At 44.9% G+C, this 144,179-nt stretch overlaps 2 protein-coding genes and 1 long non-coding RNA gene across 5 annotated transcripts; 1 reads left to right on the top strand and 2 right to left on the bottom strand.

Moving 5' to 3' along the window:
- The first annotated feature begins 25,724 nt into the window (after window positions 1-25,724).
- Window positions 25,725-104,292, top strand: LOC139052174 (uncharacterized). Its single transcript, XR_011509764.1, has 3 exons — window positions 25,725-26,025; window positions 28,904-29,083; window positions 104,130-104,292. It is a non-coding gene; the product is annotated as an uncharacterized lncRNA (long non-coding RNA).
- Window positions 28,301-104,119, bottom strand: LOC139052171 (uncharacterized). Its single transcript, XM_070529252.1, has 7 exons — window positions 103,950-104,119; window positions 98,053-98,364; window positions 65,916-66,227; window positions 51,025-51,166; window positions 46,526-46,917; window positions 38,694-38,831; window positions 28,301-28,921 (listed from the first exon to the last, which is right to left on the bottom strand). Exons 2-5 carry the CDS (start codon window positions 98,362-98,364, stop codon window positions 46,685-46,687), a joined length of 999 nt encoding a protein of 332 aa, XP_070385353.1. The 5' UTR covers window positions 103,950-104,119; the 3' UTR covers window positions 28,301-28,921; window positions 38,694-38,831; window positions 46,526-46,684.
- Window positions 104,153-120,938, bottom strand: LOC139052173 (uncharacterized). Of its 3 annotated transcripts, none has more exons than XM_070529253.1 (4): window positions 120,786-120,938; window positions 116,418-116,521; window positions 112,049-112,104; window positions 104,153-104,314 (listed from the first exon to the last, which is right to left on the bottom strand). In XM_070529253.1, exons 1-4 carry the CDS (start codon window positions 120,923-120,925, stop codon window positions 104,153-104,155), a joined length of 462 nt encoding a protein of 153 aa, XP_070385354.1. In that variant the 5' UTR covers window positions 120,926-120,938. The 3 variants fall into 3 exon arrangements, 2 of the variants coding, with proteins under 2 accessions (XP_070385354.1, XP_070385355.1); XM_070529254.1 differs by having other exon boundaries at window positions 104,177-104,314; window positions 111,996-112,104; XR_011509763.1 differs by lacking the exon at window positions 112,049-112,104 and having other exon boundaries at window positions 104,178-104,314.
- Window positions 120,939-144,179: the final 23,241 nt, after the last annotated feature.

The following is a 144,179-nucleotide window of genomic DNA, read 5'->3' as shown; positions in this document are numbered from 1 at the left end:
ATGGGTACCAAGAGAAGGGAAATGCAATCGAGGACGACAAAACACTAGGTGGAGCGATGAAATTAGGAAATTCGCGGTCGCTAGTTGGAATCGGTTGGCGCAGGTCAGGGGTAATTGGAGATCGCAGGGAGAGGCCTTCGTCCTGCAGTGGACATAAAACAGGCTGATGATGATGATGATGATGATGATGATGATGATGATGATGATGATGATGATGATGATGATGATGATGGAGGAGGTGGTGGGCCCCCCCCCGAAAAAAAATCCTGGGTACGTGCCTGCCGTCGATAGCAAGAAAAGGAGGAAAGCAAGAAAGAGAGCTCGCCATGCAATAGGCTACATAAACATGCAGGGCGGCAGAAGAAAGGAAAAGTGGGCAGAGGCTGAGGAGCAGTTAAATAGAGAACAAATAGGGGTGTATGCGGTTACAGAAACGCACCTTAGAGACTCAGAAGAGCCGCCAGTTATTGAGAATTATGTTTGGGAAAAGTGCAACAGAACTAAGTCGGAAAGAAAGGGAGGGGGAGTCGGAATGCTCATCCATCAGGGAACGCTATGGAAAAGAGTAAATTCAAAATGTCAGGAGCATCTTTGGTTATCAGGTGCAATGAGTGGGAAAAAAACTTGGCTGGGCGTTACGTATTTGTGGACCGGAAATGATCGCACAGAGAAGGATAAAGAGTTAATGGAATGCAGAAGCGCTGATATTAAGGGTTTCGGGAACGGTGCTGAAATTGTCCTATTAGGTGACATGAATGCCCACATACAGGATTTAGATGGCGATACCGACAACAACGGGAAGTCAATGCTAGACCTTTGTGAGCAACATAACCTTATTATTGTGAATACAGGGCCTAAGTGTGAAGGGCAGATCACGTGGGAAGTGGGAAACCGGCAATCGACCATTGATTACTGTCTGATGACAGAAGGAATTCATGATAAGTTGAGAGAAATGGTCATTGATGAGGAAGGGATAGCAGCATAGGTAGTGACCATACACGCATCATTTTAAAAATGGGATGTGTAGTTGGGAAAGAGTGCAAGGAGAGCAAAATGGCCAGTCCAAATTGGAACGCTGAACAAATAGCAAATATAGTCACTAGAGTTGAGGAAGAACTTGGCAAGTGGCCAAGTAAAGAGTGGGAATATGGTGAGCTTCTAAGTGTAATAACGACAGAAATACGGAAAGAGAAACAACGTGTTCGTTGGAAAGGAAAAAAAGAAACCGAAAAGCTGGTGGAACAGGGAGATACGAGAAGCGATCGCAGAACGACAGAAAGTATCCCGAAAGCACAGGCAGGCAAAGAAGGCGCAGTTGCCGCAGGATGAAGCAACCAGTAAATGGGAAATATACCGGGAGAAAAAGTCTATGGTTCAAATACTGATGCAAGCAAAATTAAAAGGTGAAAGTGAACGTTGGTTGTCAGAAATACGTGAGAAAAAGAAGGCCGCACATAGAATATCTTGGAACCAAATAAAGTTATTAGGCAGGAAATCAACAACAATACAACAACATATCCTAGACGAAGATGAAGACAGACTGGATGGAGAAGCGGCAATAAATTACATCCGAAAAGTAACAGCCGAATCTTTCCAAGGCAGTGACGAGGTTGTATTTGAAGAAAAAAAGAGCGTGAAAGAGACCCAAGTGGAAAAGGAGCTCGTGCTGATAAATTTCAACTGGAAGAAAGCGGAAGAGAAAATTCCTAAGCGCACAGCCACAGGGCTAGACGAGGTTCCCGTTAGGCTGATTAATGAACTAGGACCAAAAAGTAAGGAAGCTCTGGTGAAAGCAGTGGAACAAACTTTAAAAGATAGACGAATACCAGACAGTTTGCCACAAAGTAGAATGAATTTAATTTATAAAGGCAAGGGGGAGAAAGATTGAATTCACTCGTATAGACCGTTGACCATTACATCGGTAATATACAGGCTAGCAATGCAGGCAATCAAATTAAAGCTTCAAACTTGGGCAGAGAATAATGGCATTTTGGGAGAACTTCAGAATGGCTTCAGAATAGGTAGGCGTTTAGATTATAACTTATTTGTTCTTACTCAGTGTATTGAAATATCAAAAGTAGAAAGCAGACCGTTATATGTGGCCTTTTTAGATATAACAGCAGCCTATGACAACGTAGACCGCAACATTTTGTGGGATATTCTGAAAGGGGAAGGCTTAGGGGACGACTGTCTACAACTTTTGAAAGAGATTTAGCTAGAAAATACCGTTTGCGTTGAATGGGAAGGGATGAGAAGCGAGGAGAAAGTTCATGTCAACAAGGGACTGAGACAGGGGTGCCCTTTATCCCCGCTGCTGTATATGATGTACATGGTGAGGTTGGAGAAGGCGCTAGAAGGAAGTAATATCGCGTTTAATCTCTCATACAAACAGGTGGGTACAGTAGTGGAGCAGCAGCTCCCTGGTTTATTTTATGCGGATGACATTGTGTTGCTAGCTAACAAGCAAAGTGATTTGCAACGTCTGGCTAATATCTGTGGACAGGAAGGCAACAATTTAGGTTTTAAATTTAGTGTTACAAAATCAAGCGTTATTGTATTCAATGAAAACAGTGAACAGACAGTGGAGATACAGGGCCAGGAAATACCTCGGGTAACAGAATATAAATACCTTGGTATATGGATAAACGAGGGCAATACATATATTGAAACACAGGAAAAAACAATAACAGTGAAGGGGAAGAGAAATGCAGCCATAATGAAGCACAGAGCGCTATGGGGATACAATAGGTACGAGGTCCTCCGAGGTATGTGGAAAGGTGTAATGGTTCCAGGACTTACTTTTGGAAATGCGGTTGTTTGCTTTAAATCAGGGGTACAGTCAGGACTCGATGTGAACCAAAGGTCAGTGGGTCGCCTCGCATCGGGCGCTCATGAGAATACTACAAATGAAGCTGTGCAGGGTGATACGGGCTGGACTAGTTTTGAAGTGAGGGAAGCTCGCAGTAAAATTGAGTATGAAGAACGGCTGAGGAATATGGAAGAAAGTAAATGGGCTGGGAGAGTGTTCAGGTATCTGTACAGGAAGAACATTGATTCACAGTGGAGGAAAAGAACTAGGAAGCTTACCAGCAAGTATGTGGCCTGTAGGGTGGGCGACACAGCAACAAAGACAGTCAAACGGAAAGTCAGAGAGGTTGAAATAATATCATGGGTGGCGGCAATGGAAAAGAAACCTGCCATGAGTAACTACTTAAGAGGAAAAAACGAAATCAGGAAAGAAACATTTATGATAACTCAAAGGGAAGCTCATTACTTTTCGAAGCGAGATCGGGATGCCTTAGAACACGCATCTATAAAGCGAGATATAAGAAGGAAAAAGAAGCATGTGCTTGCTGCGGTAGAGCTAGGGAAACTATGGAGCATGTTTTATTAGAATGTGAAGACGTCTACCCAGCGGGCGATTTAGGCACCACTGGCCTCCTTGAAGCCCTTGGGCTCAGCGGGAGCAGTGGGAAAGTAAACATATCCGCAATAGGCAATTGGAGGATTGGTGGACGAAAAGTAGGGAAACGTCAAAAAAACGGAGACGTACAAAAGCACAGTTAGCAATAGGGGATCAGAAAATTTGGGTTTGGGAGTTTATAGTGTTTATTTTTTATTGTTTAACTTAGGACATTAGGCAGTATAATAGCTAGAGCTTGGTGGTGAAACCCACCACCCTGTTCCAAAGGGGACGCTCATAACATCCATCCATCCATCCAACTAAAACGCGTCAGCTGAGGCATGCCGTAAAGCCAGCAAGGCGAGCACGGCTTGTACCCACGCCACCGGTAAAAAACGGCCATATGGGGAACCAGTGCTGGAGTTTTTGCGACGCCTGCAGCGCCTCCCTGGCGGTCAGAACGTGCACAATGCAGCCGCTCCCGCGGACGAAACTTGCTACTGGTAGTGGCGTTGCGTGCCCCGAAAGTCGAAGGAAAACAAAAGGACGCCGACGATACTGTTGCGTATACAAGTGCCACAACTACGTAGGGATGAGGGAGGATGCATCTTTCTGCGTCTTTCCATCTAAACCCTACGAACAAGAACGGAGACGGCGTTGGATCCAAGCAGTCAGGCGAGCGGAGTAAGTTCCTGTCTTGTCGCCCTGTCAAGCGGTGTCGGGCTGGTTTCTAAATCGAATTTCGCGTGTGTGCTTGGTTTATTCGATATTGAAGACGGTCAGCCGTGGCAGCCAGTACGAAACAGCAGAATGTGCAGTCGGCATTTCGTCGGAAACAAAATTAGCAGTAGCATGCACCATCCGGCATATGCATACAAACCATTTTTCCTTCGCAATACCACCGCCAAGCCCCTTCCAACGCCACCGCACCAAGCGAACGATACGAAAGGTAAATATTATCCATTCATTTTGCCAAGAATTATTGTAGAGAAGCTGCTTTGTAATACGAGTTGTGTGCGCATACTGCCGGCGCACGCGAGACTAAGCCGCCTAGGTGTATTTAAGAATGCGCATGCGGATGAGTACTCGGCGCTGAGATGCATCCGGTAAATTTATGTAATTAGTGCTAAATATAGCCAGCGTTGTTACGGATCCAGCAGCGGAGCACTCAAACCCTTGCTTGCGCGAGTCAGCTGATGCGATAAAGCTTTCTTCTCCATTGACTGCTGTGGCGAAGTAACATCAAGTAAAGCAATAAAGGGGGCTAGTTGGTGAACGTTCATGGTTATATTGCACTCAGTTTTACAAAGACGATATTAAGGAAAGACAGGACGTGGACGGACGTAGCGCAAACTACCAACTGTTTAATAATGTTAAAAAACGCGCTTATATACAAGGAGATATGGCGCGAGGGGGGGGGGGGGGGTATAAAAGATATGACAAGATATATGAAAGATATGATATGATATATGTCATATCTTTTATACCCCCCCCCCCTCGCGCCATATCTCCTTGTATATAAGCGCGTTTTTTAACATTATTAAACAGTTGGTAGTTTGCGCTACGTCCGTCCACGTCCTGTCCTTCCTTAATATCGTCTTTGTAAAACTGAGTGCAATATAACCATGAACGTTCACCAACTAGCCCCCTTTATTGCTTTACTAAATGTCATTTCGAGTACATCGGGCTTCTACATCCCTAACCTTCCTCCGCTTCCTCGTACTTTATATTTCGTCGACAACATTGCGAAGGCCAGGCACAGAACTCGCACCCTTACGTACGCCCTGAACAACGGTCTGTCTTCACCTGTGTTGGCTGGTCTACTCGGAAACGTCGCCCCTACCGAAAGAACGGCAAGACGCCTCTGCAAGATACTACGAGCGGAAACGTGGCGACAGATTCGTCTCTTCCGAGACCACATTGCAGCCATATGCGAGGAAACAATGGACTCAGCGGCTTCAACAGCAATGATCAGGTATTTCTACAACTTGGCAGAGTTGCATGCCGAATCCTTGTGGAAAGGCTCATTCAAGAGCCTTCCTAGAAGAGAGAAGCGTAAGCCTGAAGGAGGCGGTGCTGTCAACCTATCCGGTAGAAAGATTCCCGATTATGTGCAACAGACCCTAAATAAGGGACCAAAATACGCAATTGAACCTCCAGTAACCGCAGTACAGTTCCTGGCCATGGTACGCTCAGTCGCGGAAAGAACCCCTGAGCCAGAAAAAGTGACTTGCATCCAAGAAATTTTGACGGGAGTGTCGAAAAAGAACCTAGTAGGAAAACCCAAGCCTGCAGGAACAAGCAGAGTGACTAGGTACCTCAAAAAAGAAAATCTAAAACTGCTCCTCTCGGACAAAACAGGCGTGTTTGTCCTGATGAACGCTCCTGAATACGAAAAATCTGCCCAAGAAGCGATCCGTAAGAATTTCGCCAAATGCGACATTACGTACAAAGCAATTGCAAAACTGAAAAATGAAGCAGGCAAAACATGTGAAAGCATGGGCTTGACAAGATTGGCAAGGCGCGTGAAAGAAAGCAAAGAACTCACTCTGAAGCCATTTTTCACGGCAAAAACCCACAAAGACGGAATCCCTTTTAGGACGATTGTTGAAGACCGCGCAACCTGGCAAAGATGCATCGCGGACTACCTTCAGGCCTGCTTGAATTCCTTACCTTTCGACGATCCGTTCTTGATCCGCAACTCTGACGAAGTTATTGCAACACTGAAGAGTAGCCCGCCGACGTCTTGTTTTTCAATAGACGTGAAGGACTTGTTTTACAGTGTCCCGAGGCCTGCGGTGGTGCAAGCAGTAGAAGAAGCCATCGACACGTTGGGCTATACCAAATTTCAGGATGTGTGCAAGTGCAGTATTTCAAGTTTTGTGAACTTGTTAAAACTGTATCTACATGGTGCGTTTATCGAATATGGTGACAGTGTGTATGAGCAGAAGGACGGCATTGCTATTGGTTCTTGTATAGCTCCCGTGCTTTCCGACTTGTTTTTGAGTGTGGGAGACAGGAAACTTGCCACCTTGTTTGAAGAAACTAACATAACTGCCTGCTTCAGATATGTAGACGATTATTTGGTGTGCATGAAAGAAGACCAAACCGATCCATTTAGCGTTGAAACTGTCATCAGCATGTTCAAAAAAGCGCATGAAGGTTTAGAGTTCACGTACGAGACTCCTACCGAAGGTCGTTTGCAGTACCTTGACATAAATATTAGGCTCAGAGGCTCCCACATCTGCTGGTGCTACAAAACTAGAGGAGAAAAAGAAATCCTGAGGTATGACTCATGCCATTCTAAAATCATAAAAAGAGGCATCGCCAAGGCTTGCATCAGTCAAGCAGTTGAAAAATCATGCCGCCATGCGGTGAGGGAGAGCATCGATTTGCAAGTAAGCCGCTTACGAAACAGCGGGTACCCAAACAGCATGGTGGTGCAAATCTGTGAAAACTTGTTGCCCGAAATCAGAACCAACAGGAAAAGGCAGAAAACACAGGAAAAAGAAAAATTGAAAAAACGCGTGGTGTTGCCTTACATTCATGGCTTGTCACATAGGATAAAAAAGACAGCCCAACGCCATGACGTTCAAGTTCTGTTCTCCGCTCCACAAAAACTAAAAGGCATGTGCAAGAGGGTGAATGCAGGATCCAAAGAGGCAAACACTAGTGCTACGATCTGTCAAACTAAGCACGTGACAAAGTACGTGGAATGTGCAACTTCAGTTGTTTACCAAATCCCACTAGATTGCGGGAAAGTATACATCGGGCAAACTGGACGCTGTCTAAATGATAGGTTACGGGAGCACAAATACACGTGCCAGCTTCTGACAGCACCCAGCAACTTGGCTGCACATTGCAAACAATGCAAATGCTCTCCGCTTCTAGAAAGCGCCACAGTCATTGGCACAACAAAAATAAAAACGGAGCGAGAAATATGGGAGGCGCTTGCTATAGCAAAAGAAAAAGAAACGTGCGTAAGCACTCCGTCCATCGCGCTTATCAAAGCTGAGGTTGAGTTTGCCAGGGCGAACGGGTGCCAGTGAACCATGTATGCCTGACCCGAACTATGATCACATTCCGTGATCTTGTCATATCTTTTATACCCCCCCCCCCTCGCGCCATATCTCCTTGTATATAAGCGCGTTTTTTAACATTATTAAACAGTTGGTAGTTTGCGCTACGTCCGTCCACGTCCTGTCCTTCCTTAATATCGTCTTTGTAAAACTGAGTGCAATATAACCATGAAGTAACATCAAATTTTTTTTATGCCTAGCCAGAGAAATATGGAATGTCTCCAGGCCAATTAATACTTCCGAAACCATAGCGCAGCACGACCGGAGCCATAGCTGCTAGATTTCCGAGGCAGGCTGCCACGCAAGCATGGCAACGGACCACGGCGCAACCGTTAAAGAAACACACGTGCTCGCCGCGACACCGTGAAAAATATATAAAGCTTAAAAAGCTTCTTTCGTCATTTCTTCACTTGATGGCCCTAGCTTTTTTACGAAAACTGTCCACTTGAAGCAGCGTGAAAACGGAAACATACGAACTATAATACGGCCGCGCACGTGTGTGTCGTCTGGTCGAGAGGCTGGAATATGCCGCGTTTCGTTGCCAGGGCGGCGTGCAAGGCACTCTTTTCGACGCGCCGCCTATCCAGCGCTGGTTCCTCATTCAATCTTCACTAAAAAAATACATTTCCGCATTCTGTTTAAGTAGCGCCATCTGTTGGGCTCCCCGCTAAGTTTCATGCGCTGCCACTTCTTATTTTCGAACCACTGTTGAAGGTACAGTTTCCCTTCTCTAAAGTTGGTTCTTTATTCTATGTGCTGGCGCCACGGAGGAAGGAGACTGTGGCTGGCACTGAGCTTTCTCTATGGCTGAGACCGCTGTGCTGCTCTATGCTGTGCTCCCAGAAGGGCTGCAGAAGACTGCGCCAGCCTTTCCGTTCTCACAAGGAACCACTTTTAGGTTGCGGTGCTGATGCTGTGACATTTCATTTCTTATTCTCGCCTTGTCTCCGGTCGTCAGCAGGCATATGGTTTGCAAGGTATGTCGGTGGTCTGTTTTTGTACTTTCTTCTCTTTTATGCCGGTGATGAGTGCTTAGGATGGGCCGGAAGAGCTGATGCACAACGCAAACGCCCAACGGTTTCGGCAGTACCCTTCAAGACATGTCGGTGATGTTTCTCAATTGGTGAGACTAGATTGAACAGCTGAACTGCAACCCGAAACAAATGGCGATAGAGAAGCGACGTTCTTGTTTGTCTCCCTTTGTCCCGTGGTTCAGTTCAGCCTCTCATACTCGTCGCGGTCTTTCTTGTACTGTACGTGCTTCTCGCGGTCCACAGGTTTTGTGCACACCGGCACGATGGTTTCAGTGGTTCTGGCACATGTTTTCGATAGTGGTGCTCGATGTTGTGAGATAGTCACCTTTCACGCATTGCTTTGGATATCTTTTGTAATAAGGGCTGTCTGTAGAGCTACGTGATATCTTGCACGCTTTGTTGCTCCTCTGTACGTTTACATAGCTCCTGTGTATAGCGTGCAGTATTACATGCTTGTATCATTTGTAGGCACAAGCCACGTACGTAATCTCCGTGTTCTTGAACAGTCGATCTTTTCACACATTATATAAAGCTTTGCTGTGCTCTACTGCTTGCAAGAACAATTTTATTGTCAGCGGTACTATTTACGCATATGCCTTAGATCTGCCTCCATAATAAAGATGCTATAGGTGTGGATTTATACTCTGGGATTTTAACCTAATCATGAATTTAAGAGAAGATGAAAACCGGTTACTTTAGGCGTCTTAAGCTACCTTGTATGTCTTACCCACGCATTCAGAAATGTGCCTTAACTTGAAGCCCATGCTTAAAGCCCGACGCTAACGCGCCCAAGGAGTGTCTTGGGCACGTTCGCACCTGTCGTTATAGTGACAGTCAAGCGTGGGCTTCAAATAAGGGTGAACATCTGAATGCGGGGCAAGTAATAAGCGATGTGTTTGCATAGTTGTAAAGATTCGGTCCCCTTTTTCAGGTTTAGGATGCTCAAGCCAGCCAGCAAGAGTGATCTTCCAAGTACGGTTCGCCCTCCAGCCCCACATAGCATCATACCATGTGCCTTTAGTAGTGCTGACAAATTTCCTTCCTCTTTTGAAACTGGTAGCCGTATAACTTGTAGTCATGGTAAGGACTACAAGGCTAAACCTCACTATATTCAGCGCCCAAAAGTAATGTTAACGTTGAAGTGGCAACCTTAAGATGAGCACTCGCTGCAACATGTTTCCTTGGTAGTACTGCTGCGGGGTCCAATGCAAGCGTTTGTTGCTTACCCAACGAGAAAACCGCTTTCGAGATAGCGCCCCAAGCAGCGAGCGAATTCGACCTTGCGCTGCCTCTCGCTTTGACGCCAAGGTAGCGGTGTTGTGCCATCACCACAAGCCCGGATTCCGAATCTGCAAGATGCAGAATCTATCCTGCGAGCGCCCTAATTCTCCCTTCACAAGTCAAGATGCTGAGCCGTCAGGCAGCGGGATCCTGCGGGAGAAGCCTCGGTGAGCAGCAGGTTTGGACGTGTCCGCGAGTACCAGACAGCCCGGCGCCGCACCTCCTCTTGCATGGAGGTCACCACGCGCGCGAACTTTGAACCGGGTGGCCAGCGCGGTCGCTGGTTGGACCCCTCGGACGACCGTCGTGTGCTGACTTTGTATTGGGCCGTTTGAGTGACAATGGTTCCTCGGGGATTATAAAAGCAGCGACGCGCTGCCTGAAAAACAGGATCCGCCGACCCACCGGGAGAGAGTGTCGCTCCCGACTGGGGTGAGATGTGTCACGCGTTTTCGCCGGACGCCGTCGTGCGGGAACAGTCGCGTTTGTGTGAGCTCTCGGCCCCAGTGCCGATCCGATCTGGTCCTGTACAATGACCTGTATATAATGTATAAAATCCCTTTCGTTATTCTCATCGACGCCTGGCTCGGAGTCTTCGCTACCAACGCTTTGTCACGAAACGGGTGACGAGCGCTACGGGAACACAAAGTCGTAATCGTGGTGCAGCGGTGCAAGTTCGTAATACTGGATGGCAGCTACGGGATTGACCGGCATCAGCTACCTCGGCGCGGTGAGTGCCTGAAGTTTACCTCAAACACCAGACTTTCTCTGACACAGGTTATAGTAGCTTAGGGAAGGATTTGGTGTTGCATTGTGATAACCTTGTGTGTTTCAAGCCTAGTAAGAGTGTTTTGAAAACCAGGGGATGCTGAGGGGGTAAACAGGGCAGTGTGTGATATACTTGCATATGTCTTACTAGTAGTGTTATAGTAGCGTACGGCAGGTATATTCAAAAAGGGTAAACAGCAGGAGGACAGTGTGAACGATGGAGAAGTACAAGGTGAAGGAACTTCTCGAAATTTGTGAGGAGTTGGGCATTGAGTTGGGCTCAACCAAAAGAAAGAATGCGATCCTTGAGGTCATGAGGACTGCGGACGTAACGGCTGAGGAAGCCGCAGAGGCCTGGGCGGATATCAATGAACGTCGGGAAAGGGAGGAGAAGGAACTTTGCGAGCGGGAAAGGAGAGAACAGGAACGTCGCGAAGAGGAAAAGAGGGAGAAGGAACGTTGCGAGGAGGAAAGGAAAGAAAAGGAACGTCGCGAGGAGGAAAAGAGGGAGAAGGAACGTTGCGTGGAGGAAAGGAGAGAGATTCGTGAGCACGAGCTTAAAATGAAAGAGTTGGAGACCCGAAATAACTCGCCAGCGCCTGGTCTCACTTCTAATGTTCCTAGAATACGCGATCAACTTCCACCCTTTGTCGTCGGAGAGGATATGGCCAAATACCTCGTGAAATTTGAGCACGTGTGCGAACGGAATAGCATTGAGCGATCCCTCTGGGCACAGAATCTGTTAGCCTTGCTTCCTGGGGAGGCATCAGACGTAATAACTTGCTTATCGAAAGAGGCGTTTGAGAGCTACAGTGATGTGAAGGAAGCGCTACTGCGGAAGTACAAATTGTCGCCCGAAGCTTTCCGGCAGAGGTTCCGGTATGCAAAAAAGGGTAAGGAGTCGAATGTTGACTTCGCGTTTCGTCTAAAAGCCGACCTGGTGGAATGGCTGAAGGGCGAAGAGGTTTACGACGACCGCGACAAAATTGTCGAATGCATCGCGTTGGAGCAGTTCTACCGTTGCATTGATGAGGATGTCCGGCTCTGGCTGCAAGATAGGCTAAAGGATGTTAAGCTAAACAAGGCAGCAGAGTTAGCGGAAGAGTATTACACACGCCGCAGCTTGCACAGCAAGGCAGTGCGCGTAGAAAAAGCTGATAGGAGAGATTGGTTTTCCGGGAAGCCCGACGAACGGAAGCAAATCACGCGTCGCGAGTTTCGGGACGACGAATCCCTTACCAAAGAAACTGTAAGGGAAGGGCAGAATACATCTCAGAATGATGACGATGGTCCGAAACAGCGAAACGAAATGACGCGTTCTTTTGAAAAACGGAAACCGTTAACCTGCTACAATTGCAAAAAGCAAGGGCACATCGCTGCAAGCTGCCCAGAGAGAATTGCTTTTGCAACGATACAGGAAACTCACAAGAACATACGTCTATTGGAGCCCTATGTGCAGGAAATTAAGGTAAACGGCAAGAAGTGCCGAGCACTGCGGGACTCTGCAGCAACTATGGACGTTGTTCACCCGTCTTTCGTCTCCTCGAGTGATTTTACTGGAGAGTGCGTTAGGATACGGCAAGTGGCCGAGAAGGAGAGTGTCTGTTTACCGATCGCAACGGTTATCATTGAAGGAGAGTTTGGGAAACTTAACACCGAAGCCGCTGTGTCAGCCGCCCTCCCGGAGCAATTTTCCTACCTCTTCTCAAATAGCTCGGAGCAGCTGCTGAGGGATCAGGGCAAATCATTCTTTGCCGACGTGGCGTACATGGCCCCCACGCGATCCAAAGCGCGCCCGCTGTCGAGGGAACTTGACTTAGCGTCGGTGAGCGAAAGGCGGTGCGGCACACGGACTGATCAAGGTAACTTGAGTGGCGAGCAGTCACGGGAGAGGCAGAGCTCGGACGCTGGCCTAGACGAGCGGGTCCTGGAAGTGAGTGGGAGTGACGGGTGCAGTGCTAGCCGCGATATAGACTCGACGCCGCAATTAGGCGACGCGGGCTCCACACTCGCTCCGGTTTCCGCCAGCCGGCAGGAGCAGGCTGCAGTTGAAAGAGAAAGTCTGATTCGCGAGCAACAGGAAGACTGTTCATTAGCCGATCTGAGGAAGAGCGTCAAACGGGGAGTGAAAAAAAAAGGGGGTTTCCTTTGGCAAGGAATCTGGCTTATTGTACCGCCGCTACACGGATAAGCAGGGTCGCAAATATAAGCAGCTTCGGATTCCGCGAAAATATCGCCGGGAAAAATGAATGACCTCATTTGCTTCCTCAGTGGTATGTTTTCGGTCCAAGCGACTTCAAGGGGACCATTCCATTTGTAATTATTATTGCTGATTAATAATTGTTTCTTGTCTATTTTGTTGTGTTGTTAATTTGAAAACTGGTTGTTTGAGCCTTGTGTACTAGATCGTACACCTGCCTCTTGTTGCAGCGGGAGCAAAAAGAGGGATAGCAATTTAGTTAGGTTGATTTGAATTATGGCCTTGTCTGGTGTTTGACGGGAGACAGAGGGCACTTGTTCGTGTTGGGTGTTGCCTTTTGCCGGTCGGTTTTGCAAGCTGCAGAACGACCAAGCGGGACCAGTGGCGAGAAGCAAGGTCTTAGGAACGACCCGAGCGGAGCTGGTCAAGGTGCCTTGGCGACGACACGGTGAGCAGAGCTCCTGTCCTGGCGAGTCGGACCTGGGCACGTGAAGTTACCTGGCGTCCCGACACTGGACGTGAACTTGGACGAGCCTGACGAACGTGCGCGCCTGGCATCCGAGCCACGTGGAGGCAGCTCGTCTTCCCGGCGCCTTATCTGAGGGCGGGGATGCTGTTGTGCCATCACCACAAGCCCGGATTCCGAATCTGCAAGATGCAGAATCTATCCTGCGAGCGCCCTAATTCTCCCTTCACAAGTCAAGATGCTGAGCCGTCAGGCAGCGGGATCCTGCGGGAGAAGCCTCGGCGAGCAGCAGGTTTGGACGTGTCCGCGAGTACCAGACAGCCCGGCGCCGCACCTCCTCTTGCATGGAGGTCTCCGCGCGCGCGAACTTTGAACCGGGTGGCCAGCGCGGTCGCTGGTTGGACCCCTCGGACGACCGTCGTGTGCTGACTTTGTATTGGGCCGTTTGAGTGACAATGGTTCCTCGGGGATTATAAAAGCAGCGACGCGCTGCCTGAAAAACAGGATCCGCCGACCCACCGGGAGAGAGTGTCGCTCCCGACTGGGGTGAGATGTGTCACGCGTTTTCGCCGGACGCCGTCGTGCGGGAACAGTCGCGTTTGTGTGAGCTCTCGGCCCCAGTGCCGATCCGATCTGGTCCTGTACAATGACCTGTATATAATGTATAAAATCCCTTTCGTTATTCTCATCGACGCCTGGCTCGGAGTCTTCGCTACCAACGCTCTGTCACGAAACGGGTGACGAGCGCTACGGGACCACAAAGTCGTAATCGTGGTGCAGCGGTGCAAGTTCGTAACAGCGGCGAGAACACAACGCTGACGGTGCTCTCAGCAAACGCCTCACTCTGCCATTTTCGCAGATCGCTTTCAAGTTACGGGCGCGCGCACCTCTTTAAGCGGAGAACACAGCGCGCGACGCTACGCATGCAGCAGTGCACGGGCACTCTTTGTGGGCATCGCACTTCCGCTTTCAAGGTGTGGTCCGCGCGGCGGTGCCATACCAACACGCCGCCTGAGTACGTTCACGGTTCGACGCGGTTGAATAACGTTAAAGAGAGATAACGGGTTATTATGATCGGAACGTCATCAGCGCACTTGGTGCCTCCACCTACAGTACTTTGCTTGCGTCACCAATGCTCATTGCGCCGCCGTCCGCACCCGTTTGCGTCGCCACTGCGCTATCGTTAGCGCTGACCTACTGAAAAATTTCGTCCAGTGTTACTTCCGTCTTCCGCACGCAACTATTATTTCTAAATAGCCTACGCGGCGTGTTGCGAAGACCTATTTTCTCTTAGCGACAGCTGGCCGAGCAGATTGCGCGCCCAGGCGTAACATCTCCCTAGTCCCACCAAGCGCCTAGAAGGATCTAGGGCGCTCGCCGTGGGCCTTTGGGGAATTTGAAACAGAACAGCGCGGTTTTGACGGGGATAAGCAGGGAGAAACGACATGGACGAGCGCTGACTTGCAACTGAAGTTTATTGCTTGGAACGAAGAATATATAACCAATAGGAGAAAAAAAAACATATATTCACAGTCCATCATAGGAGAAAAAAAAACATATATTCACAGTCCATCATGCATGCTACGCTGAACAAGGGAGATAACTGTAGTCATCATATCCCCCCCCCCGCTAAAAATGCGTTCTTTGGCCGTAATCGATAAGGAGGGGCTACTGACGCATGCGTTTTTGACCAGGCGATGTGCGCTGTTTCGATGATTTCACGCGTTAGTTGGTTATTATGTTTACTTAAAACTTGTGTTCGTGCAAAGTCAGGGTGGCAAGCTTTGCTGTCGCAGTCTCTACAGTGGATGCCAAGATGCCCTTTTACAGTATTATGCACATTGTTGTTGTGCTCCTTCGGGCGTTCATTAAGGCACCTCCCCGTTTGACCGACATAAAGCCTGCCACATATGACAACGGAATGGCGTAGAAAACTCCTTCTTTACAAGACACGAATTGACTTTCATGTTTGATGTTGCACTCATTTGGAACAAAATCCCTATTAACCATTTTGCACATCTTCCCAAGCTTATCCGGCGCCGAGTAAACTACTGTGACACATGCTCTGTTAGCTTTTTTATTCTATGGGAGACATGATGAATACACAGTGGTTCTTACTTTTTCCTTTCCTGTCATCGAATCTACCCGTTGTTCTTTTCCGTATTATAGTTTCCGTATTACTATTTCCGTTTCCGTATTATAGTTTGTTAACGAAGCTTTCCCCTCAAGTCTAAATATTTTAAGGCAGTTTGTCGTGTGCGCATCATGGCCACACACGCTTATATCGCCTTCGGTTTCTCTACCACGGTTGCGCTTTAAAACCACGGCGCTGCAATTTTGCTTTCCTTTCCTTCCTTCTTCTCCGCCCTTAAACTGGCTCTCTTCACTAATACACGCAGAGACAAAGCAACAGCGCGCGCATGCGATCCCATAGATGATATGAATATATATATATATATATATATATATATATATATATATATATATATATATATATATAGAGAAAATTATCAATCATAGCTCTCGTAGTATAGCCTTCTGGGCCGTTTCTTTTTTTTTTCTTTCGAAAGTAGTCCTATTAGGGTTATAATTACACGAAGGTATTTCGCCGTCGTCAGCAGCAGTCCTTGAGATAGTTATTCTGGCGGCTAGCTTCCCACGCTATACGTGCCGCCCTCGCACCTGTTTCAGCTTTTCCTAGACGCTAGAGCTATACTATGTCCGCGCACCCTTGAGCGATCGGAAAGCGCGTTTTCCCCTTTTGGCCGGCGGAGAAGGGAGGCTTTGTTTCCGGCCGCAGGGCCCTCCATGTCTCAGTAAGGTGCCTGGTGGTGGTCTCGCGCGGACGATGCCCTCTCGGTGAGTGCATATTTCCCCCCTAATCTTTTAAGAGGTTCAATACTTACAAGCATTTGTCTCGCAAACCATATTTATTGCAAGGGAATTTTCTACGTCTCAATAATTTCTCTCGTCGTACTCTAGTGCTGATTGCCGTATCATAGTTTGTTAACGAAGCTTTCCCCTCAAGTCTAAATATCTTAAGGCAGTTTGTCGTGTGCGTATCATGGCCACGCACGCTTATATCGCCTTCCGTTTCCCTACCACGGTTGCGCTTTAAAACCACGGCGCTGCAATTTTGCTTTCCTTTCCTTCCTTCTTCTCCGCCCTTAAACTGGCTCTCTTGACTACTACACGCCGAGACAAAGCAACAACGCGCGCATTAGATCCCATAGATGAGATGAATATTTACAATTATTATTAGGGTTATAATTATATTCGAGTGCTGATTGCCGTGTTATAATTTGTTAACGAAGCTTTCCCCTCAAGTCTACATATTTTAAGGCAGTTTTCCTAGTCTCTAAAGCCGCTCGAGTTCGCTCTTCTCCTCGGGCGGCCATTTTTTCCAAGAAAGTATGCCATGCGAGTATCGCGGACATCAATCCCTTTCCACGTAAGTATGAGGCTCGGAGCAGGAGCTATGGCGCTTGAAAGTAACCTGGGGCCTGACGAACCAACCGACTGAGCGATCTTTCCGGTTAACATCCAAGGGTCGCGAGTTCAAATCACCTGTTATGTTCCTTTTATGCGAAGCATATTACGAGGGCTCAACCCAGCTCCTCAGGCGCGGCGGTGACCATGAAATCACGTGACACCGTGACGTCACGACAGAGGAGAAGTGGCTTTGGCTCAACTCTTGCAAGACGGGCTGGGTGGGAATCGAACCAGGGTCTCCGGAGTGTGGGACGGAGACGCTACCACTGAGCCACGAGTACAACGCTTCAAAGCGGTACAAAAGCGCCTCTAGTGAATGCGGTGTTGCCTTAGAAACGCGCTGTTTCTAAGGCGTGCGTCTCTTGCTCAGGCGCACATTTCGTTGCCGCGCCGAACGCTGCTTTGCTCGAAGCTCACCGCGTCCAATGCGGGACGCGTAGTCGCTGCCCTGTAGCCCATTGTCTTACACCCCTTGGCGGGTCGACGGGAACGCTGTCGCGTTCCACTCTTGAAGGCGAAGAAGTAATGCATGAGTTGTTTCTTCGTCTAGCCGAACCAAATATAGCCAAGCAACAGCAGTTCACCAGGCTAAACAGTGGTTCAACAACTAAAATAAAGGCTAGTATGCTTCGCATCCTGGGCTTAACCTTACCTAAGCCACAGCCATTTTTTTCTCCCCCTTTATTTTCTTCTTTTTAATGTCTTTTCCTTTATTTTATCACTGTACGGGAACCCTCCTAAAGAAAAAAATTATATATACCCTCAATTATTTATAGCCACACATGAGCAGGTCATAAATACCAGGTTCTCTAGCCGAGTGCCATCCGTGCGGTATAACCGAGCTCAGATTGGTACACCTTGACTGATCAAATAGGGCACCACTGTAGGTTAAATGAGGCGTAAAACTCCTGCGGGACCCGCCGTGGTTGCTCAGTGGCTATGGTGTTAGACTGCTGAGCACGAGGTCGCGGGATCGGATCCCGGCCACGGCGGCCGCATTTCGATGGGGGCGAAATGCGAAAACACCCGTGCACTTAGATTTAGGTGCACGTTAAAGAACCCCAAGTGGTCGAAATTTCCGGAGTCCTCCACTACGGCGTGCCTCATAATCAGAAAGTGGTTTTGTCACGTAAAACCCCATAATTTAATTTTTTAATTTAACTCCTGCGGGGACGGTAGAGTATCCGTCTCCCGTTCAAGAGGACCGTGGTTCAAATCCCGGTGCCGCGCAATTCTCCACCGGAAAATACAAAAAAAAAGCCGTGCGTTGAGAAAATTGCACAAACAGGCCTGGAGTGCGGCCTGATCCCGGTGACCAGAACCGGTAACGCACTCTCTCACCAGAGCAGGATTGGCCACCCCGGTGCAGTACTTGGCCACAACCTCCTATATGAATACAACAATCAAACCCCGGCCCTCAGTCCCCAGCAGCCGCGAAGCAACTGACCACGGCGGCGGTCAGATCTGTGACGCTGCAGAGGGTGCTAAGAATACCTGGCTCCGGACAGGCCGCCATTGGAATCTGAACCTGGCAACGTTTAACGTTAGAACGTTATCTAGTGAGGCGAGTCTAGCAGTGTTATTGGAGGAATTAGAGGGTAGTAAATGGGATATAATAGGGCTCAGTGAGGTTAGGAGGACAAAAGAAGCATATACAGTGCTAAAAAGCGGCCACGTACTGTGCTACCGGGGCTTAGCGGAGAGACGAGAACTAGGAGTCGGATTCCTGATTAATAAGGAAATACCTGGTAACATACAGGAATTCTATAGCATTAACGAGAGGGTGGCAGGTCTTGTTGTGAAACTTAATAAGAGGTACAAATTGATAGTAGTACAAGTCTATGCCCCTACATGCAGTCATGATGACCAGGAAGCCGAAAGCTTTTATGAAGACGTGGAATCGGCGATGGGCAAAGTCAAAACAAAATACACTATACTGATGGGCGACTTCAATGCCAGGGTAGGCAAGAAGCAGGCTGGAGACAAGTAGGGGAATATGGCATAGGCTCTAGGAATAGCAGAGGAGAGCTATTAGTAGAGTTTGCAGAACAGAATAATATGCGGATAATGAATACCTTTTCGAAAGTGGACGTGGAGGAGCCCGAATGGTGAGACTAGAAATGAAATCGACTTCATACTCTGCGCGAACCCTGGCATCATACAAGATGTAGACGTGCTCGGCAAGGTACGCTGCAGTGACCATAGGATGGTAAGAACTCGAATTAGCCTAGACTTGAGGAGGGAACGGAAGAAACTGGTACACAAGAAGCCAATCAATGAGTTAGCGGTAAGAGGGAAACCAGAGGAATTACGGATCAAGCTACAGAACAGGTATTCGGCTTTAACTCAGGAAGAGGACCTTAGTGTTGAAGCAATGAACGACAATCTCATGGGCATCATTAAGGAGTGCGCAATAGAAGTCGGTGGTAACGCCGTTAGACAGGAAAGCAGTAAGCTATCGCAGGAGACGAAAGATCTGATCAAGAAACGCCAATGTATGAAAGCCTCTAACCCTACAGCTAGAATAGAACTGGCAGAACTTTCTAAGTTAATCAACAAGCGTAAGACAGCGGACATCAGGAACTATAATATGGATAGAATTGAACAGGCTCTCAGCAACGGAGGAAGCCTAAAAACAGTGAAGAAGAAACTAGGAATATTCAAGAATCAGATGTGTGCGTTAAGAGACAAAGCCGGCAATATCGTTACTAATATGGATGAGATAGTTCAAGTGGCTGAGGAGTTCTATAGATATTTATACAGTACCAGTGGCACCCACGACAATAGTGGAAGAGAGAATACCCTAGAGGAATTCGAAATCCCACAGGTAACGCCAGAAGTAAAGAAAGCCTTAGGAGCTATGCAAAGGGGGAAGGCAGCTGGGGAGGATCAGGTAACAGCGGATTTGTTGAAGGATGGTGGTCAGATTGTTCTAGAGAAACTGGGCACCCTGTATACGCAATGCCTCATAACCTCTAGCATACCGGAATCTTGGAAGAACGCTAACATAATCCTAATCCATAAGAAAGGGGACGCCAAAGACTTGAGAAATTATAGACCGATCAGCTTACTGTCCGTTGCCTACAAAGTATCTACTAAGGTAATCGCAAATAGAATCAGGAACACCTTAGACTTCTGTCAACCAAAGGACCAGGCAGGATTCCGTAAAGGCTACTCAACAATAGACCATATTCACACTATCAATCAAGTGATAGAGAAATGTGCAGAATATAACCAACCATTATATATAGCTTTCATTGACTACGAGAAAGCGTTTGATTCAGTCGAAACCTCAGCAGTCATGGAGGCATTACGGAATCGGTGTAGATGAGCCATATGTAAAAATTCTGGAAGATATCTATAGCGGCTCCACAGCCACCGTAGTCCTCCACAAAGAAAGCAACGAAATCCCAATATAGAAAGGCGTCAAACAGCATTGGAGAGATACGATCTCTCCAATGCTATTCACAGCATGTTTACAGGAGGTATTCAGAGACCTGGAGTGGGAAAAATTGGGGATAAAAGTTGATGGAGAATACCTTAGCAACTTGCGATTCGCTGATGATATTGCCTTGCTTAGTAACTCAGGAGACCAATTGCAATGCATGCTCACTGACCTGGAGAGGCAAAGCAGAAGGGTGGGTCTGAAAATTAATCTGCAGAAAACTAAAGTAATGTTTAACAGTCTCGGAAGAGAACAGCAGTTTACGATAGGCAGCGAGGCACTGGAAGTGGTAAGGGAATACATCTGCTTAGGGCAGGTAGTGACCACGGATCCGGATCATGAGACTGAAATAACCAGAAGAATAAGAATGGGCTGGGGTGCGCTTGGCAGGCATTCTCAAATCATGAACAGCAGGTTGCCACTATCCCTCAAAAGGAAAGTGTATAACAGCTGTGTGTTACCAGTACTCACATATGGGGCAGAAACCTGGAGGCTTACGAAAAGGGTTCTGCTGAAATTGAGGACGACGCAACGAGCTATGGAAAGAAGAATGATAGGTGTAACGTTAAGGGATAAGAAAAGAGCAGATTGGGTGAGGCAACAAACGCGGGTAAATGACATCTTAGTTGAAATCAAGAAAAAGAAATGGGCATGGGCTGGACATGTAATGAGGAGGGAAGATAACCGATGGTCATTAAAGGCGCCAATACACTTCGACGTGACCCGGCGCGTGCGCGCGCGGTGGTTGCGCTACGTCACGGCAGGTCGGCTACGCCGCGTCAGGCGTAAATCCGTCCCCCTACAGTACAACGCCGCGCCCCTGCCGCAGCTGGAGTAGCGCATGCACAGAACACCGCGTCGCTCCGTGGCGCCTGTCGTGGAACATAGAAACAAATCTTGCGCGCGCTTTCTCTGTCGGTAGCGACCGCGGACCGGACTGTTGCTCGGCGATGGCACGGATGCAGACACATTCCGCAAGACGAAATTAAGCAGGAGACACACGGTACGATTCGGCGTCCGATCCGACGTGCGGCATACTACGATTCGGGGCACACGGTGCGTGCATCCGAAAGATTGAGCGGCGCGTAAGCTCCGCCCAGATACAGCCCCCCCCCCCGCTTCACTTCATGTCCACATCGAGAAACACAATACAAACAACTCTGCTTCGCTTTACGCGAATACTGTCAATAAAATTATGCCCCTGCGAGTGACGGAACACTTCACGACGGCACGTTGTCTACTGACGGCTCCGCCAACAACCAGTGCATGGTAGGGCCGGTAGGCCTAGCTAGGCGGACGCTGCGGCCGTCGGCGCTGGCGATCCAACGCGAGCTCGTCAAAGAGCGCTTATTTTTTGCCAAAACAAATAGCACTTTACATTCAGGTCGCCCGTAATTAAATACAATTGGTTTACTCGATGCAGCCGTTGCGAAGGGCAAACATGCAAGCGAAGCGAGTAGCCTCGCTCAGACGGTCGGTGTGTGCTGTCTGCCCGTGAAATGCCTTCGCGTCACGGCTCTCGATCTCGCCAGTAGCTTGGTGCTAGTGTATTAGGCGCTGCTTTGCATAACAGGCACACGTTCGAGATAATTTTACTGAACTGGTAACTATTTCGTGTCGGAAACAAACTGCAGCAGGCAAGGAAAAAAAAGAGACTGCGAGAAACCAGCCAGCCAGCGCCGCCTCCGTGGAGGGAACGTCAGAGAACGTCACATGCCAGCCACACTGTCATTGGCTGCGGCCAAACGACGGTGCGGTTGTCGGACGCGTCGGACGATGAAAATCTGTCCGGTTTTTCGCACGCCGGACGTCCGATCCGGCGCTTCGGCACGGCAAAACACCTCGATTCCGCCTGCCGTTGCGGTGCATCGGACGCCGGATTGGACACCGAATCGGACCGTCTGTCGCGTGGTTTGCGTCGCAAGAGGAACAGGTCTCTGTACATAACACAGACACGTAGCCGCTGCCACTCCTTTTCGTCGCTTCAACAGCTTTCAGTTCACGAACATAGCAGTCCCTCAGCCGCTTCCATAGTTTCAGGCACTCTTCGACTGATACAAGGAATAGCACACACGCCGATTAGCATAATCCGAATAGCACACACGCGCGTAGCATTGACGCTCCTGTTGAGAGGCCAGAGTACATGTCTGCTCTCGCGCGTTGTTTTCCCGCTCCGCATCCCAGTAGTCCATTCTTTCGGTGTCGTAGACACACTGGTGTTGCTGGACGACGTCCAGAAACCTTTCGATTCTGGAGCCGCACAGGTCGGGCACGCTTTCTAGCGAAGAGGCCATCTCGTTCTGGCTCAGCCTGCCGAATAGTGAGTCTCTACCTCGACGAGAGAGGGCGCTAGGCGCTAACTTGCTCTAAAACCCCTCAATTTTTCAAAAGTAGCGCCATTCTTAGATCTTTCCGCCACCCCGCTCACCCTGGCGCGTCCTCCTCCACGGCTCCTATCGCCCCAGCCTCCTCCGCTCCCCCATTGGCCAATCTGTGTCACGTGGAAGCAGGCGCCGCACTTTTGTATGTTTGTTTCTTTCCAGTGCGCGCCGACCTCCATTGTTGGGCCTGCGCGACGAAAGTACGGCAAGCGGACTGACGGAGTGCGTTAGCGTAATAGAATGTGTAGGGCCGAGAACTTAAAGGGACCCTGAAACGATTTTGGCAATTTTCTACAAACGTACTGAGTCGTTAGAGTAGGTTCTTCTGATCATTAATTGATGCATCTAAGTGCTCTGCGTAAAGCGTGTAATTTATTAAAAGGTTTTAAAAATACCCATCGCTGCCGATCGCAGCGCACTTCTCGGCGGAATTTTAAGCCGCCCCTACCCATATGATGCAAATAACCCATATTACGTCACATGGGCGAGCTATCTGATTGGCTGACCAGGGCGCGTGGTCGATAATTTTTCCAACTTTATGGTGAACAAATGATGCTCGTAATAGTTGGAATGTTAGTTACTTTGTTTTTGTAAAAAGAAAATAACTTAAAGAGAATACACAAGAATAGTTTTTTAGTACACTTCAGCACTTCCGGCACACAGCAAGTGTCGTCTGCTTGTGTTACAACGTACTCCATTTTGACGAGAGCTCCGCGGTCAGAGTCGGTCTCAGTCTTTTCGCGAGCACTATGATTCGACTTTGTTGCCTTGTGGACTGCAAACCTAGCGACCTGCAAACCGCGAGTCCAGTATTAGGGCAAACGCAAGCGCAAGGGGACAGGGTCTGGCCGCTTGACTGTGCCGGGATGAGCCACGAGATGAGCAGAAGGGCAAATGTGAACGGTCTGCACGGTGCAGCCACCTGGTGGCACAGAGCTCAACCATACACAGTAGCAGCAACGAAGTGTATTCTTTGCTGCTGGTGTGTATTTTTCGCAGAAGTGTAATCATCAACACGTTGATTTATAAATGTTTAAAATGCTTTACACTTGGTTAGAGCAATATTAGCGCTTTGTTTGACTGGTTAAGCGCTGCGCCAGCAAGTGTCTGGACCGTGCAGACCGATCACGCTGCTCACGTACGTCTACGCCAAAGTTCCTTCATCAGCCTGAGTTTATGCCTCCAGTCATTTGCCGAAATGACCAGCTTGCCTGTTTTTAGCGGAGTACCGGACACGTTCGGCGCTACGACAGAATGCTCGCAACGCACGCTGCTTCGATAGCTCTCGGTCGACGGCCAAGCGGCTAGCCGAGAGGTCTCGCGCGGGAGGGGGCGTGCTCCTAAACAACCGGAAGTGAGCGATGTGACGTCGCATCGTGACGCTGAACCAGTGAAGGCGGAGCTTAGCGCCGCTCGCTCGGCGAGCGAGTTGAGGAGGAAAAGCATAGCTAGGGAGGAGGGTAACTTCTAATCGCTTGCAGCTCCATTAATACGTAACGCTTCACTTAAATTGTGGTGCGAATGTTCTACTTAAGCTGTACCCTACGCACCTACAAAATTTGTCCGAACCGTTTCAGGGGCCCTTTAATTGCGATGCCATGCTGCTGCGCCTTCGGTTGCCGCAACAGACACAGCGAGGGCAAAAAGCTTTTTGCTTGGCCGTCCGGCGGGCGCAACGCAAAAAGAAGTGTGGATTCGCAGTATCGGGCGGGCTGACTTCGAGGATGTGGCAAAGAACGCACGGCTTAGTGAAGTAAGGGCTACGGCTACTCGCAACCTCTTATTTTGAGCCTAGTTCACGCCTTCCGCTTCGAAAAAGTGTGTGTTCATGCCCTGCGTAGTTTTTAGCGCGTTGTTTGACTTTTTTCTTTTTCGCATGTGCACTCTTTGTTTCATGTAGTTTCGTCTTGCGGCGAAATGCACGCATCTGCTGCTGGCCTGTGACATAAAAGCGACTTTATTCAGGGTGTGTTTGGAGCTCCACCAGAAGTTAGCTAATTCTCGACGCTTTTGCAAGGCTCAATACGACTTGCGATGCAGTCTTTTAGCTTCGAATGTACGCCCGCATGTATTGATTTGGTTTGTGGTGATTAACGTTTTTAACGTTCCGAAGCGACTAAAGCTAGGATGCAGTTCGTAGTGGATGGCTCCGGATAACTTTACCTAGCTCGCCTGGGGATGTTTCACGTGCACTTTGATCGTAGAGTCGTACGTGGGCCGGTAAATTCCTCGTTGGCGTTTTATAATACACGCGCGGGCGCGCTAGCGCTGCTTTAGATGTTGGCGCCTCGGCGCGATTGTATTTCTTGAATAAATTTTATTTACTAGTTGTAACAACTTGTCATTATTTCGTATTATTGACGGCGCCTCCAGGGCACCAAAGAGGCAACGGGAACACCAAAGCTAGAACCAGGGCTGGATGGGGCTCGCCGAAGATCGCGGACAGCCAATTTTGTATGCGAACACTCCCTGCGACGCCTGCATTATTGTAATGTCACGTGCTCTTCAGAGGCCTCCGTTAGCCATTACATATGCCCTCCTGGAGCAGTACTTGTAAAAAAAAAAAACAATGTATCGTCACGATTACCAAAGCACTTCGCAATTAAAAAAACGGCCCTGTTGCCAGGCATTGCTGACCGCACACAGCCGGAATCTCTCACGCGCCGACCGAACAAAAGTGTCCTGCAGGTACGTGAATGAACCTACGAAACCACGTACACACACTTTCACGCTGTCAACACCTGAAACTTTGGTAATTACGCGCGTTTGAGTACACCGCGTACTTGCGTCGTGCTTCAGCAACACGAACTCTCAACGTCGCGCGCTTTACGCCTTGAATAATGGTACTTTTCTCTATTTCTTCCGCACTTCCAACACGAAATTCTAACGGTCAGTTACCGACTGACGAAGAAAGATCATGATTGAAAAAAGTACTCCGCAGGGCACGAACGAACTTTTCTGCGGATTTCCTCCCGTAGCGTGTTAGCCGTCGTCTGCTACGGCAGGCCCACCCCCAGCGGCGCCACCATCGAGGCCGCGCCGAGCGGAGGAGGAGGGAAGCGAATGGCGCTACTTAGGGAGTACGGTTACAGTGCTCTAGAATATGTACGGTGTAATGGGAGTGTCCGCTCTTGTTGAAATTTCTTTTTCTATGCGCGGGGCGTCAACGCGAGCGGCCAGATTGGTGGCGCAAAGTTCAACTACACAAACACAGAGCTAATTACTATATTCTGCTTAGCTGCTGGCGTAAATTTTCGACAGTGGCGTAATCGTGTTCACAATTATGCCGTTGCCAAAAATTTGCATGGGTGGCGAAGCAGGATATGGTGAGTTACTGCAGTTTTAGCTATGCGTTTGTCTGGTTGAGCTCTACAACACCAGGTGGCTTCAGCGCTCCGGCCGCTCACGGTTACGTCCCGACCATCCGGTAATCCGCCCAAACTAACAGTCTATACACACCACGCACTTTAAAACAGGTAGGTGAATACGCTTATCGCAATACGTTTGGCGGCGATAGCTGTGAATGCGGCGTGCGACGACGCGGGCGGGATTTGCTGGAAGAAACTGTGCAACGCGTCGTTCGCACGTGAGACGGGCGCCTCGCTCATTTTCTTGTTTACGTGGGATCTAGCGGCAGGAAAACATGTCACACGATCGCAGTTTGGCGCCGTACTCAACGGTGATGACGAAAAATCGTGTTTTCCGGGAACGTATTTTACATGATCTCGATTGCGAACGCTGACGCCGCGGGCAAACTTAATTACGTAACGGGGACGTATCAACGAAGTTCTACTGCACTAGTGGCAAATATTTCCAAAAGCGTATCTTAATAGAAAGTTCGAGACCATACATATAAATTACTCAGCGACTATGGTGTTAGGCTGCTGAGCACGAAGTCGCAGGATCAAATCCCGGCCACGGCGGCGACATTTCGATGGGGGCGAAATGCGAAAACACCGGTGAAGCTTCGATTTAGGTGCACATTAAAGAACCCCAGGTGGTCGAAATTTCTGGAGTCCTCCACTACGGCGTGTCTCATAATCAGAAAGTGGTTTTGGCATGTAAAACCACATAATTTAAATTTAATTTATGTATGTATGTATGTATGTATGTATATATATATATATATATATATATATATATATATATATATATATATATATATATATATAAATTACTTGCAACCACAGTGCCTGGAGTGAGAACAGATGTTCTTTATCTCCTACATACTTCCCGGTATTGCTCCATGAGGACCGCTCGCTGTGATCACCTGCAGTGCTTACATATATAGCCCAAAGAGAAAGACGTTTCCTGCTGGACTATACTCGCCTTCTAAGCTGCCAACGACTTGTTTTCCGGTGTGTGGTGTCACAAATTGCCTGCAGAACAGAGGCCTCTCCCCTTCACCCCCTTATCCTCGACTTGCACAAGCTTCCCCCGTCCTATACCTGAAGATATCCTGATCTCACTGCATGCTCTCTATTGCATTTCCTGGCACCCTTTGCAGTACACTGATGCACTACTAATTACCTTCTCTACACATTACACAATCTGCTTGAGAAATTTGTTCTTTTCTCTTAATTGCAACTCTAACATCAACTACTCATATTAGCTCTTAAACAGGTACTGTCATCTCCCCATCTCTCAACATTAAGCACATCATTTTAACTCCTGCCACATGTAGACGGATCCCCAGCTTTCTTTAAAGTTTCATTTTTATTATCCAAGTTTTGGCCTCGTAGGTTAGTACTAACGAATCGAATAGATTAATGCATTTATTCAAGAACTGATGAACTGCCTATCAAAACCAATAAGAGCGAAAAGAAATTAAATTTTGTGGTTTGTTTTTCAAGACAATAAAAGTGCAAACAACAAGGCATGACAGAAGTGTCAGGGTGCCTTCTATTTCCGTCTGTTGTATCCACTGTTACTGTCTTTAGGAATGAATCCCAACCGACAAGCTCCATTTGCTGCATTTCTACATTATAGACCCTTTTCATAATTTTAAAGCTAGCTTTCCCACGAGGCAGTTCAGACAGCTAATGGCAAAGCAGTCACCTTTTGCACTCCACACATACTAGCACTGTTTACTTGTGTTATGACATGAAAAATATAGTCGCAGTTTGCGCGATTATACTTGCCAAATCTCCAAAAATTGCTTCGTGTCTACGAATTTGGATGTGTTGTACAATTCTGCGAATGCTGTCATCAATATGTAAAAAAAAAAAAAACCCATTAAATTCTGTTTCCAAGAAAGCTTCAGTGATTGGCCTCCAAACCTACAGTTGGAAGTCTTCGGGTTGTGAAACGATTCAAGAGGAATACTTGCTCTGAGCAAGTTTATACAGACAAGTTTCTGAAGCAACATAGGCAACAGCAAAGTTGTCGAAAAAGTCACTGTGAATAGAAATATTGCATTGCTTGTGAGTCTTTGCTGTTCAATGTTTGCTGCTGCTTGCATGCTTTACATCTAAAGGTAAATTTACATTTATATCATTGGTAAAGCGACTTTGGATCCCATGAAAGGTGGGTGCTGAGGACAAGTTTTAAAAAAGTGCATAATATACCTGTTGCTTCGTGTGCAAATGTTTTTAAATATTTTAATGTTCCCAGATCGGCAAGTATGGGCTTGACAAAACCATACACAAAAGTCAGGCCCAGAGTGTGCAGCTAAGTACTTTGTCTTATTGATGTGAATCATGATTGGTGCCATCATTACTTGAGCAAATGAGGAAAAGCAGACAAGCACACTTGAAGATTTTGAAATGGCTCTACTGTGGTGTTCAACATCTCAAAGCTACACACTGTGCTACAAAGAATAAATTTAAATATCTGGTGTTCTATTAACTAGCACCCAAAAGCGCGGTACTTGAGCATTAAATTTTGGCCCCCAGACTCCGTCCCCTGGAATGCACCAACACAGAAAGGCATCGAACCTGCAACCTCTCGCTCTGCAGTTCAACGACATTACCACTGAGCTACTTTCGCGAGTGTAATTCGCAAAACAAACTTTCACTGAGTACTCCTTGAAATTGCCAAGGAAGGCTCTTCTTTTTTTGTCGTTCTTAAAATTTTACAGCACACTGTACACTCCCTCAAGGGCAAACCTCGCTTTTCAAACACGGGCATGTGCTAGCGCAGTCCGTTTGTGAGGCTTCTTCGGTTCGTGGGTGAGCAAGTGCTGCCGACATTGCGTCATCTGCCTGAACGAGGCTGGGCACTTTGTGCAGCTGAAGGGCTTCTCTCCACTGTGAATCCGCATGTGGTCCTTCAAGTGGCTTGAATAGGGTGTGGTGTATGGACAGAGGTTGCAAAGGAATGGCGCTTTCTTCATCCTGTTCTTGCATTTTCCAGCACCACTCTTGCTGACACCTGGGAAGAAAGAATGCCTGCTTGGCCTGAACTTGCCTGCCTCCTCAGAAGCCTCTGCCAGCCGTGACTGGAGAAATGAAGTGCCTTCACCACGATTGGTCAGTGCTGCTGCCTCTATGGGAGACAAATGCATTATGCCAATACTGCAGTGAAGGGCCCAAGGTAAGTCATACTCCGGAATGGATGCTACACTTGCAAGATGACTGATTAAGCATTTAAAGAGAATGACTTCCTATGTTCAGGACACCTGCTGTTTTTTTTTCAGTATTATGGAAAGTGCACCATCCATGGTACCCAATCTAGCAGTGGTTATGTGGAAAGCACTGTGGGAACGTCTTTTTTTTTTATTTTTAAGAAGCTTTTCAGTCTGCAGTCTGGATTGTGCTTGTGTAGTCCTATGACAAAAACAGTGATAAGTGGCCATAACAGCCACTGCGCAGTGGCATGTGAGAGAAGCTGACACATGTGGCCCCAGTTGTAAAAAACATTTCTTGTTTACCAAGAGAATCAACATTTGATAATTTCTTTTGGAACTGTTACATTATTCCTGCAATATCCTTTCTTTTTTCTTTTATATCGGTCTTTTATACTTTAGTGATAGTATACAAGCCAAGCCAAGCCGAGGTCCTCAAGCAATGACAGATAATTTTGGTCTCGTTTTTCATTATTTGATTGTTGTCGACTCAGTAATTATGCTATGAAGCCTCAATTCCATGAGAGTGAACCTAATAATTAGGTTACTTCTTTTTAATGCACTCAGCTCAACATGCACACACAGTGCAGTTTGGTTTCGAATGCAAGGCTCACACCCTTCTGACACAGCAACCACCCCTGTGATTTCCTTATTAAAGAACTTTAGCTTGTCCATAAACTTCTTACCGTTTATGGATTACCAGAGCCACACATGGCAGAAGCAAAATTAGTAGGGAGATCTAGTGACGATTTGTCCAGCTACAATGCATCTCTAAAATTCCTGTGTAGCATCGGCATTATCCCTGAAACAAAAACAGAAACTACTGCATGTTAACAATTGTCCCTACCAATGCTTTACACCAACCATTAGGTAGAATATGCAAGTCACTGCAGTACTAACTTTGCATGATCTCAGGTTAGACTGTGTGTCACCAGATGTCGCTACCAACGTTGCTGCTACCATACACATTTTAGGTAACCTAGTTTTAAACAAATGAATGTGTTTATGGATAAAATGAAACTCTCTATTAATCTCTGCCTCCCATTCCAAGTTTTGCAAGTAATTTCGAAGTTGTTCCCGCAACTGCTGGCTTGTGACGCACAGCAAATGCAAGCATATGATGCGAAGCACATAGCACATAACGCCACATAACATAGCCAAACAATTTTCTTTAAAGAAGACAGTATGTCTGCATTTGCATAAATTTTCAGCCCTTTTCGCAAGAAACATTGGTGCGGTAGTTTCCAGACACAATGCACCAAGTGATCTATCATTACAATTGTTTGTTTCTATTGCCAAAGAATGGCGATGACACTTCTTAAAAATGTAGTGACTTCACTCAACTTTCAGTAGCGTGTAAGCAACGACAAACCCCAAAGAAAGACATGAAACTAATGCCTATAAGCACTTCTACATTATCCATTCCTTCAGCCAGGTTGTTGGCATTGCCGAAATTGCTGTCTCATTTCACCACGTTTTCTTCAATGTACATGCTGGCAACATTTCATTAATCATCCATTACTCATTTTATTCTTGAAACTGTACCAGTCAGAACCTCAAATACTGCTATTTTGAAATATGGCAGTGCACTCTGAAAGAATAACATAACACATAATGAACAAAACACGAGCGCTATTAACCAACTAGCCCACTAGGACGTCTTAAGCACTGCTATTTGTTATGTTGTTCACCTGTTGAAGAATCCCAATCGTGCAAGCTTTTCTCGTCATAGGCATACACATAAAAGATTACTGGCTTTGAATATAAATTTCATGTTTTCATGTTTGCATTCATATAGGCTCTCTTTATACCTTTTCAGGGCAATACTGGGCTCAATGACATATTTCACATATGTTTAGGTGGGCTAAAGTCAAGAGAGGTCAAATTCCAGCAGACAGCAAACGACCCCTTTGTAAAAGTGCAATATAAAAAAAAAATCGTAATGCTCTGCACGGATATCTTTGTTCAGAGAATGAGAAAACACTTTCACTTAAATGCACCATGCAACAACATTATTTACCAGGTTGTTGTGCAACTAAGTGTAGCTGTGGCGTCAAGCTGCCTCAATGCAGCTTTTTTTCTTGCACTCCTCCTCATGCCGTGTACTCTTTACATGTCGTAAGAAATAAACGCAAACCATGCATGCAAACATATTTTGGCAGTAGTTTAAGATCTGGACATGCATATGTCTTTTTTTAAAAGAAGCATAAGTTGAGGAAATTCACTTCACAATATAAGACATGCGATGTTCACTAGTTTGTAATAGTATTTAACTTTACATAGTTCTCAGTACAAACTGTAACAAGGTCAATTACAATACAATGAAACAGCCAACTTAGTGGCAAAGTTGACATAGGTAGCAATATGAACACATTGCTTTTTGCTACCATTTAGAAAGGCAACCAAAATACTACTCAAGTGTAGAGCAAGCCAGCATTTTTCTGCCGGAATAAAGACCAAGCGCAACAAGCTAGTGAATGACAATGCAAAATAGAAACAATACAAATATTACACATGCACATTCCCAGGTTAGGTGGCACACTGCTCTTCAATGTCAGCACTCGCACGTAAAGAGATAAGGCAAAAGCACATAGTCACGGAGTCAATGAGCAAGAGATTGGCAAATAGTGGTTTCTCAACTATGGCTGAGACTTGGATAGTGCATGCCTACTGCAAGTTGACATGACGAATATGGAGCCTGTGCCTTTGTCATCCTGTCTATTCAAGGTGAAGCATTGCTACTCAAGAACACTGCTCCATCTCGCTGAATAATCCATTTTGTATTCAACTTCTATGTTGGGCCCTTTTCTATTTTGTCAGACCAACAAATACAATGCTTGTGTGCACTATGTATGTGCCATTGTGATTTTGCCTAACGCACTTTGGAGCAATGGGAGCCTTTATATGATTGACACAACACATGTTAATGCATTTTTCCCCTACACATTTGCACAAAACATGAGTGCCACGAGCTCCCAAGCACAAGTTAACGTGAACATCACACAGACATGTAGTGATACACATCGCCAGTGGCCAAGGATCAGGAAAGAATAACAAGCAGAAGAGAAGCTCACTTGAGAATGCCACAATAAACTGATAGTCACCATGCCTACATCGGAACTTTATATTGGTGCAGCCGAGGTCTGGAATCCACAAATAAAGATTAATTTTGACGTCGCGCAGCGTGAGGGGCGACCCATCATCGTGAGCTTCTAAAGAGATGGTGACAGATACGTGGGGCTGCTGGAGGACATGACAGCCCCGAGTATTCTGGAGACTATTTCCCATATAGCCGGAGCTACAGTAGATGACCTCGTCACTGAAGCGCAACTGTCAGTGTGAATCTTGAGGATTTGGCGTCTTGGTTAGAAAGAGTCCCACCAGCCAGCAAATTTCACTGACTTTAACACAGCATGCGTCATTAGCACATTACAAGAAATGCAGATGACGTATATGGCACAGCAGCAGAAGCCCCTGACACTTGTTATTTCAGCTGCAAATACAAGAGGAAAGCGCAAGGACCTCTTTGTGAGACCAGACTTGTTTGATGTTACTTTCTCGGGCGTAGCTTTTTGGTTGGTTTACTACCAATATGCCTGTAACAAACAAAAACCATTAGACAATCGATGAAGAACGCATACGTAATATGGGACCTTTTCTCTGTGGGAATGCACAGAAGTGGCTTGACTTGCAAATAACATTGTATGCAAATACCACTTCTTGGATTGGATGGAGGAAAAGCTTCTTGAGTGTTTTTCAGATAAATCCTGTAGAGCTGTGGAATAATGCTATTATCTACAGGCAGAGAGGCACTAATATCAGAGAGTGTTTTTGAAAAGTGGTGCTTGCTTCGTATTGCTGACCTGACATTGGTGGATTCTTCTGTCATCACTCTCGTTATACATGGTATGACTAGATATTATCAGACAGATTCAAATGAGATCGCTTACCACTACGGACAAATGACTACTAGCACTGAATAATACATGTCCAGAATACCATGCACCTGATAGGGAGACGTCGGTCAGTAGAGGCAGCTACTGTGACAAGAACACAGCCACATCATTGGGGAAAGCAGAGACTAGCACTGACTGTAACTGACACTGCACAACGCCCGATGTTCAGTGTCAAGACTTGGATCAAGAGCGATGCATTGTTGAGGAAACAGTACTTCTTGCGAAGACGAGTATTTTGAGTGTCCAGGTGCTAGTGGATGGCCACACTTCATCAGTTCGAATTGATACAGGTGCTTCTGTAAGTTTATTCAACAAGAGCCTAGTTGATGCTGACAACATTTCGCGTGGGGAGATTATCCGTGTCTGCGTTTACGATGGCTCTTGCCGAGAATATAATAGGTGGACATCAGCTTATCTGGATTTTGAAGGCGAAAAGTTAAAGGTTAAAGCACTGGTGGCGCCTAAAATCAATCTTTATTTTGTCTTATCAAGGCCTGATATGAAACGCATAAAGATTAACATTCTCTAACTTGATTTGGTTACCATAGGAAGAGGATGTCCTCAACTTCATATCCCCCAAAATATTGATCGTAAGCTTCCTTTGTTTCCTTTGTAGCAACTGCTACGAACGGGTGGATGTCTGATTTTCCCTTTATTCATTACTTCTCTCTACCTTGCGGGTTTCCGCAGAACTACTACGTCAAACTCTTGCCTTTGCTTCGTGTTGTCGACAAATTCGACTTCGCCCTGCCATCTGCAAGCCGCCAGGTTAGCTCAGATGGTAGAGCGGCTGCCCCGGAAAGGCGGTGGTCCCGGGTTCGAGACCCCGACCAGGGCAAATTTTTCTTAAACTATGAGTCTTTTCTTTCGAGGAACCCGTATGGGTTTCCTTTGTAGCAACTGCTACGAACGGGTGGATGTCTGATTTTCCCTTTATTCATTACTTCTCTCCACCTTGCGGGTTTCCGCAGAACTACTACGTCAAAATAAACATTAATAGTAACATTATTGCAGACGCCCACATAATTGCTGAGCATTTTAATGATTACTTCGGGAGTGTATTCTCTGACCCAGATGAATTCGAATGATGCAATACAAATAGGTCTGTCTTACGTGATATTGCGATTTCCCGAGAAGGTGTCTTGGAATCGCTCCTTGATATCAACGTTAGGAAATCTGCAGGCCCTGACAAACTTCAGAATGGGCTTTTACGAAGGTATGTGGAACAGATATGTGTATTCTTAACAGATTCTTTTCAGGTTATCCTTACCTTTAGCAGAGATACCATCAGACTGGCGTAAGGCAAGAGTTGTCTCAATTCATAAAAAGGGCGATCGCCTCACAGTGTCAAATTATTGTCCTGTTTCTATTACAAGCACATGCAGCGAATTATTAGAGCCCATTGTCGCAGGCTTTATTCGTCAGTATTTGACAGATCACAATGTCATATCTCCACTACAGCATGGATTCAGAAAGGGACTATCGACTTCAACTCGGCTTGTGTCAGTTGTTCATGAAATCTCCGAAGCGCTTGACTCGTCCGGACAAGTTGACATGCTCTTTTTAGATTTTGGCAAAGCGTTCGATAAGGTACCTCACGGAAAATTAATCTACAAGCTCGAGTGCATTGGTCTTTCATCAAATATTATATCATGGATCCAAGCCTATCTCCGACACAGGCAGCAGTTCGTAGAAATTAATAAATGTTCCTAAAGTGTTCGTCAGGTAATTTCGGGCATACTACAAGGCAGCTTACTAGGACCCCTTTTATTTTTGATCTATATTAATGATATAATAGAGGAAATTCCCCATGATGTGCATGTTAATTTATTTGCGGATGACTGTGTCATATTTAAAAAAAATAGCTTTACGAAACGATCACGCATGCTTGCAGAAGTCATTTATTGGAATTTCCAATTGGTGTAAACTTTGAGGCATGGAATTAAATGTACATAATACAATCTTGCTGCGAGTAACACAAAAAAAGGAACCTAGTATATTTTCTTATGTTCTGAATGACTCAAGAATAACTGATGTTGAACAATACAAATACTTAGGCGTCACATTCACTAACAGATTCTCCTGGTCAGACCATATTTCCCTTATATGTTCAGCAGCTTTGTACAAATTATGGTTCTTGAAAAGGAAACTTAAAAAGGCACCAGTAAACACCAAAATTTTTGCATATAACACATTCGTGCGATCGAAAGTTGAATACGCAGCAGTTGTATAAGATCCTCATACCAAAAAAGACATCGTGAATTTGGAACATGTACAAAGGAAGACCGTTAGATTTACCTTTGGAAAATATAAAAGAGAGGATTCTCCGTCCTTACTAATGCTTAGAAATAAAATCAGTTCACTAAAACACAGGCATAAAGTTAGCCATCTCAAGTTTTTACATAACACCATAAATGGAAAAATTGGGCTTCAAATGCCTCATCATGTAATGCCTCTTAACGCACGAAAAACAAGACATAGACACAACTTTTCCCTCATGCCATTATTTGCTAAAACAAAATCTCACATGAATAGTTTTTATCCACGTACTATAAATAAATGGAATTCTCTCTCTGTTGATGTACTTCAATCAGGGAACTTCACTAATGCATTGGAAAACTGTCGCATAAAATAACACAACCATAAGCAGTTATTCTATGTTTCTCATTTTTTATGTGAAATTTCCTGTATTTTGTTATGTTCAGTGCCTGATTGTTGTTTGACACAGCGTTTTTATCCACATATAAATTCAAATGTGCGGTTCTTTTTGTTGTAATTACTGTGCTAAGGCAAACGTTTTGATTTTTGTAACGTGGCTATGGGCTGCATCCTTTTCATGCACTGTTTATATATACATTTTTTATTATCGTTGTTGAATTGTCATGACCTTGTCAACTGTATTGCCCCTCCTGCATAGGCCAGTATGTTGGCCTGCAGTATGAATAAATAAAAATAAAATAAATAAAAATATAGCCTCAATCAACAACAAAAAAAAGTATGGTTAAAGTAGGAACTTAAAGGAATGCTGGAGGCGGGAATCATCAGACATTCTACGTTTTTTGCCTCGCCTATTACGACTGTTTGAAAAGAAGACCGGTAATTTTGTCTCTACACAGATTATAGACTAGTAAACAAACAGATCTTTTCCCATATCCAATGACGAGACTTGATGAAATCATTCACAAGACAGGATGATGTCAATGGTTTTCGTGCGTTGACCCCTGAAAGGAAAATTGGGAGGTACCACTAAAAGAGGATACTAAGTAATTTACAACATTTGTTACCCCTTTCAACATATACGAGTACAATAGGCTGTCATTTGGATGGAAAAATTCCGGATCATGGTTTTAAAAGATGATAACGAGGTGCTCCAGAACTTCATCGGAAAATTTTGTAACATATGTGTGGACGACATAATTGTATACTCGAAAACAAGAGATCATGAAGACCACTGCTAAAGATAAACATACAAAGAAGTGTTTTTTGGCATTAAAGTGGCATTCCTGGAAAGAGTATTTGATGAAAAAACCAAAGGCACTAAACAGGAGAGCGTTCAGCACATCAAGAAGCTGGCAAAACCATATAACATTCATTCTTCAAGAGTGTTTCTCAGGGCTCACAGGCCACTTCTGCATGTTTATAAAAGATTATGCAAGAAAAAAGAAATGTCTTACTGAAGTGACACAGAAAGGCGTGCCATTCGTATGGTGTGAAGAATGTGAGAACAGCTATCTGAAATTTGTGCGAGCCATTTCATCCGACTGTGTGGTGACATTCGCAGACTTTGATTTGCCATTTGAACTCTACATAAATGCTTCTCACTATGCTGCTGGCGCCATCCTTTATGAACGAGACAAAAACGGGCAATCTGCAAGGAACTCAAGGTCATCGGGTACTATTCCTATACAATCACAAAACCGCAAGAGAACTACACACCAACCGACAAGGAAGCATTAGCGGTCGTTATGGCCCTAAGATACTTCAAAAGCTACATGAAAGGCAAACATTTTAAGCAATGATAATCAGGCATTGACATATCTCTTGGAACTTGCAATGCCAAAGCAGAAAGTAGTCCACTCGGTGAGCAAAAGTGAACACTTCAGCTTCGACATAATGCACAGACCAGGCCAGAGGCATCAGGACACTGACACATATAACAACTTCATGTCCCGCAAGAAATTTTTAAAGGAAATATTAACTTGATGCAGCTCTGGGAGGGTACGAAAGAGATGGAGCTGCACAAGTGGAAAGCCTAGTTTCTGAAGCAAAAGTGCCCACAGTCCTCAAGTTATATCGCAGCAGTCCTCAATGGGAAGGACATGATGCATTTCTGGAGATTTACCACAAGCTCACCAAGAGGTTTACATTGAAAAATATGAAAGCAGCTGTCACCAATTACGTGAAGAGGTGTCGCGAGCGTCAAATGGTCCAATACAAACTTTGTGGGAACAGAATGGTACTGCCAGAATACTCAACGATCCCATTCGAAGTCATTCATCTTGATTTTGCTGAGTTCAAGAAGAAAGGTGAAGGCGTTAGGAGAACTTAAGCTTTTCTGGTCATCGTGGATGAGTGGACGCCCTTTGTTGCCGCCAAAGCTCGAAGAGAAGATGCGAGCTGTTTCACATATCTTCTCGAGCGGGAAATCTTCAAGAACACCAAAGTAATTGTTGCCGACAATGGGCCAGCGTTCAGAATCAGCTGGGCTAATGAGGAAAACGTCACGATTCACTATCTTACCATCCTGAGGCTAATTCTCTGAATGCATGATCTGGGACATCAAAATGTTTATTAAGTTATATCCGGAGTTTGAGAAAGGCTGGAAGGGCACCTTGGAGCCAGCAGTGCCTCACCAACACAGGTTTTACACCACTGGCATTGAGTGCAGCTCACACTTTGCTGCATTTGGTACTATCCCTTGGTTGCCGGATGACCAAAAGGTGGGCTTAATCTATAGGATTGATTTAAAGGAGCACCCTAAGACCCAGCTGCAGTCACAGAAATACCGGATCACTATGAAGATGCACTTTGATCATCACTGTAAAACAAAGATGCCAGAGGTTGACCCTGGATCCACGATATTGATGAGAAAAGGATTGGACTCAAAATCTCCATTCACTGGTCCGTACTTTGTTGGTAAAACAGCTAAGCAACAAGGACTGTTGAAGACCATCTATTACAACTGACCAAGTGGTAGAATAGAAGAGGCATGTGTCAGAAATGCACTACCAGCGCAGTACTAGTGGCAGGGCAACAACAGCTGGCCGGGAGAGTGTAGCGATCCCCATTGCCAGTGGCCAAGGATTGGGAGAGAAGAGGAGAAGCAGAAGAGAAGCTCACTTGAGAATTCCTCAATAGACAGAGTCACGATGTCTATACAGAAACTTTACAAGACATAATTAGGTCGGTCAAGTTTTCCAGCGCCTGCGGGTGCGTAAGTGGCGCCGACAGTGTGCTGCATGCGTGAACGCGGCAGGGCACTTGGTGCACTTGAAGGGCTTCTCTCCACTATAGGTTCGTATGTGATCCTTCATGTGGGTCGAGTGATGCATGGTGTATGGGCAAAGGCTGCAGAGAAGTCGATCTTTCCTCTGGTTGGATTTCTTTCCCTGAACAACAGTACCTTTAGTGGTGCTCCCGACGAGCTGGCTAAGCTCACATGGCTTGTTTGGGTCTGTCTCAGCTGTCCATTCGCTCTTGCTCAGTGTCCACCACGGCACAAATGCCCTTCTCTTGCCTTGAGTGATTTGTCCTGCTGTAGCTGCATGGAGAGAAAACACCCACGTTACACAGGAACGTCCAAGCCATAGGGCAGAGTAGGTACATTAATGACAGTTACTCGCATTATTATCTAACTTCCAACAAAGAAAAACTTTGTGCTTAGTACTGGTTTGTTTAGGCTCACAGCAAGGAAACAATTTTTTGGCTCACATCATTTGGCAAAAAATCGTTTCCTTACTTGCATGGCAAACCACCACATGTGCATGATGCCATCTTCATTGGGTGTGTTCCAAATCTCTGCGTAGATAAATACCTTGACATTTTCACTGGACAATTACGAGCACGTGTGTGAATCGTGCCATAGACACAAGATAACTTTGAGTAGACAGCATCAAAGTCTGCAACAGTGCAGGATACTTTGTTGTCTAGTGAGTAGATGACACAAGTGAATGGAGACTATGGGGAGAAAAAATAATACGAAAAAAGAAATATGAGATGTCAGAAATCGAAACGGAGGATACAATCAGCTCTGGTCTACCCTTGTGTAAGACTGTGGAACTCCGAGAGCTGCTTGTTATATTTGGGCCATTGTTGAAATTAGTGGATTCAATGGTTCCTTTTTCAATATTTGTGCATGGTGGTTGCAATGTATTGAACTTCTAAATGAGGTATGATTATATTATCTGTCTTGGGGTGAACAAAAGCAAGACTAGGATATGAAGCTGAAGTTCATCAATATTGTGATCTGGCAGGTTAAAATGCAATGCAACTACTTTAAGTTTCTTAGCCGTGTCTGTACGGTGCGTTTATTCTAACATTCCTAGGCATTCCCGTTCCCTCAATGTGGTGTTTACGGCAAAAAAAAATACGAGAAAGAGAACAACTCCAGGAAATATATTTAGGACTTGTGCAGGTACTACTGAATTTAATTCTAGGCTCGATAGGTTGGGGGCGGAGTGGTCATCCACACATACTATAGTAAGAAGTTACCAAGCTTCCTCCACCTTGTGGGCAGCTTATACAGAACAGATTTGCCAATTTCGTGCACATAATCAAGTACAGTGCTCCCAACTTTTACATTATTTTGAAAGTGTTTGCAGGTAATACACATTAGGAGAGAGCAAGCTATGTGCTGACAGTACATTGAGGGCTTACTTTTGCGTGAACATATTTCTATTGGATATGTGATCCTCAGTACACGCAGGAACGCATTTTATGATGGCAAGTCTCACTGCTTGATAATATTGAACAGTATTTAATTACAGTAGTGTTTTTGTTTGATAGTACATTGGAATACTTTGTTACAAAGGCTAGTGGCAGCTTGAATTGTGTTTTAGGCTCACTTCTAGGTAATGCTGAACTCCTTTCTAATTTACATGTGCCGATATACGTGTGGTTTAAGGTGTTTTGTGGGTAATTAATTTCAGCAGTGTCGCCTTTAGATTATTTCAGTGGTGAATGTAATCACCATTGTCACTACCGATCTCTCTAACCAATTCTGTCCCTGCTCTACAAATACTTTCTTCTTTACCGTGTCGTGGGTGATGACAAGTATAAGCCTAAAGATAGGCAACAATAATTTAGACTAAGCCTAAATATTTCTGTCAGTCGTTCGGCTTTTTGTAGAGCACCGTCTTCAGTTTTCCTTGTTTATTGTAAACATTTGCATTGAGTAAGGCGACTGCACTAACGGAATGATGCCAGGCTGATTCAGACAGCCATCATCTGTCCTGTCAAGGCACTGACGTCTGTCAGCAGAGAGCATTTCCTTGCCAGTTTTATCTAAAAAAAGGGATGCCAGCAACGTTAGCCAATGCTATTAACATTGTCGCCACTTCTCTTTTGAAAAACAACTGGCGAGAAAATCCTCTCTCCTGGTATACATCTGTGCTGTGATACCAAAGAGATAAGGCAGACAATGGCTGTGTGAATCAGGCCTAAGTGTGAGTGCTGTTTAGGCTAGAGGGGAAGCACATGCTTAGCAAAGTGATGTGCATGAGTCGTCGAAGTTCCTTGTCGTATTATCTGTAATGAATAACTGACTTTTGGGTACGCTGAAAATTGACTTTACAGCTTACTTTTGCATCCGAAATTGGACGCCAAGTGGTAAACAATGTCTAGGCGCGCTCGTGCTTCAGTACACAGATAAATACAGAACAGAAGCTGCCTTCTCAGACACATTAAGTTACAGAACCTTGCTTGCAGGAACGAATCGGAACACACCCATTGTTGATGAAGAAGCAAGCTGAGGTGGAGACATCGACCAGCTTTGTGTGTGCCTGTCCAGAGCTACAAGTTTGGAGAAACCAGGCAAACAACAATACGAAGTACTAAAAGTGCAGCAGTGCAGGCCAGTTGATGAAGCACTCTCAGGGATTAAATGTGCGAACAGGAGAAAAAGAGAACATGAAATAACACAAGCACCAACTTTCTATATGAAATACATTAAGAAACCCTTTCTTTGCCAACAATTGCAGTGCAGGCATGCATGAATGTTTCACAAAGCAACAGCGCTGTGATGAATTTCTTGAAATAAACACACACTACAAACAATTCATACGTGCTTGCAAACAACCGAACTGAGAGAAACAAAATGTTCCACAATGAAAGAAACAATGCTGGCACTTCGATTTGACATAATACAATGAAAAAGCCAGACCAAGCAGCCAAAGCTGCACAAAGACGTCCTTAAATTTAAGCATAATGGGAGGATGAATTGTTTCTCTAATACAAGCATCAATAAAAAAAATAATGCCACTGCACTTTATTTCTTGGTAAATATTCACTTAAAACAAGAGAAACTTGCAGACAAATTCAACTGCCAGACATTTCTTGTAATATTCTAGCATTGTTTATATAATCAACTCCACAACTAATATTATCATGGCTTATAATTAATCTAAGCACAACTTGTTACATTCTCACATATATACATCATAGAGGATGTCCCATTTCAGTCACTGACTTTGGGACTTCCTTCTATATATCATTACATTGTAACAGACGCTTGGGTTATTAAGCTTAGTTCTGATTATGATAAAGCAAACATGGAGCGAGCATGCCTTCATGTACTAGGTTGTGTGTCGCACATAAAACCATGTTGTCACAACAATGAACTGCACTCTTTTGAAACAGTAACATTGCACACTTTGTTCTTCAGGGGCCCATAAAAACAAGTCACAAGGCACCAAATACATACTGTAAAGGGTCATCCACACTTGGTGAGAACACATCACCAGCACAGTCAAAATGCATCATAATTAAGGAACACACAAAAGCCTTTAGTACTTTCAATATTCATTATAGCCGCATACTTCTTACACAGTGATACTGGCAAGAAAAAGAAAGGCACGACAGCTACAAGTGCATAATGGGGAATATGGGTCTTGGCAACAAAAGAATTCATTTGCAGTTCTCTTTTTCTAATCTGCACATCACATTGCACCTGCTGGTAAAAAGAACCTGCTCAGACGGACATGTCATCCAGGAAAGGAACAGTATTCATCCTATGAACTGCTCAGCTTCACAAACTGCTCAGTGCTCATGTTATGCACTCCCTTTCTTTTGTCCCTCCTCTTTGCGCTGAAGTATCATAACCATGAATCCAACATTCCAGCTAGCCCAATTAGCAGTCTTGAGTCCCCCGTCAAAGCACTGGAAATTATTTCTCTTGGGAACATGCGGATTTAGATCCACAACAGGAAAAAACTGAGACACAAGTTGACAGGACAAATCACGACAACGGTTTATCCTTCGCATGTTTGCCAAATTTATCGGGTACACGATGGGCAAGAAAATGATGGAGCATCACATACCCCTACACCATACTGTTCTACGCTCTGCCAATCAAATGAATTTCCACAAGCGATAGACAGATAGATCGAGCACTCGCACATTTTTTCTGCTTCCATTGAAGCCATGACTGCGAGTTTAAAAATTATCTTTTCCTTGCCATATTTTGTTCGCTCTAAGGTTTTCTTTTTTTGTTTTGGAGAGTGCACCATCTATCGCTTGTGGAAATTGATTGGATTGGCCAAGTGCAGAAGGCCAATAGTGTGTAGGTGCGTGTGATGTTCTATCGCGTTCTTGCCCATCATGCACCCATATAAATTTGATAAACATATGAAAGAGAAACAGTTGTTAGTCGCACTTTGTCCTGTCAACTCATGTTTCCATCTTGTTTCTTCGTGCAGTGCTTTTAAATCAGCGTGTTCATAAGATAAATCAAAATGGGGCAACTAAATGCACCCCATTTATTTTTCTGCTGAATATGACCAACACTGTGCCATTCCCTGTTACAAAACAGCTCATCACAGTCGGGCCATTTTGGTCTTGTTTGAAATGGCAACTTTCCAGCTTACTTGTCTGCCAAAAAACAACCCCCAATGCTGCTTCAGAAGAAAGCTACTTGGTTTTGAGTGCAAAATGTATATTTTTGCATTATTTATGGCCTTTTGCTTTATTCTCAAATAACAATTATTACAAGTTGCAAATTTTGGGAGTGGCATGGTCTCTCTGCTACTAATTCAATTTCTTTTATTTTCTTTCCCTTTCTGCTGCACACTCAGCTATGAGGGATGCCACAGCTGAAGGATCCTGATTGAACATGGGCTTCTTTTATGTGCACCCCAAGCATGTTACAAGAGTACCTTTTACATTCTGCTCTGTATGCAAATGAGACAGCAGGAAATCAAACGCTCGACCGCCTGCTTAGCAGCATGAGGACAACGGTTCTCAATACCACTCAGTCACCGTGGTTCTCACAAGTCACGAAGCAAAAAGTTCGTTTAGTATCCCGTCATGTTGCCAGGTAAGGCTTCATTATTATTTTGCAAGTTTACAGCAGGTTCAATGCTTTCTCAATGGACAAAATTCACTCTCCAGTGCACTGGTACAGGGTGCTCCTTTATGAAAGGGAACACACGAGCGCATGGCCCGTGCTCTGCAGAAGCTGCTTAGAGCGGCAGCAACAGGCAGCAAGGAGAAGCACGTCTGCTTGTGGTGTCATCTATTGGCGGCCAGAATAAGCAGGCATGACCAATAAGCAAGCACCTGCTATAATTAGCTGGAAACTCCCTTCCTGACTGTTGTGCAAAGAGCGGGGCCTGCAGCGCAGCGTCTGCTGCTAGCAAACCGCATTGGATATGGAAGCGCACTGGAAACGTGGAAGCGCCAATATACTCCCTGTGGTTACTAGGTGCTCCTTGCGCACCTATATTAATACGTAAGCTTTTTAGGGCTTCTTCCCTCGGAACTTTGTCTGTCCGTCCGTTCGTTTTTCTGTCTGTAACGCCTGACACGATGCACTACATGCATAGGTATACATGAGGTCCTATGGAGGTGTATATGAGAGTGCCTTATGACTACGTATGACTAATGAGACTTAGGATTTTGACAATATATAATGAGTACTGGGAGGTACAAGTGTAAGTAGGCTTAATAAAGACTGATAATATTACTTCCAATAAAAATAGCGAAGTGTAACGGTGAATAATTGAGGGTAATTAGGAATACTGAGGCTCATTAAAATCAAATTATGTCGACTTATTAGACTAATCAGTAGTTACTAAGGTTAAATCAATGGAGCCTAATCAAGAAGTAAGGTTACCTTGGAAGTGAATTAGAATTAAGTAATCTTAATTATTAATTACAGCTACAAACGTCTTTGTCGTAAGTTTAACTAAGGCTAATTAATTAATTGAGCAAATGTCATTATTATTGATACAACTAAGCCTGAATAATTTTTTAACTAAATAATAACGTTCATTTACCTAAGCTAAAGCTTCACTTAAGTCCACTTCTCTCCTATACTGCTCCGAATCAGGTTAGGTTTATTCACGCTATGGGAGGAGTGAGAAGCCAGGGCTCCGTACTGCAAAAAAGTATGCAAAAACTCTACTGGAGTTGTCAGAGTGTGCATAAGCCTACCCCCAAATTTTAACTTGGCCCACTATGAAATTTAAGTTGGCCCACGCTCAAATTTCAAGTTGGACCACCTGCAAATTTCTCCAAATTACAAGCTGGCCCACCCCGTAATATATGTTTTAAGTTGGCACATCCTGAAATTTAAATTGGCTCACCCCCCTACTATAGGCTTCCCCATGCATCTCCTGTAGGCCCCCCATATGTATCTCTATGGTCATTCTCTCTAATCAATTCTTTTTTTCAATTGTTCCTCATCGCTTAAAGAGCTGCGAATCATCTACATTTACACTATTATAATGATTAAACGTCTTAACTTCGCACATTGCGCCTTTTTGTGCAGGTAGAAGGCATTACACTTTTCGCGTGGCGGACAGATCTTGCTGCGGTACTCGCCAAAGAATGCTTACGCATTAAAATACACTGGAAGTGCTTGTTAACTAGTGGGCATATGTTGGCCCTTCCACGTTTCCACTGTACTAATGCAATGAGCGCAGTTTGCTAGCAGCAGACGCTGCGTTGCAAGCCCTGCCTGTTGCGCAACCACCTGGCGTGGGAGGCAGTCCACAGCTGCTTGCCTATAAGCCGTGTGTGCTTATTCTGGTCGCCAATAGATGGCGCTACAATTGGACGTGCTTTCCCTTGCTGCCTGTTGCTGGCGCTCTAAGCAGCGTTTGCATTACCTTGGCAGAGCGCAGGCCACGCGCTTGAGTGTTCCCTTTTATAAAGGACCAACCTGTACAAGCCTCACTGGTTAACCTCAGATTTGAGCTCTCTCTTTCAGGGACGTCGAGATTACACTGGCTTATTCACTGCTGAGGCTGTGAGTGTGAGCCAGGTTTAATGAATGCAGTAGCTTTCTCAAAAGAAAGGATTCATAGAGCTTAGGATCACCGAGGCATTTCATATCAGGAGGAAGGCGCAGAGTCAGTCATCTTTCAATTGATCTTTCAGATGTGGCTTATTTCATCATCATCAGCCTGGTTACGCCCACTGCAGGGCAAAGGCCTCTCGCATACTTCTCCAACAACCCCGGTCATGTACTAATTGTGGCCATGCCGTCCCTGCAAACTTCTTAATCTCATCCGCCCACCTAACTTTCTGCCGCCCCCTGCTACGCTTCCCTTCCCTTGGGATCCAGTCCGTAACCCTTAATGACCATCGGTTATCTTCCCTCCTCATTACATGTCCTGCCCATGCCCATTTCTTTTTCTTGATTTCAACTAAGATGTCATTATCTCGCGTTTGTTCCCTCACCCAATCTGCTCTTTTCTTATCCTTTAACGTTACACCGATTATTCTTCTTTCCATAGCTTGTTGCGTGGTCCTCAATTTGAGTAGAACCCTTTTCGTAAGCCTCCAGGTTCCTGCCCCGTAGGTGAGTACTGGTAAGACACAGCTATTATATACTTTTCTCTTGAGGGATAATGGCAACCTGCTGTTCATGATCTGAGAATGCCTGCCAAACGCACCCCAGCCTATTCCTATTCTTCTGATTATTTCCGTCTCATGATCCGGATCCGCCCTCACTACCTGCCCTAAGTACATGTATTCTCTTACGACTTCCAGTGCCTCACTGCCTATTGTAAATTGCTATTTAACCTCAAGCTTTGTGCAATTGAAGGTAAAACAAATAAATGAATAAGTTTGCACACCACATGTAACACAAGAATGATGACGTTGTTGATGCTTGCTTGTATCTTTGTGGCCGTGATACTAGCATGACATTCTTGCTGTTTACTGTATAAGGTCTTTTTCCCTTTTTCGATAAACTGAGCTGTAGGTCAGCCCTTGTCTTGTTCGCTTTCTTACCCTGCATCCTGTCTTATCGTGCCGTTTTTAGCAATGCACAGATACCACTCGCCAAGCTGCCAACCTTATTGACGTACAGTTCGCAGGTGGCACCGACAGCTTGTTCTCGTCATAAACATTGGCGTACACTTTGGGCACTTGAAGGGCCTCTCTCCACTGTTAGTTCGCATGTGGTCCTTGAACTGGTTTGTATACTGCATTGTTTATGGGCAGAGGTCGCAGAGGAAAGGCTCTATTCGTGTGCCGATAAGGCGCACCCGAGAGCTGCTTTCTCCAACATCTTGGAGATACGGTGTCCATCTGGTTGGACTCGTTTGCCTCCTTGGGCGGATCCACCAGAATATACAGAAGAAAGGAAGCCCCGCCACCAGTATTACTAGATGGTGTTGCACCTGCGGAAGACGAATGCCAGCGTTTCAGTGAAGGAACGAAGTCAAGTCAATCTCTAAAATTAATGCGACAGTTGAAAGATGAGTGGTCAAGCATTTAAAGGAATGGTACCTGCTTCTTTTGAATGTTACAGCATTGTAGGCTAACTTCAACCCTATTGGAGGTGTCAAGCAGAAAACATGGGCTGATAGCAAAGGCAGTGCACTCTAAGACAGTGTCTCATAAGTGCTAGTTGCACAAGTACACAAGAAACTGGCATGTGATGCAGGCACCAGAAGTTTTAGAAAGACTTTGGCATGAAAGAAGCATGCATGCAATCGTGGCGTAAGGATTAAAAGCACTGGGTTAGTGTAATGGAGAACAGAGGTTAGATCCTAACATTGGTCGTCAACTTTTTTTTATACCAGAGATGCATTTCACCCACTTTGAAGGTATCTAACAGAAAAGTCTGTCCTGAGCATGTGCAACAGCGTCACACTTTGCACTAAATTGCAAGTTTGTAAAATGTATAAAGTCCCTCTGATAAATGAGTAAGCAGTCACTCGTGATGCACGCACACACAGCTGTTGAGACATCCCAATTATCACAATCTAAATATACATCATATTTAGAGAGTTGGTGCAGCTAGCCTTGTTTCTTTTTCTTAATGCAAAGTGTTCAGGTCCATTATGACCAACCTTTGAGCAGAAACTATTTTTTAAAATCTAAAGCCTGGAATGTTTTTATCGCAATCTAAATATATTATATTAGAGAGTCAGCGTAGCTAAGTTCTAGCCAAGTTTTTTTTTTCTTCTCTCGCAATGCAAAGTGTTCAGGTCTATTATGACCAATGCTTCAGTAGAAACTTTTTTTTATCTGAAGTCTGGATTTTGTTTATGCAGGCCTCTGCTGGAAACAGTGGCATGTAAGAGAAACCAACAACTGCATCCCCAGCTGTAAGAAATTCTTACGCTCACAGTAAAACTCATTCATTTTTTTATTAGATTTCTGTGAAATGCGTTTCTTTTTCTGTTCTGTCAAACTGTATTTTAAAGGAGTCTTGAACCACCCCTTGAGCTAGGTGAAAAAACACATTCTGCGCATACGATATGCTGCTGTGAATATCGCAGCTAAATTTTGCACTCCTGCATGGTACATGTGAAGCCATGTTTTTCTCGGACACTTTATTTAATTGAAGCCTTTTCCTTGCCCTTTTTGTAGCAGCCATATTTCATCATAGATCAGATACCCATACACGGCTGCTAATGGCCAATAGCTGATAACAATCAAGAAGTGTGAGCCGACTATTGTCTGCTCACGCTCAACTGCGCCCTGCCACATAGGTATTAAACTTTGGTCACACTGCTTTTTGCGATATCGTTGCCCTCAGTAATAGATAACAGTTATCAATAGGGAATGCTTAACTAGCTTCTAACTACTCGAAACTTAAAACCAGACCACATGCACACTATGCCTGCCCATGCCTTGTGATGAATAGTGGATAGCATCTACAAGGGAAGTGCGCTCACTCCCGGTCACTCCTGGCTAGAGGTGTTTCGCATTGAGCTTCCTATTGAGCCCTACAAGGTGAACCATCTGGATTTGCCTACAATTCGTGCAGGAAAAAGCCAGTGTGTGCCATGTAAGAAGGCCAGGCTGGAGCATGCACTCCAGCCCTGCTGACACACACAGCTGCGTCTGCTGCACGGCGTAAACACTGTGACAGCCATGGGGTGCCGCAGCAAGCCCATTTGCTGTAATGCCGTAGGCGGGGTATCGACACTCTAGCGTTGTAACTTATGCACGACTGCGCAACGCGCAGCGGTCGCGACACATCACCAATGGCGTTACTCTGCTCCTTCGAAGAGGAGAACATTGAGGGCAAGTGGAAAAGTTAAAGGGACACTAAAGGTTACCAGAAAGTCAAGTTAAAGTGGTAGAGCAATGTTCTAGAACGTCTAAGGCGTCAATATAATCGCGAACAGAGCTTTAGTAACCGAGAAATTGAGGTAAATGCATGACACGACTTGAGATCCCCCAGCGACATTCCGTTATTAGCCCGATGACGAAAGCACTCCTCATAATTTGTGTTACTAATACTCAACTACTCGTATGAAAAATATAATTTCATTCGATTATAAGACGGAAGAAAATGCTACTTGTGTACGTCTATTCGATTCTAAGAAAAAATAACATTTTGACGTTACCCTTCAGTAGTATGGGTGGTCAAAAGGTCTCGTTTTCGCTCAACTCTGCGCCGCGCACGCTTTGGAGTTTCAGTAGTTTCGTTATCGCGTCGTGCTGTGCGGGTTCTGCTGGCTCGCAAAACTTTCATTTGGAACAAGCAGTGAGAATGCCACGTCCATGTGATGTCGTGGGAAGCCCTCGTTGCTTTCCCGCTCCGGAGAGCTGGTGTCAAGGCCGCCGTCGTAGTACGCAACGACGCCGGCAGCGCGAGCCCTCAGCAGCAGGTCGCGCTCGTCAGTGCTCAAATCGCTGAAGTTGAGCCCAGCATCGCGAGCCAATCTGTCGTTGTCAGGGTCCATTGCGTCGAGCGTCGAAGTTTGCGTCATAGAATAAAGTACCAGCTTATGGTCGCGCGTTTCTCCTTCCGCTAGCCACCATACTCCCGCTCCCGCTTTCACTCTGCTGTTGGCTCTGTCTTGGCTCAGTTTCTGGCCGCACGTTTGCGTTTTGCGCAGAAAAGCCGTAGCACCATCTGCGGACGCCGTTCTACTCACCGATGGCGCAACATCACTATGAGACCATGATGTCAGTACTCCTCGATCGGAGGGCGGGCGATTTGAACTGCGCTAGAGGTACGCGGACGCTTCAGAACGCATTTTATTTTAAAGTAAGTCTCTCCTTGGCACGAAACAAGCGTTTCGAGGTTTCTGGGATGGTATTTCAACAGTCCATGTTGACTTAATAGTAACCTTTAGTGTCCCTTTAAATACTGCACTTAAAGTATCTATGCTTGTGTTTCTGAAAAATTATTTCAGTAATATATTTCTGGGAGGTACCACACTCATTCAAAAGAAATTTGGAGCTTCAAAGAAACGTGGTTCAGGCTCCCTTTAAACTTGTTTCCATAACGAAGCCAGGTAAAATTCCTCCAGTAGCAACTGTCTGGAAATGCTGGCCATTTAAGCATGCACGGCTTTTACAATATGGCTGGAAGGTGCTGTGTCTCACATGCAAAGCACACAAAAAGAAAAAAAAAAGGCTACCAGCATGTACAGCAATCCACACTATTCTGCCGCAATCGAAACCATGTGCAACATGCTAGTGAATGGTAAACATACTTGTGTGAGGCAATGCAAAATGGGAACACAAGATAAGCATGCATATACATTCAAGTAACTGTATCTCAAGCTCATTCCTGGATTATTGGCATGCTACTCTTCAATATAAATGCTCCAGCATGAAGAGATAAGACAAGGGCACACTTATTGTCACGAAATTGAAAAGCAAGAAATTGCCATATAGTGGTTTTCCAATAATAGCTGACACTTAGACAACACACATAACACTGCAATCTATGTCCTACATGTTCTCATGACCAACAGCTGTAGTTGGAAACATACTTCGCGTCAATATGACTAATGCGGAGCTTACCTTTGTTGCATGCGTGCCCTTCTCATCATACCTACATTCCTTTTACATTACACAACAGTAACTGTCCATTCACATTGGAGAACTGCTATTTCACAGTGACGCACCAACTAGCAAAATATTCAGTTTGCATCCAACTTGTACACTGGGTCCTCTTGTATTGCATTAGATAAACTAGAAAAATGCCCGTGTTTAAAAATGCATTTCTTTCCCACACATCAGCGCGAGAACATCATTGGGATGAACTCGTAAGAGTAAGGTACCACATGCATGAGCACAAAGGCATAATAATTAGGTCAGCAGAGCTTTCTGGCACCCACGGGTGCGTACATGGCGCCAACAGTCTGTTGCCTGCATGGACGTAGGTTGAAACTTGGTGCACTCAAAGGTTTTCTCCCCACTATGTTTTGGTGCGTGGTCTTTCGTGTGAGTCACGTGAATCATGGTGTACGAGCAAAAGTTGCAGAGATGCCAGATATTTCCTCTTGGCAGTCTTCCTCCTCGAATGTCAGCACCTTTAATGGCGCTTCCGAAGATATGGCAGTACTTGTGTAGCTTGATACTTTGTCTCAGCTGCCACTTCGGCGTTCTCCCACACATTCGTCCACCACTGGAGAAATGGTCTGCCCTTGCCTTGAGTTCTTTGTCCTGCTGCAACTGCAAAGAGAGAAAGCACCCCTGTTGCACTGGATGCGCCAAGCCACAATGCAGAATAGGTGCGTCCATGGCAGTTATTCGTGTTATTACTCTAACAACTTTCAACAAGCTACAGGACAGAGTAGGTACATCCATGAAAATTACTCGCATTTTTATTATAACATGTTTGAACAAAGGAAAGCTCTGTGCTTGTTTGGTCGTGCTTGCTCTATGCTTGGTTTGTTAATGCTCACAACAAGAAGACATTTTCTTGATTCACATCAATTGGTAAAACATATCTTACTTGCTTGCGGGATTTTATCTGCATATAAATAGCTGGCCACCGCCATACACGCACATCATTGTCGATATTTGGTGTGTTCCAAATGTCTGTGTAGATTGATACCTTGACATCTTCACTGGACAACTGGCATCTTAAGTCATGCTTCAATCATGCTGTCAAATATGTAATGTAGCTTCAAGGAGACCTGCAGCCATGCAGGATACTACTTTGTTGTCCAGCAAGCAGACAACACAGGTGAGGAAGCGGGGAGAGGCGAAATAAAGTAGAGTCATGCGAGCACAGTTAACAAGATTTCATATTATACTGAACGCCTGTAGACATGGCCAGTGTGTGAACCATAAGCCCTCAAAAACACAGAACACAAGAGAAGTTCAGAGAACAATGACAGCTTGAAGTGTTTAGCAGTGATAAAACAAGGAATGTTGGCTTTGACAACATTTCGACAAGGGGACTCTTAGTCGGAGTAGCATCTGCTTCCCGTGGAAGCTCTATCGTCTGCAGCTTACTCTCCCCTGCCAACAATGGAGGAGGAGGAGAATAAGTTGACGCGCCAAGTAAGCGCAGGTCAAGTTGTTTAAAAAAGAAGACCGACAGAGGCGAAAAGAAAATGAGTGGAGGAGAGGATGGCAGTGTTTATTTCTTATAGAGAGACAACAGGTAGGAGAACTGCTGTTGCTTTAGAAGCCTGCTTCACACAGCCGTCATTAACTCTGTCCCACCACCAGCCTCCAGCTGGCCAGATATGCATGGGCGTTTCACAAAGCGACAGTGTAGGTTGTAATGAAGTTGTTGAAATAAACAGGCACAAGAAACAGTTCACACACCTCCTCAAGCAAATACAAATAAAATATTACACAATGAAAGAAATAATACTGGTACTTCGGCTTACCATCACATGCAACGAAAAAAGTCAGATCAAGCAGCAAAAGCTGCAGAAACTCATCCCCAAGTTAAAGCATCTCAGAAGCGCAAACACTTCCTTTAATACAAGGGTCACCTAAAGAGTATTACAGTAAACTTCCATTAATTTGACTCCGGTTAATTTGATTTTTTGGGGTTATTCTATTCCGGCCAGCACACATGGGGCCAAACTTTCATTATTTTGAGCTGAGAATTTGCTTTCACCGGATAATTTGAACTTGACCAGTAAGCATATTCTAAGTTCATGTTCTCAGATCATGAACAGTAGGTTGCCATTATCCCTCAAGAGAAAAGTGTATAATAGCTGTGTCTTACCAGTACTCACCTACGGGGCAGAAACCTGGAGGTTTACGAAAAGGGTTCTACTTAAATTGAGGACGACGCAACGAGCTATGGAAAGAAGAATGATGGGTGTAACATTAAGGATAAGAAAAGGGATAAGAAAAGAGCAGATTGGGTGAGGGAACAAACGCGAGTTAATGACATCTTAGTTGAAATCAAGAAAAAGAAATTGGCATGGGCAGGACATGTAATGAGGAGGGCGGATAACCGATGGTCATTAAGGGTTATGGACTGGATTCCAAGGGAAGGGAAGCGTAGCAGGGGGCGGCAGAAAGTTAGGTGGGTGGATGAGATTAAGAAGTTTGTAGGGACGACATGGCCACAATTAGTGCATGACCGGGGTTGTTGGAGGAGTATGGGAGAGGCCTTTGCCCTGCAGTGAGCGTAACCAGGCTGATGATGATGATGATGATGAGTAAGCATGCAGGTGCCCGACTTAGGCTACGTTCACACTTGGGAAACCGCAAGCGGACGGAAAAGCCAAAGCGGCCGGATAATCTTTTTCGCGCATGTACAAAACGTTCACATTTGTTTCGCCACTGCAGCGGAAACCACGTCCGCTTTCGCCCACATTTATCTAGTTTGCGTACGTTTGTCCGCCTGGTGGCACTGTTCATGACACTATTTCAAGACATACGTTCATTCATTGACCCATCAGTTACTAAAAACTACCATTTCGCGCAACTGCACGTGTCGTTTTTAACTTTCTTCTAGCATGGAAGATAAAGAAGACATAGTTTCGATAGCTTTAGCTAGTTGCTTTTCCTAAAAATAGACCATGAGCAACGGAAAATGTTAAATTTTACGACCGGATGTTTACATGCGATTGCAGCTTCCGGTAAAGCGGGACGTCTTTCCGCTTCGCCTGGGCGGAAAAATCGGTCCGAGACCGATTTTTTCGCCGCCTGGTTTTCCGCCCGTTTCTCCGCCTAGGCGGGCAGATTTTGTCAAGTTTTTTCCGCTTCCGCCTGCTCCAAGACCAAGTGTGAACGCAGCCTTATAGGGCGACCCCAATAGCGACCCCTTTCGTGGCAGTATCTGTCTCAGCAAAGCTTAAGGAACCGTGAATGTGTTGAATGCGTATCATCTCCCATCAAGAACACCTATGCTCTAGGAAAGTTTTCAAGCAATAACCGTCACTCACAATGTCTGATTACAGATTTATTTACCCAATTCTAACATGCATCCTTTTTTGTTCAAGAAAATTTCGCAGAAGATTGCTTTCGCAGTGCAATCAGTGACGATACGAAAACCGCCTTTGCGGCATTCGAATGCCTTAACGCATAACACGGGTGTACTGCGTCGAAGCTACTTCAAAATTTATGCTGCGAAGCTGACTTTAGAAAACAGGCCACCATTGTGCAACACGTAATAGTAGGCCCTTGACCATTTTTCTTGCTAAAGATCAGGTGCACAACAGATTTCTTGTCTTGTCTTGTATCCTAAACAGTGGCGCATACCCACTATGGGCGATCATATTCTTATTTTCGTCAGGAGCTTTAATGACATTTCTTTAGTTTTCTATGTTTGATAATTTGATTCGGGGGCACATTAGAATCGGGGAAACTACTGTCAAATGAATCAGTGGTGTGTGCCGTCATTTTTTTTTTCATCTTGTTTAATTCGACCTGCCGGATAATTCGATCAATTTGAACAGCCCTGTGAGAGTCAGTCAAATTAGTGGAAGTTTACTGTATTGCTGCTGCACTTTGCTTCTTGGTAAGCATTTATTCATAACACAAAAGATTTGTAGAGAAAGTCAACTGAAGGTCCTCCAAAACATTAGTTCTATCTTTGTTTAGATTATTCAAGTCTTCAACTAAAAGTATGATTACTTATAATTTACCTCATTTCAATTGAGCTTTACATACTTACATATACTTTGTACATGTGGTCCTATTACAGTCCCTGAATTCGGGACCTTCTCCTGTATATCATTATATTGTAACATATGCTGGCATTATTAAACTCGATTCTCATTATGCAAAAGCAAGCAGGGTGCAAGCTTGCCATCGTGTGCAAGCCTGTATGCTGTGCAGGAAACCAAGTTTTCACAGCCATGGACCGGAGTCTTTTTAACAAAACAACACAGCACACTTCATTTTTGAGCGGCCCATGAAGATAAATTTCATAAGGCACCAAATATATACCGTAAAGGGCCATCCACAGTTGGTCAGACCACGTCGGCAGTACAGTCAAAACTCATCATAACGAAGGCACCTCTGACACAAAGATATGTTGACATGCAATATTCATTATACGGACATATTTCTTGCACAGTAATAATGGCAAGAAAAAAGGCATGTAACAGCGCATAAGGCTAAGCGTTGCCTAAGCATTATATAAGCATTGGCTGTGTAGCAGAATAAGCGTTTTTACTCCCAATCTAACACCATCTGTTTAACACGACATGGCGGCAAATGCCAGTGCTGCCACTTACTCACAGAACGAAAGGCGAGGCATGACCGCACACCAACAAATCTTCCATGATATTGCGGCCACAATTGGTGGGTTCTAGTGCCATGGTACACAGAAGGCAACAACATCTGGTGGCGTTACAGGAAATAGAGCTTACCATAACATTACACGCAGCTTTTCTGAATCTACTTATCTAAACTGCTAATATTTTGCATTGATTAGAAGTGATTAGACTGCTTTCCTTGAGGATCACCAACTCTTATTTCAAACCCTTCAATAAGAGAAGCAAAGTGGGGTTAATACATAACTGTGCCTGCAGTATTGACAAGCTTTTCTCATGTGTTGCTAAAGAACACACTATGGAACAGTGATGCTGTCACCGTCAGCATGAAACTGAGCAACATGCAAAGAAAAGCATGTGCTTCAAAATTTAAGATTTACTTCATCACAGATTTTCATCAACACTTGGCAAAAGTACCTCACCAGTAGGTGTACGGTACAATTTATTCTACACATATGTCAGCAACAGACATGACAAAGAACACCACAACCAGGCACACAGAACAAGAACGAAAAAAAAAAAAATCCACAAACGCAATTTAAGGTCTATAGTCTTTTAATGCAGAGTAAAAGAAATGAAGCGAAATTTATATAAAACACTGATTGTTAGTTAGTTCATTTGGGTTTAATGGCACAAAAGCGACTAAGGCCATGCTGTGTCAGCCACAAGATATTAAGCAATCAAATGTTAGAGCAGCGAAAGCTGCATTACTTTATAGTCTGTGCGAAAAACCGGTTTCTTCTAAAAAGCTCAAAAAGTCGGTCAAGGGCACTAGCGGATCATCTCCAATTATTGAGGCGGGGTGTAAAGGTATATGCAAGCAATACAAGTTGTTTAAATGTTTCCACCTCTGTGTTTCAGTGTTTGGACATGTCATAATAATGTGCGTTACTGTAAGTGGTTCATGGCACTTCTCGCAAGTTGGCGGGTTTTGGTTTTGAAGTAGAAAATTGTGTGTCAAGTGTGAATGCCCAATTTGAGGTTGACATAGGATCACCTCACAGACGCGTTGCTCGTGACTGCACGACTTCCACTCGCCAAGCAGGGGTTTTATTGTGTGTAACTTGTTATTTATGCAAGAGTCTCATTCTAGTTGCCACTTTGATGTCATCGCCCTATGAATCGCTCAGGTACTGTCTTTGTATGGAAGTGCTATTTGCATTATACCTTTGTGCGCTGCCATGAACACGCATCTATGTGCTGCTTCATTCCCTGGTATCCTAACATGGCTTGGGACCCAGCAGAATCATATGGTTCTTCGGTATCTATTATAGGCCAACATGTTTAGGATATCGCCAAGCAGGGCTTCAGATGCGGAGTTAAGGTTTAGAGCTCTGAGTTTAACGAATCGGTATATATGATAGCATTCATCTGCTTGTTGGTGGTAATTTTTTTTCACTGCCGTCCATATCGCATAAACTTTGGCGGAAGACTGAATGAAAATGATTCACCCAAATGTTATTTTCCCAATTTTTCGTTATGATTCTGACACCTACGTATTCTTGTGTTTTAGAGACATCGGTGTAAAATTATTCATAATTTTTATATTTTTCTTGAATAGCTCGGAAATTTTGTATATAGGTTCTTGTGGTATGTATTTTTTTCTTTATATGTGTTAGTGACCAGTCACATAGGTGAAAAAAGGTGTACCATGGGGGCAATCTTGGTGGCCTTTCAGCAACCTGCAGGACCTCATGAGGAACTTCATAAGTCTGACAGTATGCTTTGTGTCAGTTCAGTTCAGTTCAGTTTTATTTCCTTAAAGATCCCTTTGCTAGGGGTATTACATAAGGGGTGGGTACAGTTGATAATGTAAATATAAACACAGGTATACAGAAAACATTGTACATGGAAGCTACATTTTCGCAAGTGCATAAAAACAGGAATAATAACACGTGAAAAAGCAGGTTATTGATTAGCCAACAAGGACACATTTTCGAGAAACGATGTCGGGCAAGTGATTGCAGCTACGTGGTGGGGAAGGGCGTTCCAAACTGATGCTGAGCTGGAAAAAAAAAGACGAGGAAAAAGTAGTTGTGTGGGAGCGTGGGCGTGAGACTTGTAATGGGTGCCCAGTTCGTAGCGATATGCGTGCGGGTGGTGTGATATATGGCTCGTGAAATAAGGTACTGTAAAAAAACTTATGAAAGAGGCAAAGGCTAGCAGTAGCGCGGCGACGTGCTAGGGGCTGTAGATCAGATTTTGCTCTTAAGGATGATACGCTCACGTCGTATGAGTAGGATGAATGGATGTATCTGACGACGCGGTTTTGAAAGGACTCGAGCTCGTTAACTAGATAGACTTGATATGGATTCCAGATGGGTGATGCGTATTCAATTTTCGGTCTGATAAGGGATTTGAAAGCTAGTAGTTTTAGGTTCTGCGGGGCGTCACACAAGTGTCGTCTCATGAAGCCAAAAGTTCTGTTATCTGATGAAAGTATGTTGGAAATATGCGTACCCCAACTGAGATCACGAGAAAGTGTGACGCCCAAGTACTTAAATGATCCTACTGATTCTAAGGGAATGTTTACTATAGTATAAGAGGACAGGAAAGGGTTACGGCGACGGGTAAAAGATATATGTTTACATTTGTTGGGATTAAGAGTCATCAGCCAATTTTCACTCCAAGACTGCACGTTAAGACTTTGTTGTAAGGTGTTTTTGTCAGTAGCATTAGAAACTGGATGGTAAATCACGCAGTCATCGGCGAAAATTCGTATCTTGATACGTGTTGGGGTAAATCATTAATATAAATTAGAAAAAGAAGAGGACCGAGAACTGATCCCTGAGGGACTCCAGAAGTTACAGGGAGAAGAGTGGATGATTTGTCATTTACAGAAACGAATTGTAGCGATCAGTAAGGAATGCTTCGAGCCATTTGAGTACGTCACTGCGTAAGTTCAAAGAAGAAAGCTTTAGTAGTAAGTGGCGGTGAGAAACTTTGTCAAAGGCCTTTTCATAGTCCAGAAAAATAGCGTCAGTTTGTTGGTTAGAGTCAAGGTTTACATGTAAGTCGTGTAGAAATAGAGCTAGTTGCGTTTCGGTAGAGAAACCCTTGCGGAACCCATGCTGTGCCAACGAAAAAATTGATTCGCGTCCAAATGATTTATGATCAGGGAGTAGATGACATGTTTCATGATTTTGCAAGGAAGACTAGTTAGAGAGATGGGTTGATAATTTAGCAGTGTGTTCTTATTACCAGACTTGTAGATGGGAATGACCTTCCCCACCCTCCAGTCGTGAGGCATGGAACCTGTAGAAAGTGACTGCGAGAATATGACACAAAAATGATGAAGATATATATTTTGTATTTTTTAGCAGTTTAGAGTTTATACCATCTATACCTGCTGAGGATGAAAGGTTAAGGTTTTCAATTATGCGCAAAACACCATCAGGATAAAATACCACGCTCGGCATGCTAGAAACTATGTTGCAGGGGACATTAGTCAATGGAACGTTATTATTATTAGAAAATACTGACGAAAATGCGTTGTTAAATATGAGTGCGCAGTCAGTTTCAGACACGATATCACCCATATCATCAACAAGAGTTACAGTGCGTGTGTTACTTGGGTTGATAACTTTCCAAAATTTCTTGGGGTTGTCTGTTAACATTTTAGGTAAGTCATTATTGAAAAAAGACCATTTGGCATTGCGGACAGCACGCAAGTATTCACTCTCAGCGACGTAATATTTATCCCATGAAGTTGGGCTTGGTTTAAACTTGGCACTACGAAAAAGTCTTTTTTTCTTATTTTAAAACCTTTTTAAATTGTTATTAAACCAGGGATTCTGATGATTCGCACGGAATGTTAGTTTCGGAATATACTTGTTTGCTAGTTCAGTCATTTTATTTCTAAACAGTTCCTAGTTGTCTTGAACAGATCGTTCATTGAATGAGGTTTCAAAGACTGCAAAAAAAGTGCATAATTCTTCATTTATAGCTTTAAAATTAGCTTTTTCATGCAGGTTGATAGTTTTGCTGGAAAGAACACGGGGTGCTGGGGCAAAGTCAAATGTGGCATGAATTACACTGTGGTCGCTGATAGGACGAAGGTAGGTAATCGATGATAATGTCTCTGGATGGTCAGTAAGTATAAGGTCCAAAATGTTTGCGCAGTCGCGCGTTACACGTGTCGGCTCTGAGATAAGCTGTGTTAAGTTAAAATTCAAACAGATGTCGATGAAATCCTTCGCCTCAGAGTTATTTATTGTGGAAGTTAGGTTATTCCAATCAATAATAGGAAAGTTGAAATCACCGAGCAGAAGGATATGAGCGTTAGGATGGCTTACTGTAATCTGGCATAAAGTACTGTTAAGTTCTGGTGAGAAGTTTGGATTACTGGTAGGTGGCCTGTAGCACACACCTAGAAGGACATATCGAGGGGAAGAGCGAATAAGAAGCCATAGTATTTCTAAGTTCGAAGAAATATTAATTAGTGTACAGGATAATTCACGACTACAGGCAATAAGAACGCCCCCCCCCGCGTGCCCCTTGACGGTCGCAGCGATAAACATCGAAGTTTGGAAAGTCTTGGACTACTTCATCGTCCCTAATTTCACTTGTGAGCCACGTTTCCGTTATAACTACCAAGTTGCTGTTAGATGACGTCACGAGATTTGATATTGCGTCACGTTTGGGAATGAAACTGCGGGCATTAGTGTAAACGATAGATAGGGAAAGGTTTTTCTTAGCGGTGGAAGGGTGGTTATTAACTGCATGAAGTTTGTGCAATGATTGCTACTGAATATATTTAACTGATTTCGTCAAATCGTCATATTCATAGCGCTGGGAACCCATAACGAGCGTTTTGAAACGCATGGAAAAAGGCATACATTGACTTTTGGCGTAGGCGATAAGATGTTTTCCGGCGTTCCAAACTGCGGGTGAAAAATCATCGCTCACGCTATAATTTGTGCCTTTCAGTTTGCGGCCGTTAGACAGGACTGATTCTTTTGCTTTATATGACACGAATTTGATAATGATGGGACGGTGCCGGTTAGGTGAATAGCGTCCAAGGAGATGAGCGCGTTCGATATCTTCAGACTCAAGGTTTACCTTCATGATATCCGTGATTTCATCAATGATCAATTTTTCTGATTGTGCAAAGGTTTCTTTTGGGTTAGTGTCAGGAAGGCCATAGAAAATTAGGTTATTCCTTCGGGACCGGTTGTCTGCATCGTCTAGGCGATTTTCGAGGCCGGATATCACGCTGGCAGTTTGAGCAGCGGCATATTTGACAGCTTCTAATTCATTTTGAAGTGGTATTATGGCCTGGTAATGTTGTTCCAGTACGGTCATTCGTTTGTTCAAGTCCATTAGAATCTTATCAGTGTTTAAAATCTGACTTTTTAAGCCTTGAACTTCACTGATTAGTGTATTTTGACTGGCTGAAATCTTCTGCAATTCTTTCAACACAACGTTCGTGTCGGGTCCCGGGTTAGTTTCAACGTCGCCAGAGAGTATTAGTAAGCGGCGAATCCCTTCCACACATTCACCCATAAGAGCAAGGCAGCAATGGGGGCTCGGAAGCTGCACCAAGATAAGTGGCCGAATCATATTCGATTTGTTTGTGTAGTGTACCCGTGATTTGCACAGTGTCACGATGCTGTAGCATATACGTTGTGGTGATGACCGAATTCTCCGTACATAGGAAAGTGTAAGTAGTGCTCTGCGGTGCTGTGAGGAAGGCTCATTGCAGTCGACATATAAACTTTGGACAGGTGATGTTCTGTAAGCACCACTCGCGAGTCGTAGGCAGAGATTCTGAACTGCATCAAGTCGCTTAATGTAGGACTGCCTAGCTGCACCATTAACTACACTACCATAGTCGAGGATACTACGTAGAAGGGACCGGTATATACGTAATAGACATGTTCGATCAGATCTCCAGTGCTTGTGCGATAAAACCTTGAGGATATTTAGTGCTTTATTTGCTTTCATTTTAGTTGTGTAATAGCGGGTCAGGAAGTTGTTTTGTGGTAAAAGTTATGCCTAAAAATTTGTAGTCTTCTTTGACCGGCAGCAATGCAATGCAATGCGAGAACTGGAGTGTAGTGTAACCCTCGCTTCTGGGAAAAGAGAACTGTAACAGTTTTGTGTGTTGAAAAATGGAAACCATTTTTGTCAGCCCATTGTGTGAGATTATTTCTTGTTATCTGTAGTTGTCTTTCGCAGGTGGGTAGATTTGAAGCACGGTAAGTCACTTGCAAATCGGCGACATATATTGAGTGCATAACAGAGGATGTGATGATCTTATTAACAGAGTTCATTTTGACTGTGAAGAGTGTTGTGCTCAGAATGCAACCTTGTGGAATGCCATTTTCTTGTGTAAATGTGCATGAAAGTATTGTGCCTAGACGTACTTGAAATGTATTTATTTATTTATTTATTTATTTCATACATACTGCTAGCCTCCATTTGGAGGCTGTTAGAGGACATGGGAAAATACATTGCATCAAAATAAGAATGACAAACTTGTACACTTGTTAATATCGTAGTTTACAAGAAGACGTAGTTGAGCAATGCAATAAAAGGGTGTGACCTTCCTGAGTCAGCCCTTAAAGGTTAATGAACAGAAATACAGAAGCATAAGATAAACAACAAAAAAGTACATCAAAACCAATTAGACAAAATGTGGTGTCTGCAGGCGATACTGGTAAATCAAGGTGCATACTTATAGACATTTTTCCAGCATAGGAAGGAAATCGTCAGGTGAGCAAATTATAATATCACTAGGCAATGAATTCCAGTCTCTGATTGTGTGGGGAAAGAAAGACTACCTGAATGTGTCTGTGTGGAACCTGTATTCAACTAAATGCTTATAATGTTTAGTTCCAGTGTTTCGCGGTTCAGTGAAAGATACATATGCACCACTGTTTAATTTGTAGCCCCCATTAAGGAGGTGGAACAGAAACTTGAGGTGTAAGAATTTCAAATGCTTGTAAATAGTCAGGAGGCAAGCTTTATCAAGGAGTTCTGTCGGAGAATCATTACGGTTGTACCTATTATAAATGAATCTGATGGCTTTTCTCTGTATTGCTTCTAGGCGTTTTATGCACTGTTTGGTATGGGGAGACCAGCAGGTAATACCATATTCTAGTATAGTATGAACGAATGAGGTGTAGGCTAGCATCTTAGTATCTGTTGAGGCAGATTTTAAAGAGCGTTTAAGTGAACAAAGTGTTGTAAATGCCTTAGAAGATACGTGTGACACATGTTTGTCCCATTTCATGTCAGATGATAGGACAATGCCCAAGTAATTATAATCATCGACTATCTTTAATTTTTGCTGCTCGATCGTGTAGGTGAATTCTAGTGGGGTTCTCTTTCGGCTTACTCTCATAAAAACAGTCTTGTCTAAATTTCTCTTCATTTGCCATGCCTGACACCAATTTGCTACTCGCACAAGCTCGTGATTTAGCGTTACTTGATCATTATGGTTCCTAATCTCCCTATATATAATGCAATCATCTGCAAAAATGTGCATCGTTGATTTCATGTCATCTGCCATGCCAATGATGTATAGCGAAAAAAGAATTGGTGCTAAGACTGTTCCTTGTGATACTCCGGATGACACCTCTACCCAATCAGATTGCTGACTTTCAATTTCTACGTACTGTTGTTGACCTGCAAGATAAGCTTTTATCCAGTTTATTATGCTGCCAGATCCGAGAATGTGTTGTAGTTTGCCCAGGAGTTTAGGATGGGATACCCGGTCAAAGGCCTTCGATAGATCTAAAAATATTATGTCAGTCTGCCCGCGGTTATCAATTGTTAGAGCGAGATCATGCACAGTTTGTGTCAGTTGCGTAACAGTAGACAGTTCTTTTCTGCAACCATGTTGGTTGTCACTAAGCACGTTATTATCTTCCGCAAAGGTTACGATGTGTTTTAGTATGATGTGTTCGAGAATTTTGCAAGATGTGCAAGTTAGCAAGATCGGTCTATAATTTGATGGGCTTGTTGCGTCACCTGATCTGAGAATCAGGACAATCTTTGCTATTTTCCAGTCTTTGGGCACGTCAGACAATCCTAGAAAGTTTTTAAAGATAAGTAAGAGGTATTTAGAGACCCATTCTGCGTATCTCTTGACGAAAGTATTTGGAATTCCATCTTGGCCGCAAGATTTTTTAATGTTGATGTTAAGCAGCAGTGAAAGTATACCTGATTCCGTGATCTCTATATCACCAAGTATGTCGGCGGTTCCCCACAGCTGATGGTTTAAATCTGGTGAAGTTCCGTTGACTTGTGTAAAAGCGGATTTGAAAAAGTTATTGAACTGATTTGCTCTTTGGAAAGCATCCTTAGGCAGCAAAGTGCTTTGCTTATGCATGTTCGCCTTAAAATATCTCCAAAATTTTTTAGGAGCAGCCTTGATGAAGTTGCTAAGTGTGACGTTCATGTACGTATGTTTTGCTTGTTTTATCACTGCTTTCAACTCATGTGCCAATTTGCTAATTTTCTGAGTAGCAGGGATTTGATGTCTTATTCTTAAGTTTCCTCAGCCTTGATATTTTACGTTTCATATTGTCACGTGGTGGTGACGTTAAGAACACAGTAGCAATACTGTGAAAGAAAAAACTTTTATTGGGCGAACCTGTGCCCACAAAACAGGCTACACTTATAGCACAACGATAGTGGCGAACACGGTCGGCGATCGTCGTAAATCTGATCAGTGGGTCAAGCGCGTCGGCTTTTATACAGCAGTCATCGAATGTCCCAGACTAATCGTTGGGACCAGCATGCCTTCTACAACGTTCTACATCATTCGCGTCAAGCGATGAAATCAGATAACACAAGGTTCGGCGACAACAGACAGCGGATAGAAGCATCGATAACTTTCCAGAAGGTTTGGATACATGCAGGCACGTCCCGCGCTGTGCGATAACATTTGTTAGGCGGCCAAACGTGGTCGCCCGATAAAGATAAGTATACGTGTCAATATGTATTATATTCCTTGTGATCCAAGGGTTCTTTTGTGCACTTTCTTTTTTTTCATGGGTACAAAGTTTGATAAACATTGCTGTACATAGGTCTTAAATTTCGCCCATAATTCCTCTACTGTCGCTGAATTATCATGGAAAAGACAAGAAAGATTGGGGTAGTGATAATCAAAAAGGTCAAGAATGCTGACATCATCTGCGTTTTTCCAATCATACATTCGTGCAATAAATTTTTCTGAGCGTACTGACGACGGCAGTGATAGACAACATTTGGTTGCCTTGTGGTCCAAAATTCTGTCAATTATTTCCCATGATACGTTCTCTACAGGAATGTTTTCACTCACAAAAGTTGGATCAAAAATTGTGCTGCTCGACAAAGTGACACATGTGGGTTGCTGAATGATTTGCTTTAAACCACTATTGAAGGCCATATCAAGTATCGCCTCAGCGCTGTCCTTATCGACAACACCAGCATCGTACGAATCCTATCTTATACCTGGTAGATTGTAATCCCCCGTAAGGACAACCTTTTTATCCCCTTGAAGGTGACGCTGCATGTTGTCAGACAATATATGTAATGGCTACGGGCCAGAATTTGGTGCTCTGTACATTGTACCAACATAAGGGGAATATACGCCGATCGTGATCCTACAAAACAGTGCTTCTGTGCCAGTAATGTTGGGTAGGGGTGTCGTCTGAACGTCGTCTTTCACTAAAATCGCGACGCTACCGCCACGTGTACATCTATCCTGACAAAGAACTATATAACCTGGGAGAAATATATTGTTGGTCAAGATACATGATGACAGCCAAGTTTCACTAATGGTTATGATATCAGGTTCATGTTCAAGAGACAAGGCCTCAAGTTCTACCGTCTTATTAACTATACTCCTGGCATTGATATTAAGAATAGTTAGTTTTTTCTTAACTTAGCAGGTTGCCGTTCGGCAATTCGAGGAGACACTTTTTTTTACTGGTATTTTCTCGCCTAATTCTTCATCCCATGAAAAGAGTGCATCATTTACTTTGAATTTATCGTAAACGAGTCTGACCTTTTCATGCTTTTCTCTATTAAGTTTGCAACTATCCCAAAGTTTTTTTCTTATATTGCGTACCGCCAGAGAAAAATCTTCGCTGACAGAGATTTTGGAACCCTTCAGTCTAAAACAGTTCTTAAGTATCTTGACTTTGTCTCTGTAATCGAACAACTTGAAGGTAACAGGCTGCGTTTTGTTAGCCTTCTTCCTTCCCAAGCGGTGAATTCACTTGAAACCAGAAAACCTTACACCAAGCACTTCTTTAATTAGTTTACTGCTAACCTCGTGTTCTAGGCTTTCCGATGTTTCATCCTCGAGTTCGCTTAGCCCGTAAATAATTAGGGTCAACCATCTGCTTCGGTTTTCTAGGTCGTCAATTTGATGCAAAAATGATTTCATAGTCTTTTCCAGCTGCATGCACTTTTCCTCGATGGTTGACATATGACTTTCAAGCTGTCCTAAAAGATCTAGTTTGGAGTGAATGCTTGCTAACGACTCACTTGAACCCTTATTTTCGTTTGTTTCTGATAGCGGTGATGTCGGCAGCCATTTTTCTAATTTCAGCAGCAAGTTCCTGCATGTTGGGATCAGGGCTGCTCTCTACATCCCCTCCCAGCAACAACAGGTATCTTAAAGACACTACGCAGTTTCGAAGCAAAGAACACATTTGCCTTGGGCACAGCAGCACAAGAAGAATCAAGCAATTACTACGGTAACATTTTCCAAAACGTTTGCTCACCTGGAGCATGAAGACAAAAGGGTTTGTCAGCCACATATTCATTCTGATGCCACCGTGCCCAATGCTGTAGTCGTGGAAGCAGCTGCTATTTAAGGCGGTTGATGTCGATAAGGTTGCCGATGTCGCTGCAGCCATGAAGAAGTGATGATCCAAGCACACCGGAATGGAAACCTGAGCATCGTTGCACAGACATTGCTGCACAGCCCAGTAATCATCCGTGAACGCGTGGTCACCGCTTTGAGGCTCGTCGATGTGGACTGGACGGGAGACAACGAGGGCACTCGGTCCAGCCACCAAGAATACAGGAAGGGCCTGGAGCATGAAGACAAAAGGGTTTGTCAGCCACATATTCATTCCGATGCCACCGTGCCCAATGTTCTATTTGACATGAAATCACGCAGACAATTTAGCATTCTGCCGCGAATTCCCAGGTCAGCAAGGTCTCTCAAAATTCCATATCACGACGTCGTATCATATGCCTCTTCTAAATTGAAGAAAACCACGAGACTGTTGTTTGTGTAGAAACATGTCATGTATTTCATGTTCTAGCTGCGCGAGATGGTCAGTGGTGGAGCAACCCTTTTTGTATCTGCACTGGTGCAAGTCTATTAGGCTTCTTGTTTCAAGGATGAATGTGAGTCTTATGTTTGTGATGCTCTCATAGGATTTGGCTAGACAACTTGTTAGCGCAACCTGCAGGGGTGTCTGCGTCAGCAGGCGTTTGACCCTCCCGCGTGTAGCCGTGCGCGGCTTAGCCGTGTCTGGGGAAAGGGGGATCCTGGGGGTTGAGCCGATGTGGAGTGTTTGGACCTTTAAGGCCCCCCGGCGGAGGCAACACACACCTTTGGCCTCTGCTTCACATAGACGGCGCCTCCAGACTGACCCACCTGGAAGAAACCGGCAGTCGTCTTTTCCTGTCTCTCTCCACCCTCATCTTCGTCTTTCTCTTCCACTTTTGACCTTTCCTGTCTTCTCATCCTTTCCATTCATTTCGACTTTTCCTGGCAGCAAAGGTTAACCTGGTGTGGCTGTCCTACCTTGGGTATACCATATTGGGTTATAGTAACGGCATACTGCTGGCGCTGTGCAGACTTGTTTCCATGTTCTGCCACGTCCCCTTGTTGGGCTCCGTGGTGGGTGGCAGACGCCGTTGCCGAACAAATCACTTTTTATGCGAAGCATACTAGCCGCACAACCACGCTCTTCCTTGCTGCACCGCGCGCGGCCGCGTAGCTACCATATAACGTCATAACAGCTGCAAAAGCGGAGGCTCAACTCGTGCGCTCGCTTGCGGCCGTGTAGCTACATAGCCAGGTCTCAGCTCGTGCGCTCGCCTGCATGAGTTGTTTCTTCGTCTAGCCGAACCAAATATAGCCAAGCAACAGCAGTTCACCAGGCTAAACAGTGGTTCAACAACTAAAATAAAGGCTAGTATGCTTCGCATCCTGGGCTTAACCTTAGCTAAGCCGCAGCCATTTTTTCTATGGGATCCTCGAACCCGTTTTCACACAATCGTGCCTCGAAAAGGGTACGCGCCGACGCAACCTCGCCGTTCTTACCCCAAAACAAAGAAATATTTCCGAAATTCCACATCCTTCATGGTGGACAAACATCCACAAAAGCTAGAACAATTTCCCCATTCCTTGTGGCCGAGTGCCTAAAAGAGACCATTGGAGCTGGTTATAAAGTAACAAAGATGGCAAGTGGAGATTTGCTCCTCGAACTAAAAGACAAGGAACAGTACAACAGCCTAGCACATCTCGTAGCCTTTGGTAACATCCTTGTTTTTGTCATTGCACATCGAACTATGAACACAGTCAAAGGCGTAGTATCGGATGACGATTTAATGGCATTGAATGAAGAAGAACTCGTGGATGGATGGAAGGACCAAGGCGTAATCCATGTGCAGCACATCAAAATCAGAAGGAATGACAATGAAATCCCAACAAAGCATTTAATACTCACTTTCAGCTCAACTACTTTACCCGAGACTCTTGAAACCGGCTATGTAAAACTACATGTTCGACCCTACATTCCTAACCTGCGACGTTGCTTCAAATGTCAAAGATTTGATCACGCATCCCAGAGCTGCCGAGGACAGCTTATGTGCACAAAGTGTGGCACAACCGGTCACTCTGCTGATGACTGCAATAATAATGAGATACATTGTGTGAACTGCGACGGCAGTCACCCTGCATACTCCAGAGCTTGTCCAGCCTGGAAGAAAGAAAAGGAAATAATTACTGTAAAATTTAAGGAGAACATAACATTCCGTGAAGCACGACAAAGGGTCTCCTCGTTATTTTCACTGAAAACATCTTTCGCTGAGTGGTGCAACGGGGGGCGGCATCACAATGGCTTCTGGCGGCAGCCCGGACCACGCCTAGCGTGCCGAGGCTAACGCCACCCCGCCCCTACGGTGGGAGCAGCCAACGCTGCCCTGCCATCTCTCAAAGTGTTCACACCAGTGGCCTCTTCAAGCTCCAGCAGCAGCCAGGGCACCGCAGAGGCCACAGGGGTCCTATCAACCTCCGGCCCGGTGGGGACGAAGACTTCGTTGCTTGAGATGAATTCTGCGCGACGCACACATTGCTCTCTGGAGCGGGTGTCCAGTGCCTTGCAAGAGGCTATGGACACCAGTCTAAGCCAAACGGTGCAAGTAGCGTCGAAGGAGTGGCAAGGTTCTCTTGACCGCTCCAGAAAAGACAAAACCCTAATTACAGGGCCTAACAAAGGCTCTGTAAGTAATGTAATTCTCCCCTCTCTCGAAACACACAGCACAATTTTCTTTTTGACATGCATAACATTATGCAGTGGAATGTTAGAGGACTATTAAGAAACCTAGATGATGTCCAAGAAATTCTCTCTAAGTTTAAACCTAAAGTGCTGTGTGTGCAAGAAACCCATCTAACTTCCAGGCACACCAACTTCCTCCGACAATACATCACTTTCCGGAGAGACCACGAGGATGCTGTCGCATCATCTGGCGGTGTAGCCATCATTGCTGATAGAAGTATAGCATGTCAGCATTTCAAGCTCCAAACTGCCCTTGAGGCAGTGGCCATTCGAGCCGTACTTTTAAATAAACTCATAACCATCTGCTCCTTGTATATGCCACCACATTATCACCTTCACAGACGCGACATAGAATCATTAATAGATAGAGCCGTACCCGATTCTTGGTGATTTTAATGCACATAGTAGTTTGTGGGGCGATTCACGCTGTGATTCGCGAGGTCGCGTTATTGAACAGCTGCTTTTTTTCTTATGGAGCATGTCTCTTGAATACAAAGGAGCCCACATATTTTAACCTGGCTAACAAGTCATATTCCGCCATAGATCTTAGCATTTTATCGCCGATGCTTTTACCTTATTTTAAATGGAGTGTGCTTAATAACCTGTATGGGAGTGACCACTTCCCAATAATCTTAAGTACGACAGAACAAGATCAACTTCTCCCGCAGGTCCCTCGGTGGAAGGCTGACTCAGTCGATTGGGAACGGTACCAAACTCTTACTCACATGACGTTGACTGAGATGTCTGGTATAACCATAGATGACGCTGTCACATATTTCACAGCTTTTACACTTGATGCTGCCTCTAAGTGTATTACTCAAGCGACCGGCACTGGTTCCAAGCGCGTGTTTCCTGGTGGAACGATGCATGTAGGCAAGCACAGAGGAACCAGAACAAAGCATGGGCGCTGCTTCGCGATTCGCCAACAGCAGAAAACCTGGAAAACTTTAAGTATGTTAAATCGCAGGCAAGGATAACGCACCAACAAGCAAGATGAGAGAGTTGGGCAAATTTTATATCAAGCATCAACTCTTACACAGATGAAAGAAAAGTCTGGAATAGAGTGAAGAAAGTTAACGGGCAACAAACGTATTCCTTACCTTTAGTAAATAGCCACGGAGAAAGCCTGGAAGATCAAGCCAACTTTCTTGGTGCACATTGTGAATACATATCGAGCTCCTCGCACTACTCTGAAACCTTCCTAAAGTACAAAATGCAAATAGAACAGCAAAAGTTACAAAGAAAATGTGCTAAAAGTATGGCGTACAACGAACCATTCTGCATAGCAGAACTGCAGGCAGCACTGAACTGTTGTACTACATCTGCCCCAGGTTCAGACCGCGTAATATATGAGATGCTGAAACAACTACCCTCCGAAACACAGAAAACCCTCCTTTACCTTACAACGTTATATGGTTTTCCGGCGAGATATCCTCTGTTTGGAAGAAGGCTATTATAATTCCAATTCTAAAGCACAGAAAGGATCCTTTCTCTGTATCAAGTTACAGACCTATAGCATTAACAAGTTGCCTCTACAAAGTTTTCGAAAAAATGATCAACTGTCGCCTACTACACTTCCTCGAATCAAACAAATTGCTCGACCCATACCAGTGCGGGTTTCAGGAGGATCGATCCACCAATGACCATCTCATACGTATCGAGGCACATATCCATGAAGCTTTTGTTCATAAGCAGTTTTTCGTATCAGTATTCTTAGATATGGAGAAAGCATATGATGCTATGTGGCGGTTTGGGATATTGAGAGACCTCTCACAGTTAGGTATACATGGTAATATGTTCAATGTTATCGAAAGTTATCTGTCTAATCGTACATTCCGTGTTCGAGTGGGCAACGTTCTATCACGAAAATTTGTACAGGAAACTGGAGTGCCGCAGGGCGGGGTGCTCAGCTGCACGCTCTTTATAGTAAAAATGAATTCTCTTCGTCTACACATACCACGTAACATCTTCTATTCAAGTTTTAAGTTTTATTGCTTCATTCATTAGTGGTACATATATGCAGAAGTTATACAGAAAGAGGTCCCACAGTTATAAACTGCAGCGGGACCCCTTGTTCTTAGTTACATAATAATATATAAATAAAAAGGCGTCAGTTGCAGTTATAAACAAGGAATGGATTACACAATTTCTACAGTGTTAAAGTAATAAAACCTATGGCAACACATCACAACATAAAAGAAATTACATCAATAAGCAACATAAACATACTTCAAAGAATAGATGCAGTTTACAGGGTATTAATATAAGCTCTCAGTGAACGTTGGTATGACGATAATGTAGGTGAGGATTTCATGTGAGTAGGTAAATTATTCCACATTTTCACACTAGCAAAACCAACAGTTAGTTTGCCATAGCTGCTGCGTGATTTTGGAAGTAAAAGGTTATTTTGTAAAAAGAACCTGGTAGTGTTAGGATTAGCAAGACTATTCCTGCCAATGACATAATGTAATTGTGGGTTTTGAAGAAGGCGGTAAATAACGATGCTGTGGTTGTACCAGATAATTTTATTTATTGTGAGGATACGTAACTCAGTGAAGATGGGGGTAACATGAGCATTATAAGGAGCTGAAGCGATGATACGGACAGCGTTATTTTGGATGTGCTGCAAGGGAGCTATATGACAGCGATATGTAAGACCCCAAGAACTGATACAGTAATTTAAATGGCTATAAATGAAGGCATAATACAATGTCAGGAGAATGTGCTTTTGAAAGTACTGTCCGGCCTTTAAAAGCACCCTGATACCATAGCAGCTTTCTTTTTTATGAAGCTGACATGCAAATTAAACTTTAGAATGGAGTCTAATTGAACACCTAAAAATGAGCGCTCATTAGATGGAAATATTGGGTGAGAAGCTATGTACAGTGGTAGAAGGTTATGTCGAGGTTTACTGTGTGAACTAAAAACCACAAACTTTGTTTTCTGAGGGTTAATTAGCAATTTATTAGCAATTACCAACTACTGACATTATTTAGTTCATCATTTAAAAGCTCAGTTAGCGTAAAGATGTCGTTATGTGAGGCGTAAATAGTGGTGTCGTCTGTGTACAAAAGACATTCTGTAGAAGTTAGGCAGTTTGGGAAATCATTAATGAAGATTAGAAATAAGAGGGGACCAAGTATGGACCCCTGTGGAACGCCAGTGTTAATTATTTTTGTGTCAGACAGCACACCTGAAATGCAAACCTGTTGCTGTCTGTCGTATAAATAGCTTCGCAGTAGTTCCAAAGATGGACCTGTTATGCCATATGCGCCGAGTTTAGTAAAGAGAATGTTGTGAATAATGGAATCGAATGCTTTCGAGTAATCGATAAATACAGATCCTACGAATCTGCCCCCATCAATTTCCGCTTTGTTCTTGTCAGTGAGGGTGATTAAAGCTAGGTTAGTAGAATATCCAGCACGAAAACCAAACTGTCTTGGTGTTAATAATTGGAACTTGTCCAAGTAATTAGATAGGCGCTGTAATAATAGTTCTATTACTTTACTGAAACATGGCAAGATGGATATGGGCCTGTAGTTTGCTAGTAAGGTGACGTCTCCTTTTTTGTGCACAGGAATTATTTTTGACCTTTTCAAGTCGCTAGGAAAAACGGCAGTTTTAAAGATTAAATTGACAACGTGACTGCAAGCTTCACATATGCTGTCAACAATTTCTTTGATATGATACGAGCATATGGAATCTAAACCAGCACTGCAATTTTTAAGATTCATAATTGTTGCTTGAACTTCACTGGGTGTAGTTGGGAAGAGATAAAATGATTGTTGTGTCAAGCGTGGCATGTGACTGTCATTACCCCCAGGGATATCAGGCACAGTACCAAAAAAGTTGCTGAATGTGCATGCAATATCTTCAGGGTTTCTAAGTGTGCAGTCATTTTCTTGAATTTTCGTTATTCTATTCCTAGTAGGATTCTTATTCAGAAACGCATAAAGTATCTGCCATTGTTTCCGGGAATTGTTCCCGGTTTCATTTATTGCATTTTCATAGTAAGTTTTCTTTGCTTGTTTAAGTAGATATGTCAGTAAGGTGCAAAACTTCTTGTACCGAAACTTAAGAGATGGGTTAAATGGTCTATTTTTGCATTTACGATAGAGATTTTCTTTCTTGCACATGCTCTTCAACAATCCTGGTGTAAGCCAAGGGTTTGATGGGGAGGCAAAATGTTTACGGCACTTAGCTGTTGTTGTTGCTGAGGGTATACAAGCTTTAATTGTGCCAGGTAACTCAGTATAAGAGGCTTCAGCGTCATTTAATGATGTTACGCGCGACCAATCTGAACTGTTAACTAGCTCTATGAAATGTTCTTTGTCAAACCTGGGTTTAGAGTACAGAGTTTCCATGGCATGATTAAGACGTGGAAAACGGAGCACAATCGGAAAGTGGTCAGTTATGTTGCTTCATACGATAAAAGCCTTAGGTGGATAAAGCAGGTTTGTTAGTGCATGATCGATGAGAGTAGTCGAGTTAGAGACGCACCTAGTGGGTAGTTGTAATAACGACTCGATACCATATCCATGACAGATGCTAATGTATTCTCTGCTGTAAGCGCAGTCCTCATCCAGAAGATTGATGTTTATGTCTCCAATGATAACCATGTTCTTGTTTTCATTCGAAACAGTGTGCAAAATTTCATAGCGCAGCAAAACATGTTTATACTAGAGCTGGGTGATCGGTAGATGTAGCCAAATACAGTGCTTTTTTTCACCGGTATTGAAACATGAATTACTGATTTCAATCCATACTGCTTCGCAATCGAGCATACTAAGATTTAAATCTAGCCGGCGTTTATACTCTATATCTTGTGAAATAAAGATTGCGGAACCGTCATGATTGGGTGACACGCAATGACAATATTCCGGAGTGTATGATGGAAATGAAAACAAATTCTTATCGCTATCGCTTAACCATGTCTCTGTTACACAAACCAGTGAAAACGAAATATTGATTGATGATAAGAGCAGGTGAAACTCATCATAGTGTTTTTTCAGACTTCTTGCATTGAAATGGATAGCTGAGCAGCTGGGATTTGACAACAACGATGCCAGTTCGTTTGATTCAACATAAGCCATGTTGGAAAAAGCGAAGTGCTATTACGCATGATTAGTGAAAATCGCGACATCTGCCTCGTTTTGAATTCGAAAAACCCTGCTGTCAGTGTTCTTCCTTGCCTTGATTAGGCAGTCATCAGTCCATAGGAACTGCCAGTGATTTTTTTTTTCAAAGATAGAGCTTTCGAAAATATCTTTGTTTTCCTGTGTCAGATGGTCGTTGACGTAAATCGGCTTAGACTCAGTTCCATGAAAGCCTATGTCGCGAGTCTGTAGACACGCCTTACGCGCCTTGCTTACGAATTCTGCTTTCTTTGCCCTCGAGGTGAACCTTGTGATTAAATTTTTTGTGCTTGAGACAGATGGCACTCGATGGGCAATTTCAATTTCGTCCCTCGATACCAGGCAGTCAATTTTACTTCCAACAGCCTGACGAATCACCACACAGTCTTCACCTTGAGTGCAGGATACACCCTTTAGTTCAACATGTGACTCGAAGGCAGCTCTCCAGTGTCTGATGTCCCCTTTCAACCACGGACCAAATATGCAACTAGTGGCAGACATCCGACTACTCCACCATCACACAATCAACAAGGGGCACAACGTCATCTACCAGTGGATACCGGGTCACTGCGGAACTTCGGGCAATCATCATGTGGATGATGCCGCCCGATCAACCCACGATGGTGCCCACGTTGTACCACTACCACTGTCACGAACAGACGCAGCCACAAGTCTTCGCTCCCTCGCCCACGAGCTCACGCAGAATCTGTGGAACACCAATGAGTTCACAAACGAACGTCTCCACTGATTGGATCCATGTCTGCAACTCCGCCTACCACCAGGGTTACCACGAGCGGAAGCAACACTTCTGTGCCGCCTGTGGCTCGGCGTGGCATTCACGAACTCCTATTCATTCCGCATTGGAATGGCCGACAGCCCTACTTGCGGCACCTGCGGCTGCGAGGAGACGATTGAGCACCTCCTTTGTGACTGTCCCAGCTACAAAGTGCCAAGAGAGAGAGAGAGAGAGAAAAACTTTATTGGTTCTATCAAGGGGTTTAGCGGTGAGCCGTCTTGCGCTTGCTGCCTGGCTTCTCAGCACGGGTGTGCCCCTATTCCAGGGCTCCACTGAGCCTGGCCACTTCGCACGCGTGCTGCACGATCGCCCTTTGGGCGGTAAGCTCGCTGCTGGTGAGCAGGCCCTCCCATTGCTCCGCACTCTGGTTTTTATGTTTATGGAATGTGTAGTTATGCTTACATTCCCATGTTATGTGGTAAAGAGTTGGTATTTCTCCGCACCATGGGCAGGAGTTTCTGTATTGTGTCGGGTACATTTTACTTAATATGTGTAGATTATAGGAAGTTCCGGTTTGTAGCCTTCTCCAGTCGGCTGCTTCCTGTTGTGTAAGTAGTGTGTTTGGCGGAGGATATTTGATTCTCTGCCCTCTATAGTAGTTTAATATTTCCACACACGTCGGCTCCACTGTTGTAGGGTTCTCGAGAGGCTCTATCTGTCCAGCTCGGTATGTGATCTCGCGAACTAGACTGTCTGCTCTCACGTTCCCTTCTATCCCGGTATGGGCCGGTATCCAGAAAAGTTTGTGTGTCACTTTATTTCCGAGGGTTCCTGCTCTGAGGAGGATTCGCAGGGCCTCTTTACAGACTCTCCCCTGCATGTAATGCCTGCATGCAGCTTTGGAGTCTGTTAATATGGTCAGTGATCTGTTACTTCGGTAGCCTTCGGTCGCTGCAAGCGCTATGGCGACCTCTTCCCCCTCCGCTACCGTGCAATTCCTTATGGTTGCGCAGCTGATTGTCTCTCCCATGTAGTCTACTACAGCCGTAGCTACTCTGTGTGTTCTAGTGAACAGTGCTCGTAACCGCGCTCGAAAAACTGGACAATCGACCCTTTACAGAGGAGAAAGCTCTAGGACACTGGTCCAGACGGGCTTCAGCACTCAAGGCCTTAAGGGCTTTGCTGAAGTTTTTAAGGACATGCGAATTGTGTGATCGCCTTTGAGTGTTGTATCGCGTAGTATCGCGCTACTGCATGAATTTCCTTATTTTTTTTCTCCTCTTCTTCTTCTTTCTCCTTTTTATTCCCTTTACCCCTTTCCCCAGCACAGGGTAGCCAGCCGGTACTTACACTGGCTAACCTCCCTGTCTTTCCTCCTCTTTGTCTCTCTTTAGTTCAACATTATTTTTGCGTGAGTATTGCTCTAGCTCACTTACTTTCTGTTCCAAGGCTGCGTTTCTAGTTGTAAGTGCCAAGTTCGTAATCTTCAGTTTCTCGTTCTCAGACTTCAGTTCCTCAACAGTTTCATTTAAGTAGGCCAGGCTCCCCTGCAATTCCTCCAAGTCTTTCTTGAAGTTACCAACAAACGTTTCTGGTTCAGTGGCCATCTTCGATTTAACGCTCGCCAGAACTTGTTGAGCCACCGTAGCCAGTTTTCCCTGCAGAACGCTTTCTAGCGCATCAAGACGCTTCGCGAGTTCAGCATTTGAGGGCATGACGGATACAAAGCACCGAGACAAAAACTGTAATAGTGGTAGCAGTTGCGATATGCAAGAGTTAGAAAAAAAATGAAAACCAAAGCCCACCTGTGTAGGGAATAGCAGATGCTTATTAGCAGGAATGCCAGAGGCTCCCTCATGCACGCTCGCAACTGCTGCAACTAGTGTCGATGATCTGGGTGTGTTGCGTATATATAGGCTCAGAAGTAGACGGTGCTGCCGCTGACAGAAGTGACCGTGCCTAACTGCGCGGAGGTTGGCGATCAGGCCTGAGTCCGCTGGGCCATGCGCAGAAGCAAACTTCAGGTCAGTGATCAGGCCCGAGTCCTCTGGACCTTGCGCAGAAGCAAACCGCAGGACGCAGTGTCGCCGGATCCGCGCTCCTTGTGATATCTGTGTAGGGAATAACAGATGCTTATTAGCAGGAATGCCAGAGGCTCCTTCATGCATGCTCGCAACTGCTGCAACTAGTGTCGATGATCTGGGCGTGTTGCATATATATAGGCTCAGAAGTAGACGGTGCTGCCGCTGACAGAAGTGACCGTGCCTAACTGCGCAGAGGTTGGCGATCAGGCCTGAGTCCGCTGGGCCATGCGCAGAAGCAAACTTCAGGTCGGTGATCAGGCCCGAGTCCTCTGGACCATGCGCAGAAGCAAACCACAGGACGCACTGTCGCCGGATCCGCGCTCCTTGTGATATCTGTGTAGGGAATAGCAAATGCTTATTAGCAGGAATGCCAGAGGCTCCCTCATGCACGCTCGCAACTGCTGCCACTAGTCAATGTGCAGATAGGATTTCAATCAAGTTCTCTCGCAATCTGTGAGCGACAGGTCCAGCTTGCTCTTAACAATTCTCCAAATGGGCGGATGAGAACGGGTTCAGACTGAACCCACAAAAAAGCACCTGTGTCGTTTTCTCTAGAAAAAGAGGCCTGCACCCTGATCCTGAAATTGTGTTGCATGGTGAGCATCTGCCTGTAAACAAGGAACATAAATTTTTAGGCATAATTTTAGATGCGAAATTAACCTTTGTACAGCACATAAAGTATCTTAAAAACAAATGTATGAAAACAATGAATATCCTAAAGGTGCTGTCACGCACAACCTGGGGCAGTGATAGAAAATGTCTCATGAACTTGTAGAAAAGCCTAATACGCACACGACTAGACTATGGAGCCATAGTTTACCAGTCGGCTACTCCAACTGCTCTGAAGATGCTAGACCCTGCCCACCACTTAGGAATTCGCCTGTCCACAGGCGCCTTTAGAACAAGCCCAGTGGAAAGCCTGTATGTTGAATCGGATGAGTGGTCACTTCATCTGCAGAGAACATATTCGTCTTTCATGTATTTTCTGAGAGTGAACGCAAACAGTGAGCACCCCGCGTATTCCACTATAAAGGATTTGTTCAGTTCTCAACTTTTCCGCAACCGGCCCACAGTGGCACAGCCTTTTTCACTGCGTGTGAGAGACATAGCTGAAGAAACAAGGGTTCCACTGCTTGAATACCACCTTATGCCCCCTGTTATATGGCCCCCGCCCTGGCAGTGGCAACCTATACACTGTGATACATCTTTCGCAGCTGTTGCAAAGCATGCGCCTGTCGTGCATATCCAAATGCACTTCCTCGAATTACAGCACAAATACTCCTCTCCTGAATTTTTTACAGGAGTGTTATTTACAGGAGTGTTACATAAAGTGTTATTCTGGCATGCTTACGCAGCGATCGGTCCATCCTTTTCGGATTCCGGTGTTCTGCACCCTAGCACAAGTATTTTCACAGCAGAAGCCTACACGATATTGGCCACCATTAAACACATTAAAGAAAATACTAATATCCCAAAGGCAGTTATATACACAGATTCTTTGAGCATCATAAACGCTTTGAAAACTGTCAAAAAATATCAAAACCCTGTCATTGTATCTCTTTACTCAGTATTATGCACCACCTACGAGTCCAAGCAGCATATCGTGGTATGCTGGGTGCCGGGGCACCACGAGATTGAAGGAAACGTGTGGGCTGACCAGCTAGCCACATCAGTCCACGCAAACGCTTCCAACTCTTCCACGACTGTCCCTGTAATGGACCTCAAGCCCTCCATAAGGAAAGCACTCGGGGCTTACTGGCAGTGGTTATGGGATAAAGAAACTGAAAATAAACTACATGTTATCAAACGATATCTTGGTAACTGGCCGCTGGTATCAAAGAACCGACGCACGGAAGTAACACTTCCGTGCGTCGGATAGGACACACATACAGCACACACGCATACCTCTTGTCCGGTGGTGATCCACACACATGTGATAAATGTGGTGAGCCACTTACCGTGCTTCACATCCTGATGCAATGCAGGGAATTGGACACAAATAGGAAAAAGCATTTTCCATTACCACACTGACAGCGAATTCCACTCCATCTTCAAATGATCATAGGTATAGAACCTCTCTTTAAATATCAATCCCTGTTTCAATTTTTAAGAGATACACAGTTTTCGTGTTATAGCCCCAGGAAATCCGTAGCACAGCCTCGTAACAGAGGTTTCTGCTGCGGTAGCTGCTATAAAAGAAAGCACCTGCCTCCCAGCCTTTGGGCTCAAAGGCCTTAAAAGGAGGCATATGTGCTATTTCCATATTCTTGCATTTTAGCCCCATGATCACTTGTCATTCGTACTATACCCACAGACCACTCCACATATTATTGTCATAATTTTATACTATATATTGTTTTACGCTCCTATGATAGTGAGTAATTTTAGGCCACTTTACAAGCATCCTACACCCCATCATAGTAACTCACCAATCAGCACTTAACACAGCATTATCAGTCATGGCGCTCTTTGGCCATACCTGGCCCTTGTGCCACTAAACACACATTCATTCATTCAACTTGTTAGTGCAATAGGTCTATAACTGCTAGGGGATATTGCGGGTTTACCAGATTTTAGATAAGGCACTACTACCACATTTTTCCAATCTGTAGGCATTACCCCAGACTCCCATATGTTCTTGAAAAATTTAAGGTGTGCCTCTACCGATGCTTGAGATAGGTGTGCCAGCATTGTGTAGTGGACACGTTCAAGACCTGTTGCCGTTTTTTTGCCAGCAGAAAGAACTCTGTTCAATTCATGTATTGTGAGGGGTTTTTATACATTTCAGCTGAACCGCCAGTGGTGGGCAGTCTCTGTTTCTCTGTCGACTCTTTATATTTTAAGAATGCATTTGGGCAGTTTGCTGAGCTGGAGATGTTGTAAAAGTGTTCACCTAATGAGTTCGCCTGGTCCTGTAGTGTTGTTTGTGTGCCTGGACATGTCAGTGGTATTGTGTATGATGAGCAATCTCCTCTAAATTTCCTAACCTGGTCCCACATTCGTTTTGATGTGACCGTTCTATTAATTGAAGATATGTATTTTTGCCACGATAATTTCTCCACCTGTTTTCGAATAAATTGTGCTTTGGCTTTGGCCTGTTTGAAGTTTAAGAGGTTGCTATAGGTGAGGTACCTCCGTAGGATTCCCCAGGCCTTATACCCCAAACCTTATTTTGTTCTTTTTTAGCATCGGTACACTCCTTTGTCCACCAGGGGTTTAGCTTTTTGCGCACAATACCCGATGACTGGGGGTATCGCCTTTTCTGCCGCTGAGATTATGACCTCAACGAATTTTTCGTTAAGTTCATGAATGCTTAGGTATAGCGAAAAGACATCTTCCAGTTTCGAGTTCTCCATAAAAACCAGCCAGTTAGCGAGCTGTAATTGCCATCAACGTGGCCTAGTGATTAAGGTTGGTGGTGGGTGATAATAAGAGTTTAATAACTGCAGATAAGTGATCACTACCATATGACGTGTCGAGGACTTCCCATTTAAGATCATTAAAGAGATATGGTGAGTAAAAACCTAAATCTAAACAACTAAAAGTGCGGGAAGTTGGTGAAAAGTAGGTCGGGGCACCTGAATTTAAAAGGCAGATATCATTGCATAGAAAATCTTAAACTAGCTGTCCTCTTTGGTCAGTTATGACACTGCCCCAAAAAGTACAATGAGCATTCAAATCCCCTACTAAAACAAATGGTTCTGATAACTGATCTGTTAAATTTTCTAACTGCTTAGTAGTAAAATGGGTGTGGGTTGGAATATACAGTAAGCAAATGGTGATAGTTTTGCAAGACAGAATGGTGACAGCTACGGCCTCGGAAGATTTTATTTATTTATTTATTTATTTAAAGTACCTGCAGCGCCCAAAGGCATTATTGCAGGGGGGAATACACAGTGTTAAATAAGCTAGATAAAATACAGAACTGATCAAACAAATATAGCACAGCAATAGAAAAGGTCACACCGCTATAAGTTCAACAGAAATGCTCTGAACGATGCTTCAATGCAACAATCAGCAATTTCCAGTGGTAGCTGATTCCACTGTGATATTATGTGTGGAAAAAATTGGTGCTTGATGACGTTTGTTCCACAAATAATTTCTCTTATTTTTAAAGAGTGGTCACTTCTGTGAGATAAGAAATGAGGAGGTGAAAGGTAAGTTTCCTCATCTATTTTAACCATACCGAAATAAATTTTAAAAAGCATCTCTAATCTCATGTTTTGTCTGCGTGTGCTTAATAATTCCCATCCTAAACCATCCTTAAGTGCAGTAATACTAAAAGTAAAGTCATAATTACTACAGACAAAATGGGCTGCGCGGTTTTGTACATGCTTGAGCATATAAGACAGTTTTGGTTTGCGGGTCCCAGGCCATACAAGCATACTCTGATATGGGTCTTATGTTCGAAAAGTAACGTAGCTCTTTAATTCTGGGAGGAGCTAACCGGAAGTTGCGTTTAACAAAATTTAACATTTTACAGGCTTTCGCTGTAACATATTTAACGTGCTTAGTCCAAGTTAAATTCGATGAGAAATAAACACCAAGATACTTACTCAGTTACTTGCAATAGCTGGACATTGTCTAATGCATAATGAAACAGATATGGATTTTGTTTGCATGTAAAGGAGACATATGGCAGGGTGTCTACCAAGTTGACATTTCCAAATTCCCCGAGTTTTCCAGGTTTTCCCTGAGTGACACAGAACTTTGTTTAACGTCAAGGTGGGCTGACACCATGTCGCCCGATGCTGTCACTCTCTAGTAAGCATATCAAAAAATAAAAATGGGACTTAATCCAGTTTTTATAATAAGGAGTAGCACTTATTTTATTCAACAGAGAATCAGAAAGGGCTTGTGCCTAGTGAAATGCTCAGCAAATAAAATGCCTTCGAAAAAAATGGTAAAACTATTTGCGAATTGAGCCTACCATTCTCAAATACAAATAAAAAGGAGATGCATACAGAAGCAAATATTTTGGAATATGAGCTATTTGTATTATTTGATTACAAGCTCATTATGCAAAAAGAAAAGAAGTGAGGCGTGCAGACAGGACACAGCGTTCGTGTTGCCCACTTCTCTACTCTTGTGTCCTGTCTGCATGCCTCACTTCTTTTTTTTTGCATAATGAATCCTTACCAACTAGCTCAGCTTTCTGTCGTTCTAAGCTTCATTTATAGTACTCTGAGCCCTTTTCCATGTTCCCCTACTCATCTGCACAATCCTGCTTCGTTAGCTTCCTTAATTGCGATATGTACGTTCCGCGCTAGAACCATGTCGTGGTTTAGTCGTAATCGTGTCGTCCCATTGGAAGTTCAAATGATGTGCGGCTTCCTTCAAACATCAACTGGGCATGCCAGGAGGATTGGAGCTATTCTTTCCGCTAAATCATGGCGCCAAGTTAGGTTCTATCAGGAGTGTCTTAAGGTCCGTTGCACGGCCCTGGGAGACGGTCACCATTGGAACCGACCCTACGCCGATTGGAATAGGTTAGCCGTGCAACACGCGGACTTCCTATGGAAGATGAAACTTCCGGAGCTTCAACAAAGAGGAAACACTTTTCTAATAATTCATCGTCAAATAACGTACTGGTTCTTCGAGACGCCATCGTAAGTGATAACCATATAAGAACCCTTGCTTTAGGTCCTAAGCACTGTTTTAAGCCTAACATAAAACCCGTTGATGTTTTAAGCTTACCGCGCTGCATAACCAGGTTCGTCCCGGAAGAAGAACGCTCGTGCTGTATTTCAGATTGCATTGCTAGCATTAAACAATCAAATTCTCATTTTAAGATGTCTGACCGTTAGTTGATTACCTTGTGGAGCATAAACTTACACCAGTAATATCTGACAAGGAAGGTTATTTCATAATTATGCCAGATGAAATGTTTTCAGAAAAAGCGATTTCAGCCATAGAAAAGAATTTACAGTCAGTAAAACTGAAGCCTTCGGTAGTTAAGTAACGTGCGGTTGACCTCCTGTCAAGACATAATGTTGATAGGGTTGTCTGTAATGTCAAGAAAGCTAAATCCCTCATTTTAGAACTGTTTTTCTCGGCCAAGACCCATAAGCAAGAAATTCCTTTTCGTGCTAGTGTCGGCATTCGTGCTGTCCACTTCTCTACTCTTGTGTTCTGTCTGCATGCCTCACTTCTTTTTTGCATAATTAATCCTTACCAACTAGCTCAGCTTTCTGTCGTTCTGATTACAAGCTCATTGGTATGATGTCCGAACTTTGCCACAAGTGAGATTCTCTCTCAACAGCTGTTAAGTCGCCCTCAGCTGTCCAGACATACTCTCAGCCCGTGCACAACGCCTGTGTTGCGTTTCGTTACTTGAAAGAATTTATTTTGGTTTGAATGAGGGTCACCTGCATCTCAGCGTCAGCCAATACATTTTTTTTTTTTGATCTCGAGCTTTTTCAAGGAAACGGCGGCACAACGCTTCCTTTCCTGTTCATTCCTCAATGCGTCAGTCCTTTCTGTTCTCGTCCTCCATCCAACATATGTTCGCTTCACGAACCACTTGAACCATCCTCTTGGTCAGTTGCACAGTAAATGTACGATTTTTAGCACTGCAGGGGCCCCGAAAACGTCAGAAAAACTGGGCAGTTCAACAAAGTAAATGCATGTCTTTTACTGCCCTTAAGGGCTCAAATCGCCACAAGCACATGCGAAAATACTCTGAATGCTTGCCAGTACACTTATTAGGCATATCGGTGCTCATACTGTGACAGAATATGGCAAGTGTACGCGTGTATAATTAAGGAATACATACTGCATCCCGTGACAATAGCCCCTTCCGATGCTTGTATGTTTATCTGCATTACTTCTTGCGTATGCTTCATTATGTAATACTACTATACTAAGGCAAGATAACTTTCAGAAACCTGCCTTATGCAACGCGCTGTGCTTCCTGAGCTTCAAAGCTAATAGCGCGGACCACAAAGGCGGAGTCGCATTGCTGACAGTGGCAAATTCTTTCAATGAAAAACACGGCACCGAACGGCAATAAGCTTAACAGCGAACATCGAAGCAGCTGGGCCTAGCGCTGCCGCGGTGGGCTATGGCTGCAAGCGGATCTGCATGCGAGAGCGCCGTTCGAGGGGGCAAAGTAATCAAAATGGCGGAGGTGGTGTGTCTGTATGATTAATGCCATTTCGGACCTGCAGTCACGGCAAAATGTCAGGAAAATCGGACGGCGAAGGGTTCTTGCGTCCAAAATTTCAGACGTTGACTCTACGGGGTACGTGGTGGTGTCACGAAGCTGTCAAGTTATCGGGCGTTCAGAACAGTGGACTGTACAGTGGCACCTCCTCCAGCCGACGACATGGCGTCAAAGTAGATTTGTTACGATTCCTTTTTGTTACTTGAGCCAGTATTACCGCGACTTTCATTCGCTTTCAATAAAATTACAGCTAATTTTCGCTGATAGAAGCACAAACTCCCTGAGTTTTCCCTGAGTATTTCCAGACTATTAAAAACTCCTGAGAATTCCCAGTTTTCCCGGTTGGTAGGCACCCTAGTATAGATACTTACTGGGGTTCAAAGACATTTGCCACCTAACACGCCAGCGATGTATACAGTCCAAATTGTGTTGCAAGTACTCGTGGTCAGTGGAAGACCTAATGCAGTGATAAATCACACAACCATCCGCATACAGACGCATTTTGCATGACACAACCTGAGCAATATCATTGATGTATATCACAAACAGCAATGGCCCCAAAACAGATCCATGGGGAACTCCTAAAGTAACAGCAATAAAATCATTGTGAGCCATTAATTACAACACGTTGCATACATTCTTGTAGATAACACTTAATCCAATCAAGCAATGAAGGCGACATACCGAGGGATGATAACTTATATAACAGCAAAACATGGGGAACAGAATCAAATTCATTTCTGAAATCTAGAAATATACAGTCTGTCTGTACACCGAGATCAAATGAATGAAAAAGATTGTGGCTGAATTCTAGGAGCTATGTTGAACGAGAACGACCAAGCCTAAAACCATGCTGATATTTGCTAAAAAAATTGTTTTCTAAATGTGTTATTATGGCACTGTATACTATGTGCTCCAGTGTTTTACTACACACGCTCGTTAGAGAAATTGGCCTGTAGTTGGAGACAACATTTTTGGGGCCACTTTTATGGATTGGTACCACGTTTGCAACTTTCCACTCCTAAGGTAAACAAGAACTACTTAACGATTTCTCACACATAATAACCAGATAGTGGGCGATTATACCCGCCGTGGTTGCTCAGTGGCTATGGTGTTGGGCTGCTGAGCATGAGGCCGCATTTTGATGGGGGCGTAATGCGAAAACACCCGTGTACTTGTATTTAGGTGCACGTTAAAGAACTGGAGGTGGTCAAAATTTCCGGAGTCCCCCACTACGGCGTGCCTCATAATCAGAAAGTGGTTTTGGCACGTAAAACCCCATAATTCAATTAATTTAGTGGGCGATTATGTCAGAACAAGCCTTTAACACAAAAGAAGGTATACCATCAGGACCACTTGCAGAAGAAGCATTTATATTGTCAAGTAACGTAAGTATACAACCGTGTGTCACGACCCGTTCCGGCATAGGTTTGAACACATTGTCGGGAATACGCAGTAATTCATTATGACAGGGAGTTGTGAAACAAGACTGGAAATAAAGACTGAAGCAAGAACCTTTATCAAAGTCATCAGTAAGAAGTACACTACCGTTTTTTAAGGTCAGGATGCCAAATGATTCTCTGCTGATTGTTTTTAAACACTTCCACATTTCTTTCGGGTTATATTGTAACTTTGGGCCAAATGCTAAGTATTTTTCCTTAGCAACCTTTTTTCACTTATATATCTTTTCCAAGGGACTTTAGCACTACAAATACAGATGGGTTACACTGCTTTCTTTAAGCATTCAGAAGACGATGTCTCTTATTTATCAATCACTTGACCTCCTGGATAACTCAAGGCTTATCACTAAGTTTTTTTTTTTTTGACAGACAGATGTTTACATGGAACATTTGTGTCAACCAACTGCTTTAGTGTGAAGGAAAATGTATCCCATAGGGTATTGCAATCTGCGGACTGAGCTAAGTGACTGAATTCCTGCAGGAATATGGCAAGATCACTAGATTGTGAAACATACCTAATTGCCTTTCTCAAGAAAATATACCTTCCTTGGGTGAGCATGTGCGCATGAGAAGGGGATGATCTGAACATTTATTTATTTATTTTATTTATTTATTTTACAAGTAGTGCCAGCCTTGTTACCAGGCTTTAAGTAGGAGTAGGCATTTGAAAAAAAAAAGTGTATGAAATAAAATCAAGCAAGATAACAGACACTGAACAAGAACCTGCATAACCAACAACATAAGAGAAACCTTTTCACAATAATGATTTGACTGGTAAAAACTAGGGATGAATGCTATGGTTTATTCACAAAGTGCAGAAAGAAAGGATGAAACCGTTGGACAGTCGACAGTTGTGGCAGGTAGTGCGTTCCCTTCGGAAATCGTGCGTGGGAAAAAATAATTTTTGAATGTGTTGGTCCTGCAGGAAAAATCTCCAACCTTTTTGTTGTGATAAAAGCGCCTGCAGTGGTGACTAGCCAGTAGAATATATGATGTTTTATCTATTCCTAATTGATTGTTGTACAGTAAGAAGAAAAATTTCATTCTGTCCCGGTAATGCCTTATTGCAAGGTTTTCCAGTTCTGCAGCTTCTAGAAGAGATGATGGGGATGTGCGCCAGTTGTACGAATTGAAAATAAACCTGGCTGATTTTCTTTGGACTTTCTCAATTTCAGTGATGTTCGTTTGTGTGTGCAGATCCCAAACAATCGCAGCGTATTCTAGAATGGGTCGGATGAACGCTTTATATGCTAAGAGTTTTATTTCAGGTGAAGCGTTTCCTATTGATCGCCTTAAAAAGCCTAGTTTCTTCATAGCTTTATTATATATGTATGTTACATGTTCATTCCACCAAAGATCTGATGTTATTACTACTCCCAAGTATTTGTACGTAGACATGACTGATAAAGACTGGTTGTTAATGCTATATGTAGGGGTTAAGGGATTCTTTTGCGAGTAATGGTCATTGCAGCAGGCCTTTTGAGGTTAAGAGGAAGCTTTAGCTCGAGTGCTCCTATCTAAATACATGTAAAAGGAGAATTCGTTTTTCTCGGCAACCGCTGCACTAAATTTGACTAGGTTTGCTGCATTTAAAAGAAAAACTTAAAATCGAGTGACTGTTGGTTTTGAATTTTTGAGTTAGGCCTTCAATATTTTATAAAAAATTGACAAAAATTGCAAATTTTCAGAAAACGAAACTATCAAGTTTACAACTCTGTAACTCAACAAGAAAAAATAATATCGCAATTCTGTAAATTGTATCTGATAGCACATCTAAAGCGGAGAAAATTGATATGTTACACTTTAACCTCAAAAAATGTAATAATATGTAATTACAACTTTTGCAGAACCCTCGTAAACAATGTAACAAATTTACTTAAGATGTAAAATGACATATAATATTTGTCCGCTTTGAATGATCTAATGGATGCCGTTTACAGAACTGCGATATCTGTTCTTGATGCAGAGCTATTAGTTTGTAAACTTTATGCTTCTATTTTTTTCAAACTTCTGAATTTTTGAAAATCTTTCTAACAAAATGCAAGCCCTAAATCAAAATTCTGCTTCCAACAGTCACTAGAATTTATCTTACTCTCTCAAATGCAACAAATTTCATCAAAATCGGTCCAGGGGTTATCTCAGAAAAACGTTTTTGCGTTTTTACATGTATTTGAATAGGCCGCGTCGGAGTTGGGCCCGAGCTAAAGCTTCCTCTTAATAGTCATCTGCCATTTCGAGCACCATGTTTGTATTGTAGACAGCGAGGTGTTTAAAGCTTCCTGATCTTTTGAATTGCGTATTTCGTTGTACAAAATGCAGTCATCTGCAAAAAGCTTTATCGTGACGTGTATGTCACTGATGACGTCGTTGATAAAGATAGGAAAGAGGAGCAGCCCTAACACTGATCGCTGTGGAATGCCTGCATATGCAGTTGCGGGTGTGGAAGCTGCATCATTGACCTAAACACTTTGTTTCCGTAATGAAAGGTATGCTGTAATTCAGTCAACTAAGGCGTCATTCTTTAAAATGGGTTTTAGTTTAAGTAGTTTGGAGTGAGAGACGCGGTCAAATGCTTTTTCAAAATCGAGTAATATTAAGTCTATTTGGCCTTGTCTATCTAAAGCTGTCGCTAAGTCGTGAACTGTTTCTACGAGCTGAGTTACAGTAGAAAAAACTCGCCGGAAACCATGTTGTCTTGCATCAATTATTGCGTTGCTGTTAAGAAAGGCAGAAATGTGCTTGAAAATTAAGTGTTCGAGGGTTTTTGCGCATGTGCATAGTAAAGATATTGGCCTGTATGATGTGAAGAGAGACGGATTTGCTGTTTTTGGTATGGGGATGACTTTCGCGTACTTCTGGTCGGTTGGAATTTCCGCGGATGACAGCTATTTCTCGAATATTAAGGTTAAATACTTTGAACACCATTTGGCGTACTGGGAAAGAAATGCATTCGGGATTCCATCAGCTGTGGGCGATTTTTTAGCGTCGAGGTTAAGCATAAGTGCTAACACACCTTCCTCAGTAATTGTGGCATCACCTATCAGCAGAATGTGTTCATAACTAGGGAACTGTGGGCTGATACCGTCGTCATGCGTAAACACTGAGCAGAAATATTGGATGAACACATCTGCGGTTTCGGCACTGCCGGTTAAAAAGATATCACCGATACAGAGTTTGGGTGCAGCTTTCTTTTTTAGCAATAAGTGTTGCCAGAACTTTCCTGGGGATGAGACGAGAAAATTTTTCAGTGTTTTTTTTTTATAGTATTCTTTTGCTTTTCTTTTATTTTATCAGCTAATAATGCATGCAAGCTAAGAAGCCGATCGCTTGCGAGAACAGTTGGGTGCTGCTTGAGTTGTTTTCTTGCCTTTTTCAGTTTCTCCTCTATTTGTACTATTTCTTTTGTTACCCAAGGATTGCATTTCCGCATCACTTTTTGACTGACAGGTACAATATGACGGATACACTTCAGACCTAGGAACTTGGAGTAGCCCCATATTTCATTAATACACTGTTCGTTTAACAAGTCTTCCATGTAAGATAATGGAGCACGTCATTTACTCACTCATCATGGACCATTTAGATGCCAACAATTTTTTTCATCCTGCTCAGCATGGGTTTCGTAAGGGCTTTTCTTGCGAGACCCAGCTAGCTCTTTTCCTTCATGACCTTCATACGAATCTTGACTGTAATAAACAAACTGATGCTATCTTCCTCGACTACGAAAAAGCTTTTGACAAAGTCCCTCACCGTCACTTATTACATAAACTTTCTTTCTTGAATTTAGACATGGATGTATTAAAATGGCTAGAAACGTTCCTCACTAACCGTGAGCAATTCGTTACTATCAACGACCAGTCCTCCGTCAACCTTCCGGTATCATCAGGTGTCCCTCAGGGGTCTGTTCTTGGACCACTTCTATTTTTAATATACATCAATGACTTACCCCTTCATGTAACTTGCAAAATTCCGATGTTCGCTGATGACTTCGTGCTTTATCATACCATTAACAATGACACTGATGGAGACATTTTGCAACAAAATCTCAACCATGTACAGTCTTGGTGTGCCCATTGGCTAATGACTCTTAATCCCAAAAAATGTAAACATATGTCATTTACCCGTAGTCGTACACCCTTCTTACCTTCTTACACAATAGCCAACAATCATATTGAAACAGTAAAATCATTCAAGTACCTAGGCATCATAATTTCCTGTGATCTTAACTGGGGCACGCATATCAACACCATAGTATCATCGGCGAACAAAACACTCGGATTTATGAGGCGCCACTTGCGTCATGCGCCTCAGGATGTCAGACTTGCGGCGTACAAATCGCTTATCAGGCCTAAAGTCGAATATGCGTCACCAATTTGGAACCCATATCAAAAATATCTCGTTAACGCACTTGAGCGCTTCCAAAATCGTGCGGTAAGATACATTCATTTATCCTATTCATATGACGTAAGCATATCATCTTTAAAAGAGAAATCTGAGTTACAGTCTCTCTCGCACCGCCGTAAGATAGCCAGCGTTGCTCTCTTTCATAAGTTTTTCTACAGTTCCCTTAATCGTGAGCCATACATCATTCCACCCGCAAGAATATCGCAACGCGCTCGTCATCCACTCCAAGTTTTAAAACCACGCTCACATACAACTACCTTCTCTGCTTCTTTTTTTTCGCGAACAGCAACTGATTGGAATGCCCTTCCCAACCATGTTGTATATACAAATAATCACCATGTGTTCATTGCTGAGGTTGCTTCTATTTTGTAAAATTAATTACCATTTTGTACAAATTCATCACCTACTGTACTTTTTTGATTGTATGCAATGTATCTACCTTTCTTCATATGTTACACAAGTTACTAAAATGATTTGTCCATTACCACTGTTTCTTCTCTTCGTCCAAATTTACTGTTGCTTCTTTATTCTAATTGACAATTTGACACGAGTAAGCACTTGTTTGTACAAAGTATGTATCACTTTTCAAATGTTTCGTTTGTTATCATGTTGAATTTTTTGTTACAAGATGTACCCCACCCCTTATGTAACACCCCTGATAAAGGGGCCTTTAAGGAAATAAACTGACCTGACCTGACCTCTGTAATGAAGATGCTCTTGTAACAAAAAAACGCTTTTGTAACATGCTTCAGTGTACATCAAAAAAGTCCGTGTTTGATCCGGAGCATTTAACCACGGTTTAAATCAAAGCCTCATGTTCAGCTTCAAGACATTAAATGTTTTCTTTCTCTTTCTTTACATATGCTTTCTTTCTCTACTTAGAGGTTGATGAGCAGTTTGGAGGTTGGAATGCGCAACAGTTTGACGATACACACAGAAGAGACACACACCACAGAGCGCTCTGTGGTGTGTGTCTCTTCTGTGTGTCTCATCAAAATGTGGCGCAATCCAACCTCCAATATGCTATACCAACACGCCCAGTCGTCAACCTTGATGAGCAGTGTCGAAAGTCCTTTGAAAAGAGAAGTATATCAATGGGTGCATTCTGTCAATGCAAACCTATGACGTGGAAGGCTCCAGTGAGAATGAATAGGCTGCTGCAAGGCCTGCTTACCAAAAGAAAAATTAAACAGTTAAACTGTTTTTGTAATAATAAGTAGAAGTCACTTGGTCATGAAAACATGACAGAATCATGATGTATATGTAAATGAGGGTCTTGTGACGAGAAATACATTTTCTAATATTGTTTTCTTTGCTGAACGGTGCGTAAATGTAACGTTTCTGCTTGAAGCTTAACATATTCTGATTCAGTACAATCAGTGTTTACCCCGCAGGGGTGTCTGCGTCGGCAGGCGTTTCGTGCTTTGCGACACCACTTACCTGAGCACATGAGGGTTGGACCCTCCTGTGTGTAGCCGTGTGTGGCTTAGCCGTGTCCAGGGAAAGGGGAATCCCGGGTGTTGAGCCGATGCCGGGTGTTTGGACTTTTAAGGCCCCCCGGTGGAGGCAACACATCCCTTTGGCCTCTGCTTCACATAGACGGCACCTCCAGAATGACCCACCTGGGGGAAATTAGCAGTCGCCTCTTCCTGTCTCTCACTCCTCAAACCTTCATCTTTATCTCTCACTTTTTGACCTTTCCTGTCTTCTTCTCTCTTCCATTTACTTCCTTTCTCCACGACGACAAGGGTTAACCTTGTGTGGCTATCCTACCTTGGGTACACCATTTTTGGTTATAGTGACGGCGTACGGCTGGCGTCGTGCAGGCTTGTACACAAGCTCTGCCGCGTCCCCTTGTTGGGCTTTGCGGTGGGTGGTCGGCACTGTTGCCGAACATACACATTTTCTTATGGAAGTGCAAACTTCTGTCGTCTATGATCGTCGTCTGAAAAGATGCCGCACCGAAGCGCTGTTCGAATTCTCCTTTCAGAGCAACGCTCCATCTTTCCCCAAGTACTATGTAGTCCACAGCGAAAGCAACATGCCAGTAAGAAAGCTCTCCCCATTTCTGGTAGCCAAGTGCCCGAAAGACAAAATCGGACCGACATACAAAGCTTCAAAAATGTCTAGCGGGGATCTCCTCCCAGAACTAAATGATAAAGATGAAGCAGACAAGGTCTCGGAACTTACCAGTATTGGTGATGCGACAGTGACAATTTCAGCCCGCAGAACACTTAATACAAGCAGGGGAGTGATATCTGGGGAACACTTTCTTGGCTTAAGCGACGAGGAACTGCTGGAAGGTTTCCAGGAACAAAACGTTACCAAAGTACAAAGAATAGTCATCTGCAGAAACAACCAAGAAATCCCGACCAAACATTATATACTCACCTTTGGAACTAGCGTGATGCCTACCTATCTGGATGCAGGTTATGTAAAAGTCAATATCAGAACATATATCCCAAACCCCAGACGATGTTTCAAACGCCAAAGGTTTGGACATGCTTCACATGCATGCTGAGGACGAACAACTTGTGCTAAATGCAGCTCCAATGATCACCAATCTGACAATTGCGCCTCTTCCCCACATTGTGTTAACTGCAAAGGAGATTATCCAGCTTACTCACGGTCTTGCCCTTGCTGGAAAAAAGATAAAGAAGTAATTGCACTAGCTGTTAACGAAAAAATTGGCAGTGGCTTAGCTTGGCTATGCCAGGATATACGTATAGTATGGTTAGCATAGTATGGTTAGCCTTGGTTAATCTTGATTGCAAGTCCAGGTTAGTCTGGTTGTCTAGCTATGTTATGGTGTTAAGCCAGTCATTCGGCGCACTCTCCGTCTGTTTCCTGGGTGATGCATTTCCTCTTAATCTCGTTCCGATGCCGATTCCAGGCCTCCTCCTGCTCATCACAATTGTAGCCGTCCATACAGCCACCTCAACTGTGGTTGCGGCGCACGCGAGCACCCGACTGCAGACACCAGTCCTGCAGGGCCCTAAAATGAAGTGAACTTGAAGGCCTGAGACACGTGTGTGAGCGCCCAGCTCTCGGTCCTCCAGTGCCTCAGAGAGAGCAATGGAGGTCGACGGAAAAACCCCGGTGTCATCGACACCGAAGGACAAGCGCTCACTCGAGCGCGGAAAAAGGGAGAAAGTTACAATAACCCTGCTAAATAAGAAAGTGATAACCTAAAGGTTATCGCTCCTTTGTATTAGCCTTCTTTAAATTTGTCACCTGAACATCTTATCTCTTATTCTTTTGTACTGCCATTTCTAACCTTTCAATTTCAAAATGGCTTTTATTATCCATTGGAATATTAGTGGTCTCGTACACAACCTAGGTGACATCAAAGACATCAACATCTTTTCACCAGTTGCAGTGTGTCTTCGGGAAACAAATCTCGGCCCAAAAATAGTCAAATTCTCGAAGGTTTCACCGTTGTCCGAAGGGATCGTGAATATTCCAGCCATTTGTCAGGTGGAGTGGCTATAGTCGTGCAGGGCAGTCTCCTACCCGAAATGTCCAATTGAATACATGACTATCTAAAATAATGACTATCTTATTGGCGGTGGTTTCAATATGCCTGACGTGAGGTGGGTTCACAATAAGCCTGTCCTTGTTCATTCTTCCGCTCTGTCTATAGCATTCCGCAAGGCAATAGTTACCAATGATATTTATCAGTTTGTTACTCAACCTACTAGGTGTGGTCCGAATAGCTCTTCTGTCTTAGACCTGCTTTTTTCGTACCAGCCATTGCTTGTTTCTAATAATGCCATAATTCCTGGTATTAGTGACCATGACTGCATTGTGGCGCACATCGATTTCGGAAGATTTTTCAGCAGAGACGCAGCAGATAAGGAAGCACCTCTGGGATAGCACAGCTGACGATAGGAAAGCAGGGGCCAAAGTAAGGCTTCAGTACGACAAGATAAAGGTTGACAATCAAACGTATCGATGGGACAGCGCTCAGATGAAACGCATACCTGTCACCTTCCGTCTAAAAAACCCTAAAGGACTGCAATGACCCCGTTCCTGTGTTAAAAAAGAAAAAAAAATGTTTCAGCGTCTAAACATAAATGCTTGGAGCATAGCAAACAAAATCGCCGAAAAATTAGAGAGTATTGTAACTGCCTACAAACCCCATGTAATAATAACAGAAACCTGGTTGCATAGTGATATCACCGACTCTGAAATAACACCTTGCAGTTAGAGAATCTACAGACATGACAGGGATTCCCGTGGTGGCAGCGTTGCAATTCTCTTCCAAGAAACATTGAGTGTTGCTAGGATGCCTGATATTACAGGAATTGAATGTGTTGTTGTGAAAGTTTTTTTTTGACGAGTGTAATTTAATCATGGGAGGGTTCTGTCAGCCTCCAAATTGCGACACCACCTTCTTTGAAACTCTTAACAAGTTCTTGTGCACCTATAAGAATAAGCAGTGCAGTATGCTACTTGTGGGTGATTTTAATGTTCCTTCTGTAAACTGGAATAATGATTTCCCTGAGCCCCTCTCAAGTGCTTCTGAACCTTTCGTAGATATAGTAGTGCTGCACAACATTTCACAGTTTGTCAAAGAACCGACCCGTATTCAAAACAATACACTACCAATTCTGGACCTTTTTCCTTGCATATACTGCGGTAGTCTGCCGCAACCCACAAATTCAGGTTTTCGAAAGTATATCGGATCACAAAATGGTATGCCTTACGTTGGAAGTGAATTTTGCTCCACAGATTGAAAAACAAGAAAGAATTGTCCCAGATTGCTCCCGTGCCAGTGATATTGATGTATTGGACGCCCTAGATGGCGCTTTTTCAGAATTTCTTGCCATGTGTGAATTAAGGAGATGGGGCGATAATTTAGTGGGTTATTCCTATTGCCTCCCTTGTAGATAGGAATGATCTTTCCTACTTTCCACTCATAAGGGATGTAACCTGCTAAAAGTGACTGAGAAAATAAGAGACACAAAAAATGCGGCTGAGATATGCTTAGTATTTTTTTAACAGTTTCGAGTTAATACCATTGACACCGGTGGATGAAGATAGTTTGAGGTTATCAATTATTTTGGAGATACAGTCGCCGACCGATTTTTCGGACTCCAAAAAATTCGGACATGCCCGATTATTCGGTCAGCTTCGCGGCACCGCCATTCTCCCCATAGACCATAACGTATAACAACTGCCGAAAGTTCGGACACCTTGCAACCTCTCGTCTGATTTTTTCGGACACTCCTTGAGCCAACTCGGTCGAGAGCACCATGCACCGACTCTGACCGGTGCATGGTTCGACTTGCTGAACGCCATTTTTTGTTTTGAACGGAGCTTCCTTGCTGCCCCACGAAGTGGCGCTACTGGAAATCCCCGCTCATCATCATCGTTTCTGCCTGGTTAGAGTGGCTCTGCAGCAGTTCCGGTTTCAGCTTAGTAAGCCACGTCAAGACAATCCAGCAGCTGATTTGTTTCTTCGCGCAAGATGCTGCGAGCAGGCCGCGTTTTTCGTTTGTGCGACTGGTGTCGGCATGGTGGTGTTTGCTTTGTGTGCTGTGTCGAGGTTTCGGTGATCCAACGCGGCATACGTAAACATCGCGTCAAGGGTCTTATGGCGCTGACAGTGCCCGCGCAGACTGCGCTGGGGAATGCCGGCAAGCGGGTGCCGGGAGGCCTAAGACAAGTCGCCTTCCGATGTGCTCCCTACTGACGCGGAAAATGTTCTGCCGAGACCTGCGCAGTGGTTGCAATGCAATTCTGGACACCGTCTCATTTGACAGTTTCACAGGTGCTGACACTGCTGCACTGACATGCGCAGACCTCGACAACGGTGAGGTCATTTGTCAGGTTTCAGCTGCACTGCTGGACAATGACTTTGAGTCGGAAGATGACGTACCATGTGCTACGCTGCCGTCGCATGCGGAACGTGTACAAGCAGTGACTGTGCTTTTCAGCCTGTACGACCCTCTCCGAGATTCAGGCTTATCTGATTGCGCGTAAACAGAACAGCGTGCAACGGCGCATTCACGATTTCTTCCAAGCCTACTGCCGAGCCCGAAAAGTGCATGGAAATAAAGGATTTAATTTTTTTTTCTTAATCTGCTTTTTTCGGACACCTGTTTATTCGGACATTTTCGCAGTACCCGTGAGGTCCGAATAAACGGTCGGCGACTGTACCATCTACAGAGAACGCGATGGCCGGCATTACGGATACTATGTTGCTAGACATTAATGGTATGGGGGAGAACTAGTATCTTTAGTAAAAACTGAGGCGAAGGCATCGTTGAACGAAATGGTGCAGTCGGTATCAGTCATGATATCTCCAGAATCGTCAGCGAGAGTTATGGCGCGAGTTTGAGGGGGGTTTATTACTTCCCAGAATTTCTTGGGGTTGTCTCTAAGTATTTTCACTAGATCGATGTTAAAAAATGTATGCTTGGCGCTGCAAACAGCGGATAAGTACATTTCCTCGGCAGAATAATACTTTTCCCATAAGTTAGGATTTGTACTTTGCTTGGCAGATCGAAAAAGTCTTTTCTTATTTTCTACTCACTTTACATGGTTAGTGAACCATGGGTTCTGACGGTTTGGACGGAAGGTAATTTTCGGTATATGTTTGTCAGCTAATTCAATAATTTTAGTTTTAAACAGCGTCCAATTTGTACGAGTGGTTCGCTCGTAAAATCTTGATTGAAAGTGTGATAGAAAGGCAGTCAGTTCGTCATTAATCGCTTCGAAGTTTCCTTTATCGTACAGGCTGATAGCTTTGTGATCTGTTGCACGTGGTGGGGCGGAAAAGAAAAAGGTAGCGTGAAGAACTTTGTGGTCGCTGATAGCAGGAAGGAAGGTTAATGATGATAAGCTGTCGGGGTAATTAGTTAGTATAAGATCTAAGATGTTCGCACAGCCAAGCGATACACGTGTTGGTTCAGAAACAAGCTGTGAAAGATTAAAGTTCAAACAGACATCGGTGAAGTCTCTAGCTTCAGTGTTAGTTGATGCTGCTGAAGATGGGTCATGCCAGTCAATACCAGGAAAGTTAAAGTCACCGAATAAGCGTTAGGATGTGCGGCAGTAACCTGGCATAAAATGCTGTTTAATTTTCCAGGGAAATCAGGGCTGTTAACAGGTGGTCGGTAACAAACACCCAGCAGGACAGCCTGTGGGAAAGAGCGGATAAGTAGCTAGGCTATCTCAAGGCCAGTAGGAGGCGCGATTGGTGTACAGGGCAATTCCTTGCTAAACGCTATAAGAACCCCCCCTCCTCGCCTTCCTTGGCGGTCACAGTGATGAACTTCGAAGTTTGGCAAGTCGGATAATACCTCATTATCACTGATCTCCGATGTTAACCATGTTTCTGTTAAAATAAGTAAATTACTGCCTGATGAAGAAACGAGACTTGATATGTCTTCGCGTTTGGGAAGAAAACTACGGGCGTTAGTGAAAATAGCAGATAAAGAAAGATTATTTGTTGTGGTGATGTGGCGAGGGTTAAGCGAACCTCTATTGCACTTTGATTGCTAGTGAATCTCCTTTACGGTTTTAGATGATTCATCATATTCGTAGCGTTTGGATCCTATGACAAGTGTTTTGAAACGTAGCTTGAAAGGTGTTGCTTTGCTTTTGTTGAAAAGAACAAGATGTTTGCGGGCATTTCGAACAGCGGGTGAAAAGTCCTCGCCAATACTGCAGTTACTCCCCTTTAACTTGCGACCATTAGACAAGACCAATTCTTTTGTTTTATAGAATGCAAACTTGGCAATGATGGGGCGGTTACAGCCTGGCGAATACCGTCCTAGCCGGTGTGCACGCACAATTTCTTTTGGGTCGAGGCTTATGTTCATGTGCTCTTGAATGTTGTCAATAAATAGTTTTTCCGATTGCGCAAAGGTTTCAGGAGGGTTGGGGTCAGGAATGCCATACAATATTAGGTTGCTTCTGCGTGAACGGTTGTCAGCATCCTCTATGCGGCTCTCTAGGCTAGATACCAGGCGACCAGTTTCAGAAGTAGTAGCGTACACAGCTTCTAATTCGCTTCGCAGGGGTATCAGTGCCTGGTAGTGTTGTTCCAGTTCCATAATTCGCTTACTTAAATCTGTTAGTGTTGCATCGGTGCACGAAAGTTGATTCTTTAGACCTTGTACCTCAGTGATTAGCGTGCTTTGTCCAACTGTCAGCTTCTGCAGCTCAGCGAAAACGTCAGCTATACTAGGCCCCGGATTGGTTTCGACATCGCCTGAGAGCAACAGCAATGACTGGATAGCATGCACACATTCACTAAGCATAGCGAGGCAGCACTGAGGGCTCGGGAGCTGCACCAAACAGTAATTGCTACATTTCTTACTGAAAAGACTGTATTTTGCACTGACCTGCATGGTGAAAGCCAGCATGTTACGTGACACCGTTGTGGCGCAGCCACCGAGCCCACAAGGCAGTCGCGATGGTTGCTGCTCCTTTATAGTAGACGGACTCGATAGTGTCACTTTCAATGTGTGGTCCCACGCTGGTTGGAGGGTCCAGTACCCGAGAGGCGGCCTAGGTTTCTTCAGCAAAGGCAAGGTAGGTGAGATGTCGATCTGGTTGGGGTATCGGCATAGTGATGGCGCATGCTCCGTTGGTCCCGCGATGTAAGCCATCTGCAGTGGAGGCAGCAGCACGTGGCAAACAACGGCGGTGATCATCTGCATGGTGAAAGCCAGCATGTTACGTGACACCGTTGTGGCGCAGCCACCGAGCCCGGTGGGAGAGGGAGAGGAGTGTTAGTCACCTCTCAATTTATCTTTCGAAAAGGGAATATGCTCACTTGTGCTCTACAAGAACGTGAACAATGCTGCTGTTTACAAATGTGGGTATCTTCATATAGCCGTAATAGTACCATGACACTCTGGCTGTATAGACCCTTTTACCCAGCCAGTTCACTCATACTAAACAGATGGCATTTGCATGGCACCTAGCTAGTGTTCCTGTATATGGCTTCCGCATGGAGCCAAGGTTTGCATGGTTACTCCACATGCCTCTCGCTCCACCAAGGTGCAACTGAGCACCACCATTTTCCTAGCGCCGTCATGAGTTAACTTCAGAGAAGCCAACTCATTGGAGATGACCCCACAATTGCAGAAGCACCGGCTGATCAAGCGCTGTTGACGTCACTTACTGTTAGTTTCCTTCCTCCATGGTGGTGTTGTATGCTTCTTCCTCAGTGCTGGTGGTCACAAGCATTTTACTGTGCAGAACTGCTTGAGTTGCGAAGTCACTGTGGTGTGATGTGTTGACAGCTATAGCAGTATGTAGGAGTATGTATGTAGTAGGAAGCTGAACTGTCTTAACCAAAATAAAAGCAAACTGTTTTACGCGGTGCCACACAGGAAACTTCACGGGCACCACCAATTGCAAGAATGAAGCTGCTTCTGTCTTTTGATCTAAGCATTTGCATCTCATGATTGCACAAGGGTCGTAATGCAGGTGATGTCTAGACGCAGCGTGGTATTTTATGCATATTGGCGGCGAGGAGTTACGGAGTCGCCATCTATTGGAAGCTCCTCGCTGGCGTAGTATGAGGGATCACGCGGTGCGCTCCTCATAGGTTTTGCTGTCAGCGATCACTGGAAACGCCACGCGCGAGCTCTCCCGGACATTTCTGTAAGTACTTTCGAAACGACAGAAGTTTTTTACTGTCTAAATAATAATCTTGGGCAAACTGAAAGCACGTAATCGTTTACAGACGCTATATCTTTACCGGACACGTACAGTGAACGCCACTGCGCGCGGTCGCCGCGATGTAGTCTCCCGAACTGGCTTCTTGAAACGCTGAGAGCAAACTATGTGAAATATGCGCTTATAGTGTTTGTATAACTAAATGGAGCATAATAGAATGAAGCCTCAATGCAGCGATCGCACAGATTCGCAGCGACTGATTGCGCGTCTGCATGCTTGTCCGCGTACAGTTTCGCTTTCGCTGCGTGCGCGTTTTCACACCGTGCCATGAGCTTTAGGCCGCAGAATATGAGCATTTGACAGTATAAAAGCAACCAATGTTACGTGGGCGCTATCAGAGCTGTTCAAAAATAATTTCATTGTAGAGACTTCGATGCCTACGGGGACTGTGATGTGCCGTCGCGACGATTCAATCTGTTTTCTTCTTCTAAATTCTTGGACGTTTCAATATTGTTTCTCGAGTTGCGTCCCACTGTATGTTTATCGGTGTTCTCAGCGTGCGATTTCCCGCTGCTTCTTTTTTGTAATCCAGTGTAATAATTCATAACACAAACATGACCATATGCCATGCTTTTTTTTAATGTGCTTCTTACCACTCCCTTTCCACTACAGTGAACTTGCCAGTATCTATAGCATCGACAAGTTCATAGACCAAACCGTCATGACATTAGTCGGGCAGCGGACTCGGGCGAGTGTCTCCGAACATCGCAGACCCGGCGCCGCAGCAGAAATCTTCCTCGCGTCTGTGCTTGCTGCATACCCGAGTTGTAGCCGATGACTGTTTGCCGGTTTTATGTTTCACGAGCCAAGCTTCACGCAGCTTCTTGTCCTGCGGCTACGTGTGAACAAGGCTGACACCGGGCTCCGTTGCGTACGTCCAGCAGTGCGGCACCAAGCAGTAGCCTACCATGTTGCGCACCTTCAAAGGCAGCAAATTATAGTGCTTTCAAGCGTTGTAAAGGAGACACTCGAAGCGGGAAAATCTCGCCACTAAATGAGGACCGTAGCGTACGAGGGAATTTAAACTCGTTTTCAGCTCGCTTCGGCACTCCCGAAGAAGCCGGCGCGGCCGCTATGTCCACGTGATCCCTAATAGCACATCACGGCGACGGTGGCGCCAGCTTTTTCAGTGGTGGAGCTCGAGGCCAATACGTAAGCTATGCTAGAACCATTAGTATCAACTTCCACCCTGGTATCGACATAGTGGAGTAGGCCAACGGACGAGTGCATGTATTTCATTACAACATACACCTGAATCAAACGGAGTTTTCATACTTAAACGCAACAGCTAAGCTGTACTAGACACAAGAGCACTGTTTTTGAATTCAAGCACATGCATGCTGTTTAGCTGTCATAGGCCATGATGCACATGCTTAATGACACAGCCATTCTCTGAAAGTTTGATATTGTACTGAACGCATAGCCTGGAAATCGAGAATGCTTGCAGATGCTGTTACTTTGCGCCAACATATGCGTTCAGTAGGTGTTGCATTTTCAGTAATCACATTTAGCCTAAAAACCATGCACGTTAATCTGACATGAGAGATACAGTGCTCCTCACAACACCCCCAAAAGACAAGAAGAAACAAAATAGTGCAAAAATACAGTGATTGTGAATATAAGCAAAGAGACTGAACAAACAAGCGAGCTTACAAACAAATGTTTTCCTTCCCAAGTCCGACTACAGACTATCGGCCACCGATCGACCATGAAAATGGGCAAAAGAGGCAGAGAAAGCGACTCGCTTTAAAAGTGCGCTGCTGACAGTGCAAGCAGCTCAAGCAGCTCAAGCTCCAGCGCTTGTGAGGAGCGTTTTTCTGGCCCAATATTGGAGCTTAAGATCGCGGACCTTTGCACAACTCTAGATCCCTACAGAAGCCATATGCAGGGTCACTAGCCTAGCCGCTGTGTAGCATCCCCAACATTATCTTCATGCCTTCCATCCGTGATATTGGCACTGACATTGTAGCATAAACGTATAAAAATCACACCCTAATAGACACGTCCTTTCTTCTGTTGTTCACTCACTATGTGGCTCATGACATATCAGTAATGGAGATGGGATCTGTATGACTGGCTATGTGTCACCCCTCTCCTAATGACTCTCTCTTGGCTCCTGACTGTGCTCCAAAATTCATTGAAATGGATGGTACCTGGGAAACCTACCACATTCACATGGCAGTGCATATTGAAGGACATAAAATTAGTGGCTGGGTGAGACAACGTGGCTGGCTGGCGGCCTGAATAGTGTGGTCAAGTTTCTTCAAGGGCAATGCCATCCATAGAATATGAACTAGCTGGGGTCATCGTCGAGCACTTGCAAAGCCATTAAGCATCTAAAGTAAATCAGATATTTACTAGTTAGCATCTTTTCATGCGCGTTAAAAAGGAAGGCAAAGCATAGCGAGAGTTCACTGCAGATTAACGCCACTTTGGCAAGAGCTGCAACTCTGACACCTTGCGGGAGCGAATGATACTGGACCGAATAGTGTGCGGAGCTTGAGATGAAGATATATGGCACCACCTATTACCAGGCGGCATGTTGTCCTTGAAGCATAAAGAAAACTTTGTCCTGTCAGCTGAGCAAGCTGTCGTTCACGCACGACATAGATGCAACAAAGTGCAGAGTGCATAGTATGCCAACTTCGAATGGACGGCGCTGGGATTGTCTAGAGTAGCAAAGCCTGTTAGGAAGTCCACAGACACCAGTTTGCCTTGTGCCCATTGCAGCAGGTACTCGCACATAGCTGCCAACTGCCATCACCTGTGAACAGTATGCCACAACTGCAGGAGGCACGGACATCTGTCCACGGTGTGCCCAGCAAGCAGCGAAAAGCCTACCAAGAAACATACTATATATGCACTGGATGGTGGCATTAATGAAGAGTCCGCCGAAGTAGATGCTGTGTAACGTTAAATGTTCAACTACGCAATGGTCGATCGGGCCCAAAGTCCATGTTGTGCACAATAAGCTGGAATGGTGTGCCAATTACCATGCTGGTGGATACTGGATCCACGGTCAGTGTTACTTGGAAATAATTTTTCAAGTACCGTACTGAATAGCCTCCTTTGTTAAAAACTAAGCAAGTCATCATGCTTCCTTGGACCCGCAGAATTCAAGACCCGCGTTGTCCCCTCCATGGCAGTTTGGATTCCCAGCTGCAGCACGCATGTTCCTAAAGTAGTGCAATGTGAAAATGCTCATATAATTAGATTTAGGTGCACATTAAAGTGCGCCAAATGGTTGAAATGAGTCTGGAACACTCGGGACTTACTGCATGGTATGAGGATGCTAAACCTCACATTTTTTTTAAATTCTGCTATATATGCCGTAAGTTACGCAGATCACCAAGGCTGCATCCTAGTTAGCTAATTGACAACTATTGCATTGCCACATGGACCTTCCTATGAAAAGCTGACTCAACCTCAGTGTTTTGTGCCAAGAATGGAGAACCATAGAAAAAAGATATAGTGCTTGTTAATGATGTTCTGTTAACTCTGCTTTACTGCACCTACCGTCTTCCCAAGTTTCTTTAGTCCTTGTTTCTTTGCGCCACAACCTCAGAATAAAATGAACCGTCATCTAACACGAAACTAAGTTGTCGCTGTAGCAGAACAATTGTGCAATTAATTTTTATTGGAGTCAAAGTTCTAGAGAAAAATTTGATTGCCAGATAGCACTGCAAATGTAGTAGACACTCGTTCATGCTTGTAAATACTCTTCTGGTCCACTAACGCCTGGCCCCATTCACTGAAAATGGTACTCACAGTCATAAGAGTGCATTCTGTAAAGATTATGCTGACCAATGAGAGGTTTACTTATGTTACATAAGACTATTTGAAGCTAAACATTTTGTCACGAGCGAGAACATCAATGTAGGAGAAATATAATAATGTCCTTTTTGCAAGCTAAAACTAAAATTCAAAACATGTTTCAAACTCAAGAGTGCAAAATAAATTTAGCAGAATTTACAAATTCATAAGTGATTATGTAAAAAATAAAATTATTAACATCACATCGAGAAACATTACCGAACCAGTAACACGGCACCTGCGCCTTCCAAACCATAAGCAATAAGTAAAGATAGAACAATGACCGAATGACACCAATCCTGAATCATTACAGCGGCTGAAAGTACGTACAGTGCACTGAGTCTTCGAAAAACTATTTCTAGCCTTGCCTTCTAGCAAATGAAATGTACGGCAGTACTTGTGGCACATGCACAATGAGCTCAGAAGGACATATATGTGACATTTAAGTCTTCTGAAACATTGGCCAAAGTTTTGCGCCATTAATGCAGTCATTGTCGGCAACAAATGCCAAACTAGTGGCTTGCTGCGCTCTGCAACAGCATCATATGCTGCCGTTTTAAATAGAAGCAATGCAGGCAGTCTGAGGCAAGCAATGTACACGTCCCATGTTACCAAACAAGGCAGTTGCCACGGGAGCATTGTGAAAACAATCTGTGCTATATAGGCTTCCTATTTTTAATTAATCACTTTTTTAATAAACTCAGTTGTAAGTCAGCACTTGTCTTGTTCTCTTTCTTACCTTGTGTCCTGTCTTATTGTGCAGTTTGTAGCAATGCCCTCCCTCCGCTAACTTCGCATGTGGCGCCGACAACTTGTTCTCTCCGAGAATGTAGCTGAACACTTTGTGCACTTGAAGGGCCTCTCCCCACTGTGAGTCCGCATGTGGTCCTTGACATGGGTCAAATGGTGTGTTGTGTAGGCAGAAGTTGCAGAGGAGTGGCTCTATCCACGTGTCCATGGGGCGTGCCCGAGAGCTGCCTTCTCGGTCACCTTGGAAGATACGATGCCCATCTGGCCTGGACACATTTGCCTCCTTGGGCAGATAAACTGGAATAAACAGAAGAAAAGCAGCTCCGTCGCCAGCATCACTCGATGCTGCTGCACCTGTGGGGGACAAACGCCAGTCCTTCAATCAAGGAGTAAAGTTAAGCCAAGCACCGAAATGAATGCGATGAGGACTGCCATGATGATCAAGTTGCAAGATGACTGGTTAAGCATTCAAAGCGGCCGATATCTCATGCTTGTGGTACCTGTTTTATTTTTGGCCAAGACCGAGGGCAGTGAAATCTAACAGTGTCTCAAAGCACAAGTTGGTACGTGATGCACATACCTGGCACAACAAGAAGCAACTGTCACAAAAGAAGTATGCGTGTGATTGCAGACTAGAGGCAAAACTGGGCTGCTAGGCTAAAGGACAGTTGTTATATTGTAACATCGGTCATGTACTTTTTTATAGCATTACAGGCTGACTTTACCTGCTTTCGAGGTATCAAACAGAAAACTAGAGGTGTGTTCAGCATACGCTAGCACGTAGCAGTGTACACTGAATTGCAAGTTTGTAAGAGATACGAGGTATAGAAATCTCATTATGGATAAATCAGTGCGCAAGGTCATCCATGACGCACAGGTGCACAGCTGTCAAGACGTCACAATCGTCACAAACAGTGTATGCAATATCATACTTAGAAAGGTAGCTGAGATAACCTAGCATACTTCCCTTTTTTTTTAATGCAAAATTTATCGCCTGTTATGCACAGTCCTTGAGCAGAAACTTTTGCTACCTGAAGTCAGGATTGTGTTTATGCAGCCCAGTTCTAAAACAGTACCAGGCAAGAGAAACCAACAACTGCACCCATAGCTCTAAAACAATTATTTTTATGCTCATCAGGGCAACCATCATGCGAATCATTCTTTCAGACCTGTTTCATTATTTCACCAATAGTTTTTTTTTTTCTCGTCTGTCAAATTGTATTTTATACTTTAGTCATTTCCAAGCCAGAAAAATACCACTAGTAGTAATCGTCTGGCATTGATAACAGTTTGAGCATGTAGTTTTTACAGCAAGAGTTGAAGGTATTTGTTGTCTCACAAGTAGAACACAGAAAAAAAAAATATTACCTATGTGTACATTTTCTGCTGCAATCAAAACCAAGTGCAACAATGTAGTGAATGGCAATGCAACATGGAAACAGCAGACAAAGCTGTATTATTGGAAACATGTTCATCCCCGTGTTTGCTGGAATGCTGCTCTTCAATGTCAGTGCTCCAGTACGAAGAGATAAGCTTAAAGCACACATATCATCAAGAAGTTGATATGCAAGAAATTGCTAAATACCGTATTTACTCGCATAATAGGCGCACTTTTTTTTCAGAAAATCCGGCTCGAAGTTCGGGGTGCGCCTATTACATGGGGTAAAATTTACGAAATTTTTTCAACTCGCATTCCCGCGCTTTAAATTTTAACATATGTCAGGAATATGGCTACTCTCACATAATTCACCAATAAATCCAGCATAAAAGGGAAAATAAAAGCTACCTACTTACCTTTTAACGAACAGGCGAGAGACGTTGACTGAACACACACGTAAAATTTATTAGGACTATTCAGAGTCCGAGTCCGAGTCGGAGAGAACATCCTCATCCCCGCCGGGTGGAGACTCGTCTTCCTTGTCTGAGCTCCACAGCATGTCGTCTTCGCTTGCATCCAGTGCATTGGAAATCCCAGTCTTCTTGAAACTTTTCCTGACGACGTCATCGGAGATCTCTCGCCAAGCTTCCACGATCCATTCGCACAGCATTTCCATAGGCGGCCTCTTAATTTTGCCACCGGGGGTTAGTTGACACTGTCCTCCAGCCATCCAATTGGTGTAAAGCCTTTGAACGTTGTCCTTGAAAGGCTTATTTAGGGAAATGTCCAAAGGTTGCAGCACGGAAGTGAGGCCTCCCGGAATCACGGCAATATCCGTACGCACCTCTGACAACTTCTCTCGTACACGTTCTACAAGGTGCCCGCGAAAACTGTCTAAAACGAGCATGGCTGGATACAACAGGCCGCCCGGCCGCCGGCCCCAGACGGTCTTGACCCAGTCCACCATCAATTCCGCGGACATCCAACCTTTCTCTTGGACCCTCACGTGTATGTCTCGAGGGAAATTTCCCTTTGGGAGCGTCTTTCTCTTAAAAATAACATAAGGCGGTAGTTTGCGCCCATCCGCAGTCACTGCCAACATGACAGTACACCTTTGTTTTTCAGCGCCAGATGTTCGAATAAGCACACTCCGTGCACCTTTTTCCTCTACTGTTGTATTTCTCGGCATGTCGAAACAGAGAGGAGTCTGATCTGCATTACCTATTTGTGACAAAATGAAGTTCTTTTGCTGCCGGAGCCGTATGACGAAACGGTGGAACTCGAGTACCTTGTCCTCGTATGCTGAGGGCAAGCGCTAGCACAACGTTGTGCGCCTCCTCAGGGTAAGTCCGTGGCGTCGCATGAAGCATGTTGTCCATCCGGAGCTTGCTTTGAAGTCTTTCGCTTCGATGCCCTGCGCTTGGGCAATTCTGCGCACCTCCGTCTGCACTATCTCGAGAGACACTGCACAACCGTCCTGTCGAAGGCCCCGTATGTGTTGAACTAGTTGATCTTCCACTTGCGGATACTTTCCTGACTTTGCACCGTGGAAGGCCCGTCGCGACTTCTTTGTGGCCTGAAGTTTTTCCTGCTGACCTCACCAGTAGCGAATGCTTGTCTCTCCGACATTGAAATGCCTGCTTGCAGCACGGTTCCCATGCTCGAGTGCATACTGCACAGCTTTCAGTTTGAATGCAGCCGTGTAGCTGCCGTACTTGCCCATTGCGGAACACGCGACCACACGAACTGCACGCCGTTTGCAAAATGGCGAGGTGTGGCGGTTTGTCTTTTCTTTGCCTGTGTCAGCATGTGTAGAGCATTGATGGCGATGGCACTGTCGCTTGTGTCGAGTCGCCCGGCCTCCGAGAGTCGCCCAGCTTTGCGAGCTGCCTAAGCGAAGGTAGCGAAAAGCTTATATCCATGCAGCGGTTTGGAGAGGAGGGGGGTGTTATCGATAGTTGATGGAATAAGTATTTTTCGCTCGTTGATGCGTTTTTTTTTCTTTTTTTTTTCTACGGACGCGTTAGGTCGTCGTGCTCGCTGGCTTCGCGGCGGTTCGGGGAGGGGGGTGTTAATGGAAGAACTAGTTTTCGCGATGTTTTATGTGCTGTGGGCCCTCAGCAGCTGCGACGGCAGCAACACTAATGAGACTAGTAGTCCAGCAAATGCGTTGATAAGCTTGGGTTGTGAAATGGGCTTGCGTTTTTTTTTTTTTTCACGCGAGATGGAGGGGCAGAAGGGCGTCGGCTTGCAATAGTGTAAATGCGGTACTTATCACAGCGCCAAGTTCGCGGTGCGCCTATTATGCGCGGAAATAAAAAAATCAAATTTTCCGCGACCAAACTGGGGGTGCGCCTATTATGCGAGTGCGCCTATTATGCGAGTAAATACGGTATAGTGGTTTTCCAATAACGGCTCACACTTAGTGTTCACACCACAGCACTCTACATCCTATGTACGTTCACCGCCGGCAGCTAGAGCTAGAAACACACTTCATGCAAATGTAAGCACGGAGCCTGTGTTTCTCATACGTGCGCCTTTGTCTTCCTGCCTACATCACCTTTACATTGCCCCACTGTAATAGCTGTACTGTGTAAGACCAACAAAAGCAATGCCTAGGTTCGATGTGGCCTCTGTGGTCCCGCCCAAAGCATTCTGGAGCACTGAGATCCTTTTGTCATTCATACAAAGTCCAACATTGTCTTTCTCTCTGGCACATCTGCACACAAAACACGAGTTCCTTGAGCTCACAAGTGTGAGTACATTGACATAATTAAGTCAATGGGGCTTTCTGGTACCCCTGGGCCGGTACATGGCACCGACAGTTTGCTGCCTGCACGAACACGGCAGGGAACTTGGCACACTTGAAGGGGGTTCTCCCCGCTATGTGGTCTCTAAAATAGTTGGTGTGAAACGTAGTGCATGCGCAAAAGCTGCACATAACCAGTTTTTTTTCTTAGGCAATCTTCTAGGAATGCATTACCAGAACCGGTAACGCACTCCCTCACCAGAGCAGGATTGGCCACCCTGTTGCAGTACTTGGCCACAACCTCCTATATGAATACAACAATCAAACCCCGGCCCTCAGTCCCCAGGAGCTGCGAAGCAACTGACCACGGCGGCGGCCAGACCTGTGACGCAGCAGAGGGTGCTAAGAATGTCTGGGTTCGGACAGGCTGCCATTGGAACCTAAACCTGGCAATATTTCAACATTATTTAGTGAGGCGAATCTAGCAGTCCTATTGAAGGAATTAGCGGGCATTAAATGGTATATGATAGGGCTCGGTGAGGTTAGGAGGACAAATTAAATATATACAGTGCTAAAAAGCGGGCACGTCCTGTGCTACCGGGGTTTAGCAGAGAGACGAGAACTAGGAGTCGGATTCCTGATTAATAAGGAAATAGCTGGTAACATACAGGAATTCTATAGCATTAACGAGAGGGAGGCAGGTCTTGTTGTGAAACTTAATAAGAGGTACAAATTGAAGGTGGTACAAGTCTATGCCCCTACATGCAGTCATGATGACCAGGAAGTCCACAGCTTCTATGAAGACGTGGAATCGGTGATGGGTAAAGTCAAAACAAGATATACTATACTAATGGGCGACTTCAATGCCAGGCTAGGCAAGAAGCAGGCTGGAGACAAGTCAATGGGGGAATACGGCACATGTTCTAGGAATAACATGGGAGAGTTAGTAGACTTTGCAGAACGGAATAATTTACAGATAATGAATACCTTCTTCCACAAGCGGGATAACCGAAACTGGACGTGAGGAGCCCAAATGGCAAGACTAGAAATGAAATAGACTTCATACTCTGCGCTAACCCTGGCATCATACAAGATGTGGACATGCTCTGCAAGGTGCTCTGCAGTGACCATAAGATGGTAAGATATCGGAATAGCCTAGACTTGAGAATGGAACCGAAGAAACTGGTACATAAGAAGCTGATCAATGAGTTAGTGGTAAGAAGGAAAATAGAGGAATTCCGGACCAAGCTGCAGAACAGGTATTCGGCTGTAACTCAGGAAGAGGACCTTAGTGTTGAAGCAATCAACGACAATCTTATGGGCATCATTAAGGAGTGTGCAATAGAAGTCGGTCGTAACTTCATTAGACAGGATACCAGTAAGCTATTGCAAGAGACAAAAGATCTGATTAGGAAATGCCAATTTATGAAAGCCTCTAGCCCTACAGCTAGAATAGAACTGGCAGAACTTTCCAAGTTAATCAACAAGCGTAAGATAGCTGACATAAGGAAGTATAACATGGATAGAATTGAACATGCTCTCAGGAACGGAGGAAGCCTAAAAGCAGTGAAGAAACTAGGAAAAGGCAATAATCAGGTGTATGCGTTAAGAGACAAGCTGGCAATATCTTTTCCAATATGGATAAGATAGTTCAAGTGGCTGAGGAGTTCTATAGAGATTCATACAGTACCAGTGGCACCCACGATGATAATGGAAGAGGGAATCATCATCATCAGCCTGGTTACGCCCACTGCAGGGCAAAGGCCTCTCCCATACTTCTCCAACAACTCCAGTCGTGTACTAATTGTGGCCATGTCATCCCTGCAAACTGCTTAATGTCATCCGCCCACCTAACTTTCTACTGCCAGCCGCTACGCTTCCCTTCACTTCGAATCCAGTCCGCAACCCTTAATGACCATCGGTTATCTTCCCTCCTCATTACATGTCCTGCCCATGCCCATTTCTTTTTCTTGATTTCAACTAAGATGTCATTCACCCGCGTTTGTTCCCTCATCCAATATGCTCTTTTCTTATCCCTTAACGTTACACCCATCTTTCTTCTTTCCATAGCTCGTTGCGTCGTCCTTAATTTAAGCAGAACTCTTTTCGGAAGCCTCCAGGTTTCTGCCCCGTAGGTGAGTACTGGTAAGACACAGCTATTATACACTTTTCTCTTGAGGGATAGTGGCAACCTGCTGTTCATGATTTCAGAATGCCTGCCAAATGCACCCCAGCCCATTCTTATTCTTCTGATTATTTCCGTCTCATGATCCGGATCCACCGTCACTACCTGCCCTAAGTAGGAAGAGGGAATAGTCTAGAGGAATTGGACATCCCACAAGTAATGCCAGAAGAAGTAAAGAAACCCTTGGGAGCTATGCAAAGGGGGAAAGCAGCTGGGGAGGATCAGGTAACAGCAGATTTGTTGAAGGATGGTGGGCAGATTGTTCTAGAAAAACTGGCCACCCTGTGTACGCAATGCCTCATGACCTCAAGCATACCAGATTCTTGGAAGAAAGCTAACACAATCCTAATCCATAAGAAAGGGGACGTTAATGACTTGAAAAATTATAGACCGATCAGCTTACTGTCCGTTGCCTTCAAAGAATTTACTAAGGTAATCGCAAATAGAATCGAGAACACCTTAGACTTCTGTCAACCAAAGGACCAGGCAGGATTCCGTAAAGGCTACACAACAATAGACCATATTCACACTATCAATCAGGTGATAGAGAAATGTGCGGAATATAACCAACCCTTATATATAGCTTTCATTGATTACGAGAAATCGCTTGATTCAGTCGAAACCTCAGCAGTCATGGAGGCATTACGGGATCACGGTGTACACGAGCCGTATGTAAAAACACTGAAAGATATCTATAGTGGCTCCACAGCCACCGTAGTCCTCCATAAAGAACGCAACAAAATCCCAATAAAGAAAGGCGTCGGGCAGGGAGATAAGACCTCTCCAATGCTATTCACAGCGTGTTTACAGGAGGTATGCAGAGACCTGGATTGGGAAGAATTGGGGGTAAAGGTTAATGGAGAATACCTTATTAACTTGCGATTCGCTGATGATAGTGCCTTGCTTAGTAACTCAGGGGACCAGTTGGAATTAATGCTCAGTGACCTGGACAAGCAAAGTCGAAGGGTGGGTCTAAAAATGAATCTGCAGAAAACTAAAGTACTGTTTAACAGTCTCGGAAGAGAACAGCAATTTACGATAGGTAGTGAGGCCCTGGAAGTGGTAAGGGAATACATCTACTTAGGACAGGTAGTGACTGCGGATCCGGATCATGAGACTGAAATAATCAGAAGAATAAGAATGGGCTGGGGTGCGTTCGGCAGGCATTCTCAGATCATGAACAGCAGGTTGCCATTATCCCTCAAGAGAAAAGTGTATAACAGCTGTGTCTTACCAGTACTCACGTACGGGGCAGAAACCTGGAGGCTTACGAAAAGGGTTCTACTTAAATTGAGGACAACACAACGAGCTATGGAAAGAAGTATGATGGGTGTAACATTAAGGGATAAGAAGAGAGCAGATTGGGTGAGGGAACAAATGAAAGTTAATGAAATCTTAGTTGAAATCAAGAAAAAGAAATGGGCATGGGCAGGACCTGTAATGAGGAGGGAAGGTAACCGATGGTCATTTAGGGTGACGGACTGGATTCCAAAAGAAGGGAAGCGTAGCAAAGGGCCGAAGAAAGTTAGGTGGGCGGATGAGATTGAGGAGTTTGCAGGGACAACATGGCCACAATTAGCATATGACAGGGATAGTTGGAGAAGTATGGGACAGGCCTTTGCCCTGAAGTGGGTGTCGCTAGGCTGATGATGATGGTGATTAATCGTCCTTTTCCACACAGCAATGTGCTTATATGCTCTCCCGAAGGCATGACAAAACTTGCGTGGCTTGTTGGACAAGTTCAGTCTCAGCTGCCTCCTCCGTATTCTCCCTCACCGTCCACCACTGCAGAAGTGACCTGCCCCTGCCTTGAGTGCTTTGTCCTGGTTTAGCTGTGTAGAGAGAAGACACCTGTGTTACACTGGAAGGCCCAATCTTCTACTTTCTTTTAAAGCAGGCCGAACAGCAGAGACACAGAAAGAATGTTAAAGAAATGTACAGTGTTAGCTTTCAACAGCAGATTGATAACAAATTTTGCCACTGTGCTAATACTCATTTAAACGTTATAGGACATTATGATGTTTTGATGGATATAACATACATGGTATTAACCACAGACCAAAAAAGATTGCTCAAAGGAGCGGCATAAACCAAGTTTTTTTTTCTGCCCACCCACACCGCACCGCCGAGCTGGTGCGGCTCTCTATGAACGCAGCCGGCAGGCGCATACTTCAACACTTGGGCTTCACGGCCGGAGCAAAAGCGGCGAGTAGCGACGTTTCTGTCCCGGACGGAACCTGGCGCCGGATTCGGGTGGACCTCGTCCCGAGAAACATGAACCTGGAGTATAACAAGGAGAGAAGAGCGGCGAGGGCCAAGGCCCTCATCGACTTTCACGCCAAGGACGAACACGCAAGGTTCGTGGATGCGGCCGAATACCAGGGAGACTGCGCGGCGTTCGTAGCTACCGTCATCGAGGCGTCGTCCGGCGCGACGAGGGCAGCGGCGAGCTTACGGGTCCGCGAGGCGTGTCAGGCGGAGGAGGTGGCCATTGCCCTGGCCATTGCCGACCCCGGGTGCCAGACGGTGTTGTGCGATTCGCGAAGTGCAGTGCGGAATTATGCAAAGTGTGTGGTGAGGCTGTGCGCGTTCTGTGCTCGGCTGACCTGCAATGACAGAATCGGTACGTTAGAATCAAGTGATTCCCGGCGCACGCAGGCAACGATGCGTCCGAGAAGCACGATAACCACAACGAGACGGCACACGCAGTGGCGCGAGCACTAACCAACCGCGCCGCTGCAGCCGACCGTCCAACGTGGTGTAGTGCCAAGGACCGCATGACGGCGTTCAACGAACTTACACAGTTCCACCGCCTGGCTCGAAGGACTTTCTCACCCCCGCACCCGGGGCTGTGCCGAGCGGAGGCGGTGCTGTTCAGACAATTGGAAACTGGTTCTTTACCCACCCCAGTGTTAATGACTCATCTTTACCCTAAATTATATGTGAGTGATGTGTGCCGCGTGTGACAGCGGGAGAGGGCCACCCTGACGCACATCCTATGGGATTGCACCAAGTTCCCCAATGAGGCTTCGACAGGTACAACAATTCCGCCGCGACTCGCGGCTGCGGCGGAATGCTACGACCACGAAAGCCAAACCTGGGCCGTCCAGCAGGTCTCGGCGGCTCTGGAAAGACAAAGGCCGAGCGATACTGACGGAACGTTGCCCCTCAGGGCGACCAAACGCGGGAGTAACACGCGCTGGAGTTGAGTAGAGACCACCCGCTGAGAAGACATCAGGGCCCGCGTCACGGCGCCATTTAGTCATGGTGTCGTTCTGCAGGCGACTACATGAAGTTGTCTCTCTCTCTCTCTCTGCCTAATAGGTAAGTTGGAAAGTCTGAGCAGGAAGACATGGCAAAAAGAAATCACTGGCACTGCATGTAAAAAAAAAAAAGCATAAGAACAAGTTAATTGTATGCGCCCAATCTGCAGTACACTGTATGCGCCTCACTAGCAGAAACTAAAGCAGCCAAACCGGTAAATTCCCAAATAATAGGTTATGGGAGCCCATGAACAAAATAAATAATGCAGTGGCTAATGATTTCCCACCCTCCATCGCAAAAGATGATGCTCCCCTCCAAAAACAGTTGTTATGAGCAGAAGCAAGTGCAAAATGAAGCATGTCGTTATGAAACCTAGAAACATAGCTACATTCAGTGACACACGCATCACTGAATGATAACTTTTGTTATCAATAAAAGAGCTTGACTATCTAGTACACATTAAATAAACACCTTCCAAGATTTAGCGTGGCCTCCAAAGTGTCTGCTTGTGGTTTCCCCGGTTTGGCTTATGCTTACCCAGTGATGTACGTGTGCTGTGTCACATTTGCTTGGGTATAGGTAAGGCAGTGAAAACTAGCATTAAATCCTAGTTGGAAGTTAGCCCTCTGTGTTTGTCTAATATGCCTCTCCGCACCCTGTCGTTCTGCCTGCACTACAACAAAGTGGAAGATGCCATGCAAACAAGCCAATATAGCAACTTTCATTGGAAGGGCCAAGCTACAGCACTAAGTAGATGTGCTCATTAAGGTGGCTGCCATCTTATTTTCACAACTTTCAAGTAACAGTTTGTACTTGCTGCTGGTTTACTTATTAAAGCAACAAACACCCATTTCCTTGGTTCACACTGATTTGTAAAACATGCCTTCCTTGCCTGCTCAAATTCTTTATTGTATGTCGCATCACTACCAATATTGGGCATGTTCCGAATGTCTGCATAGATAGATACTTTGATTTCTTCAATAAGCACCTACCAGCCTAACTGCTTTTTCAATCTTGCCATAGAGACAAAGAAGATAGCTTTGAGAAGACTGCATTGAAGTCTGCAGCAATGCAGCATAATGCTTAGTTGCCTAGCGAGCAAACTTCACAGGTTAGTGCTACAATGGGGAGAGGTGAAATGTAATCAAGCAAGCGCAGTTATCTAGAGCCGCAATTTTATTAAAGGCCTGTAGACGTGGCCAGTGTGTGAAACCATATGCCCAAGAAAACACAAGAAAATGCACAAGAAAGCACAAGAAAATGAAGGCTTGAAATGATTGACAGAGGTAGAACAAGGAGTGTCGCTGAAGCCAAAGTTCTGCCAAGGAGACTTGTCTTGGCCAATGCAGCAATTGCTTTTTCTCAGCAGCTTTTTCATGTACGCGTAGCTCACTCTCCCCCACCCACAATGGAGGAAGAGGAGAATAAGTTGGTGCGCCAAGTGAGCGAAAGTCAAGTTGCCCAGAAAATGGGGCAAGAAAGAGAAAATGAAATGAGGGGCAGAAGAGAGGAAGTGTATTGGTGATTGCAAGGCAACAGCTATGAAAAGTGCTGCTGGTTTAGAAGTCTTTAAAAACTAAAACACTTTCAAACATGCAAGCAAGTATCGACAATACTGCAGACACATCTCGGAAGACAGGAAATAAGAAGTCACATTGTTTGAGGACGCGCAAAGAAAAAGACAAAAAAAGAGAGCAAAAACAGATAGAAGAAACCAATGTACCATATTTCCGCGATTCTAAGCACCCCCTCTATTTCCGCGAAAAAATTGGGAAAAATGTTTGCATGCAAGTCTAAGCACTCCCTCCCCCCATTCGTTAGGAAGAGCGCATAGCCAAGGCCGCCAAGCGCGCTTGTTCACTCTGTCATCAAGCCGGAGCTGTCGGAGTGCACAGGTGGCATGGCATCCGCGGCACGAGTACGCCGTACAGCCGGACTGTACGGCTGTACGGCGAAAGCACCCCCATCAACCATCGCAAAGTGGATTTCGGACGCTTGGAAGCTGGTCCAAGTGGGCATTGTCGTCAAATCATTTATGAAGTGCTCGGTCACAGACCACTTCGACGGAACGGAAGACGACCTGCTGGAAGCGGTGGTTCAAGCGGTGCGACGAACTCGAGTGGCAGTGATAGTAACTGAGCATCGGACACAAGCGGTGGGTTCACCGTGTGCACCGATCTTTCTTTCGAATGTTTGCAAAATAATATGTTATTTCTCGCACCCGTCTCGTCGTGATGTCGCAGCGAAAAGAGGGCGGGGGAGTCATTCTAGGTTTTTCGAATCTATGCACCCCCCCCCCCTCACTCTGGGCATCGCGATCATGAAAAAAGGGGGTGCTTAGAATCGAGTAAATATGGCATAAAAAGACATGCTTGGTTGGAAGTGACGGTACAAATACACATCTTTGCAAGCTGAGGAGCAAAGAAACAACATTAACAAAATATTAAATAAATGAAATTACAAACATATGGGGAAAAAGTATGTTACTAGAATATTGCTTGTGAGGAGCACTGAGCATGTGATATCTCCTTATAGATATGAAACATATGTGAGGAGAAAAAATTATAAAAAGAAATATTTAATAATGTAAAAAATTGGGACCAGGGAGGTGATCGGCTCTGGTCTACCTATGTGTAATATCCCTGTCACACGGCAAACCTCATGTTCTTTACAACGAATTACATTCTTTTATAAATCCAGGGAAAACATGGGGAATGCAGGAGATGGAAATTCAAGACTATAAGCAAAATGAGAACATGATAAAAATAGGAGCCAATGTTTCAACTAGTGGACTTGACGTTTTAGGCAACTTATGCTCTCCTTGGCACAGTATATATAGGTAGGGTTCTTCTCACAGTGTACGAATATATATACTTCTTACACTGTGGTTCTTCTATAGTGAAGAGGGGAGTAAGGCGGGTGGGCGAGGCCTGGACAACATGGGGGATTATCTGCTCCGCTGGAGGTCCGTGAACTATCGTCTGCCTGCAAGAGAGAATCAAAGAAACGGCAGAAAATAGTGCTCGTGTAAAAAAAAAATGAATAAATACAATGATATGGATAAGAGAACCAAAAGAATGAACAAAAGAAAAGGAATTGGGGACGTTGGAATGTTACTGACAACTAAAATTTAAAAAACTAAGCAACCCATGAAAAATAATGTAAGTGCCTCCTGCCTATAGTGTGAAATTTAGCATAGCGAATAGATCCTAAAGCTCCCTTTTAAACGTTTATGCCTATTGGTTATAATGTCTTGAACTTATAAACGAGGTACGATTCTATTTTTCTGTCTCGCGCAGAATGGAAATTTGACTGTAGGATGTAGAGTTCAAGTTCATCAAAGTCGTGACCCCGTTCGTTGAAATGCTCGGCGACTGCTTTGGGAAGCTTGTTAGATGTGTCAGCGCAATGTCTGTTTAACGTGACACTCATAGATTGTCCTGTTTCACTGATATATAGTTTTTTACAGAAGGAACATTCAAGCGTATAAATTACATCACAAAAAGTGCAAGTAAACGTAGTTTTCACTTCGTGTGTATAGCTATTTGCGGTGCTTTTAATTTTAAGGTTAGTTTAAAGTTGCTTCCAGGTTTTGCACCTGAAGTGGTAACCTGCTTTTATTATGGGGGAACAATGTTGGCTAATTTTTGCATGCACTAACATGACTAAGTTTCTGTTGCAGCGATAGGCGACCCTTGCCACCTATGGGAAATCTTTTCTCAGACACTTGTCACCTCATAATATTGGGTGGCATTCTTGCAGGATGTTTATGTTTGGGATAGCATTAGAATACTTCTGTTATAAAGGCTGGCAGTCTCTCAGATTCTCGTGTAGGTTGGTTCTTAGCTAATTTCGACTGCCTCTACAATCTTGATGCGACGTCATATGCTCGGTCGAGAAGAATTTGTGGATAGCTTCTTTCAACTATTGTTACTCTGAGGTCATCTACATGGCGGATAGAATCATTGTCTTCATCACCTCAGATGTACCAAGGGTGACCTATCGCCGCAACAGAAACCCATCTTCTTGAACAAAAAAGGAAATAAGATAACACATTGTTTGAAGATGTGTGAAGAAAAAAAACAGGAAAAAAATGTAAGCCGATAGAAGAAACTGATATTTAGAAAGACATGCTTGGTTGGAAGTGAAGGTAGGAATACACATCTTTTCAATAGCTGAAGGACAAAGAAACGACGTTAACCAAATATTAAGTAAATGAAACAAACTTATGGAGAAAAAGTATATTACTAGAACATTGCTTGTGAGGAGAAAAAATGATAAAAAGAAATATCTAATGGCATAAACAAATTAGGACCAGAGATGTGATCAGCGCTGGTCTACCCATGTGTAATACCTTTGTCACATGGCAAATCTGATGTTCTTTACAATGAATGACATTCGTTTACAGCCATTTGTTTGCTGTCACATGGGAAGACATGGGAAGAACTATTGTTCGAAAGGACATCTTCAGCTGAATGAATTTGCAAAACCCATTTGCATTTGATTTGGGATCAAATGCATAGTCTTAATACAGGGATGTTAAAAAAAAAAAGAGTGCTAATGACTCATCTTTTTCTTATCACAACAATTAAAACAGTTCTTTTTTTCGCTTACTAAGCCAGTTTACTGATGTAAAAGAGCACTGCAATTTTTCGACAAGACGCTACTTTCTCTTCAGCGGATGGATGCCGGTGTCGGCTATGTTATTTGTTTAGTCCCGGCAGTTTGGCCCTTCCGTGTGAAAACGTCTCAAGGAATGCATGAGCAGAACCAAGAAGTTCGGCACAATGGCAAGAAGCAGAAATATACGGTTTCTTAAATGTATGGCAATACAATTTAGAAGACCTATGTCATCAGCCATGTTGCTTTTTGTTTGGCCTTGCTAACCTTGACTTGACTTGGGTTCCTGTTGTGCTACTGTGAGAAATTGAATAGAATGGTCAAGCACATGTTTTTAAAACATCTTTTTATTCAAGGAATGTATTAGTCAAAAGATGTACACATGTTAAATGCAAGTTTTGTTGCCTTTTTCCACCCAAGGTGATGGCTATCATTTTTCTCCGTGTGACAGCAAGCAGGAAAAGCAACATTAAGTTCACTTAATCTTATTCCATGGAAATCACATTACGTTTGCTATTTGACAGGAGTATGAGACCATGGGCAACTAAGGGCTGCTTGTTATCTTTATGCCACTGGTTAAAGGACTGAATTACAAGTGCTCCCTTTACAACAATAATGCCTCCGGGTTGCAGTACACTGAACTTATAAACAACGTATTATTCTCTATATTTTCTGTCTCTGACCAAAGAAAGTGAGACTGTAAGATATGAAGCTGAACTTGATGATGGTTTTGAGCTGACAAGTTAAAATGCTGTGCGACTGCATTCAAAAGTTTCTTAGCCAAGTCCGTATGATGTCCATTTAATCTGGAATTTATTGGCTGCCCTGCTTCAACAATGTATTGTTTGCAGCAGAAACAACATTCCACTGAATAAATAATGTTAAAAATCATGGAGGTAAAAAATTTGGTGCCTGCAATCAATTGTAGTGCTTTTTATTTCAACATCATTTTGAAGAAGTCTTCAAATCTGACACCTAAGGTGAGTGCACGACATAATGCTAACAGAACTATCAGCGTTTACTTTTTCTGTGACCCTAACATGTCTTTGAAGTTCCTATTGCAGCGATACATGACACCTGGTGCCTCTGGGAATGTTTTTCTACGAGGCTCAGTGCTTTATGATATTGGTTAGTATTTGCACACAATATTGCTTGTGTTTGGGCAGGGCATTAAAAACTTTAAAGTGTTGCAAAGGCTCACAGTAGCTTGGATTGCTTTTTAGGCCGTGCCTTTTTAACTAACACTGATCTCCCTTCCGATTAACTTGAGTTCTCATAGCCATCGCTTAAGGCGTTTCGTGGGCAATTTCTTTCAGGCAGTGTTCTCTTAAGAATATTTGAACCGTTATTATAATCACTATCATCACTATATGCTTATGCATTTTACCTGCCCTGTAACGATTCAAGTACATATTCAGTATGACATGTTATTTTACATACACGTTGGCAAAGACATGGGACTACAAAGAACAGGCCAGCCAGGCACACAGAACTAGAACAATGCAAAGGAATGCACAAATGTAATGAAATGTGTACAGTCCTTTAATATGGTATAAACGAAATGAGATTACCATTCAACACTTCTACTACATCAAGAAGTCTTGTTTGTAGCAAGAACGTTCCATGTGGGGACTGGTCAAGAAACGGCAGAACATGTTAATTTCTGTGAACATGTTCTCCATTAAAGTATCCTTCTCAATACAAGACTGTTATTTACATACACATTTACCTTCTTGGGACATCCTGCAAAACAGCCTCAGAAATTTATAAATTTTAGTTCAATCCTGCCATGTATTACGCAAATATTTAAACTGCTTTATGGTTCTTGTAGAAAACAGGTCTTGCAATCCTGAACAGGTACAAAATATACAGAACAATTCTTTATCGTACAAGTTGAATACTGAAGTTTGGCGGTAATGTTGAGAAATGCTAAAAAAAATGCGAAAAGGAAAAGCGCTAACAGTGATGCCTGTTGCGATGCCGCTGAGACTGGCTGCTCACTTTCGTTATAGGTAACATTTTTAATTCCGTGGAGCTTGAAAAAAATGCGGTATCATCTAGCAAGCTTTTTTTTTTTTGCATTGCCTTAACACAAAACCAACTAATCATAAGGCTGTCATTCCATTTTAAGCGATTTCCATTTAACTAGATTCTACTGTAATTCACAAGACATAGAATTTGTGGGTGTCCGTAGTGCAGAGAAATAAATTTTTTAAAATTTCTAATGGAAGAAATTACTTTCTCTCTTGTTTCGCCCCGTCCACTCCCACTGGATTTTGTGGACAGCCTGAAACCCTTCTGAATCTCGGGTCTGCTGGAATCATCCTCTTCAGCACTGATTTAATCTTCAGAGTTATTGCTGATGCGAGAAATACATATACCATTCAAACAAAGCACACAAATGAGATGACAACTTCCCTAAAAGTAAAGACGACCTCAGCGAGAAGCTCGTGATCTTGCCACATGCAGAGCCAACTGAGAGCGTTCTAACCCTAAGGGCAAACACTGCAGAGGCAGATCAACAAGGTACTGGTTTGTCTGACAAAAGAACCTACTGCTGATTTTCCACACGAGATGCATTGCTGAATTTTCTGACCACCACGGTGCTTGTGCACAATTGTGTACATACCTGTAAAAAATTGGCCGAGGCTTAGCTTGGTTAAGCCTAGTCAGATGCGAAGCATATTGGTGGCTAAACTTGGTAAGTAACTTGTCGCCGAGCCGCATACTGAGCACGTTGCTTGGCCAGACGTTCTTCTCGCTCTTCATCAGCCTCTGTAGCACGCCGCAACCTTCGCTTCTCATTCCAACGGCATTCCAAGGCAAGCGCAGCTGCTTATATACCGCCGCGACGCCGCGAGCGACGGCGCGAGTTGGAGCCTCGTTTCTCCTCTGTCGTGACGTCACGGTGTCACGTGGTCAGCCTTGAAGGCGACGCCGCGAGTTGGAGCCCCGTTTCTCCTCTGTCGTGACGTCACGGTGTCACGTGCTATGGCATGAGTACTCGAGGTCATTGAAGGCGACACCGCCGCGCCTGAGGAGCTGGGTTGAGCTCTAGTAATATGCTCCGCATAAAAATGAGCAACAGTACTTTCTAGTTTGCCAATGACATTTTTGGTTTCACTGAAGCATACCTAAATGGTTCATTGTGAAAAATAACTCTTTTTTTGCAAACGTTGAGGGGGGCCACTTGAAAGGGTTAAGTGCACACAAAGCTCCGCAAACTAGTCTTCGTCGGGATGCTGCCAAACTGGACAACTGAATGGAAACAATAAAGTCGCCGTGATTTATGTTGCCCCGACTTTAAAATTTTGGTGCAGCTAAGTAAAAAAGTGGCATAAAATGTAAAGCTTGGATACTATCCAACGGATGGGCAAACACCTCAGAATAAGGGTAATGAGCAATAGTTAAACAAGACAGACGTCACTGGAGACAACATTTTTGAAAAGTGGACTGAAACACATTTGGGCAACAACTGGAGCCAATGTTTCAAAAGTCGACTTGACTGACATGTAGACCTATAGTTCGTTTGCAGCTGGTCCGGTCCAGCTGGGTAGGAGGTGACTTTTCGCATGAACCATGGCGAGCAGAAATACTACTTAAACATTCTGTGAAAAACGCAAGATGAAAGAATGCGACCTCATTGGCGAAATTTGAGCGGAAACGAACAAGCTACATTTTGTAAAGCTTGTAAGAGCAAACGCGCGTGCCTACTTCCAACGACAAGCTGATATACCCTCTGGTGCCTGGGGCTAATGGGAAAATAAAAGGAAGTAAAGGAAAACAGTCCTGAAGCAGGGAAGAATGTGGGCAAGAGGGGAGAACCGAGCCCAAGGCCTGTTATATAGCGTGGCCTGGTAACCGCAGTATGGAGCTAGGAGGGGAAAGAAGAAAAAGAAAAAAAAATGTGCGCCACCAGGGAAGGCAGGCGGAGGAGCACGGGAAACTTTTCTTTTTGACCGTTTTTCTTTACACTCCATGTTTTAAACTAGTCTCTGCAGCTGGATGACATCGTCTGGAGTTGTACGCTGCGCTTGCGGCCAAAAAGTCAGCGGTGTCTGTTGTCAGTAAATTTTGAATAAACGGTGTGATCTATCTGAGCCCAAGATGAGAAATTCAGAAACACGCCCAAGGCAGCACCAAAAAAGCACTTGCATGTGGAAAAATTAACATGGATGCATATATATGCTATAGTGCGTTGCAATAAATGTAGACTAATTGGGACATCTTTTCTTAATCAGCATAGATTTACTTATACAGCTTTACCTAATACAGTTATAAATTTCTGTCTGAAACCATGGAATAGTTTACAATAGGCAATATTATATAGGTTTCTTTTTTCTCGCCCATCAAAGCTGCTGTCAATCTTATCTGTTTTCACGTATAGCGCTTTCATATATCGCTCTTGCGCATGACGAAGGAACGACACCACTTCCCAAATCGCAGACTGCGCGCTGCATGCAGGCGTCTACGTATCCTAGCTCCCACGTAACCTATAGCTCCCATGCGAAAGAAAGCGATCGTCATTAGAATACCCGACTCATGCATGTACTGCCTCAGTATACGAAACTGAATCCACTGGAAGTCTCATTTTGGATATCCTTTATATGAAAAACATCCCGTAGAATATTACCCCGCACTTCTGGCACATATACGAAAAGAAGAAAGTCGTTTAATGTGATGGAACCTTTGGTTTCCGCATTAGAATGTATATGTTTTCTGGTTAGTATATGGGGCTATGATGTCCTGCCATGCTCAACGTGAGCTACAACGCGAATGCGCGAGGTGAAGCGGTCACGCGTTGTAGCTCGCACTGAGCGTGATGGTACGTGTCTAATCGAGGCAACCGCACGTCGGAAATAATGTATACTTGTTAAAAACATATACCATAATGCATAAATGGAGATTTACGCCTAATTGAGCATTTGTAGTTAATGACATAATGTAGCGAATGGTACAACCACACGCATAGACACACGGAGTGCCTGGATGCTGGCGTAAGTTGGCCATTGTTAGTGTTCAATTTGTACCAAAACAAAATACTAATAATAAAATAACAGTACAATAAAAGGAGGCGGTCTTTACGTGCTGCTACTACTGTCACCGGCTATTGGCGGCGAGGAGTTACGGAGTCGCCCTCTATCGGAAGCGCCTCGCTGCCGTAGTATGAGGGATCACGTGGCGCGCTCCTCATAGGTTTTGCTGTCAGCGCTCACTGAAAACACCACGCGCGAGCTCTCCCGGACGTTTCTGTAAGTACTTCCGAAACGAGAGAAGTTTCTTACTGTCTAAATAATAATCTTAGGCAAGCTGAAAGCACACAATCGTTTACAGACGCTATCTCTTTACCGAATACGTACAGTGAACGCCACTGCGCGCGGTCGCCACGATGGAGTCTCCCGAACCGGCTTCTTGCGTGAAAGGTAGGTAAACGCTGAGAGCAAACTATGTGAAATATGTTGTTATAGTGTTTGTATAACTAAATGGAGCGTAATAGAATGAAGCCTCAATGCAGCGATCGCGCAGATTCGCAGCGACCGAGTGCGCGTCTGCATACTTGTCCGCGCACTGTTTCGCTTTCTCCGCGCGCGCGTTTTCGCACCGTGCCATAAGCTTTAGGCCGCAGAATATGAGCATTTGACAGTATACAGGCAACCATTGTTGTGTGGGCGCTATCAGAGCTGTTCAAAAATAATTTCATTGTAGAGACTTCGATGCCTCTGGCATGTGCCGTCGCGACGATGCAATCTTTTTTTTCTTCTAAATTCTTTGATCTTTCAATACCATTTCTCGAGTTGCGTCGCACTGTATGTTTATCGGCGTTCTCAACGTGCAATTTCCCGCTGCTCCTTTTTTGTAATCCAGTGCATTAATTCATATCACCAACATGACCATATGCCATGCTTTCTTTAAATGTGCTTCTTACCGCTGCCTTTCCACTCCACTGAACTTGCCAGTATCTATAGTATCGCCAAGTTCATAGACCAAACCGTCATGACATTAGCCGGGCAGCGGACTCAGGCGAGCGTCTCAGTGCGCGTTTCCAGAACATCGTAGACCGGGCGCCGTAGCAGAAATCTTCCTCGCGTCTGTGCTTGCTGCATACCCGAGTTGTAGCCGATGACTGCCGGTTTTATGTTTCGCGAGCCAAGCTTCACACAGCTTCTTGTCCTGCGGCTACGTGTGAATAAGGCTGACACCGGCCTCCGTTACGTGCGTCCGGCCCTGCGGCACCGAGCAGTAGCCTACCATGTCGCGCGGCTTCAAAGGCAGCCACTACCTATTGTAGTGCTTTCAAGCGTTGTAAAGGAGACACTCGAAGCGGGAAAATTTCGCCACTAAATGAAAACCGCAGCGTACGAAGGAATTTAAGCTCGTTTTCAGCTCGCTTCGGCGCGCCCGAAGCAGCCGACGCGGCCGCTATGTCCACGTGATCCCTCCTAGCACGTCACGCCGACGGTGGCGCCAGCTTTTCCAGTGGTGGAGCTCGAGGCCAATAGCAGAGGCTGTGCAGCGTGAGAGCACGTTAGCCACAGAAGAGGCGGCACACGGAGGATGCCGAGTAGCAACGTTGGCTCACAGACGGTTCATATTAAAATATAATCCGTCTGCCTATATAAATAGTTTATTCTCAGCCAGTTATTTCTGCGCCATGAGCGAGGCAACCGGTGGAAGTCTTTCGTCTGCCGCTGCTGCTAAGCTGCCCGAGCAGAGACACAGCGCCGTCGCCACCAAATTCAGAGGTGCGCTACGCCGAATCGGGCATTGGTGCAGCAAGTCGAGCAAACATACATTTCTCCGACCACAAAGCTTCCTTCATGACAATCAAGAACTGGGAGTGGAGTGTATCTTGAAGGAATATGTGTGAAAACTTGTCTGTAACTGTACATAGATGTCTTGCTCGATTTCTTTGCCTCAATATATCAAAAGCCGCAACAGCTGAAGAGCTGCGCTCAAATCTCGCTTTAGGAAGTAACGTAATCGTCTACAATTTTTTTTTCTGTTCACTGACTCCGAAAAAACTACGCAAGCTAAGTCATATTTACAGCTTTCGACGTAACCAAAGTTTTGCGATAGCATGCGCAAGGTGCAGAACAGTACGCGCGTAGAACCGGCCGACGTGCGACCATGGAACAGCCGTTTGATGTGTTCGCAGGCGTACGTTCTGTGGAGCGTTGCCGACTCTTGCAGTGCATCCGCTAGCCTTCACTGCCCTGCGCTTCTCGCGCACACTGATAAGATACGCCTGCGGTAGGGAGGATTCGTTCCTTAAGTCAAAGCGATCGCTTCTTTCCCATCTTCCAGGATGAAGCGTCGGCTGACAGGCGCACGGTGCCGAGGCCAGCAAAATGCGCATATTCTGCGCAACGCTCTATCAGCACGTCTATTGAGGTACACCTGTGCAGGTGTGCATGAACCTCGAACGCGCTCTGCTTGAGAGACGTCGTGCTGTCGCGAGTACTGCGAGGAACAAGCAACAGTTAAGCAACATGTGTTTTAATATGCGCAAAAGCAAGCTGTTACTGCACACGAACTATGCATTCATAACGTACGTTCTACGTGCCGCAAATGCACCATATGCGCTGTCAAAAGCAGGAATCACTGACCTGCACGGCGTTCATTGCACAGATTCTGAAACGCATCGGTTTCGGCCTGCGATGGCACGTTAGCATGATTCCGCCAAAGAGGGCAAAATTTCCTGCAGATATTCCTTCGTCCGTTGCCATTGTCGTAGTGCGGTACATTGCGTACAGCGCTGCATGCGTGTTCATTTCACGAACTTTAGTTCCTCCTGTCACACCCGGCCACAGCAACATCCGGTAGAGCGCGGTCCAGATAACGCAGCGCAACAAAACACGCACGCCAACGCAAACCTGCCCGCACGGCGCCTTTGACACGGTACGAAACCTACGGAGCAGCACGTGTGGGCGCACAGAACCATCACAAAGCCGCCATTGCGGCCCGAAAAGCGTGGCCGCTGCAGCCAAGAAAGAAAAACAGCAAAAAAAAAAAAAAAACCTACAACGTCTTTTCCTCCACACTTTTCTCCTATAGCGCGCGGAGGGGGTAGGGCCTCTCAACGTTACGTACTAGACTAGCTTGGGCTTCTCCTCGGTTTCCTTCCTCCATGCCCCCAATAGATAGCAGGCAACGCCATGACAGCCAATGAGTTATCCAGACGCGGTACGACATGCGGAATGAAAAGCTGAGACTCGTGCGCCGGTTTGTTCATTTGGAATTCGTGTGCGCTCAAAAACCTATCTCCACATGCACTTGGTACTCACCTTGAATATAGGGAAGTGGATAAGTCCTTTAGTGCGGCTTCGATCCCCGTAATGCCTTCCAGCGCAGCACAAGCTGGCGGTATCACGTGCGGAAAACACAACACACAAGAGCTCGAACTCGTGAACGGAGGTACACGCAGTACAGACGTGAGATGCAAAAAAAGAACGATGATTCAGGTCCGCAACTCCCTGTACCAATCGCACGCAATGATCACAACGCCTCGAAACCCTCTCGAGATAACCGCGACCTCCGGCTACCTTCACAGAGCCACAGAGCTACGACTAATTCAGGGCACAACGGCTGCGGTGGAAATCCTTTCTTAATTGGTCGGAAATGTGTCACGTGACGATACTCGCCAACGAAGATACCTATAAACAAACAGAAAATCTGCCCTTCCCTGTCTATTTAGAAAAAAAGAGTGAAACGCGTTATTCTTTGCTCTTACCAGTCTTTGCTCTCTCTTCACTTTGCCGCTTGGTATTCTCTGAGCTCCTTCATTCGTTCTCTTTCTGCAACTTCCCGCTTCCCGTGAACACGCGCGGGTGCGTGTGTTTGATGGGTAGATGGAGCTGAAGCGACACGGCGACAACGGCGACTAAAACCCCCTTGATACTGAAAGTAGCGACACTCTCCTCCACTCCCGCACTTTCCTCCTCAATTCTCCTCGCCCGCTGGCTGTGCGCGCTGCGCACGGCACGCTTCGCAGGCCATCGCGCGCTCGCCCGCCCGATGCATTAGCTGGCACCCGTGATCGCACCTAACTTCAGGTTTTTATGCGAAGCATACTAGCCGCACAACCACGCTCTTCCTTGCTGCGCCGCGCGCGGCCGCGTAGCTACCATATGACGTCATAACAGCTGCAAAGCGGACGCTTAAGCTTCGCCTTCAAGAGTGGAACGCGACAGCGTTCCCGTCGACCCGCCAAGGGGTGTAAGACAATGGGCTACGGCGCAGCGACTACGCGCCCCGCATCGGACGCGGTGAGCGTCGAGCAACGCAGCGTTCGGCGCGACAACGAAATGTGCGCCTGAGCAAGCGACGCACGCCTGAGCCTTAGAAAGAGCTCGTTTCTAAGGCAACACCGCGTTCACTAGAGGCGCTTTTGTACCGCTTTGAAGTATCGAGAACTAGCCGGTGTAACTTGTTTCATTGGGTGAAGAATGGTGGACTAGGATTAACACATTTGTTTTTGAAACAGATTGTTAGTAGGTTCTTTTTCTTAAGGGACCAAAGTGATATATTTCTGCGTACTGTTATTCAAGTGAGATTGAGTTCTTCTTTGCCTGAGTGGGTTATCTCAACAACAAATGAACGCACTCGAACACCAATTGGCTTTCTTAGGGAAGTAGTTATGTCATTTTCTTTATTGAAAGCGCATTTTTCGAATGAATTTTTGACTTCAGTGACGCGTAAGAAACTTTATAGTGATCTGGTTGATGTTTTCTTGCCGCATCCTGTTTACCGTATGATGTATAACTTAGGACCTGAGCGCAATGTGCTGAAACGCGTTAGAAAAATGCCGGTTAGATCTTCAGCGAAAACCTTCTTTTTTCAATTGCATTCGTGCACTCTCCTTGAGAAGCCATGGCTGCAAAGCAAGGGCTTCTTTGTTCCATGGTCTGTTAACTGCATCATATGTAAGAAACCTGAAACTATTGAGCACATCTTCTTGGATTGCCATGACTCAGTTTTCTTGTGGGATGTTCTCAAATGGACTCTGAAGAAAGACCTGCCGTTAAGTCCTTTCGGTATTCGGTTCTTACCGTGTGCAGACACAGGGGGAGTGCCGGCTGACTTGATAATGCTTTTGTGTATGAGCAGCGTGTGGAAAATGCGTATGGATGTCAGGAATGCCCGCGTAGATGAAAGGTCTGCGAGGTAACACCTAAATGAAAGTCTTAGGTACACGCGTGATGCCCTCAGGCACATGATTGAACCCCCAGAGTGGTTTCAGGAGCTTGACACTTTGGTGTCTGTGATATCCTCTTTGAGTGCCTTTTAAATATGTAGTCTCTCGAAGTGATGTAATATTTTTTTTCTGCACCAAGTCACCTACTTTGTACGCGTTTGATTGGTGTTGAAATCAAGGTAATAAAGAAAAAAAAACTAGTGGCTCAGTGGCAACGTCTCCGTCTCACACTCCGGAGACCCTGGTTCGATTCCCACCCAGCCCATCTTGCAAGTTGTTTTTTATTCATGAAGTGCCTGCTGGGATTTATCGCTCACGGCGAACGCCACAGACACCGACGCCGACGACACCGGCTTTTCTGCGACACGAGCTCCTTAACGCTGTCGCGTTAAAATAAAGGCTAGTATGCTTCGCATCCTGGGCTTAACCTTAGCTAAGGCACAGCCATTTTTTTTCTCCCTCTATTATTAAACGAAAGCACTAGAAAGGGATGCAATGTGCTTGACTCTACCATGACCTACATTTATCACCTTCTCGTTTGAGCAATGCAAGTGCTAAACGTGCGCGTTTGCGGCATGAATTAACAATCGCAGCATACTGTATATTGGCGGCGAGGAGTTAAGGAGTCGCCATCTATCGGAATCGCCTCGCTGGCGTAGTACGAGGGATCACGTGGCACGCTCCTCGTAAGTTTTGCTGTCAGCGCTCACTGAAATAAAACCCCTCAATTTTCCAAAAGTAGCGCCATTCTTAGATCTTTCGGCCACCCCGTTCACCCTGGCGCGTCCTCCTCTATGCCTCCTGTCTCCCCAGCCTCCTCCGCTCCCCCATTGGCCAATCTGTGTCCCGTGGAAGCAGGCGCCGCACTTTTGTATATATTTTTTTTCTTTCCAGCGTGGAGCAGGTGCCGCGCTTTGTACATTTTTTTCTTTCCAGCGCGCGCCGACCTCCATTCTTGGGCCTGCGCGACGAAACTACGGCAGGCGGACTGACGGAGCGCGTTAGCGTAACAGAATGTGCAGGACCTCTAGGTCCTGCGCATTAAGAAATACTTAATTGCGATGCCATACTGCTGCGCCTTCGGTTGCCGCAACAGACACAGCGAGGGCAAAAAGCTTTTTGCTTGGCCGTCCGGCGGGCGCAACGCAAAAAGAAGTGTGGAATCGCAGGATCGGGCGGGCTGACTTCCAGGAAGTGGCAAAGAACGCACGGCTTAGTGAAGTAAGGGCCACGGCTACTCACAACCTCTTATTTTGAGCCTAGTTCACGCCTTCCGCTTCGAAAAAGTGTGTGTTCATGCTCTGCGTGATTTTTAGCGCGTTGTTTGACCTTTTTCGCATGTGCACTCTTTGTTTCATGTAGTTTCGTCTTGCGGCGAAATGCACGCATCTGCTGCTGGCCTGTGACATAAAAGCGACTTTATTCAGGGTGTGTTTGGAGCTCCACCAGAAGTTAGCACATTCTCGACGCTTTTGCAAGGCTCACTGTGACTTACGATGCAGTCATTTAGCTTCGAATGTACGCCCGCATGTATTGATTTGGTTTGTGGTGATGAATGTTTTTAACTTTCCGAAGCGACCAAAGTTAGGAGGTCGTAGTGGATGGCTCCGGATAACTTTACCTAGCTCGCCTGGGGATGTTTAACGTGCACTTTGATCGTAGAGTCGTACGTGGGCCGGTAAATTCCTGGTCGGCGTTTCATATACTCGCGCGCTAGCGCTGCTTTAGAAGTTGGCGCGTCGGCGCGATTGTATTTCTTCAATAAATTTTATTTACTAGTTGTAACAACTTGTCATTATTTCGTATTATTGACGGCGCCTCCAGGGCACCAAAGAGGCAACGGGAACACCAAAGCTAGAACCAGGGCTGGATGGGGCTCGCCGAAGCCTGTGCATGCCAAGGGGGTATAAGATCGCGGACAGACGGCCCTGTTGCCAGGCATTGCTGACCGCACACAGCCGGAATCTCTCACGCGCCGACCGAAAAAAGTGTCCTGCAGGTACGTGAATGAACCTACGAAACCACGTACACATACTTTCACGCTGTCAACACCTGAAACTTTGGTAATTACGCGCGCGTTTGAGTACACCGCGTGCTTGCGTCGTGTTTCAGCAACACGAACTCTCAACGTCGCGCGCTTTACTCCTTAAATACTCCTTGAATAATGCTAATTTTCTCTATTTCTTGCGCAATTCCAAGACGAAATTCTAAAGGCCAGTTACCGACTGACGAAGAAAGATCTCGATTGAAAAAACTGCTCCGCAGGGCTCGAACGAACTTTTCTGCGGAATTCCTCCCGTAGCGTGTTAGCCGTCGTCTGCTATGGCAGGCCCACCGCCGGCGGCACCACCGTCGAGGCCGCGCCGATCGGAGGAGGAGGGAAGCGAATGGCGCTACTTTGGGAGATTGAGGGGTTTTACACCTCCGTCTCTCGACTTCCTGGTCATCATGACTGCATGTAGGGGCATAGACTTGTACCACCTTCAATTTGTACCTCTTATTAAGCTTCACAACAAGACCTGCTACCCTCTCGTTAATGCTATAGAATTCCTGTATGTTACCAGCTATTTCCTTATTAATCAGGAATCCGACTCCTAGTTCTCGTCTCTCAGCTAAGCCCCTGTAGCACAGTACGTGCCCGCTTTTTAGCACTGTATATGCTTCTTTTGTCCTCCTAACCTCACTGAGCCCTATTATATCCCATTTGCTACCCTCTAATTCCTCCAATAACACTGCTAGACTCGCTTCACTAGATAACGTTCTAACGTTAAACGTTGCCAGGTTCAGATTCCAATGGCGGCCTGTCCGGAGCCAGGTATTCTTAGCACCCTCTGCAGCGTCACAGATCTGACCGCCGCCGTGGTCAGTTGCTTCGCGGCTGCTGGGGACTGAGGGCCGGAGTTTGATTGTTGTATTCATATGGGAGGTTGTGGCCAAGTACTGCACCAGGGTGGCCTATCCTGCTCTGGTGAGAGAGTGCGTTACCGGTTCTGGTCGCCGGGATCAGGCCGCACTCCAGGCCTGTTTGTGCGATTTTCTCAACACACGGTTTTTTTTTGTATTTTCCGGTGGAGAATAGCGCGGCACCGGGATTTGAACCACGGTCCTCTTGCACGGGAGACAGATACTCTACCGTCCCCGCAGTAGTTAAATTAAAAAAATTTAAATTATGGGGTTTTACGTGACAAAACCACTTTCTGATTATACGGCACGCCGTAGTGGGGGACTCCGAAAATTTCGACCACTTGGGGTTCTTTAACGTGCACCTAAACCTAATTGCACGGGTGTTTTCGCATTTCGCCCCCATCGAAATGCGGCCGCCGTGGCCGGGATCCGATCCCGCGCCCTCGTGCTCAGAAGTCTAACACCATAGCCACTGAGCAACCACGGCGGGTCCCGCAGGAGTTGTACGCCTCATTTAACCTACAGTGGTGCCCTATTTGATCAGTCAAGGTTGACCAATCTGAGATCGGTTATACCGCACGGATGGCACTCGACTAGAGAACCTGGTATTTATGACTTGCACATGTGTCATCATACCTAATTGAGGATATATATATATATATATATATATATATATATATATATATATATATATATATATATATATATATATTTAGGAGGGTTCCCGTACAGTCATAAAATAAAGGAAAAGACACTAAAAAGAAAGAAAAAAATAGAAAAAAAGGAACATGACAGGTGATTTGAACTCATGACCCTTGGATGTTGCCCGGAAAGATAGCTCAGTCGCTTGGTTCGTCAGGCCCCAGGTTACTTTCAAGCGCCATAGCTCCTGCTCCGAGCCTCATACTTACGTGGAAAGGGACTGATGTTGTCCGCGACAGTCGAGGGCACAATACTATAGCTCTAGCGTCTAGGAAAAGCTTAAAAAGGTGCGAGGGCGGCACGCATAGCGTGGGGAGCTAGCCGCCAGAATAGCCATCTCAAGGACTGCTGCTGACGAGGGCGAAATACCTTCGTGTAATTATAATAACCCTAATAGGACTACTTTCGAAAGAACAAAAAAAAAGAAAGGAATCGGCCCAGAGGGCTGTACTACGAGAGCTATGACTGATAATTTTCTACATACCCAGTTGAAAAACACAACAGGAAATTTTAACAGTCTGTCGTATTTTGGGACGTTGTTTCTGTAGTTCTGTTGTCTGTAGTGTGACGTGCTGTAGTAGAAAGTTCTGTAGTTCTTGACCAATATTTAATTAAAAATTGACCGAGACGTCCGTAAGGTTATGAAAATTTGTTAGTACAAAAAAAAAACATACAAGTAAAAAAAATAAATAAAAAAAAACCTCTTCGCCTAGGATTCGAACATGCGGCCTCACGATTCCGAGCCCGGCATCTTACCACTGCACCACCCTTTTTTTTTTCTTTATTACCGGCTTGGCAAGTACATACAAATATTGTCAAATAAATCCGAATGTTAAAACGTCTAGTCTTTACTAAGACTGACGTGTCATGTTAAAATGGCTTCATCGAAGCCAAACTGTCCAACACTGAAAGCCAATTTGGCGGATCACTTAGCAGTTTCAACACTTCGCTTGTATAATTAACATTCTCGGTAAAATAATACATTGCTGGCCTTGCATCAACATCAGCATTGCGTACAGCCATACGAGTTCGCCACACACTTTGCATACACAATAGCATCAACATGTCCACCGGCACACCGTCAGGTTCAGCACATGGCAAAAACCTTATTCCGAACGCAGTGATAGGAAGCTCCTTTTTTAATGTTCTTCGCAGGATGTCCCAAACAAAGCGGGCATCGTGGCAGTCAAGAAAAATGTGTTCGACAGTTTCTTCCTTGTTACATATAAGACAGTTGTCTGACCATGGGACAAACAAGCCCTTGCTTCTTAGCCATGGCTTAACAGGCAGTGTGCCGGTATGCAGTTTGAAAAAGAATGATTTTGTGTTAGCTCGTACAGGCATATTATTGACTCGCTTGAAAACATCTCGTTCAGGCCCTAAGTAATACATAGAACGATACACTGGTGTAGGTATAAACATTTCAACAAGATCCTTATACAATTGTTTTCGTGACACTGCAAACAAGTAGTCTTTCGAAAAACGAGCGTTTAGAAGACGTATCGCCATGGAAACTTCACGTAGATAGCCCTTTAGTGCCATCGGTTTGATTGCGTGCGACGATACAACGAAATCGGGCAAAGCGTCGCGCAATCTCACTTGGATTACCGTCCGCAGAAACCCATCGCTTTGGTCGCGGAAGAAAACAAATCTCGATACAAGTTGCTTGAAAAACAAATGCGTTAAACCAAGTCCCCCATTGCGCAATGTGTGAAACAAATTACTTCTGCTCGTGCGTTCCCACACCGAACCCCAAATAAACTCTGCAAACACTCTGTGTATTTTTTGAATTGAAGATCGGCTCATGCATAGCACCTGCAGGACGTAGAACACTTTAGCTACTAAAAAGATATTACATACTTTGGCCCTAGCAAACATCGAAAAGTTGTGGCCTCCCCATTTGTTAGTTTGCTCTTTCATTCCGTCTCTCTCACTCGTCCAGTATTCGATTGGCTCACGGTAGGCACTGAGTGGAACCCCAAGATAAGTGGCGGGTAATACACTCCATTGCATTTTGCAAAAGACCTCTGGTGCATCTGGCCAATTCCCGTGCCAAAGCCCTAAACATTTTGACCAACTTATGGCACTACCGGAAGCCTTGCAAAAAGCTTGGGCTTCCCTCACAGCTTCTGCAATGCTCTGTTTATCGCGACAGAACACTGCTATGTCGTCGGCATAAGCTAAAACTTTTATTTCTCTACCAAAAAATGTGTACCCGCGAATATTATGGTTATGTAGTAACTTTAAACAGAAAGGTTCTAAATAAAGTGCAAAGAGCAAGGCTGAGGTCGGACAGCCTTGCTTTATGCTAGACATTACTGCAATCCGCCTGCTCAGTTTGTTGTTAATGATTAAGTTTGTGGTACAACCATCATACATCATTTTTACCCCGTCCAAAATGACTGATCCGACATTAACATAATCAAGAAGTATAAACAGGATTTCGTGGGACACCCTGTCAAAAGCTTTGGCCAAATCTAGTTGTAGCATAGCTACATGATCTCCCATCGTATCGCAACATTCAAGTATGCTTCGCGCTATATGTATATTTGTGAATATAGTCCTGCCTTTTATACCGCATGTCTGATGTGTACCTACTAGGGATTTGACTACACTTTGAAGGCGATGGGCGAGCACCTTCATAAATACTTTATAGTCAATATTTGCTAAGCTTATTGGCCGGTAGGTCTCTACGGATTGAAGTTTAATGGGGTCTGTTGATTTAGGTATCAGTACTACGTGTGTCTGTCGGAAAGAAGGAGGCGTCCATTTTTGTTCGTAACACTTGGTTATGACGCGGTGCAGAGCCTCAGCCATTTCAACCTTGAAAATTTTATATATCGCTGCCCCAAGTCCATCCGGTCCAGGCGATTTCCTTACACTAAGGTCATCTATAGCCTTTTCAATTTCTGCTACAGAAATCGGCCTCTCAAGGGCATCCCTCAGTTGACCATCAATTTTCGGCATAAGAGGTAAATATTCACTCTTAAACGCAGAGATCTCGCTTGTCCTCTTGCTTAGCAGCGTGCTATAGTAGTCAACGAAAGCACGTTCTATCATTTCCCCGTCATTTGTAAGCTGCCCTTGAAAAACGATTTCTTTTACTTCCTTGGTCATAGCGTACCTCTTCTCTTCACTTAAAGCTCGCTTGGTGGGCGTTTCACCCAGCCATACACGTTCAGCGCGTGCTCTTAAAACCGCGCCACGATATCTCTCTTCATCAATCACTTCAAGTTTCGCTTTAATTTGTTTAATATCATGTGCAAATATACCAGCCCCGCCGCTTTCCATGTTCAACAGGTATGCCAACGTGCATTGCAGTTGCTTTTCTTCTTGCTTTTGTTTCTGCCGCAACACGCATGCTCTCTCTAAAGCAATTGTTTTCGCTTCGGTTTTGAACATCTCCCAAGCTTCTACAACATTTTTTGCATCCTCAAGGAGAACAGCGTCTAATTTCTCTTTTATTCTTTTAAGAAATACTTCATCTTGCATAAGGTTGTCATTAAGTTTCCATAGGTGCCAATTAAATTTCTGTTCTTTTTTTTTCATACCTATCGTAACCGTTACCAAACAATGATCGCTGAAACTGACACATTCCACACCATATTCAGAAAGTAGTGGAACTAAGTGAACAGGAACATAGATGCGGTCTAACCTTGAGTGGCTGTCTCCTTGAAAATGCGTATATTGCACATGACTGTAAGAACCAAGAACACTCCCAACATCCTCTAGATCAACATCACACAAAATTTCATGCAGAAGTGCGGCACTTTTATCGTGGCTAAGTTGCTTTTTCGATCGATCTATCGGCCGGCATACACAATTGAAGTCGCCAAACATTAGAACGTGTCTTTCACACCGCAAGAAAGACCTCAGATAAACGAAAAATTGTTCACGTTCTCGAGCATTATTAGGGGCGTATACACAAACCGCCCGCCACAGCAATCCAGAAAAAGAAAAATCACAAATAAGCAAACGCCCCCCTTCACATGAAGTAACTTGTTGCTCTATTATCCCAATGCTATTTCTAATAAACAAAAGGCAGCCCCCAGAAGTACCACTCGCGTGGCAAACGCATACATTGTACTTATTTCTGAAAATTTCAACCAAACGAGCCGTTTTTTCTTCAGATTCAATTTTTGTTTCTTGTACAGCCATCAAATCAATGTCTTTTTCTAGTAACATGCGACTTATCTGACACTGTCTTCGCCTCTGCGACAACCCTCTGACGTTTAATGTCGCCAAACGAAGCGTACTGGTGAGGTTAATAGCGTCTGCCATTGTTTTAGTTAGATTTAGGGTACGCCCCTACGCAATTTTTCTTAGGAAACATACGGACTCTGGTATGCAGTGATGCTCGTTGAACATGGCCCTCCCTTTCGAGCCGACGACTGCCAACCCACGCAGTAGCAGGCCCATTCCCGATCAAAGATCGGGTTTTGGAAGTTCTTCCCGGGACACAACCTCCGCTAAGGCGGAGGTGGCCCGTGTAGCAGCCGTCTGTCTGGCGGCACGTTGAGTTTGACCTTCAACGTCGACCTTCGGCCTGTCTGGGTTTTCTGTGACGGTCTTTCGGTACCCGCGCCGTCGGTGTCTTGGCTGCGGTCCTCAACATCGTCGCGCAACCGTTTTCCGGCACCTTTAGCGTTGGAAGTCATGTCCATGCTCTCTGAGATGCTGACTGTCTCGTCAACCGCGGTGGTTGGGGTTGCTTGGATAGTTGAAGACGCACTCGTCGCCTCAACACCACTTTCCTTGACTTGAACCTTGGCAGGTGGAGGCGTCGAATCGGGCACGTTGCCCTTATCAGTCCCCTCCGAGTTCACATTTTCGGTCTTCATCTCCAGAGATGTAGACTGAGCATCCGCCCCTTCAGCTGCTTCCTTAGCGGCCTCCTCGGCATCCTCTTGATCCATAAGGAGCTCCGATGTGTCTTCGCTCCCGCCTGGACCAGCAACGTTGGCGTACGTTCTCACGCACTGGGTCTCGTCGTGGCCGAAGCGACGACACAGCCCACAGCGTGGAACCCGGCATTCTCGTCTAATGTGTCCGGTGCCACGGCACCGGAGGCAGAGGGGTGCTCTGCCCGGGACAATGACGAGAGCCAGGTCTTCCGCGACCCGAAGCTGATGTGGTACGTCGTCCGCTGTCATTCCGGGCTTGAGTTTAAGGACCACAGACCGTGTCGTGGTTCCTTTGTCGTTGCAGCCTTGTACTTTCCACGGATTCCAAGGATTTTGCTGGCACGACATATCAAAATTTTTTCAATGCTGCAAGTTTATCTAGCATGTCAATCCATGTTGGTTGTTCAGGGAGTGCCCGATGGACATCCCTGAACCGTACTACAGATTAAATGAAGTGATCACGTGTAGGTCGCGAATTGACATCAGCATTGTTGAACTGCGCTCTAGCTTTCCACAAACTGTGGAGGCCCAGGAGCATTATAGCGTCATACGGAAAAGCCTCCGTTTCTACCGGTAAGAATCTTATTCCATGTGGATCTAAAGGTAACTCTTTTTTTAAAGTCCTTTGTAGCACATCCCAGAAAAAGATGGCATCCCAGCAATCTAAAAACGCATGCTCTATCGTTTCAGGTTTCTTGCATAAGAAGCAGTTAATGGACCATGGGACAAAAATACCCCTGTTATGCATCCATGTTTTAACTGATAATGTGTTAGTGTGTAGTTTAAAGAAAAAGGTTTTTACCGAAGGGTGTACTGGCATTCTTTTAACCCTTTTGAGGACGTCTCCTGGGCCTCCACGGTTTGACATACGGTAAATCGGTACAGGGAGCATAGTGTCAATTAGGTCCTTATACAGTTTTTTCCTAGTAATATTGGCGAGATACTGCACAGAAAACCGCACATGCAACATTCTGTACGCAAGCACGACTTCTCGCAGGTAACCTTTAACGGAACCATGCATTGCTTCACACGCGCATACAACAAATCCTGGAAGGTGACGACATAAAAGCACTTGCATGACTGTGCGAAGGAACACATTCTGATCGCGAAGGTACATAAAGCGCGACACAATTTGTCGCACAAATAAATGTGCCAACCCAAGGCCCCCTTTCTTTACTGGCAAGAACAAGTTTGTGCGGCTGGACCTTTCCCAAGTCGATGCCCATATGAAAACGGCGACGATACGGTGAATTTTTTGGATGTTGATCCCCGAAGCACACAGCATATTCATGACATACCATATCTTGGACGCAAGAAATAGGTTACAGACCGTGGCGCGCGAGAACATTGACAGCTGTCGGACCTGCCACGCGTTAGTCTTTTCCTTTGCTCTCGCCACTTGTTCATTGCAGTGCGGCTCCGGGTCGCGATAAGAGTCGAGAGGCACGCCTAGGTAGGTTGTTGCAGTGGTTGACCACCGAAGTCGAGCGAAGCAGTCTGGCGGTTCTTCCCATTCACCATGCCAAAACTCATAACTCTTCTCCCAGTGTATTTGCGCCCCGGTGCACTTGCAGAAGGATTCAACTACCGCCACGGCCTCACAAATACTATTTCTATTTGAACAGAATATGGCGACGTCATCGGCATACGCCAATATTTTCACCTGTGTGGACTGTAACCTGAAGCCAGTTATCCGTTCATTGTTTAGGATGGCCTTGCACAAAGGCTCAAGGTAAGCCGCGAATAGCAGGGGCGACAGCGGACATCCCTGCCTGACAAAAGACAGCACTTGCACGCTGTCTGTCAGGTCCCCGTTTACAATCACCCGAGTTGAGCAGTTAGCATACGCCATCCTGACACCGTCTGTTATTACGCTTCCCACGTTGCAATGCTCTAATATGGCGAAGAGAAAATCGTGGGAAACACGGTCGAAGGCTTTAGCGAGATCTAGTTGCATCATTGCCACTCGATCGCCAAATACATCGCAACATTCTAGCACACTTCGAGCTACGTGTATGTTCGTGGCGATGCTTCGACCCTTTATACCACAGGTCTGATGCGTGCCAACCAGCCTCGTTATCACACCCTGCAATCGTTTGGCCAATACCTTCATAAATATCTTGTAGTCGACGTTGGTAAGGCTTATCGGGCGATAAGACCCCACTAACTGACGTTTTTCAGGTGCCTCAGTTTTTGGGATGAGAAGGATGTGCGAAGTTGTGAAGGACAGTGGTTCAGTGAAAGCTCGTTAATTCGAACTTCAATAATTCGAACTTATGGATAATTCGAACTGTACGATTTGGTCCTGCCAAGCTCCACAGAAGTCTATGTATAAAAAAGTCCGTTAATTCGAACGCGAGAAGGTTCCCTCACGGATAATTCGAACTACGCTCGCCTGGCACACGGCCAGAGAAACGCGCCTACTGCCTACACACAAGGCTGTATTGCCTCCGAAACGGAGAGAACGGCGAGAGAAGGCAAAATCGGAAAAAAATCTAACCGACGCGGGGTCAGCCAGAAGGCAGCGGCGGCTGCCGCCTCTCCGTTCTACGTAACCTCCGAGACTTCTTGCCCGTTGCGAATCTCGGAGGCTTTGCAAATCTTGTACAGCTGCTAATGTTGTGCGGAGATGGCACGGCAAGCGCCAAAACACAGCGAATCAAGTACGTCGCAGCTGCGCTTGCAATCAAGGACCAACGAATCAGGACCTTCGCCACCTTCACATGTTCAGCGTTTTTGTCTCGGCAGTCTTCATCGGTTGTGCACCTCTGTTTTCAGCTTAGAAGGTATCGGCCGTCGCGATTCATTGTGATGGTGCTAAGCCTCGGCTAACGTTCGTTTTGGTGGACATCGGTGGTGTGGCACAGTCGGACCCAGAGCTTCGACTTCAAGATGGCGTGTGCCCGCGGCACACGCCATCACTTTCTGACTCGCCAAATTTCTGACATGCCCTACTGCTTCCAAATCGCAGTGTACTGTTGCTCTCCTTCACTTTCGTTAGTTCGAACTTTCGTTAATTCGTACTGAAGCGACTTCCCCTTGCGGTTCGAATTAACGAGCTTTTACTGTATATGTTTTTGCTGATACGATTCGGCGATAACTTTGAGTAGAATCTGGGCTATAATTGGTTTGAACGTTTTATAAAATGCTACACCTAGGCCATCAGGGCCGGGTGCCTTGCCGACAGCTGGTGCATCTATTGCATCCTCTATTTCTTTCATAGAAATTGGCTGTTCCAAACGCGTTCTTTCTTCTTCTGCCAGCTTTGGCAGTAACGACAGAAATTCCGCTTCAAATCCCCCTATAATGGTGCGCGGTTGACCGAACAATTCTTTGAAATGATCAGTGACGACGCGTTTCATTACATTACGGTCCTCCGAAACGTCATTACCGTTTCTTATTTGCCGTATTTCCTTATTGCAAGCATATTGTTTTTCGTCCGATAACGCACGTTTTGTGAGCGTTTCACCGGCCCACAGCTTCTCGGCCCGTGCACGGATAACCGCCGCTCTGTACCTTTCTGCATCGATTCTCTCTAACTGAATTTTTATGTTTCTTAATTCGTTGGTGTAAGTACCTGGTTGGGAGCATTCTATACGCGTAAAAAATTCAAGTTGCTCACGAAGCAGTGTTTCGTTTCGTTTGTCTTCATAACGCAATGTGCTACTTCTTTCAATGGCTTTCATTTTTACTAATTGCTTAAACTCCTCCCACTCTACACCAATACTTAAAATTGCACTGCGAGTAGCTTCTTTAGCTTCTCATCTACATCCTTAACGAAAACCTGATCCTCCATCAATTTCGCATTAAGTTTCCAAAGTTCCCACTTGAAGTACTTTTTGTTGTCTTTTTTACCAAAGGTCGCAATAACTAGACAATGGTGACTGAAAGACACTGGCTTAATCTCGTACGATGTCCATAGTGGCACAAGTTCAAGCGACACATACAGCCTCTCCAATCGCGCATGGCTATCGCCTTGAAAATGGGTGAATTACGGACGCGCACCATTTGTGACAACACTTCCGATATCTTCTAAGTTGTGGTCGTGAACTACAACATTCAAGACCTCCGAACTCTTATCTCGCACTGGCAAACCTTTTACACGGTCTACCGAACGGCAAACAGAATTGAAGTCCCCCAACAAAACTAGTACTTTGTTACAATCGAGATACATCTGAAAACGCTCAAAAAACTCTTTTCTCTCCGCCTCTACATTTGGAGCGTAAGCACAAATGACACGGAAATTGAGACCATATTGGAAAAAATCGACAACCTGAAGGCGTCCACTTTGGCACGAAAAGAGCGATTGCACAGTTATACCGACACTATTGCGGATGAAAAGGGCACAACCACCAGAGGCACCGACAGAATGACACACACAAACATTATAATGCTGACGGAAAGTGGGCACCATTCGATCAGTCGCTTCCTGGCTATAAATTTTGGTTTCTTGGATTGCCACCACGTGTAGATTGTTTTCTGAGAGAAGGCGACTAAGTTGACACTGTCGCCTTCTTGCTCCAAGACCTCGTACATTCAGAGTCGCTACACGTTGTGCTTCAGGAAGGTGGATCGCCATATTGAGAGAAAAGAAACCCTATCTTATGGTGTCTACCCTCACGACAACATCGCACGCCCCCATACCCCATTTCGGGATCTACAGCACGAAACTACGGAGGCGGTTTCCCCGCCTGCCGTGATTCGGCCGGAATGTTCGGCCGCAGTTTCCAGGACGCTCGCCTCGTACCTGCTGCTTTAAAAGGAGGCTCATCACCGCCTATTTCATCCTGTTGCGACGCCTTGCTCACGGCCTCATCGTGCGACCGCTTTCCGGCCATGTGGCTGGACCCTTCAAGGGAAAAGTCCATGGGCTCCGCCACCGGTTGGGTGGCGTTCTCCGAAGACGCGTCAGGCGTTTCCGCTGCGTTTTCTGACGCCGCCACGGCGTCCTGTGCCGGAGGTAGAGGCGTCTGTCCAGGTGATGCGCGAGCCTTGGGTTGCGCGTCCGACTGATGCGCCCTAGGAGCAGCCGACGTGGTCTCCTGCACCGCTGATCCGCTAGCTTCTTTCGATGCCTCCTCCGCGTCAGCCTCATCCATGAGAAGTGCTGACGTCTCATCACTGCTCACTGGCCCGGCGACGCTGGCGTACGTCCGTGCGCAGTGGCTCTCGTCGTGTCCAAAGCGACGGCAGGAACCACACCGTGGAATTTGACAGTCACGCCGAATATGACCTGTGCCACGGCAGCGAAGGCACAGGGGTGGCCGGCCCGATACGACAACAAGCGCCAGCTCTCCAGCAACGTTCACCTGGTGCGGCAAGTCGTCGAGCTTCACGCCAGCGTTCAACTTCAAGGTCACCATCCGCGTAGTTGACCCCTTATCAGACACGCCGTGAGCGCGCCGCAGCTCTCTTGAGATGTCCGTCACCTTCCCAAATGGCGAGAAGGCAAGACGCACGTCCTCGTCTCGTACGCTGTGAAGGAGCCAGTGCAGCTTCATTCGAACATCCCGGTTTGCAGGGTCGGTCACGACACATCTCGCATTTTTCACTTTGAACTCGCCGATGTTGAGAATCTTCTTCGCGGCGTCGGCATCCTTGAATGTAACCGCCCACACATGACTCATGCGGTACGCGCCTAAGGCGATAACTTCCGGCAGGAGCGAAAGTGGAGCGAGCGCGTCACGAAAATCTTCCACCCGGTATGAGCGGGCACTGATGTCCCCATGCAGGAAAACGGTGTTTAAGACAAGACGACCTGTAGGCAAAGTAGGCAGTATGACCTGGTATTCGTTGTTTGATGCAATAGCCCTGTTTCCGCGACCAGGCATGGCCGCTGTAGCCGCTCCGACGGAGCCCGTCATCGCACGTCCGTCACGCTCGGTGGCCGGAAGTAGACTCCCCTGCACCACCCTTGACATGCTTTTCGAGTGTGCGTTTTGGCCATGTGAATAGTACGACGTGCTGATGCGCTGATGTTTACATTTGCATTTTAAGAGCCAAGATCCGCTATCACTCCACCGCGTCAAGTGCCGCATCTCTAGAAGAGCAAGAGTGTTCGTACCATCGACAGGTACATCGTGGAGTGCTAGAACATCGAGTTTGATGTACGATATCCATATTAAATAAGAAATTCAGAAATAGACAACCTTGACTTTTAGGGTTATTACTGCTAGTTTCGACAGTTGTCTCTCGTTCTTTACACTTTTGAGCGCACATATAATTCGTGTGTTCAATGCAAAATAGCTACATGAACATTCGTGGATGAGAGTTCTTTCTGACAGCATACTGGCTTCTCACGGCAGCACTGTACCAGATTAATGAGACCCGAGCGAAACAGCTTTTCACGCAACTTTATGGAACAACCCAAATCTTCTTTTCCGCTTCGCATAAGCTCGTGAAATATTCCTGGGAAATTAACTAATGTGTCGATGTAACAGCACATGTAAGTCCACAGGCCTGTGTGCCACATCTTACCAAAAAAAACGGATACGCAGCCATTCCCGCAGATGGTATGATTTTGATCAGCGGCCGATTTTGAGGAGGCCGGTAGGGCGTTGCTGGTGCCGCGTCGTCACGGCACAATTATAACTATTCGCCACGTCGACTTTATTACCGGTGTCGGTGCCATCAGCATTGCCGGCTTCAGAGAAGCGCGATTGAATACCGCGCAAGAGAAAAGTACAGTGTTCACCACCGATGCGAAAACATACAATTTTAAAGGACCGCGACGGAAAGCGCTTCTGTTGCGACTTCGGAACTCTTGGCCGTCGCGACCGAATGTTTCTGCTGCGACGTCAGAATTGGTGTCGTAACGTCGGAGTCGCTGTCAGGATATAAAGCTGTTGTTCCGACTTCAGAACTCTTGTTGTCGCGACAGAATGCTTCTGTTGCGAAATTAGAATTTCTGTCGTAACGTCAGAAATGTCTCCCAATTAAGAAATGTCAACAACTTCTGTCGTACAACAGCATTTCTGTAGTTGCGACAGGAATTCCTTTTGTCTTTTTCAACCGGGCACTACAGAAGCTTGTCGCATCACACAATTTCAGTGCACTCCTGTTGTCATCATTGGGTGCATGCTGCGGCGATAGGTTTCCGCTGTGGAACAGTTCTCTGTAGTACAACAGAAGTTTGTCCATTACTTCAGGAACACTTCTGTTATGACAACTGGGGGCCTGTTGCAATGATAGGTTTCTGTCGTACAACAACATTTTTCTGTAGTACAACAGAAGTTGGTCGCATTACTTCAGGAACACTTCTGTTGTGACAATTGGGGGCCTGTTGCCACAATAGGTTTCTGTAGTATTTCAACAGCTC

Source organism: Dermacentor albipictus, unplaced genomic scaffold (genome assembly GCF_038994185.2).
Source record: "Dermacentor albipictus isolate Rhodes 1998 colony unplaced genomic scaffold, USDA_Dalb.pri_finalv2 scaffold_19, whole genome shotgun sequence".
Taxonomy (NCBI): Eukaryota; Metazoa; Arthropoda; class Arachnida; order Ixodida; family Ixodidae; genus Dermacentor; species Dermacentor albipictus.
The sequence above is the reverse complement of the archived record's forward strand: the minus strand, read 5'-3'. Positions and strand labels throughout refer to the sequence as shown.

Coding starts and splice junctions, on each gene's coding strand:
- LOC139052171 (XM_070529252.1), bottom strand. CDS start 98,364: ATGATCACCGCCGTTGTTTGCCACGTGCTGCTGCCTCCACTGCAGATG. Junction 51,167..65,915: donor CTTTTGTCTTCATGCTCCAG/GTGAGCAAACGT, acceptor CTCTCTTTGCAG/TTGCAGCAGGACAAAGAACT. Junction 46,918..51,024: donor CTTCGGAAGCGCCATTAAAG/GTGCTGACATTC, acceptor CGTCTTCCGCAG/GTGCAACACCATCTAGTAAT.
- LOC139052173 (XM_070529253.1), bottom strand. CDS start 120,925: ATGAAGAGCGAGAAGAACGTCTGGCCAAGCAACGTGCTCAGTATGCGG. Junction 116,522..120,785: donor CCTCGGCCAATTTTTTACAG/GTATGTACACAA, acceptor TCTCTCTTGCAG/GCAGACGATAGTTCACGGAC. Junction 112,105..116,417: donor CACTATAGAAGAACCACAGT/GTAAGAAGTATA, acceptor CTCTCTACACAG/CTAAACCAGGACAAAGCACT.